At 46.0% G+C, this 122,132-nt stretch overlaps 2 protein-coding genes across 2 annotated transcripts; one reads left to right on the top strand and one right to left on the bottom strand.

The window, feature by feature from the left end:
- Positions 1-16,013: 16,013 nt before the first annotated feature.
- On the top strand, positions 16,014-32,772 carry LOC115319308 (lysosomal-associated transmembrane protein 4B). Its single transcript, XM_029979192.4, has 6 exons — positions 16,014-16,162; positions 18,838-18,934; positions 25,908-25,993; positions 27,579-27,683; positions 31,632-31,685; positions 31,763-32,772. Exons 1-6 carry the CDS (start codon positions 16,088-16,090, stop codon positions 31,844-31,846), a joined length of 501 nt encoding a protein of 166 aa, XP_029835052.1. The 5' UTR covers positions 16,014-16,087; the 3' UTR covers positions 31,847-32,772.
- A 1,006-nt stretch (positions 32,773-33,778) lies between these two features.
- On the bottom strand, positions 33,779-119,008 carry LOC121046096 (neprilysin-4-like). The gene is made up of 22 exons (XM_042290249.1): positions 118,992-119,008; positions 111,195-111,316; positions 110,112-110,150; positions 109,933-109,992; positions 98,187-98,348; positions 95,833-95,919; positions 92,639-92,838; positions 89,286-89,444; positions 87,537-87,614; positions 80,075-80,202; positions 74,174-74,408; positions 66,389-66,487; positions 65,082-65,159; positions 61,042-61,148; positions 54,335-54,393; positions 52,314-52,365; positions 51,586-51,653; positions 51,370-51,488; positions 50,134-50,199; positions 44,134-44,244; positions 37,734-37,810; positions 33,779-33,881 (listed from the first exon to the last, which is right to left on the bottom strand). The coding sequence occupies exons 1-22, from the start codon at positions 119,006-119,008 to the stop codon at positions 33,779-33,781; spliced, it is 2,226 nt and encodes a 741-aa protein (XP_042146183.1).
- Between the last annotated feature and the right edge of the window lie 3,124 nt (positions 119,009-122,132).

The raw sequence follows: 122,132 nt of genomic DNA, 5'->3' as shown, positions 1-122,132 counted from the left end.
AGGAGAGAGGCGACCACCCGAATTCACCACTAAAAACATTGGCGGTATATAATCCGCTCCAGGTCACAAGGTCGCTTTTTCTGGCAGCGAGTCGAGGGGATAAACGGTGTTCGTTTTTGTTGAATTTTTTCTGCGACGGCCATTGCGTTATTGGTTTTGTTAACTTTAACCTGATCCTCACTGAGGTAAATGCCCACTTCGTAGTCCGCTCTTTGCGCGGCTACGGCCGGGTCCGTCCGTTGACTGCCTTTTTGGGCACCGGTGGACGAGAGACAACACCAACACAGCGAGTCCGTTTTCGATGTGTTTATTCACTAAAATGCCAACACGCTTTGCTCCAGACAGGAAAAGCCTGGCCGCTGGCTCGAGTGCCAGTATCACCCGGTCGGTTTCCCGCGCTGCCGCAATAGACAGATTCACGGGAAGTCGGAGGCCCATAAAGAAAAAACCGAGCTCCTTAGAGCCAGGGCCTCCGCCGACGAGAACCCCCGGCCCTCCTTCGGGGTCGGCTTATGTAGCCTCGGAGAATGGACGCGCCCGGGGAGGCCGGTAGTAGCCACTCAAGGGTGCGCCGGCGGCACATTCACACTACATGGGCGAGGGAGAGCCGTCCCGTTCCGGGAATACAGCCTTGGTTCCTCATACCCGAGTAGCCGCCGCCATTGGTGACGACGACTCCCACGGCCTGCTTGCAGCTAGACCTAGATAGGGATATAGAGAACCCCACGGTTCCCACAGGGTAGAGAACAAAAGCAACGGATGTTTCATAGGTCATAAATGTCAAGGAATAATAATAAGCTGTATATATTGTAAGTAGAAAAATTGTTACATCGCCCTTTTAAAGAAAATACTTTATTGGCCTATAAAAACGCCTTTTCACTTTTATTAAGCCGGGAAAGAAATTTTGTTTTGTATTTGTATATTTTTTATTGGGGTAAGCTTTCACTACTTTATTCTCACAAAAGAAATGCACACCACTATCCATACTTTTGTGGTAACTTAGTGCATGAGCCTGGAAAAACTGAGATTTGTTTAAAGTGGGTTAGATTCATCTGCTTCCGTCTGTATATAATATTCGTTTTTAGTGAGCGGTATTTACAAACATTTTTAGATGAAAGTCTCCCATTGTGATTTTAAAGCGAGAGCGTTCAGGATCTCGTGTCGCAGAAAAGCCGGCCTCGATGGCGTGGCAGAAAAGCCGGCATTGGCGCCGCGACGCGAATCCTGATTGGTCGATAGAGTCATGACGTCACAGTCACATGACCTCGTGCGGGAATTTCAAACAACCCACAACACTCACGGGACACGTGACGTCACGCGTGGAATGAAAGTGATTAAAAACTTGACATGTAATGCGAATTAAAGGTCGCCGCAGGTCTCAAATGGTTTCAATTTAAGAAGTAACTAATTTGCAATAAAAAAATTGAAGAATTTTAAGCGGGATTCGGACCCTCAACCTTTCGGTGGCGAGCCAGACACGCTACTGACTGCGCCAAGCAAGGCTAACACCGCGTAAACGACAAGGCCGTAGTGCTGATATTTTTGCGTCACCAGCGAAGGCGAACGCTTGACACAAGTTAAAAAACAAGTGCTAGGCCAGCGCTCGGTTTCGAGTCAAGTTTGAGCCTAACGTTGACGCAATTGCCGTGTCCAATCTGTGACAAGCGTTGGCCTCTGCTGATGACATCTCTATCGGCACAACGGCTTTGTTATCTGGGAGGTGTTGGCAAGGCAAGGTTGCACGGCGAATGAGAAGGTGATGCAAACGGGGCCCGATAACGCTAACGCGTACCACTCTTGAAGGCTAAGCTTACGCGTACTCCAAGTTTTTGCATCTAATGACAAACATGCTTCTTTGCAGCGCCGACTAGCATGACGGTGCCGGTTTTAGGAAGAAATTACCGACAGAAAAAAATGAAAGACGCCATGCACAAGCTTTGGCAGCGGCGGCGGCGAATCGTCCCCACCACGCTCTTCAAACACTCACAGAGTCCATCGACGAAAAACACAGGAACACCGTCGTTCACGGAATCCATCTGCCACGTGCTGAATCCACGAAGCGCAATCAACATCCTGCTGCACATCCATTGGTCGGCATTGGACGGGACATCACAGCGCCACCACCAGGATCAGCAAAAAGAAGGCTGCGGGCTGTGACCACCACTTTGGAAGCAGCGGCAGCGAATCGTCCACTCCACCCCACCATAACTTACGCCCTTCAAACATTCACAGGTTGGAATCAATATCTTTCTTTTAGGGGCAATGCAACAATTTTTGTACTTTGCTCAAATAACAATTAAAACGGATCCCTGACGTTAATGACCTATGAAACACGCCTTCGTTTTTCACCCCACGCAATAGAAGTTCCAGAAAAAAATTAAAGAAAAACGAGCACCGTTCACCCCCTCAACTCGCAGCCAGAACAAGCGGCCACGTGACCTGGAGCCGATTATATGCCGCCAATGTTGATCATAGCCTCGCGCGGGGGTTGGCAAAGCAAAGGACACGCGCTGAGTTCCAGACATTGTTATGGCTCGGCTATTGTCGTCGTTGCAGCGATTAGACACGGGTCACCACCTGAATGCATGTCGAGGCATCGATTGTCACGAGCCCAGATCGAATGCGTACGCAGTCTTCGCGTCCGCTGTGTAAGCAGCATTTGAATATCATCACCGCAAAGCTCGATGACGCATTCCCGGGGATCATACTGTTGCCATTGTCCCCACTGTTCCGTCATCAAATTTCGCGAAGGAGCAAAAGGCGGCTTTGGAAGGAGTGACTAAGAAAAGCTCCTTTGAATCCTTTGAATTCATCGGAATTCATCCTTTGAATTCCGCCGCGACGAAGGCGCTTCTTGGTCAGTGGTGCCCCCCCCCCCCCCCCCCCCCCCCGGACTGTATATGTGCGTGACTCAGGTATGCAGACACCCGTAGTACAAATCAACTCATGATTCTTTATTAAATTATTTAGATTACGGCAGCTAACCCTTCAATCTAAACGATCACACAAAAATAAAAAGACAGTAGAGAGTTTTAGTAAATCGTTCCCATGACTCCGATAACGATACCCGATACTCCGCCACCGCCTCCCTTGCGCATGCATAGTATCGTTATCGGGGCTATCGGAGGTATCGGAACGATCTACTAAAACTCTCTATTAAAAGAAGTATGATACAGAAACTATACTTTGTTTTAGATTTTGATTCGGGGGGAGGGGGGCGATACGCCCATAACAAAATGGTGTTTGGGGGGAGGGGGGGGGGGGTAGGAGGACCAGAAGAATGTAAGATTTCATTTTGCTGGGACACCCCCTCCCCCCTCCCCCTCATACAGCATTTTGTCATGGGCGACCCCCCCCCCCCCCCCCCCCGAAATCTTCCGTTTTTCTGGGCCTCCTATCCCCCTGCCCCTCCCTCCCGCCCCCGCCCCCCCCCCCCCCCCCCCCCCCCCGAATCAAAATCCTGCCTATACGTGCCTGACCTGAGTGGTGTGCACTCTTCGAAGAAGTGATTAGAGCCCGGGGGTGCGTGCTGCGCCGTCTTTTGCCAGCGGGGTCCGGTTCATGGTTCGGGGAAGGGGTCATGCCGGCAGTGGGACTGTGAGCCGGACCGAGGGGAGAATTCTGGGGCTGGGCAGCGGCCGGAGGAGCGACGCCGACCCGACCGTCCGGGAGATGGTCTTGCGACTCCGACGGGCTCTGGGGCTGAGTGTCCCCGTCCAGGGGCAACTGCACGGCGACGGCTTCGTCCAGATTGTTGAGTGAAAGAAGACGTCACTCGAAGTACCTCGATCTTTTGTCTCGTACTCAACTGCTGCGCCAAAAAGCGTTCCAAGACGGACTATGAGCCGCTCGTGCGAGTTTCCTTTTCTTTTTCCTTGCGATTGGCCCCACGTGCACCAATTTCTGGGCACCAGTTTCAGTACACGCAAAGCAGAAAGAGGAAGGTCGCCTCAAGCCCATTTTACGTGGTGCGATTTCTGTCTAAGCGTAGTGTGATGTCAGTCGTTCTACGATTTCATCTTGCTTCATCATCCTGACTCTATCCCCTCCTGACCTCCTACGTTTCAGAGTAACAGTTACACATCTTGGCGCTTAAAATCGTGGTTACCAGTTATATGGAGCTTTGTCTGAAATCGCAGGTAACGCTTTTTCGTCCTCCACAAATGTGTAAAGAGTTCGCGACAGAGCAAAGCAATATTATATGAGCTTCCTAACACCGAACCTAATGCTGAAGAAGTCGCACTTTTTGAATCATGACGATTGGTGGTTGCGTCTGCTCTGCATAAGCACCGAGATGGCGGTGCCCACAACAATATCGTGGAGTAGGGTGCTGATCCTCCAAGCGTAGCTCATTTAGTGGCTCTAGCTGAGAAAACAGCCAAAGCTAGCCCGCTCTTCTGGCTTTTATATCTGCTTTTCTGGCGCGGGCGCGCGTTCTGCGGAAGAACCTTTTAAAGCCAATGTCTCGTGCTCTCATGCTTGCGCCACTGGCTGCAGTCTGAGCTTGATGGTGAACGGAGTATAGACCTTTCCAAAAACGAGCGTGTGGCCGGTGCCATATTGAGTGTTCGTTCGTATCGCGCGTGCTTTCCTCGCTTTCCGACGCGACGAACACGCGCGTGCTGGGCTGTGAAGATCGCACGCTGGACTGTGATTTTGTAAACATTGGAAAGGTCTATAAACCGGTCCAGTGTTTACAAATCCACAGACCCGCCTGTGGTCTCCACAGCCCAGCACGCGCACGCAGCGCACGTTCTAGACTTAGAAATTGAGCAAAGCACGTTCCGTACGCACGAACTTTGGAGACGGTGCTTGCCAGAAGCTATTTTCGGAAAGGTCTATTGGGCAGGAGATCGAACTGTAGGGGGGCTTTATTGAACTTGTGGTCTCCGAAACTACTACAACAGCCCGGTGTTTATGAACACAGCATAACAAAGAAATTTAACCTGGCCTAACACGGTATGGGCACGAGCGCTTCGCTCTGACTAGTGCTAGGGTGTACTAGAACTGGGAGGTGTGCCGGCCGCAACGGCCTCTCCATAGGAGCAGGGTGTTGTGTGCCCAATTCTGCCACAGGGCGATGGGGTGCTAGTCACAGCGGGGCCAGGAAACCGGTCTGGCAGTGTTAGAGTGTACTAGCAGCGTATAGATAGTATTCACAGGACGCCATATTTGAGGGCGATGTTTAGAGCACAGGCTCAAAACGAGATCACATTAATAGCCTGCTAAAACCGGCAACCTTGAAGGTGTTTAATGCAGGTTGCAAGCAAAGCAAGCAAATTGTTTTGTGTATGTTTATACAGCCTAGAACTTGGGCTGCCTCAGCGGGCGATGAGTCTTCCAGCATTAGATGAGAAATTTAGCCAGTGCTGTACAACCGCTAGCCTGGAGTCTTTAACGTGCACCACGCAGTAGTGATTGCAAAAGAACTGTGGGAACTCGCTGTGAGCATGCACTCATCAGTTGCGCTCACAGCTATGACCGCCAGTGAATACTCTCTATAGCGAGTGTTCTTTTGGGGCCTGATGGTATTACTTTTTCTTCTTGTTTTGAGTTGTGTGCGAAGGGGTACGATATTGTGGACGAGATCGAACAGTCACGCCTCTAGCGGTACGCTCCAGCTGTGGGGACCACAAACCGTAATTTATTTTTGTTTCCATCCGAGAAATCAAAGAAGACGATTCGAAGGCCGCTCTTCGTGCGATTAAAGCACTGGTCAGAGCGAAGCGCTCGTGCCCAGATCGTGGCGAGGTTTAATTTCTGCATTATGCTGTGCTAGTAAACACCGGGCTGTGGGGACAACAAGCTCGAAAAAGCGCCCCCCATAGTTTGATCTCCTGCCCGATTGCGCGACTGCTCGCTGTGACGAAGAGACAAGGGACTCACAACGGTGCCAAATACTGCGAAGAAAAATACAGGGTGGTGGTGTTTAGTGCCGTGTACAACGTGGGTTAGAACACGTTTACAGAGAAACACTCCTTGTTTGGAACGCCGAGCGACACCACTCTGTTTGCAAAATTGGATAGTCTAATTCCAATAAAACAATTCTACTGTGCCGCACGAAACATTTCTTTTTGAAGGAAAGAAACACAACTGATCCCGAGAAAACAAAATACCCCTAAGAACAATATGTGACCTGTGTAATGTCAGAAAAAAACAAATTTTTCCAAGTGGGATTGCTCTTCCATAAAGACAGCAGTTGAGTTGCTTCATTTATCTTGTCAGTATGGGTGTTTATTTTTCTTCTTCTTCTTCAATTTGTGTTAAAAATAATAAATGGAGATGTCAGTCATTCTAAGGCATGACCGGCTACTCCATTACCATTGAAGAGAATATTTCCGACATAGAAATTAAACACTTCAAACATATAGATGCAGCTATACACCTTAATGTCTCCCCCCCCCCCCCCCCTTTTTCCTACCTTTCCCCTACTTATAATGAAACATAATAAAAAAACGTCTAAAGCTGAAGCCACACCGCCCACAGACCCCACAGCAATCAGCCCGCAGACACCGCCCAAGCATCGTCCGTCCCGCACACGACGGCCCGCCACTCTACCTATAAAAGACATAACCCACGGAAGCATAGACGCGACTGGACCGTCGTGCAGAGAGTCAGAACGTCCCAAGCGTCACTCGCAGGCCGCGCCCCGCACGGTAGGTACGGGTGCGACTCCACCTTCACACTGACAATGATCCTTAAATAATAACACGCACTGGTTCTACACACCAACACGGGCACGCATACATAGACCCATACGATGAGAACACTTAATGAACAGCACTTATGTTCTTGGTATGAATAGTCACTTCGAGCCTTACCAATTGTTACCAGATTGTTCACACATATACAGACCTTGCTATATTCACTCATTTCACAAGGTTCATTATTATCAACTCAAAAGCTTGTATTTGTCGATGATGTCACTGTCTTCTAAAAACCTTTTTATTGCCTGGAGAGCCTGTTTCAGGATGACTTGATTGGGCCATGGCGCCAGTAATTTGCTTATGGTGAGACGCCTTTTATCCAGGATATCAAACCGTACTTTTAGTTGTGACCGAATGCGATCGAACCAAGGATAGTTCAAAAATATGTGTTCAATAGTTTCCACATCCTGACCTCAAGAACATTTTGGGTCCTCAATTTCATTAATTGTAGCGAAATTCTCTCGTGAAAGCCACAATGAGTCGCAGGCGGTGAAGCATTGTTTTAAATTTTCTCGGTATTTCGCTTGGGATATGAAACCGTAATTCTGGATCCACCACGAAGAGAGTAGACTGTCGTCCTGCCCCATTAAACCATATGTCGACTGCCATTTCTTTGGAGTGGTGTGCAATTAAATACTTTATGTCCGTTTTGGAAAAAGGAATTCCTCCAGTTATTTCTAAAGCATGTGCAGTTGTTGCTAGTTTGTCTGCCTCCATGTTTCCTGAAATTCCGTTATGTCCTGGAATCCGCTGTAGCTTTAATGAATGACCATTACTTACGGCCCGATCGATCATATCAGCTATCTGGTAGACCAATGCATATGCCGGAGAGTTTATTGACGAAAGAGCACCGAGGGCTGCCTTGGAATCCATGCAGATAACCCACTGGTTTTGAGGTTCTACGTCCTTTATACACTCCACTGACAGAAAAATTGCATAAAGTTCTGCAGCAGTAGAGGACGTTCTGTGGGACAAATGAATACAGTTTTTCACTTGCATTGATTGAATTACGAAAGCTGAGGTCGAGCCATCATTTGTCGTAAAGCCATTCGTGTATACATGAATGTGGTCTCTGTAGTAATCATGCAAATATGACAACGCCGACTCAGTAATCACAAAATGAGATGTGCTCTGTCTTTTTTTAAGGTTGGGTAGTTCCGTATTAATGTCTGCGACGCGAAACATCCAGGGTGGTCGATCTATAGTCGGAACCCACGGTGTGTAATCCGGCACGATGACGCTCGACGATATCAGTGTCGAGGAGATATGTGAGCCCGTCCTAGTTGTCCTAGTTATCCAATTCTCCGCAAGTGGGTGACAATTCTGAATGGACAAGCGTAGGAAATAACGTAAGGTCTCATGTTTGCGTAAAGTGGGAATAGATAGCTCTCCTGTTCCTGCAAAAACGAGTGTTCCGCGAGTTGGACGCGGGACGCCCAAGCAGATCCGAAGACTACGGGCGATCATGTAATGCAGTCTGTTTTCTTGTGTTGCAGATAATCCATGGAGTACTGGGAGTGAATATGTAGTAATTTGCCAAACTGTGCAGAATGCAGCATTATCATGGATTTCGTTGAGGCTCCCCACCGAACACCAGTAAAATAACGTAAAATGTTAATTGTTTTGTTTACTTTTGCCTCCGGCATATCGATGTGTTTTACGAAAGTGAGGCTTTGATCTAGAATCACTCCAAGAAAGCGATGATGCGAGACGCGTTCTAAAGTTTGACCCTGTATTTTTAGCTCGAATTCACAAAGGTGCTTCCTCGTGAACGGAAGCATTACTGATTTTGAAGGCGCAATATCCATACCCCATTCACTTAAGAACCCGTTTAAGAGGTTCAGTCCCGCTTGAAGCTGATCCTGTAAAGTCTTCGGACATGTGCCTCAGGCCCAGATACAAATGTCATCTGCATATATCGTCACATGGAGTGGTGGAGGGAGGCGAGCTGGAAGCAAAGCCATGACCGTATTAAATAGAGTAGGCCTTAGTACACTCCCTTGAGGTACGCCGTGTCGGAGATTTCGACTTGTGCTATCTCCACCTGCGGTCTTTACAAACATTGTCCGTTTTGAAAGGAAGTTCCTTATCCACCGTACGACTCGTCCTCGAATTCCAAATTGTACAAGACTATATAGAATGTGGATTTTACTTACTGTATCGTATGCGCGCTTGATATATAAAAATACAGCTATTGTGATTTATCCGAGCGTACGTTCATGTTCGATGTACGTTACCAAATCTAAAACGCAAACCATTGTGCAGCGTTTGGGACGAAACCCTGCTAGTTCTTCTGGTAACACTTCACTCGCTTTCAGCCACTATTGTAGTCGTTGATTAATTAGCTTTTCGATAAGCTTACCTAAGCAGCTTGTAAGGCTGACCGGTCGAAAGGAGGCTAGGTCCAAGGGTGTTTTTCCCGCCTTCAAAAGCGGTATGACCTTAGCGAGTTTCCATTGGTCTGGTATTTCTTCCTTGACCGCGAAAGAGTTGAACGTGCTCAAAATGAAGTTCAGCGCACGACGACCGATGTTGGTCCATTCATCCCATGTGATCAGGTCTGGGCCAGGTGACCTACCCCGACGTGTCACTCCCAGTGCGTTTTGAAGTTCCCTCATTGTGAAAACCCAATATAGCTCCAAATGGCAGGACATCAACTCGTTATCAATTGTTTGTTTGGCGTTGACACACGAGGCAAAGTATTTAAGTGTCAGAGATGCCGCGCTTGGGTCGAACCAATAATTTGCAAAACTCGTCTGCTATTGTCAGTTCTGATACGCCTCTGGATAGGGCCATTGCTCGCAACGGGAACCTTTGAATAGTCGGCGCTTGGAGAGCTCTAATAATAATCCACATCCTCGTGAAGTCACTTCCAGCCGATATCTTAGCACAAAGCTGTTGCCATCGATGTTTGGCAAGTTGCCTAAGTTTACGTTGTATAAGGCTGTGAACACGCTGAGCCTCCTCATAGTCCTCTCCATCCTGAGCGACGGCATCTTCGTTCGGCTCTGCGTCGTATTGCTCTAAGTTTTTCATACGAAGCATCAACACCTCTATAATCGGATGGAATGGATACCCATCTTGTTTCGTGGTCAAAATATTCTCTCACAACCGGAATAAAATCATCCAACCGCCAACGTATCAACATTTTTACAGCTTAGCGTATTCAAAGATCGAAACATACGCCAATTTGTAATTTTAACTTTACGTTGTCCATTGCGCGGTCTCGCTACTTTTTTGTGCTGGACGAGTATGGGAAATGGCCGCTTCCATGAGTTTTTGTATCAACATGCCATGATAAATCCGGTAAAATGACTTGAGAACATATTGTCAAATCCAGAACACTTGAATAAGTACATCCACCAAGAAATGTCTGAGAGCCATCATTTAGCACGCATAGATTATATTTCTCTATTACATCGGCAATCAGCGTCCCTCTCCTATCATTTTGTGCGCTTCCCCACAATTTATGGTGCGAGTTAGAATCCCCATATAAAATGTAGGGATCACTAAATTTGGATAATATTGATGTTAGAGCTTCCTCCGTCACTGACGTTACTGGCTCTATATATACGCAGGCTATAATTATTGTGGTCGTGCCAAACATGACCTTGCACGCGACGTATTCTGGCGCTTCAGATAATGATGAGCACACAATAACTGATGGTATGTCTTTCCTCACACTGAACATTGCTCGACTGGGACCATCCCGACGGGGCGAGCAATACGTGAGGTAGCCAGCTATCTTAGTTTTTGCATCTGTATGAGCTTCAGATATTGCCAGAACAGGGAACTGGTATTGCGACCGAGCTTCCTGAAATCTCCTATGTTAGTTCGGAGGGAATTCCCATTCCATTGGAATATAGTCGTTTCACTGTACACACTATTCATTGCATTTCAGAGACCCTTGTCCCCAGAATAAGGGGTTCCATATTAAGAATCGCCTTTACCTCTGAGATGTTGACGGCGTCTGGTAGCGACCTAATGATCGCTTTCAGTGCCAAAAACAGTAGCCGCATGAGAAATCGCTGATCAGTTGCTTGGCTGTTTGCATTGACCTGAGAATCTGCACGGTATGTAGCAGACAACGTCTCCATCGAATGTGTCGTTTGTGATGCAGTGGGTTGTGGAGCCCTTCGGGCACCAGACGCGGTAGGCATTGGAGGTCCTGACTCGCGCTTTTCGAATTGAGTAAGCGGCGCTGACGTCCACGACCCATTTTCATTTTTTGAAACGGTGTTTCTCTTACTTGGTTGTCGATGTAGCACGTCTGAATACGTAGGCTTGGATGTCGACGCTTTTGTGTCGTTTGGAGTTTCAGGCATCCGCACCATCTCTTGATTTGATGGTGGAGATCGTCGAGTAGGTGTTCTGCCAGTTATGATTTCTGTATTTCTTACAACTGCTGCCGCTTTTTTACTGGAGCAGCCGGAAAACGTTGCCGCTTGGCCTTGGCCGCAGTTGGCGCATTTAGGTTCAGCTCGTGAGCTGCACTCTTGATGGTGATGTGGACCTGCACATATTTTGCAACGGCGGGCACCGCGGCAGTTCTTGGCAATATGTCCAAATCGCTGACATTGGTAGCATTGAAGGGGAGAACCGAAGTACTCTTCCACTGGGTGGCTGGTGAACCCCAAGCGTGCCCTGGGGGGCATGGGCGGTTCTGCGTGAAGCGAAGTATGACGCTATTTTTGGGACGGGCCACTGAAGCGCCATCTTCTTGTCTTTGGTATGGAACCTGTCTTTGGGCAGTTAGTACACCACTGTCTTTTAGGTACTCCAATTAATCACTATCGGAGTATTGGAGAGGAACTCCTTTGATTTTGCCTATGTTTTCGGAGTAGGACCTTGGAGTGGTTGCCCTTACCTCGATTCCCGCGAGGGGTGTTTGCGCAAGCAGTTTATTTTCCGCAGGGAGGGACGCTACACTGACCGATAGGCTGCCATCCCTGGTGATTCTGTGTGAGAGTATTTTCTCCTGTGCTATTCCCAATACCTCTCGTGCCAGGACATTCGGATTCACCTTCCAGAAGGAAGTCTCCTTGGACGTCGGATGAAAAGTATTCGGATACCTCCTGGTCGGTTTTCCTTGTAAGAGACGATTGTGAAACTCGCGTCATCGTCGTTATAATGCATGCTTTCCTGCAACGTGTAAGTCGAAGTCGCCGCTTTCGATGGAGGGTCTGACCTCTGCGGGTCGAGTCTGCGTGCGCCTTCAAGGCACTGCCGTTTGATGGGAATGACGGCTTCCGCCTGTATATCTGAGTGGGTAGCTGGGTCCGTCGGTGCCAGCTGTTGGGAGGGTGGATTTTTATTTGGTGAAGGTGATTTACCTTGTTCCTTGGAGGGTGGTACTTTTTCCATGGTGGTGGGTGGCTTTATCGATGGAATGGCATTGGGTTGCGATGGCAATGGCTATTTCCTGGCCGTCGACGACCGTTTCTTGGTATTCACACTTGCCGGTGCAGATGCCAGGTTAAATATGCAATGCTTGCGACTGGAATAACAACTGAAAATTATTTAAGATTGGCCAATTTATGAAAAATAAGCTGAGAGCCACGAAACTGCGACAGGCTGTTTCGAGGCTTCTTCTTCTTCCGTTTATTTTTCTATTTTTGCTCACTATAGTCGGTAAACGGCTCTGGTCGGTTGCAAGCTAAGAAAAAACCGGAAATGCCTCTCAGAGGAAAATGTAATCCTACGCCGAGAAACGCCAGCCAATCGTTTTCATGACGTCACGATTCCGTGGGCCAATCGCGATCCTTTTGAAAAAAAAGAAAAGCCCAACATGGCTGCTGGCCTTAGCAACGCGACGCTAGTTTCTCGTGACAATTATTCTGCTTTTCTGCACCGTGTTTTACGTGCCCGAGGTTACGCAACAAAATCTTAATGGTATCGGCTTGCGTTTGCAGCAGTTTTCGCGCGACAACGTGAGAATCCAGCGACGCTATCGCCAACGAAAATTTCTAAGCGGGCGCGAGGCTTAGCACTGCTGAGAGGTATGTTAGACGGTATGTTAGACAGTATCTTGGACAGAAAATGAATATTGGGAAGACGGTACATTGGACATGACTTTCTTTCTTTACTAAACAGCTATTTCGTTGACGAAAACGTATTCTAACTTATTTAAATGTCCTGAATGAATTAAATAAATTCTGTAGTAGTTTGAGACACGTTTCCTGGAGGAAGAAAAAGCAACGTTGCTAGCGAACTACTCTCTCGACGGCGGACGCACTTCAGATGGGCGCAATGCGCTTGTGGGTGGAGCTAAAAGATTGTTCTTAGGTTGCATCCGACTATAGATAAACTCAATTCCGACATTTCCTGGCAATCTTTGGCTGAGAGGGCAGAAGTCAAGAAAAACTCGGTTTCCTTAATCTATGCTACACCAAAAAGATGTATTGACACCAGCACAAAACATAGATATTTAAATGTCTGCAAAACGTGCAGCCGTCGACAAAAATAAAATGAAGAGTTTTAAAACTAAACTGGAGGGGAAAGCATCGCATATCATACCATAGTCAAGCTTCGCTTTCTTACGCTGATATGTAAGGTGAGATAGACAATTATTTATTTAAAGCAGCAAAAAAAAAAAAAAGAGAGATGGAGAAGTGAGGAGTCATACCCGTGCCACACGGCCAACTCAAATGCCATTTACAACAAATGACATTTGAACGATCGGCCAATCAGCGCGCGCCACTCCGAGCGTGGGCGACTCCGAGCGACAGATCGATGGCTGACCAACTACACGCTGTATAAATATCCCCAAAACCCTTTTTTTTTTTTTGCGACAGATCGCGAGCCGATTTGTTGATCACACGAATGTCATTCATTGTAAATGGCATTCAAGTTCCCCGTGTGGCACTGCTGTAACTGAACCGCTCGCGCAGGCCACCCTTGTTCACAGGGGTGTGAGATAGGATGGAACTAATTCTCTCTCACAACCGAGCGAACAAAAACAAACGAAGAATACGGCCACTTTCGCGCCGGATAAAGCATATCTGCTGCGGCCACAGGTCTTTGTCAGCCGTGGGATGGCCGCGCTCACCGCGCTGTGCCCCACAGTGCCCTCAACGGCGTGCTTGCATATCGCGTCACACTCGCGGCCGGCGCACGGCACACGTCCCCATTCTAAAAAATAAGGCTGTGTGTATGTTTATACAGCCCAGAGCTTGATCTGCCTTGACGGGCGACGAGCCTCCCAGCTGTGCAATTTAGCCAGGGCAGTACCGCTAGCCTGGGGTCTTTAAAGTGCATCACGCAGCAGTGATACACGACCGCACGCCGGTACGATGGTCATCCACATCGAAACGGGCAGGGGTGGGGATTGAGCCCAGGATCCTGGGTTCTGCTGCGCGAGCTTTTGCTCCACATGCTCCGAGCTGGTGTGCGCTAGCCCACTCGGCCACCGATCGCCCCCTCCTCCCCATTATAGTACACCCTATACCAGTGCCAAATACTTTACTCCAATGCTTTGGTCGCACGAGGAGAGGCCTTCGAGTTGTCATCTTCAAATTACCTGATCAAAAACAAACAAGGAAATTCGCTTTGGTGCCCCCACAGTCGAAGCGTACCGCTGTACTTCATTAATTCCCGCTGAGACTAAAACCTCCGCCTTCAGTGCGAAATTTCTGCGCTTGCTAACACTAAAGTCCCGTGATACTTCTTTTACAAGTAACAACAACCAATACAAATGACAAAGCACATTTCGGTGGAACAAAATGGCGGCATGTGCGCCGCTATTTGCTTCCTGAAACCTGCACCGTCACGCAGTTGGCGCTTCAAAGAACGTCGCTACTTGTAGGAAACTTTCATCTAGAGACTTTAGATAACACAATTGTGAAAGCATAGACACACGCAACGAAAGCTCTGTGGAAGCCAGCTAGCTCGCGCTGAAGGCAGAGCTTCCAGTCTCAGCTTAGGGGTGAGCGGAGTATTCGCAACTTTCATGACGTATAGGGGACGCACTATCGCCTATCAAAATGACTGTCATCTGGACAATCGTCGTAAAACAGCAGTACGAGGCTGGGTCTGCGACGCGTAAGTAAATATAGTTTTGCTATATACGAGCAGTATTACAGCCTTACTTTATTTGTTTTACGTCAAGAAGGTGTATACAAGCCCATTTATTATGAGGCCAATAATCCAGGAGCAGCACGATTCTCACAGCGCGGTACCACCATCGCTGAAAGTTGCAAAATTCGCAACTTTCAGCGCAACTTCCGAAAATGTTAACTCCCTTTAAAGAATAATTATTTTAATCTTCGTTGATTTTGCCATAATTTTACCAAACACACGGAAAAAAATGGTGTCTGCTTTGATGGCTTTGATTGCCACTCGAACCCGTTATCGGCGAGCACTGCATGTCTTGTTTGGTTCCCTTTCCCATTTCGGATATGACGATGCCGGATACAGCCTGGCAAACAAGCTGCCCGACCTCTTGGACCTGGGGCGAAAATTGTGCCAGAAAATTGCCGGCACACGCCTGAAAAGCGCCATCTGAACGGCACGCATTTGCCAACCTTTGACCAGGCGAACGCCCTCGCCGAAGATATGGCAAAATAGTTTGCCGGGAGACGATCGCCCGAATTAACCATGAGAAGAATGCCGGGCCTCGAGTTATCTGCAAAGGCACACATCAAAGGCTATATCACTCATGTCGTAAATGAACAATCGGCATGCCTCTCGCTCCTGTATACTATGACAAAACCCAAGACCGAAAGCAATTCGCAGGGTCTTACAAAGCCCCTGGAGCGATGAGGGCTCCGGTACACCTGAGACGAACTTATTAATCTGTTCGACATTCTCAGCATGTTTGCGGCAGATGAGTTATTACACAACGTGAGGAACTGGCGACCCCTCGAGGCACGTCTCGGGTTCGCAGAGCCAGCAATCTACGACTTTCCTCTGCTAGTCTGCCCAACCAACAACGAGAATAACTGAACTGCGTTATCTCATTTGCACAAAGGAACTGGTCACTTCTCCTGAACTATGTTTTCGGTGAAAAAGAAAAAAAAACGAAGCGTGCATGAAGTTTGTGCATTGGGGCGCCATGCTTGAAATTGTATGGCGTGTGCACCTAAGTCTTCCGAAGCTCTCTGCCCTGTTTGCCAAGATCGGCCCTGGATGGCGCAGGTTGTGCGCCTTCTCGAGCGACGATCCCTTCCAAAAATAGAGCGCAGGAGCCTGCGAGATCCCGACTCACAGTCGCTGGCGATGTTCCAATCCGCTTAAAAGAGAAGCAGTCAAAAAGAGCGGCGGTGGTAAGCAATCCCGAGCCGCCGAGGATGTTTCCAGCTTGGCGCAAACGCTGAGCTCATGCTCCGAGTTGCAGATTTTCGCCCGGCCGCCGCCACCAGCAGCTCGGCGCGACCCAGTCGATGGCAATTTTGAATAAATGCTGCTTCGTGTGCAATGTGCGGGATGGAGCGCTCCTCATCGGAGTCACTTGCATCGTGAGTAGACCCCTGAAGTACGTCTGTCCGTTAATCGGTCGTTGAATTCTCGGTGGCGCGATCTTGACGACGGCCAACGTCACAAACCACGGGTGGTGTTCGCTGGCGGCCAGCGCCGTGTCTGTCGCTACTGGCAACCGACTCAGCCGTAGCGTAGATTGCGCCAATAGCTTCGTTTCGCCGTAAGTTTGGACGCGGTCGACGCTTAAAGGAGGTGAAACCAATCAAACAGCACCAAAAGCGCAACGCACTGGACCTTTGCTGTACGGGAAAAGGCCTTGTAATTTGCGCAGAAACACGATGAACACAATGTTTGTGCGCTGTTGGCGCAGTTTGAGTGGTCTCATCGACTCGTAGCATCGGCGGCGTATAGACCTAGCAATCGGAGGTGGCAGCACATCCCTGCGGTGGATACACATAGCCTCGATAATCAACTTTTTGGGCGATAACGCCTAGGTTACGGCCCTTTCACTGGCATTGTCTGATAGAAACTATTCATATATCTGCACAATGCAAAGTCACGCACCCATGGGGTTTGACAATTTCGTCGTTCCTGTTTTCCAGAATGGACCCAAAATAGTTTTTGTTTGTATTCACCGTTTGTCTTTCATTTAATATTCTTTGTCGGAATATGTCCTGTATTCAAACCAAGAAAATATCGAGCAAAAAATTTTTATATCAGGCTGAGCACGAGAACAAAGCAGTGGTCGTCTGAGCAAATCTGAATGTTGAGCTTTTATTCTAATATCTACTTGGTTCGTCAGTCACATAATGTCTTACTATACATGTAAATAAAAACGCGAAAGAAAGAAAATAGCACAAAAAAGTAATGTCCTATTACAAGAGAGTGAAAACGCAAAAGAAAAAGCAGAGGCTTTTTCACAAACTGAAATATATCAAGCTGATTTCCGTTCTACAATTGCGGGGTTCACACAAGATTATATTTAGAATAATATTTTCATTGTCTTCAGTGATCGAACGGATTGATCAATCAATCTCTCATATTTAAAAACACATCTAGTCATTAGGAAGCAAAATTGTATAGCTACAGTGATTTCAATCACTCTGATTTAAATCAAGTAAATCTTAGTTAAATTTAATAAATCCGATATCTTTGGCATTTTTTAATAATTTTTTTCTCAGCCTTGCTGTATTTTATGAGCTGGTGTCTTTTTATAGTTTTCGTTTTATTACAACATTCATTGATCCGTCTCTTGTCCCCTGCTGCCTTTTTTTACGTCCATGTTTATTTGCTGGTGTTTCGTTCATAAAACGATGATGAATATTACGTCACACGCATGCCACAATCTTTTAGCCTTGGAACTGGGAACACCCACAAAATATCACTATACGGTGGCAAAAAATAATGTATAGTAATTGTCCTGCAATTCTGTTGCTACGTGAAACGTTCTTGGTATAGCTAAAGTTGAGGCTTGGGCGAGTTGGTACATACTTCGGAAATTAAAAACAGCGCGGAAAGACGAGGACCAGACAAAGAAGTGACACGGACAGCGCTACGTCCGTGTCACTTCGTTGTCTGGTCCTCGTCTTTCCGCGCTGTTTTTAATTTCCGAAACTTGGTATAGCGCTAGTGGTGCTAAACCACTAGCGCTAACAAGAGTGTTTAGTGGAGTTAGTGGTGAGTGGTGGCTATTAGTTAGAGTTAGAGCTACAGTTCGAGTTCAAGTTAGAGTTAGTTAAAGTTAGAGTGAGTTAGAGTAAGTGTTAGTTAGAGTTAGTGTTAGTTAGAGTTAGAGGTGCTAACTTCACTGGTGCTAACTCCACTAACTCGCAGTTACGCTTTTTGTGGCTTCACTTAAGCTCAAAACTGCCGAAAAGCGTTTCACGTTAAAATAAGTTGTTTATTCTAGACATTCCAGGTTAGAGATATAAAGAGCTGGTTCCCACACTTATGACCGAGTATCTTAAAACCTCTCGTAAGGCTCTTGCGACGGGATAACACACTGGCGCCATGTATCGGGCAGCCGTAAAACATTTAGGGTTTCTGCCAATTCATATTTTGTTTCGCGCATAACTTTATTTATTGGCTTGAAAAACGTTTGACTATGTTATAAACAACCATTTTTTTAAGGAACTTTATTTTATATTTTGATACATAAATGAAAAACAAACAAGGAAAAAAATGATGTGAGAACAGCTTGACGGAGCCCCTTGCTTTCTTCGAGGAGCATATACAGAATGTACGTACTATACATCGAATCTCACAAATAGCGCAAAACCTTTGCTGCAGTCAAATACAGTACCTGGACTTCCTCATAGGTGGCGCCAGCGTGCCATTGCGTTCTCTCGTTAAAGAGATCACAAAAACTAGGTCATAAGCAAACGCAGCTATGTGAACCAGCTTTCACTTACTCTTAGTTTTCGGTGAATGCGCCTATAACCAAACTTGTAGTATAACTGCTTTGCATGTACACGAAAGCTTATTAGTGATACGCGAATACTAATTTAAATAAATTAGTACTGCGTCATTCATGACCCTCACAATGCGAAAGTAGGCCATCGGCAACCGGTTCTCTCAACAGTTCACAAACTATGGGGACGACAACGCGTTATTTAATTTGAACCGAAATTCACACAGCCATAAAAAAAAAAAAACGGTTTGTCCTTCGTATTTCGGTAACGTAGGAATCAAGCTCAATTTTCTTCTTTTCTAGATTTGTCGCGTCGTAGCATCGATCGCGTGTGTCGTCATCCTAGCTTCGTACGCTCACGAAAATGGATCAACGCCAGAGCTGCCCGGGACCGTGAGATGTAAGTAATGTGTTCGGTACGAGAAAAACTTAAGTCGCCAATGGACACCTGGAGGGTCAAAATAAATTATGATTATAGCTGGAGTAATGAGGGAGCTTCCGCATCGTAGTTTATATCTGAAGACTGGTTCACAGAGTATCGTTTTCTTCCATTGCGTTATGTCACGCGAGCTTAAAGGGGTAATGAAACGAAATGTCTGCACTTATTTCTTTGTTTAGACGTGGTCTATGTTGTGGCGGCAGCCCAGAAACACTAGCCTATACTAGTGTTTATCAGCTGCCTGCAGAAAACTCAAGAAACCTAATTTCAAAATGATATAACTGATTTCTAAATTGTATCCATAGTAACCCTAAGACGTAGGAACAAAAAAAAAACGAAAGAACAACGAAGTCTCCAACACAGCTTAAAATTTATTGAACAACCATCGCATTATATACATGTTTCAGACCTCTTTCACATTTCAAACGACCTCCTCACCCACTACACAGTGTACCATAACTTTTAAGCTATACCGGCAACCGCACACAACCCAGAATCACAAAGGCATACACGCCCGAAGCATCAAAGGGCAAAAACCCATGCAAAAATGGAAAACAAAGGAAAATGTAACCACACACAATACTATTGCGAGAAAGTTTGGATTTACGTTCTTTTATGCTTCGGGCGTGTAAACTTTTGTGGTTCTGGGTTGTGTGCGGTTCTCAGTATAGGTTAAAAGTTAGGGTACACTGTGTAGAGGGCGAGAAGGTCATTTTAATTGTGAAAGAGGTCTGGGACTAGGGTGACCACCCGTCCCGCGACTCGCGGGACTGTCCCGCATTGAGAGCGCGTGTCCCGCGTCCCGCAAGAAATACTAAAATCTTTAAAATGTCCCTCATTTGACATTGTCGTAGCATTCACTACGCAAATTATGGCGCTTCCGAAGAACGGGCCACGGGGTAGCGCGGAGGTCGCTGATAAGCATGTGAGTATTAATGGTATGCCATTTTCTATACAAGCACTGCGGGAAGCGACCGTCGTTTTTGCAGGAAAAAGACGCACATGTGCCGTTGTGCCTGTCCCCTTGATGGCAAAATATTGCGAGCGACAATTGCTCGCCAAAAGTTGAAAAATAAACTATTGTAATTATTTGCAAATCATACTGTGTCATGTGAAAGGGTTGTTGTGTAAAGCTTTTTTTTTTAGTCTCACAAGGGTCGAAAAAACAGCAACATAAGGTTCTAATTTTGTGAAAGAGCATGTTAGTATAAGAGTAAGGATCGATAGGAAACAATAAGCCGAAAAAGATTTACGATTTCTTATTTCCCTTTCATGCATTTTGATCTGCTGCAGTCAATTTTTATGGTTTCAACTTAGACACCCATAATAAACTATTTCCCATTACAATTACACAAAAATATATCACTGTGAATGAAAATTATTTTAGCTTAATTGCCGCCACACAATTTTCAGGTGTATAATATGCTTTCGCAGAGCACAGGATATCGGGGTGCGGGCGATGGTGACTGTTCTTTAAATATTTTTTTTTCTTGAGTTATGAAAATACCACCCTCCTTTTACCTCCTCCTCCTCCTCCTCCTCCTCCTCCTTCCTCCCCTCCCCCCCCGCCCCGCCCGCCCCCCCCCCCCCCCCCCCCCCCCCCCCCCCCGTTCAGGATGTCCCGCATTTCGCCTGCCGGAAGGTGGTCACCCTATCTGGGACATGTATATAACGTGATGGTTGTTCAATAAATTTCAAGCTGTGTTGGAGACTTCGTTGTTCTGTCCGTTCTTTTATTGTTCGTACGCCTCACATTTTCTAAGGATGTCATTCACCAGCTCTCCTGCGGTTTATTACGTTTCTTCAAAATTGTGTCTAATGGCGGTCTGTGCAGCTCGGTTGGAATGCCGGCACATCATGAGTTCCTAAGAAGCAACGCCAGTTCGTGGCAGCCGTGGTGGCAGTATGGCTCGCTCGTGGGGTTACTTAGTCCTGAATGTGACATGGCGGAGAACGCTAAAGTCTGATTCAGACAGTTGAGTCTGACTGCGTTGCAGCTGCGTTGCAGCTGCGAGAAACCAGGACATCCCTGCTGCTTATATCGCGTGCCAAGATGATTCCTTGAATTGGATTCCTTACTTCATACGAAGCACAGATGTGCCGGTGACTCGCTTTCAGTTCGCGACGCAACGCAGTCAAACGCACTCAAATGCAAGTGTCTGAACCGGCCTTAACTCGTTTGCTATACTCTCTTCACCCTTAAGCTGATACTGCAGCCAAAACTAAAAGCGCGAGATAGCCCGCACTCCTGGCTTTGAGACGTGCATTTCTAGCGCGAGTGCTCGTTCTGCGGAAGAACACTTTAAATCAACAACCTCGAGCTCTCGTACTTCTGGCATTGACTGCAGTCTCAGCTTAATGGTTAACGGAATATGTATACGTTGTATACGTTGATGGCTTCACAGCGTTTCCGCAACGTGCATTTTACACCATCCAGATCGCCGTATTTCGCAGACGTTAGTTGGGCTTGATCTGATAATGCCAGGACCTCTGCCAGGCCCTATACACCCTCACCCCGGATGTGCTTATGCACTCTCAAGAAAAAAGGGTGTCAAAAGGTGTATTCTTACACCCTTTGTCCCATATAATACACCCCCAAATTTCAATTCGACATACAGCGCCCTACATTCGAACAGGCGGCCCGAACTTTTACGAGGGGCTTGATAGCCATGTGGTACAACTTATTAAAATAGCTAATGTACGTTTCACTGAACACGAAAAAAATAATCCGGGCTTTTCTTGGCCCTGCTGTAAAAATCGGTGCTTTATGTGGTCTTTGATACGTATTTTAGCTATTTAAAATGTTGTACCACACGGCTATCAAGCCCCTCGTAAAATTTTGGGCCCTCTGTTCGACTGTAGGGCACTGTACGTCGAATTGAAATTCTGGGGTGTATTATATGGGACAAAGGGTGTAAGAATACAACTTTTGACACCCTTTTTTCTTCAGAGTGTGGCACCCAGTGTACAGTACTCGGATATTACTACTAGGCGAGATTGTTACGCGTCGACGCTACCAAGTGGCAACGCACGCAACTACAGTACCCTTGGCCATGCATGAACTACTGACGTCACGAGCGCGATACGCATTCCGCTTCTCGCTCGCCGACTTTGAAGCGATGGGTAGAGAGCTCGATCTCACGTCATTTCGTTTCCGTACCACTTTAAAGGCATTTACGCGCAGTTGCGTTTCAGAGCGCTTGAGTGCGTTTGACTGCGTTGCGTCAAGAAATGAAAGCGAGTCAACAGTACATCTGTGCTTCGTATGAAACGCGGAATTCAATTCAAGGGATAGTTTGGCACGAGACATAAGAAGTATGAATGTCCTGGTTCCTCGCAGCCGCAACGCAGTCAAACGCACTCAAACGCACTCAAAGCTCTCAAACGCAGCTGCGCGTAAGGGCTTTTAGTCTGGTGACGGTGTGAGTCACCGGGACATCCGTGCTTTGTGTGAAGCGTGGCAACCAATTCAAGGAGTAGCTTGGCGAGCGCCATAAGAAGCACGGATGTCCCGGTGACCCATAACCTAGCGTAAGAAAACGTTTTAGGTAAAAACGCTTAGTTGAACAAATGGACTTAGCCCCCGAAATTCCAGGTTAAAATATGTCTCATAATAACTAGCGTGCATTTCTGTAAAAAATATTGGTACCGACCTTTACCTTCAAAGTCCTATAATGCATGAAATGCGTTATAGGGAATTGGTGAGGGAATTCGTTTCACGTGACGTATATTTTCGCGCTATCGACGTCACGTGAGGTATGCAACCACTCAGTTTCCCCGCTAAATTTACCGGGAAACTGGATGGGTGTCTAGGTGACAAGACATGCATTTTCCCGCTAAATATGGAAGGTAAATGAGTTGGTGCACATCCATGTCACATGACGTCCATTGCCCGCTAAATTTATCAAGGGAACTGAGTTAATGTTTGGGCCAAAAGATGCGAATTATTCGCTAAATTTAGCGGAGAAACTTAGTTGACGTGTGGGCCACATGCCGCTGATTGTTTTAAGGAGTATAGGTCACGTGGCGCCACATTCCCTCGTTAAATTTAGCGGGAAATGCATGGAGGAACGGACGGACGGACGCAGAAACTTTGGGGATGGGGGACGGCGTTAAAAGCACGTCATGTTTTAAAAAAGTATACTTTGAGTTACTGCTCCCTTCATAAGCCCGTTTCGCTGTTCAATAGACCAAACTCACAGCCACTTTCATTACGTCACCGCTGCCACCGTGCATCGTGAGAGCCGTAGTGTTTCTGCACGCGCGAAAAACCCCTCTGTGGGCTGCACGAGCAGAGCACGAGGCGGCACGAGCTGTCTCGTGCACGCCAGCTCACGAGACAGCTCGTCCCGCTTCGTGAACTGGCTCCTGTTTCCTATAAGCGGCGAGATGTTTTAGTGGCGCCCTCTTACGGCTCCCTCTTGTGACGTCATTACCTTGCAAACAACGAGCTCGATGGCGTTCGTAAATAGCATGGTGGAAGCTTGAAATCATTGCGCTCTCAAAGGAACACTGCCAACACCGTCAAAATTAAAGTTCTTTCATTCCTCTTATTTCCGTCGATGATAAATTCTTTTCTGACGTCATAGTCAGCGTTCGGCCAATCGTGGAAGGCCAACCACAGCGACGCTTTCGGTCGCGCACGTCGCCAATGAACTACAGTTATGGCGACATCACGCATGTATGGAACGCTTAGAGAGATTGACTTATCCAAGATTAAATATCTATTTGCGATAGAGTATATTTGATGTCAATAATCACGCATAAATGGGCCATATGCTTGATGGCGAATTCCATTAAACTGGGTAATTCGCTTCAGGTAAACGTGCTTTCCGTGAATAAACAAGCACGCAACTATAAAGTCCACAACGAAATCACATTCGGAATGCAATCCAGCAACGATTCAGATTGTTACGCTGTGAACAACAAATATGTTCAGCACACAAGCATTTCATTGCACATGACTTCACTTGAGTGTACACTGTACGCCCTAAACATGCCCGTGAGTCTACTTGCTCGCAGAGCACTCGAAGCACAAGTCGCTGCGAATTACGGAGAGAACTCGTCGAATGACGATCCAGAAAGAACCTAGACGCCATTCCAATATTTACAAGTCCCCAGCTTCCCCAGCCAGCGTGCGATCTCCTCAACCCAGCACGTGCATGTTCGCCGCTTCGGAGAGCGAGCAGATCGCGCGCCATACGCACGAAAACTGAAAGTGGAATAGGCCAGGAGCCCTTTTTTGGAAGGAACACTGAGCATGACGTTTCACACGCTCACGTCACGATCACGTCGTGATCGCGATCGCAGACGTTTATCTTTATCTCAAGGCGTATTTTCTATCACGTCACCCGAGCTGTCTCCGTAGCCGTAGTGTTATAAATGTATAGGAAGCCCGTGCTGGAGGCGGGAGTAATGAAAGACCTTCCTGCCGTTCCTGGGGGGCTATGTTGCACGTTTTGGACTCCCAGGAGACTAGGGAGAAGGAAATGACGTCAACGACACAGCAAACGCAAATTGGATGTTGACAGGAGAAAAAAAATATCAACATCCAATCTGCGTGTGCTGCGTTGTTGACGTCACTTCCTTCTTCCTAGTCTCCTGGGAGTCCAAAATTTGCAACATAGCCCCCCAGTCCTGTCGCTGTCTTCTAGAAGGAGGTTCGTCGCACTCGTAATCATTAAATTGCACTCTTTTTTTGCTTCTCTCATGCACGGAGAGTTCTAACGTTTTCCTAATTCCCCTCTTATGCAGGAAGAGACGCGCATTGTTCTGCAGAATGTTAAAAAGGGGGGAAAATATTTTTAACGCAAAACTACATTACGCTTAGCCTCCGCCCGAATGTAGCTGCGGCGGTCCGAACTAGATGTCCACGTTACAGAACAAACCGTTATCTTATTCAAAAGATGTAACATTTTCTGAAAATTTCAATGCAAAAATGGTGGCCTTTTTTTTTTTTTTTTTTTTTTTTTTTGTAGCGTGAGTTAGACTGGCCGAGGTTGAGCAGTTTCTCGTGACTCGCATAATGAGCCGTGCTCCGTGCTGCGCATGTGCGAGGGGCAGTGACGTCACACGGCGCACAGCTAGCGCGCCGGAGCCGCCGCCACCGCGCGCTCCGCCACCGCCGCGCCCGCCTCACCGGTCTGCGCATTCCAGAGGAGTGACGTCATAGCCGCGGCAGACGCACTGGCGCCGCCGCGTGCCCAGCTGTGCGCCTCCGTTGCGCAGTAGCCAAGTCTGACGCTGCACCGGAGCCGCTTGATAGCGCCTCTTATTTTGTGCGCATAAGCTTACGCTACGTATATCCTGGCATAGCCGAACTAAATCACCGCAATTTTTTTTTTTGTGTGATGTCGTTTAGCTCTGTATACGATGGCGCCGTCGGCCACCACTTTCCCATTGAAATTTTCAGAATATCACATTACCTGTTTTAGTAAGGTAAGGGTTATTTTTTTAATCGTTTAGCATCTGGTGCGGACCTCTAGCACTACAGTTGGGCGGAGAATGAGAATTTGCAATATGTAATTTATTTTTTACACTTTGTATTTGCCTGGCGCGTTCATGTCATTTCACCACGAGCAATGTTCTCCGACGTGTTATTTTGTTGAGCTCCGTGTTTATTTCCTGGGGCGATTCAGGGATCCACTAATGAGAGCCAATAGTGGAGGTTTTGTCCTCTACGTGACAATCATTCAATTTAACCGATGAATATTTATTGGTACTACATTACCACCGGGTTTTCGCGGCCTCGGTGCAGGTCTGGGTGTGCACCATAAGGACAATTGGCACATACCTCCGATGTTCATTTTAAGTGTGAAAAAAACAATTTACACTAAACGCTTGTACGACAGAGATTCAGGGTGGGAATATGACTATAAGCGACATCATCTCAAGGCTGATAATGAGCTTTTGTCTTTTTTCTTTTAATTTTTAGACAAGCTTACGTCGTTGAAGCTTCTCCTGCCCGATAACATCCTGGTTATTGTGCTGAGCGGATTTCTGGTTATCGGATTATTAAAGGTAAGCCAAGTTAACTTGACATACAACGTGTTGTATGTGCGCGTGTGTGCATGTGTGCTAGAGACACAGTCACTCGTTTAATCTTGTGAGTGTGCTGATATCTTTGTTTTTAGTTGCCTTACATATTCATATGAAAAAAATCGTGTTTATAGCGGCAGAGTCATAGTAACTACTGATAACCCTTGCTAACACAGAGAGCGGTGTGCCACGAACACCGACACGTGCACGTCTGCTAGGCGTGTATGCCGTACGTGCAAAATGTTTGTGACAAAATCTTCCGCGTTTGCCGATGATATTTAAGATTCGAGCATACTTTATATACACGTGAAAGTAACTTTTACATGTGACAAATTCTACATTTTATATTCTCAATGAGCATGGAATGAATTGTTTCGCACGAAGCTATGTTTTTATGTCTGCTTGCTTCGTAGCTCGACGTTTGAAAACACGCTCAAAACAAAAATTTTAAGGTAAAAATGTGTGCAGGCGAGCTGCTAGGGAAAGGACTTTGTTGTAAACCCTAAGACGAGAAAAAAAAAAAAAAGGACAGCACTGATCCGGCGAACTCGTCGAAAGCCAACTCGTCGACGGCCAACTCGTCGACGGCCAATTCGCCGAATAGGCCGATTCATCGAATAGGCCAATTCGTCGAATAGGCCGATTCGTAATCGGGCGATTCGTCGAAGGTACCTTGTCGAAAGGGGAAATCTGTCCAAAGGCGATTTGTGGAATGGGTTGAATGACGGCCCGAGGTAAGGGTTTGGGGTTTCTTGTTATCTTTTGACCTAATGTTTTATTTGCGTTTGGTCTAGGGACAGCACCCTTGTCAGGTTACATGACTGAAAGAAAAATCACAAGAGGGCGAAGACAGGAGAATACCTTGAGACAAGTTGAGAAATGTGTCATCTCGGGATTGTCTTTTTGTTCCTTTTCTTTGTTACTTTTTGTAATGAGCCGCCGCAGACTGTCGCCGCGAAGCGGCGTAAGAAATGGGTCGGGTAAGCTAACACGAGCCCCAGTGATAGACGCGCGACGTAATGACCGTAATGACCGTCTCCCACTGCACCATGAAAGCGGCGAAAGCAGGAAGTTGTTACCTTCGAGAGGAAAGAAAACACTGGAGGCCAATTACCGTGCGACAATTTTACGGAATATTATAGGGAAGTATTTGCTTTCGAATTTCAGGACAAAAATGACATATTTTGACTTTGAAAATGCGGCGATCAGTTGGCCTTTTCGACGAGTTTTTCTTCAACGAGTTGCACCATGACGAATTGGAATATTCGACGAATGGGCCGCCGACGAGCTGGCCGTCGACGAGTCGGCTTTCGACAAGTTAGCCTAGACCCCAACGGGACAACTTATAACACAAGATGAATCCTGCCTACAAATTGTCACAACCTATCAACCTTTCATAATTATGTGGCTTCGGTGAGAACACCCCCCTAAAACATTGAAGCTGTAGGCATCGTCGTTCACAGTTCAGTAGTTCGTACTGCTTTCGACCATGACGCGCGTTTGAATAATTTAATCGGACGGGAGAACGACTTGTAAGTTGTAAGTTCACTCGTGCTCCTGTTTTCAGAAAAGGCGCTATTACCTGATACCCTGGATCGTGTGGCTCTCGGCAAGCTGCATCATTCTTATAATTCTCTGGAGCCTCCGCGCCATCATTGCCGTCAAGGATCAAGTAAGTAGTAGGGAATTTTAGGATTGGGTTCGCCAATGCGTCGGGGCACCCTGTTTTAGAACTCTCTAGTGACTCGGTGTTTCAAGCGCACACATTAAATTCTGGCAGTTGCTGCTCATTAGAAGTGACCAAGCAAAACGAGCCTCAATGTGGCATTTGTGATGTGTTCGAAGGCAACAAATATTGCAAAGAAAAATTACATTTATTATGTACGATATTGAATGGCATCGAAAAACAAATATATGAGAAACTTCAAATTCGAATTATAATGTAAATTATAAAACTAATGGATTTCACCAATTTGTGTCGCATCTCTTTTCAACGCAGTTCTGTTCTTTTGCAATGCATCGACACCATCAGTGCCTGCTTGATTCCGCGTAAAATAATATTAGGAAGTACTGTCATTAAACGTATCCTATGACTTCCTTAGTACTAGTGACCTCTTTTTCTCGCAAAATTCGAAAACCTTTATTAAGCTTCCAAAGCGATGCAGGTTTCGGTGGGATGAGAAGGGGACTGCGTGGAAGGTTGGGGGCAAATAAACCGCTTAATTTTCTAGGCTGTCTACATGGTGTGTGCAACAGTATGGGACCGAGCATTGCCCGGTGAGAAACGTGCAGGATGCCTGGGCGCTAGGAACGCTCTTCGTCCTCGACACGTTGACGTCGCTCTTCTTAGAAGTCATTCTTACATTTATAAATGTCTACATCCGGCATTCCCCCCCCCCCCCCCCCCCCCCCAATATTTTTATCATTGTGAACAGTTTTCGAGCTTATTCTTTCTTGGTTTAAAATCCTATTAGGAAAGCTTTGCTCGCTTCTTGAAAGAAATATTTCTCTAAACGCCTGTCATTCTCACCAAAACTTGGCATTAGCACCTCAACGGCTTGTTTCAAGGCCGTTACATGCTGAATTCTACTTCCACGCGCGCGTCGTTATTCGGGCGCCGCATTTACAGTAAATTTAACATTTGAAAAGCACGGTCGTGTTTTATAACTTCTCGGAACGAGAATGATCTTTCTGGGAGTCCTAAAAGGAAGAGCCTACGTTTCGTTGAATCCTTGTGGGCCTGGAAAATATTTCCTATCAAAACGCTGACTGCAAGCCATCAGATGCTCTACAGCAGGTGTGGCGCGCAGTAATAAAATTATTGTTCATTTGTTACTGCTAATTAATTTTACTGTTAACTAAAACCCCTTGATATGTCCGTGTTTTTCTTCTATATAGCGTCACATGCACCATCGCGCGAGGTAGATGGCTCGTTTTGCCCTTAGAAGCGCATAGTGGCGCATCATAATCTACACCGATTTTAAATTGTGATGTTTCATAACCACCTGGCCTGCATACGTTTGCTCCTAGCGGCAAGGCACTCTGCACGTACCTGTTTACGAAAATCATAGTCCACACGTGCTAAATCACAGTGCAGACAGCGCTCGCTCGTAATAGGTCGATCTCACCAGCTAGTTTCGTTAAGCCGCCGATGCAGCAATGCATCGAGATAACTTTAGTCTTTCTTAACGAGGTAGAGGGGCTTAGAGGCGATAAACTTGTATCCAGTTCACCAGGCAAAAGTGACCCCACTTGGCTGCCACCATGTTGTACAATTTTGACCGCTATAGATACGTGACCGTACCAAATCCTGAGGCTTTTACGCAAAACTTAGCCGACATTTGTATTGCCATCGCAGTGAAAAATATGATAAACTTTTTTTCAATACTGTTAACCCCAGAGGTCAGTGTCTATCTCCGATGAACACACAAAATACAGCACCGCGGCAGACGGCATCTAGTGGAGGCATTGCGAAGCTGCCCGAGTTTTTGTCGTAAAAAACACATTTTCGACTTAAAACAAAAGAAACGTCACTTTCAGCTGCCAGTTTATCGCTCTAACCGCTCATTAACTGCTCAGTCACACTGGGCGCGGATCCGCGTCCCGTTTGAATGAGCGGTTACACTGGAAGCGGATCCGCGTTCGCAAAGCGGTTGCGAACGCGGTCGTATAAAGATCCAGTACAATTGCTCGCGCACTTGATGACACCAAGTGCGCGTGCAATTGTACTGGATCTTTATACAACCGAGTTCGCAACCGCTTTGCGAACACGGATCCGCTTCCAGTGTGAGTGCGCGTGCAATTGTACTGGATCTTTATACAACCGCGTTCGCAACCGCTTAGCGAGCGCGGATCCGCTTCCAGTATGAATGAGCGGTAAGGCCCTCTACCTCGTTCGTCTTTCTGCGCGAACGAGAACCCCTCCGGAGGTTTTCGTGCGCAGAGCACGAGACGACAGGAGCCGTCTCGTGCACTGCCGCCTGCCTTCTGTGAACTAAAGTTATGGCGGCGTCACGCATGCGTGGAACGCTTAGTGAGATCGTTCTATTGCGGCCAGTCAGAAAGTGCCAGTGCGTAACACACAAACGCAGCAATAAACGCGCCATCGTACGCTTTTATGAAAATGTGTATACTCTGTTCACCCTATAGGGTGCCTCAGTTCACCCTTAAGCTGATACTGTAGCCAAAGCTACAAGCGCAATCGAGCCCCCGTGCCTTTGAAATGTGCATTTCTAGCGCGAGTGCTGGTTCTGCGGAAGAACAGTTCAAACCAGCGACCTCGAGCTCTCGTGTTGTGGCATTGGCTGCAGTCCTAAGGGTGAATGAAGTATAAAATGAGCGGTCCTGGGAAGCAAATGGCTGAGCGGTACTCGCTCGTGGCACTTATCGAGCGTTCGCACAGCAATGCTCGTCGATGCTTGTAAGAAACATGAAGCATACATTTTATTAAGGGGCTTTATTTACCCTAATAGAGATACAATGACTCAAGTAAAGTATTGTAATAATGAGTAATACAGTTCATGACTCCACGAGAAGAAAATTTTGTAACATAATTAATTAGTTCGAACGTCTCAAACAAAAGTCAGCACAAGAAAGAAAAAAAACGTTTTTATGAGAAAAGAAGTACTAAAAAAGGCTGAATTTTAAGTGAGAACTAATAAGCGTAGACAGAAACTCGAGAATAATGAGTGCCCATCGGCATGGTAAAAAAATAAGAGATTAAAAATGCACGTATACAGCCAAAGTGGAGGAAGATGGAGACACAGCCCCGCCGAGCTACCACGATATCAAAAAAGGTACAATTCCTCCACGAAATGAACATATAAACCTCGGTGAAACAAGGCCTTGGCTTTTTTTTTGCAACGTATATATATTTCGTACGAAAAATTGCAGCCGTGGTAATCTATATAGGAAATTACTCTCTAGAGGAAATATGTAACTGTCAATTTATTATAGTTTGCAGTCATTTATAGTAAAGTCTAATTTACCTTTCAAGGCTTTTCAGAAAAAAGCACATAATACTAATTTTATTACGTCCAGTTCACAGGGACATTCTTTTGTAGGATCTTTGCGAGCAACCTTTAACTTGCCGCTCTATTTTAGTGTGAGCCTCGCCGGTCTCCTTCTGAAATTTTGGTATCTGGTCCAGACCGAGATATATTGGGGCGGAAACAGGGCCTTGGGTCGAGAGTGCCGTATTTGCTCGAGTAATAGCCGCGCTGATCATAAACAAAGCCTGTGGGTTTGCTTTCCCGCGGAGCACAGCAATGGCTTATCACCGTGGTCGGCAAAAAAAAAAAAAAAAAAGGCACCGGTTTACGGGAGAGAGATAACGTCTTCACACGATAATGCTATCTGCTCACATCGCATTTTTATGAGAATTGTGTTCTCAACCTCGTCATTTGATCGCTGCGTTTTTTTATGCAGAGCGAGATGATTGGCTTTATGTGTGTTCCACAGGAAAGTAGACGCAAGGGCCGGGCCTTCTTCATAAAAAGAACCGGCTATTACTCGAGTAAATACGGTAATTAATTCTTGCAATGGAAACAATTCAACAATATTTGGGGGACATTGTGTATATTTATTAGACCAACTCATTTGTTGTTGTCTTTCTCTTTAGGTTATCAGCGACATTGCGCTGTTGGCAGCTGCATTGGGAATATTTGGACTCCAGGTAAGGTGCTGAACTCTCACGGTAAGACGTAAAAAAATTAAGAATGTACTGTTTTCGTTTTGTTTTCTTTTGTTTAGGTATACTTCATCCTGGTCGTCGTTTCTCATTACCAGAACATGAAGAATTCCCCAAATCAAATTTCCGTTGTCGTCAAGTTATGAGGCACGAGGTTTCGGCAGCATCTGTCTCAACGGCGCGCATGCACACAACGAAGGCACCCCGTTTGGCGCCGGAAGCATCGCTTTCCCATATTTCCATGCGCAGACCTATTTATTGTGTTCCCCAACGCTGTCCATCTCCCGACAGACTGTTATTGAAGTTAGAGCTGCTGCCACGACATTGTCAAAAGATGACTGCCCTCATTTGCCGTTTCAATGTCGCCTGGCACATCTCATAGAAAATACAAATATTCAGGGACATCAATTTACACTTTAAAAATTTAATAACTACGTCCTAGGTATCTTTCCTGGAACGATCCGAAATTCTAACGACCGTCCGCAGAAAGTTCTGTTGACCACCTGCCCAGATGACCCTAAAAGTGCTATAGACGCTTTACACACGCGCCAGATTACAGCCGCCATTGCTGACCTTCTCTTGTCTTACCGAGATGCCGAGCAACTGAAACGGTAATTGACGAACCTCTACAAAGGCTGATGCTATAGAAAAGGACACAGTTGAATCTAATATAGCAATAACTTGGACTGCTATGGTAATGATAAAGTGAAACAAACAAAATAAGAGGAAACAAAAACTGAAGGTCAGTTATGGCGGCATCCATGCACAGCTGCTGCAAAGCGTCTATTTTTAATGTTTGGGTAGTAGAGACCTTAAAATGTATAGTTCGTTGTTATTCGTTTCTTTCCATTCCTATTACCATACGTGGATCTGTAACTAGCAATGATTGTATTACTTGTTTTCTCCCCTGGCCAACAGTCACTTCATTTTTGTATTTGCCTACTAAGTTGTAGTATTTCAGGCTCTTTCTGTTTTTTTCTTCATGATGTTACGCCTCGCACTCGTTGAATCCCCTCGTGGAAATAAACAGTATATGTAAATAAATGAATAAATAAAACATGTAATATAAATGTGAACATATCGTCTCTATGTTATTGCGCTCGAATGTATAAGTTGCTTGAGGTACTAAAATTTGTCGTTCATACTTTAGTAACAATGCCTCAGAAAGTGAAAACAAATCGCACTTTAAGAAAAAGCTAAAGATGTTCTTGAAAAAAAAAACGAGTTAGGGATTAATGTGAGCGTATTTTTGTCATGTGAATTTGAATATCCCAAGAACTTCACTTGAGCGTACCGATAGACGCGAAAAAAAAAAACGAAAAACCGCGACCACTGGGTGTGATGTCATACCCAGAGGTTTTTATCTACCTTACCCGTGCCGACTGTGACGGAACGCATGCAGCGTTTCTGACTAATCAGGTAAGTCTTGCGGAAGGCGGGAAAATGTTGATTTCTTTGTATAATTGGATGTGTAGCAATAGAAAAGGTACCATCATCAGGAACCACGCAAACAACGATGAGCATCAGAGTTTGTGCAAGCGCGCGAAACGCGCGAACTCTGGCACGGAACCTTGAATTGAACAGACGTTGGGCCTAGCTGGCCGTTTCTTGTTTTTTTTTTTTTTTCTGTAATGATTTTGTGTAAGTAAACTAACCATGACATCTCAGACATAACAATAATACGTCACGATTCCCTCTTCCCGCCGAAAACGCTGGGAAGGAGGGGTTTCAGCGTTATTTTGAAAGCGCTGTTGTGGCTACTTGGCGGTTCGATCTGAAATTATCTTTTGATATTCGTGATGCTGGAGACCAGATGAAAACAATTCGGGTGTTTTCTTTTTTTTTTTTTTTCTTGAATACTGAGCCGCTTCAGTTTTCTTTTAAATAACAAGAAGCATCTGAATAAACTAAAGTTCGTGAAAGAGACTTTAACCTTGTAGCATTTACATATTAATGTTTTATTAATATTTCTGGTAATTATTGGGGTGATATATCCGTATTCGTAAAAATATATGGAACACTGCCAATCAAGTTACTTCATATCTGGACACGCTGCCTACGTGTGTACATTATGCCCTTCAGTCCCAGACTTGACAGCGCTCTTCAACGATCATACCGTCGCCAGGATTGCAGCCGAAGGCTTTGGCAAACTTCGCGAAGTTCATCAAAGGCAAGTTAACCCTGAAAAATAAACAGCAAAACTGTCAGCAAGCATAGCAAAAAAAAAAAAAAAAATCTAGACAAAGCAATTAGTGGCAGTGTAACATATAACCTACACAACCAGAAGCTCCTGTATGTATGCTTCTCCGCGGTGCACTGAAAACGCTAATAGAGATTTTTTTTTTTTTTTTTATCGATTAGCGAGCGTCGTTTGGGGGTTTGTCTGCGATGAACAAATAAAGGGCAGTCCGACGTGCCTCCGTCCGTCATAACAGATATGGTGGTTATAGGCGTATAGTGTACCGAGAAGAAAACTGGATGCAAGCCACTCCTTCATAACGCCGCTCGATGGCACTCACGCAAGACTTCCGGTTCCTTTATGTAGGTGCGGTACAAAAACGCTGCGGTTCCGCAGCTATGAAAAAAAAAAAATCGCCCTCGATGTGCAGAATGTTGGTATTTTACTCATAGAAGGAATTAAAATGTAAAATATGAAATAAAACACAAACACAAAATAAATCTATGTAGGGTCGTCTGAGAGGATGGAGGGGACAGCATTATTGGTTAGGCAGGAACAATCACTCGCGAGTTGGATGACCTCTCCATTGATGACGTGGGGGAAATGCCGCGCGATGAATTGTTCTTCAAAGTGGGGTTCACAAATCACTGACTGGGACTGAAGTTCTATCTACCCTTGTCGTAGCACGATCCCTTGTCTCGCGGACTTGTAGCCTGTCTTGCAGAAGGGCGCGAAACAGGTGGTGTCCGTCTTGATCTTCACTAATAAATGAAAAAACGTTGTCGATCGTAGCCGGCAAGTACCGACGAGACGCTTCACACTTTTGTGACCAGAAATGAGCTAGCTGCGCGTACGTGGAAACAAAGCAGCAACCCGAGAAAAGAAGCAAAACAAGAAATACAAAATGCTCAAAAACAAAATTAGTTTTTTTTTTTGTTTGTTTTGTTTTGTTTTTTTTACTGCAAAAGTAAACTATGCATGGCTGAACGTTCATTCTCTGCAGAGAGCTAGCGCTAGAGGTCCGAACCCGATGCCAAAGTTTCGATCCGAAACGATATTTTATTCAAAAGTTACGAGTGATTTTCTGAAAATTTCAATGGGGAAATGGGGCCCACCTTCGCGCGTTTTCAGTTTCTGGCGCCCTAGAGCACCCTACAATCGAAAGCTCTGTCGGACGCCATTTTCCCATTGATATGTTCAACAAGTGGCAAATAACGTTTGTTTGTTTGTTTTTTTTCGTTTTTTTTTCGAATTACGTTCTAGAACACGCACTATACGCTGCGTAAACTACAGTCGCAAGGAAATCGCTTCGCACTGGGTTTGCATTGCACGAACGCGAGTGCATGACGGGTCTTACGCGCGTAGCTTTGGCTTCGCCGCTAGACGCGCCATGCGGCTTTGAGTGAGAAACTGAGAATGCACCATTTAAACTGACCGCAGCGCCAGTTCTGTCGTTGTGAAGTGGCGGCACGTGGTCGCCACTTCACTACTCAAGAATGCCGAGCTCTCGGTAGATACCCCTATAGTGCCGTTGTACCAGATTTCATTGGTTTCCTCGCACTACCGATAACCAGAAAAAGAATCACCAGAAATGACGGAATACGTGCAAAGATAGGCGCTGAATAGGCTGGTCGTGCGCGAAGGTGCTTTCCAAAAATGGCGACAGCGGGAAACAAGAGTCGGGGAAGAGGACGCATGCGCAAAAAATCCTTTAAAAAAAAACAAAAAAAAAAAAAAAACAAGAAGTTTAGTAAATGATAAGGTCGAGCTGTATGGTGAGCCAATGAGCGTCCAGTGGTCATTTGGCGTCCATCCAGCTGTTGAGACCGCTAAGCTGTTGGAGCTCGACACCCATCGCCCTTCTCAATTTCCGCGCTAATTAAAGGAAGATCAGCACTTGATGCGACATAGAACTCCCAAAAATCTTCTTTTGCGTTTGGAGGAGGCACGTATGTCACAAAATGTACTTCTTTACCGTTCTATCAAAACACTTGCGTCGCGAGACGCATTCTGAGTTATGAGCAATTGTTTTGGAATCGGTGAAATGTGACTCGGGGGGGGGGGGGGGGGGGGGGGGCGTAAATAAAGCGCTAATATATATTTTCTTGTGACATGCGTGTCCTCCATCTGTGAAAACAGGTCAAGCCCACAAAACGGCCACGAAAGAAATAAGCACCTACACGTTGCGATGTGTTCTTTCCTTCGTGGTCGTCTTTTGTACGCCATTCTCAGTTTGAAAGCATGTTCCACCCACTGATCTCTATGACTATTTGCTGGATCGCGTTTGACCAGCTCCGCCTCTGGACGGGAATGCAGCCACGGTCGGCCATCTTTTTGGTAGAGTTATATTATCTCTAGCCATCATAGTAATATGGCTGACAGCGCAATGGCGGCAGGCGCTGCCATAAAATAGCCGTAGATCTAGTACACTGTACCGTGGGTGATATTTCGTGCTTGATTGAAGTTGTTCGACGAAGCAGATTTTAAACCCGGCGTGAACGGTAGCCTCATCTTTGAGGACCCGGCGAAGTTCTACGAAAGCGCAGCACCGGGGGAAAGCAGCGCAGCTCGCATCGAAAGCAGACTCCTTACCGGCGTCTGCTTTCGATGCTTCTTTTGATGCGACTTTCAATGCGTGCTGTGCTGCTTTTCCCCGGTGCCGCGATTTCGTAAAACTTTCACCGGGTCCTCAAAGATCGTGCTACCGTTCACGCCGGGTTTCAAAAATATGTTTCGTCAAACAATTTCAATCAATCACGAAATATCACCCACGCTATTTTGATGGCAGCTTGCCACCACAACTGCTACAACGCTGTCTGCCATGGATGGATGATAGTGGCTGCAGCAGCTGTACCTTGGCTAGAGGTGATATAACTCTACCAAAAAGATGAGCGCTAGTGACCGCATTCGCGGAGCGGGCAAACGCAATCCAGCAATTGTCATAGAGATCAGTGGTTCCACCCAATAGAGCAAAGTGTAGCCTTAGCAAATGTTCTCGCCAGACAATTAAGAAAGAATTTTCTTTTTCTTCTTGAAAGGGGGGGGGGGGGAAGGGAAGGGGGGGGGGGAAGGGTGAATTCTGATGTCTAATACGTTTAGATCTTGTTGAGAGTGTGCGGCTCCTTACTACGCTTCGTAACTCACTATTTATTTAAAGGTCTATTCGCACGATGCATCTTGTTGGCGAATCTTTTGTCGCGAAACTGGGTTTCGGGAAACAGATGCTTCGTGTGAACGCGCGACCAAAAAAGCGGCGCATTTCCGAACGAGGTTGCTCGCGTTACTCGCCTCTGGAGCGAGATTTTGCTGAAACCTCTCCGAGGCCTGTCAATCACTCGAACGAGAAACACGAACGCTGCCAATGGCCGCTCGACATTGCTGTGACGTCTGACCTTCGAGGCGGAGAAAACTTTTGGAGGCGCCTGATGTTTGGCCGATACCGTATCTGATCCAAAAGCCTAAGTGGCCAAAACCGAAAAGAGAAAACAAACATGGCGGCAAACGACAGGCAGAGGAGCGGTGCGTATACGGCCAGTACGAGTTGGTGCAGTTGGTGGCGCGGTGCAAATTCCTTCAGTCGTGACGAGCGCATGCACCGCATATAAACATAATGACGATATAACTGATATTTTATATGTGCAAAAATGTTCCGAAACACTTTGAGATCATCCGCCTGACGTTTGCGTTCTGTCCTCAGTTTGACAGGTCTAGTAAACCGAGTAAAGCCGAGTTCAGCGAAGTTCGTCGATTTCAAGAAAGTCCCGGTTTCTCTAAACCGCTGCTTGTTGAAAAGATGCGTCGTGTGAAAGAACGTTAAGAAACGTAGAAATTTATCAACTGACACGAAGCATCACCTGTAGTTTCCGGGGCTGAATGGACCATGGGTGAGCTGCATCTTGATTGCGCGAGTCCGCTTCAAGTCGCAAAACATCTGGACGCATTAGAAAGGTTCCATGAATGACATGTCGTCAAACGCAGCACGAAGAACAGATCCTAAAGGGACACGGAAGTGGTTTTTGAATTCGCAGCTTCCAATAAATATATGTCGGGCGAGTCCTTCCAGAGCTCCTGGTACTGTTCCGCCTTTCAGACGGACTACAAAGCATCACCAACCAATAAAAGGGTCTCAAAGTCATTTTTGACTGCCATGGCGATACAGACAAAACGTAAATACGAAAAAAAAAACATTCTTGAGGGCAATAGGCCTCTTGCGTTCCCCAGGTGGTGCAGCAAAAAGGGACTTGTTAAGACTTGCTTTGGGTATAGTCATAGCCTCCTCTATACTCACAAAGCCTGGCAGTTCGACGACGGAGCCATAGATGGCCCGGTCGCAGATTTGGAGTGCGAGGATCTGGTAACACGTACAGAGCATTTCTCAGGGAACGTGGACGTCAGCGCACAGCTTTTGCAGCGGCGAGGATTTTAAACATGGTTTTCAAACCCAACAAAAAAAGAAGCGGTAGCGCGAGGAACGCGAGGAGGATGAGCGGACATTCCATCGCTCGGGAAAAGTGTGTTTCGGCGCCTCGCCGCAGCGGGGCGCCCGCCACGTGGCTCTCCTCTCATCCGTTGTCTACTGCTCTACCTTTCGATTTCGGCAGCCGCTTTTCGTAGCAATCTGCCTGGCTTTTTCAGTATGGAGGAGGCTATGGTATAGTAAAAACATTGAGCGTTTCAAACTGTCACACATCTAGAAGCGAGCCTGTTCTGGTGCGGGACGCGAGATCACGAGGAAAATACAGAGAAACAACAAAACTTTGAAGGCCGTCCAAGCACAAGTTAAAACTGAGCACAAGCCAAGAGATGCCGTTTCACGTGTTCTAAAGTAAAAATAAAACATAAAAAGGTGAGATATTTTGACGTCCCCACCCAGAATAAGAGCCGTGTAGCCAGCTAATCTAATAACGCTGAGTGTAGCCTAGCACTGGTTGTATTAATGTGGCACTTTCGATTGTCTTACTGCGTTGAATCTAGCCGATTTCAGACGTCGAAAGGTGTTATCACGTTTATCAGCACTACACAAAAGAAATGAAAAAATAAAAAATAAAAAGCTCAGCGATGGCGCCACAGGTAGTGCGAGGCCCAATCAGGTGAGCTTGTGCTACCCAAAACAAGAGCGCCACAATTTGTTCAAAGCTTCAGCGCAGGAGGCGTATTGTTCCAAGTTCACTGACCTGCAGCTTTGATAAAAGTTTAGACTGTAGGACGTGGTGACTCGAGCACTTTGTTGCCTGAGAACGTTCTAAATTTACCACTCGACTGGCTCATCAGAGACGAGCATGAACAAAGCTGGGGCTATAATAAGAGACGGAAAATGCACGCGGGCGCGCTATCGCATCGGTAGCCTCGCCCCTGCTGCACAAGTGGTAACTTCAGCGCACTACTTCGCTTTTCACGCGCTTAAAGTCTTTCTAAAAGTTACTGATTTAGTGATCTTCGATGACGCTCAGCAAGTTTCTAATAGACTACTTCCATAAAGTCCTGCATGCAACACGGCACGCGCTGCACTCTGGGAACTAGTTGGCCAAGGACGAGGGTGGCATGGTTTCGGTTTCGATCGACACGTCGACAAGAGATTATACACAGAGCGTGGACTATTGACGGCTGTTATCTTATGTTTTCTGGTCCCGAGAGCGTCGTTTGTGGTCTCTAAACTAATCTAAATGGCCAGACCTCGAAGCTTTAGCACAAGCCTGAGACGTATAGCTTGTCTTAACACATGCTTGCTGTATTTTTGTACTTGAGCCTTCCTGTTAGCGTTCCAACCGAGGTATGTGGACGAGCCAGTGCTGGGAATCTCGACGCTGCGAAGCTCGGGGATCTTGCTTGTGTACGAATCAACAAGCTGTAGCAACATGCATACATCGAGCTCGCGCCTTTACATTAGTGTTGTTGATCAGGAAGTTTGATTGTTTCGTGCGTCCATAAACGAAATATTAGTTTTTGCAATTACTGTTTTTCTTAATATGCGTGAGTATGCGAGGTAAAACTAGGAGGCGCCATTAAAAAGCTCAATTTAATCACACTTCTTATACTGACTCGCAGCACTGCACGAAGTGAAGTCCCCACCCGCTTGCATTCCACTAATATTCAACATTGCGTACGCGTATAAAGTTATCCTGCAATCATATATGCAAATTCGCACATACAGAACGTTTTAAGAAAGCAAAAGTCGAGCACTTGTGTGAAGAATGTTGCACCGTTCGTCGGAAGTGCGCCGGACGGGTGCGCCAAACGAACGAATTCAAAGCGTGTTTGACGGTTGCTAATGGCCATAACATTTGTTATGTGTTTTCTTTCTTCCTACCTGAGTATGCCGCGAGATAATTTCAGACACACCGTTCAGGCACAGATCTTGGGCGTCAGTAAGAGCTCGTTTAAAAATTCTTAGCGAGGAGTAGGGGACGCTTGCCTCCGTCGTAGCTAGCCGATCTCAGCGTTCGCGAAAAGTTAATCTTCTATCAGCATAAAATTTGAGTGGGAGATATATGATGACACGAGGAAGACATCATAGTAACTTCTGTGCATAAGTGAGGTCGAATTTATTACGTTTCCTTAAAAGTTCATGCGTAAACCAAGGTCAATTGCGTAAACGCTGGGTTCAACTTTGATACCCTGTGAGGATGCGGCTTGCGTTTCGCCCAATGAAGTCACAAGAAGCGGACGTTTGGCAAGCAAAATACGTGTAAGGCTCCACATAAAAAAATTTCAGTTTTAGTTCACTGGTACTAGACGGGATTATTGAAATTGAGCTCAAACACGCACTCGTGGGGTGAGGTGACTAAGCCACGATACGTTTGCATACGCACGCACAATATCCGGTGTTTCGGGAACCAAGGAAAGTTCCCCGGTCTTCGTTTTGAATCACTCGAGAATGAGTGTATTGTATGTTCGTGGAAAGTCAGATAATCGAAAACGCAAGCAGCGCGTTCGGTCACGGCGTGATAGCATGAGATGAAGCTGCTCAGTAGAAACCAAAACTGAGTGGCCAACTAGTTCCCAGAGTGCACTGCGTGGTATTTCGCCGCGATGGGGCGCGTGGGTTTTGGAAGAAGTCCATTGGAACTATTTGTCTATTTTCACGAATTAAAAAGTGTATTAACAACTTTTACTTAAATATCCGACCGATCGTTACGATCAGACTTGGGAAGTAATCCGTTACAAGTAATGAATTACTTGTAATCCGTTACTTTTTAAAGTAGTTTTGTAATTGCCACGTTACTATTTTTCGAAAGTAATTTGTAATGTAATTTCGTTACAAAATATTGGTAACAGATTACTTTAGTCACTCGTTATTTTTCAAAAAAATATAAGCATAATGCAGTAACTTGAGCAATACGAGCAGAACATTCAGCAGCATAAAGAGAGCAAGTTCAACAAAATAGAAAACATCAGGAAGGGAAGAATAACCAAAAAGAAAACACGATTTTTTGTATGACCTGTCGCAAGAACCACTAGAAAAATGGGCAGGGCACATACAAATATAAACAAAAGACAAAGATCAAGTAAGAACAGCGACGGAGAGCCGAGTAGGCTCTCCGTCGACTTCCATCTTGTTTTTCTACTTCTCCCGGGCAGAAGAAAGCTCTTTGTGTTCGTTTGTTCTTGTCTTTTACACCATTTCACCCATTCCAACTTCTTCGACGTCTCCCGCCACCTGCACAGACATCAAACGCGAGTCCGTACCCCCTCGATGCGCGGGTTCACAACTCGCGTAACAGACGATGTAGCCTCGCGCGAGGGGGTTGAATTATCTTTGTCTTTAATGTGCGCTACAGTATTCTAGCACACTCTTGAGGCACGGCTGAAAAGCACCTGGTGTTAGGCTAAGAGCATCGTCTTTGATTGTACGGACGATACTTCTCTTGCTTTACTTGTTTGGGCATGGTGGTCGAGTCCACTCCTCACTTATAGTCAGTTGTCAACATAAAGAAGGGGGTGGGGTAGACCATCTAGGGAGTGCTGACAGAGTTAGAAAGAGAAAGAGAGAACGAGTGATGTGATCCTTAGTGGTTCTCAACCATTGATGTTTCGCGGACCCTCTCTGGATCGGCGGAGATTATAGGGGACCCCGTCCGCCGCGAAAAAAGGAAAAGGTAAGTGTTAAACTTGATAATTATTTAATAAATTCATATAACTAAGGGCTAGTGTGGAGTAGACGTCGCTCATTATCAAACACACGAGAAAACTCGTCCAAAATTTGGAATGTTTCTTCTCAATCTGAAAAGAATACGACTTTTATTGCCGAGCTTGAACGATAAGGTAAAGCTTTCCGGACCCCTAGAACGCCTTCCCGGACACCAGAGGGTTCGCGGACCCCCATTTAAGAACCACTGCTTTATTGTTTTGTGAGACCAATGGCCACCGCTTCTCTCGCTTCTTAACCCATCCCCTCCCCTGGCTTTCACGAATATTGGTATGAAAGTGAGAACCGATGAACGATTGATATCCGGTAACCGCCATTTTTCTCTGACTGGTCGCGTTTTCGGTCATGGAGTCTCCGTCGTCTTAATGGCCATCTCTAATGAGATGTTCAAACTTCAGGGCATTAAGGAGAACGGAAACCTAGAGTTTAAGTGTATACTTTGCTTGCCGAAAAACACACATTGTCATCAGCAAGAACAACAAACTCTAATCTACAGAAACACATCAAGGTAAGCTGGGACACCTGCATTCTGCATTGACTATACATTGTAACGTTAGAACAAAGTTTTTCTTTTCTTGTGAATAACAGGCGAAACACCTGAGTAAAAAAGGTAGCAGCGTCTACCTCCGCTCCGAATCTCGTAGCGGAGGTAGACGCCGCTACTGAGCATGCGCACCGCTAGCTTTGTCTGCACAATTCCAGGGATCATTCCCGGAGGCCGTAAGCTAGCGGGATGGCGAATGTGGTTGCAGCTTTCGGTGCCTTGTCAGCTTACAGAGTGCACCATACAGTGTTTCTATTAAATGCAATATTTTATTTGCACAAAGACTACCATAATACGGCCGTATGAGAAAAGAAAAGTTGTGGTTGCGTAACATTTTTTTCTATTGACTTTTTGGATAAGTATGTGAAGAAAGTAACCTTAAAGTAATTTGTAACGTTATGAGTACAGTATAATCCGTTACTTTTCAGCGAAAGTAATTTGTAACGATAATCCATTACATTTAAGGCTCGGTAATTTGTAATTGTAATTCATTAGATTTTTTAAGTAACGAGCACATATCAGGTCATGATTAGCCCCCCCCCCCCCCCCCCCCCCCCCAACTATGTCTCCCTGGCCGTATAATTCACCTGCCCAAACCGCGTAAGTGTAGCTTTCCCGGCATTCCTTAAAAAAATCTGTTAGTTTTAAAGAAAAAAAAAACTATATTTTCACTTTGTATCCTCGTATTTGAAACACGTTTTCGACGAAAAAAACTTGGTTGAATATCTTTTTTTTTTTTTTAAATACCCTAGGTTCTTGATTTGTTTTGCAGTTTTAAAACACGTTATTTAGACAATAGAGCATTGATTTATCTTGTTTTTTCACACAGCTTGGTATTACTTCCATATAAAATTGGTTTATGTTAAAGGGATACTTCAACGAAATTTGAAATATTCCTGTCGTGTTCAAAAAAAGGTTGAATATGATCCACAATATCCGCAAATGACAATCCCACGTTTTTATTTTAGCCTGGTGGCTGTATTTTTCGTTATAAACGGCCCACTCTGGCAAGCGCTCGGAGAAGGCCCAGCGGAGATCACGTGACATCCAACGCAATCGTGACGTAGGTCGTCTCAAGACGAGCAAAGCTACGGCGAGGCTGACGTCGAGAGAATGGCCTAGTCGTTCAGCCACCGAAGCGGCTGCTTTTGTACGAACTTTAAGTCACGGGTTAATCTTCTGCAATCTTGTAGGGGGACAATAGCGACTTCTGCGGCACACAAAAGGCATTCTCGGAAAGAGGGGAGTTCCCCCTTCCCCTCTTCTCTCGTCGTGGCCGGAGACGAGACAACCTCCGTCACTAGCTGTCAGGGTTCCTAGACGGGCTTTTCAAGCGAGGCGTTAGCGACATCCACCAGGTGCTCTTCGCTAATCGTTTAATTCGTTTTAAAATTCCTTTTCGTGACTTTTTTAACAAGATATTGGTATGTTCGATGTGATGCGGCATTTTTGAACACATATAGACCAAAAAATGAGCGCCGAAATTTCGTTGTAGTATCCCTTTAAGTTGTGTTTTTTGTTGTTGTTGTTGTTGTTTTTTTTCATCCCACACACATTGGCTTACCGTCGCAAAGGCCAGGAAGAACATGCGCTCTGAGTTTATTTCCGGCAGGCTTTTAAAAACCCAGTCGGTCGCCCCGAGAGAACGGCTCTTTCGCATAATTTTGCGAAACACCTGCAAGATAATAAAGTACTTAGAGTACTTTTCAAGTGTCCATTTTTTTCTTCTTATGAAACAATTGTAAAAACCACAGGGCTGATTATGACTCAATGCAATAGCATTTATTGTTGCACATACGGGAACCTGAATTTGTTTGAGTCAGGGGAACCTGCATTTGTTTATAGGTACCGTGACGTGGTGCAACGCATCAATTTTCCCACCAAATTTTGCGGGGAAAGGGTATAAAGCGTCGAAAGAACACGGACCGAGACAAGAAGAAAACAACGACGCAGGGCGCGCTCTCAACGGAAGTTTATTCGAAAAGTACACGCTATAATTCCCAACGGGAACGCACAGTATTCAATCAATCCCTGCCCATCTCACGTTTTAAGTACTCATACTCGTCCGTAGATAGGGCCAGAGACGTTTTGCTGACGCACTTGGATAAGTATGAGTACCTAAAACGTGAGCTGGGCAGGGATTGATTGATGACCGTGCGTTCCCGTTGGGAATAATAGTGTATACTTTTTCGAATAAACTTCAGTTGAGAGTGCGCCCTCTGTCGTTTTCTTCTTGTCTCGGTCCGTGTTTTTTCCTGGCTTTATACCCTTTGCAATGTACCAACTGGCCCATCTAAGCACGTTTATGCGGGGCACCTGAATGAGTGCATAGGTAATGACGTCAATTTTTCCGCCATATTTAGCGAGAAACTGAATCGGTGCATAGGCCGTGATGTCAATTGTTCTGCTGAATTTAGCGGGGAACCTAAATTTGTGCATAGGTCGTGACGTCAATTTTTCCACTTAATTCAGTGGGGAAACTGCATTGGTGTTGAGGTCACGCGGCGTCAATCTCTCAGCTAAATCTAGCGGGAAAACTGTGGGAGGAGGGAAGGGTATGTAGGAGGGGTGTGTACCGAGGAGGAGGAGGGAAGGAGGACGAGGAGGTCATGAGGAAAAGGAGGGGTGAAGAGGAGGAGGAGGACGGGATGAGGAGGAACAGGAGAGGTGGGGGAGGGGAAGGAGGAGGGGAGAAGGAAAGGGTACGGAGGAGGGGCATACCCTCCCTCCCGTACCCTCCGCTCCTCAAGAGATGTGCTCTAATTTCGCACTACAGAGATTTGTAAACAGAAACGAAGTGAAAAAAAAAACTATATCTTTTTCTTTTTTTTTTTTGCACATGAAATATATAGCTACTCGTGGTTGAAACCTCAAATTTCGCCTAAATGTAGAACTAGCGTAAAATCTAGCGTAAAACTATCAGGTGTAAACTTCTCCTGATATCGTAAAATACGGTCGAGCAGTAAAAACTGTAAAAATTCTAGAAATTCCAGAAATTCTAGAAACCACAGAGCTGTACCCTGTTTTCTTTTTGTAGCTGATTTAAATATTTCATTAAAGATTTATTTATATTTACGGAACTTTGCAATTCCGCTAAATTTAGCCGGGAAACATTTTCGTGACGTAAGTTTTTCCGCTAAATTTAAGGGAGAAACTCTATCCGTGGCCAGGAAATCGGATACCCATATAGCTGAAAATCTTGAGTACTAGTTTAAAAATTCTATCGCATTAAAAAGTCACGACGGTTATTAATTTACTTTTCATTTTTAAATTTTTACTCATATTTTCTTGTTCTTGTTTGGAAACGATGTCAGAATAAAAGGGCAAACTATACCGTCATTTTTTAGGACATCAAAAATAAGCTATACGTTACCGAAACCTCAAATTCCGCCTCAATGTAGAACTAGAGCTAAGGGCAACGTGTCAAGAATTTAAACACTAAAGGCTGAACCACATAGGACGTATTTGCGACGTATTCACGGGGCATCGGGACGAGCGCTTCCTCGACGCTTCGAGGTCGGCGTAAATACGCGCGTATTCGGCGATCCGGCCGTGACAGATCTCGGCGCTTGGGCGTATTTCGGCATGGTGTATCCGGAGGCGTAAGGCGCGGTGCCGGCCAATCAGCTCCCGAGTTAACAGCCGGAACTTACTTGAGGATCGGCTCGCCTAACGAAATCGATATATCTCTTTGAACAGAGGATAAACGACTGAGACAGAACAGAAGGACATACCCTCTATGCTGCGGGCGATGTGAAAAAAAAAATTATAAAAGGAAGGGTTTTGAGCAGGGATTGCGGCCGTCCTCCTGTAGGACTTCTTGGCAACGGCGATTGCAAAAAAAACATTTATGAAACAGGCGTTAGCAAATTAGGCATTTGTGGTTGATCAGCATTTAGTTATTTCTTTCCCCTTGCCAAACGGAATAATATAGCAGCCGATCTACACTTTCTCTCCTTCCATGAAAGGCGCTAGCCGGGCTACACTGCACTAAACGCCGAGGAGACGTCAACGAAAAGTGTTGTGTGTGGTTTGGCGACCTTCCCCTCTTCCATTCTGTGAAAAAAACGCCCGCCAAATGTTGTGATTACGCCCGCTGAAACGCGCGTAAATTCGTCGAGAATACGCCCTATTAGCCCCGAGAGCGAGCACAAGCGTCGCTGCGGTCGCCGCGCCCGGATTGGGTGAGGTGTACTGTGACGTCAGGGCGAGTACTCCGCTCCGCGATCTCGCGTCGGCTCGCCTCCCAGCACCGGTTGCCTGGTTTGGCGTTGTGTGCCGCAAGCTCTTCGAGGAGCTGGACTTCGTTTACCCGGTGTGCAAGACGTCGAGTTAGGCCGATATTGACGTGCTTCCGTACATTTTATAAGCCTGCTTGTCCCTTTTACCTTTAAAATTGCGTTACAAATCCCGAAAGCTATCGGCGGAGGCAATTCCGCCGATGAACCTCCCCGTCCGTCCACACGACACAAGGCAAACTTGCGAGAGGTCGGTGAAGCGATGGCGCAAGCGTTTCAGACGCTGGAATTCTGTTCCTTGCACGTTTATGATTTAAGACGATATTACATCCCGCTTTCAAGGCATTTGAAGTGGCATTTATATCATGGGCGTTTGGGTGGTCGGCAAGTTAGCTCGCGACCCTGACTCTGCGGTGGCACTCTGCATGCGCTGGTTCGCAGATGTTTTCTTTGAAGTGCTCATGGAACAGGGTTGTTTTACATAAATGTAGCTTCTTCGTGAATTAATTATATAGTTTATACACGTATGCACGCATATTTCTTAGAAGCTGCACACTTACTGCAAATTAGTTTGTATGGTAGCAGCAAAAACGGCCAAATTGCCCCCAGTTGTCTATGATATGTATTGAACTGCCAAACTATGCACGGCAATAGTGCCGTAATATGGAATGTTTGTACTTTTTCCTGACATTCTTTATTCCAGCCTATTCCGAAAATACACCGTTTAGTTTGAATTGTTATTTCCAATTAAAAAAGACACTGCTGCAGGTCCCCAAACGCTTCCTCAGCCTCCAAACTCCCTACAGCTGGACTCTCTGACAACAGAGGAAAACAGGAGTAAAAGCAAGCATTCGAACGTCTGTCCAGTGGTAGATGCAGCACTAGCAGCAGAAAATTTAGAACCTGTGAAGGGCGACAGTCTACGTGAGAAAAGTTTCTGGTATTTTAGCTTCAGGACAATTCGATTTAAGTAAAATCTCAATTTTAGGGCTTAAGGGGCTAATAACGAGGTAGACACCTTCGCTTACGTTTGTTATACATTAATTGAGGGTTGATCCACAAATACCACCCGTGTAGTCCATTGAAATACTATCCGAATCCAGCAAAGGTCAAACGCAACCGCTGTATATAATAAATGTTCCTTGTTTTTTTTTTTTTTTACTTTGCCCCTGCACTTGGGCTGTCTTACTTGTGATTTTTTCTTGATGGCTTAGACTGTATTTAACATGTTGCTCGAGCAGCATGCAGCTTTTCTGCTTCGGCGATCTTGTTTAAAAACAGAGATACAAAAAACAAAAATAATAATATACATAACCTGCCAATTCATTCAGACCATCAGCAGCATTTATTGTGCGAGATGTAAATCTATAGTGACGCTCCTGCAATTGTGGCCATATTTCTTTATTTTCATATACCAGCTGTGATTCATGCGTTGCCTGCCCTGTCAACCATGTTTAAAATGTTGGTTGAAGCTTCGCCTGTAGCTGCAGGCCGTACCTCAATAAAGGTTCATATAAAAATTTACCCTTCCTAGGAAAAACACGCAAAAAGAAAATAAAATAGAAACGAGCGCGCCGTCAGCTAGCGTCGTCACAGCCTCCACAGGGCGAGCGGGCCGAGTCGGGGAAAAATTCTCTCCTCGCCGTGACGTCACCCCGGTTCGCCGTAAGGGGGCGCCACGCGAACTTCTCGGGGCTAATATGGGTCCGCCTTGAGAGTATCAGGCGTAAAATTCTCTTGATACCGTAAAATACTGTCGTGCAGTTGAAATTGCGTAAACCACACGATTGCACCCTGTGTGTGTCTTTTTTTCTTTTTTTTGTATAATTTACTAATTTTTTTTTTTTTTTTTAATTTTGCTAAATTTATCGGAATTGCAAAATTCTGCTAAATTTAGCAGGAAACTGTTTTCGTGGACAAGAAACCAGATACCCATGTAGCTGGAAATCTTGAGTAGTAGCTTAAAAATTCTATTGCATTAAAAACATACGACAGCTTCTACTTTACTTCTCATCGTCCATATTTTTATTCATACCTCTTTTTTTTTAACGAAGTTAAAATAAAAGGAAAAGTATACCTTCGCAGATCAAAGATAAGCTACACGTTGTCGAAACCTCAAATTCCGCCTCAATGTAAAACTAGAGCTATGGTCAAGATGCCAAACTTTGAAAACATCAGACGTAAAATTCTCCCGATACCGTAATATATACTGTCGAGCAGTAACAATTGTTTCCGCTGCGTCTCTCAGATGGCCTCACTGACGGCGGCAAACATCATCAAATAGTGAGGCCGTTTTCGCTTCTCCGGTCGTCACTGCTTGTGATCGACAGCGACACCATTTGAAGGACACACCCGAAGACAGGCGTACTCGGCCTGCTTCTTCTACCCAAAAACTTTTTCTCATAGAAATAATGAGTTAGAACTGTATCCTCTTTTAAGAAAGCGACGTAATTACTACTTCTATTTTTTTTTCAGCAGAACTTATACGTTTCTAAACGTTATCCTACCGCTAAAGCTCAATTCAAATAAAGTCTCAGCTTTCAGAAATGGCTATATACTATATAGTTCATTTTTGAAATGAGAAACCCATGGCTCGTTTTTGCCTTGTCCAAACATTTTATACATTAGAGGCAATGTTCACCACGCGTTATTTAACTAAACTAATAAAAATATAACTGAACAAAGACACAGCCGAGTTGGTGCTAGAACATTGCCATAAACCAAGTGTACACCAGAAAGAAACTTTTGAGCCCAAAAAACAATCTCTGCCCAAACTAAGATTACCATTTCGCAGGAAACAAAACGTTCATTGTTTACAGCTTTTGCACGTAAAATTCCAAACACTGCCTCAAGTTCTTTTTCTTAAGAACACGACAACCGGAGACATTAAAAACGATCCCCAGACGATAGGAAGAACAAGAAAATACGCAAATTTCGTTGTAAAAAAACAAAAACAAAAATCCTTGATCTGCAGTGTTTATAAGACAAAACAAAACGAAGAACATTCGGAAACTATAATTTTCATTCTGCCAAATATATTGTATTAAATCTTAAAAATCGTCCAATGTGCATAGGTTTGACCACGTGAGAAACGAAAGCGTAAAGACGCAGACTAGTTTTTACACGATATTAGTGTTTTACTTAAGAATGACAAAAACAAACAACGGCACAGCCCCAAATAACGTTGTTCCTGGGGGTCCCCTTTATTTTTGCTCAGTTTAGCGTTCAACCTAAATAATGACGTGGACGCCTGGCATGAGCTAAATCCGTACTTTCACATTTCCTTCTATGTAGAAGATACCCTTTATCATTAAAACTATACTCACCCGGTAGGCCACAGGAAGAGCTGCGTTATCCAGCATATTCTCCACGTTGCTCGCATAGGAATTAATCTTAATTAAAAGAAAAAAAAAGTTTCGCTCATAACTCTCGAAGAGCAAGCTAATTTCCAAGGCCCACAGTTACGTGCATATACGCCGGGCTGCATACATTCCTTTAATGCATCACCTAACCAACCACAATAATTGAATAATTCTCTAACTACAGCGGCAGACAAAAAATAAAAAGGCAATACAACTGATGTAATGAGCACGACGAAAATAACCCCGGGATCTGGGTATTGAACCCGGGACCTGTCCAAGGTCCCGGGTTCGATACCCGTACCAGGCGGATTTTTTTCGGTCGCGCACCAGTCACCTAGCTGTGTTTGGAGATTTGTGTTTGCCCTCTGTTCCCCTTGTTTCCCTTCTTCGGGGATTAGTTTCGTCATTCTTGTCCAGCTAGCTTGCAACTTTGCATTGAATGGCATTATAAAAAATAGTAATCAGCAAGCCGTATTTTTAAAGTGGTATTTTGTGCAGAAAATGCGCTTACAAGAAAGATCGAAATGAGACGCGACTCCCAGTGGCAGTTTGTATTGTGCTTGGTTTCTCCCAATCGTGCTACACATGTCTTTTCACCTCCCGAAGCATTGTTTATAAGCGGTTTTGATCGAACTCACTTTACATAAATCGGAAGTTAAATAAATATGCACTGCTGCCATACTGCAATTTATCACAAATATTCGGCTAGGTCTGACACTTTCTTTTTACTCTTTTGAAGCAATGCCTCCATTATTAAAAGCTAAAAAATGCACAATAAAAATTCGCTATGAGTCAGTATGAACGTCAACCTTTTTCATTTCGAAGTAAAAACAAAAAAAAACGTTGTAAACATTTGGCAGAAAAAATAAAGACTAAAGTAAATTTATTTTTATGTTACTCCCGTTCACTCTTCTGACTCGTTAATTGTCTCAATGACCCACAGCAACTTTTGTTTTGCAAAAACATTAAAAATGCCTAATTTCATATCAGTCGTTAAGGTCTTAATTATTTTATTTTTACTCTTCACTGCAAGTTGTTGCTGTTTTCTTTTTAACATAAATATAACACGTTGTCGCATCTTCGTGAGAAATTACACTGTCAACGCATATGCGATACCTGAATTTTGCGACTTTGTTTTCGAGTGCGCTTGGTTGATATATTTGGCCCCACGCGGAATTTTCCCGCCCTCGCCGTGCGCACCTGAGTCCCGTAGATGTGCCCGTACTGGTGAAGAAAGCAGTTTTGTTTGTTGCCGAACTCGGTATGCGTTAATCTATCCCACGGCTTCTTGATGGATCTTGGATGTTTATAGAACGGACCTGCGATGTAGAGGTGAGCATTACATTAAACATGTCGTAAAAGTGGAGTATACCGCAAGTTGTCACTCTCGAGATATATAGAAACCGCAGAAATCACCGCTGACGAAAAAGGCCCGTATTATTTCTCGTGCCACTTGGAAGCCGAAACGTGCCATGTCCACGGGCCTAAAACAAGAACGAGGTGAACATCGCAGAGAAATTAACGTCCGATACTCGAAGAAAGACCGATTCGTAAAGGAGGTAAAAACTTTAGTTGACAGCGATGATGAGGCGCAACATCTGTTTAGACCTCAAAATTCAGTCTGCGCTGTGGCATTACGCAATGCAAGCATGGCGCTTTGCATTGAGTAATGCAGCTGCGCAGACTTAATTTTTAGGACTAAACGGATGTTCTGCCTCATCATTTGCTCAGCTGATTTCGTAGATCGCAGAGATTGGCTCTTCGAGTGTTTTGCGGGTAAGTAGACGCGCAGACATTTCTTAGAGTGAGATATAAGCAATCTCCTTTTTTTATACATTTATATCACACAACCTGAGAACAAATTCCAACGATTTTGTTTTTCTTTAGTTTTTAGAATTTATTCAGCCGTTATGTTAAACATAAACCTTTATGAAGTTTAACAAATTAAGTAATTATACTGCAGTATTTTGTTTTTCAATAAGAGAACTTGAATAAAAAAGACGAAATTTAAGAAGGTTAGCTTACTAAGAAAAGTTACCACACATAATGCAATAGAATCTGGCAGCTCAGATCAAGAAAGCAACCGTCTTTTGTGAGACGTGTGTAACGAATCCGTATACAAATTCAATAGAAGGGGTCCTTACGGTTGGATGCTTGTGTAGTACAGTGGACTTTGGAGTATTCCGAAAGGGATTGCTGCATCAAAAAGTATGCAAGCATTTGGTCAAGGGTCAATTGACAGAAGAAACAGGCGCCAGGACGTCGTAAATTACCTCCTTGGAGGTGAAGTTAAACAAAGATAAGGTATATTTATGATTGCCGAGATTTTCACTCAAACGTACTCTCTGCGTAGGCTCAAACACAGCGAAAATATATTCAAAGTTCTAAATCTGGATTATTGTTTTGTGCGCAAAACATTTGTTGAAAAGAATCGGGTGCTGATAATTTCTGTCACTCTCCTTACTATGATAACGTTCGATGACGACAATGCGCAAGAAATATTTTTCATCATAGCAGTCAATCTGAGGTTCATATTCATGTAACTCGTAAAGTCCAAATTCTATGACCACTGCAATTTTATACCCGCAGCAAAAAAAAAAAAAAAACACTCCCCAATATTTGAGCGTTATGGTGTCGTTAATGTCTTGCTTTGTGTGATATTTTGGTTCGATACTACATATTTTTCTTAAGAAACACGCGACTCCTTGGCGAAAACATTTTGATGCAGTCTCTTCTCGCCGTACTCCAGTGTCTGAACCCCACTAAAATAAGCATATTTTCCTTTCTTCCGACACTTATATGTATTTTTTAACCGTTAGTTTCCAGGATAAACTCGATATATTTGTGGACCGCTTGTCATCAACCGTCTAGAGAGTCTGCCATGTACGGTAATATACGTGACGTCACCTTCACGCAGACATGTACACATTACCAAAAAAAAATGAACTAAGTACCGCTACTTGTTACTCGCTCAAAACTTGACTAAATACTTTACTCGTCACCGATTCTCAAAAGAAACAAGTCACTTCACCTCAAATGTATCGATTTACCTTTCTCATTACTCTGACGACCAAATACACAACTGGATTTGTTATATATATTTTTTTTTTCAATAGTGCCATACCTAAGCAGTAGCTTCACCTTGAAGCTTTCATCAGTTATGTATCCCCACTTTCTTGAGACGCTGAAGAGTCGTTCTACTAACGCGCTCAAAGGAACGGCAGTGTTGTGCTTAAGGAAGAGCTGGTGAATCCGGGATTCCCCTCTCTCTCTTGTTCGCTCTGCTTATAAAGTTCGAAGTTGACAATGGGTGATGTATGTGCCTTGCCACGTTGGCGAGCTCCGGGTTTACATTCGGACTGTACACGATTCTAGAATATTCAACTGTTCAACAACGATCCTTTTTGGGTTCTTTGAGTGAAGTATATTCCCAGCTGCAGAGTTCGACTGACTTGTTCAGCGATTAGTTGTTTTTCGGGCTGCCCATTCGCCTTTCTCGCGATAGACGCATATTCGGGTTCGAATTAAAGCGAGGCTGTTTAAACGTTTCTGTACTCGGTATACTCCTCAAAAGTAACGAAATACCGTTGCTCGTTACTTGGTCTTGAAAGTAACTAAGTACGTCACTCGTTCTTTTTTTTTTCTAAAAAAAGTAACTAAATACGTTACTCGCTACCGAAAAAAGCAACTCGTTACTAGTAAGGCGTTACGTACATGTCGACCTTCACGTCACCATTAATGCAAGGGATGTACGAAGGCAGGCAAGCTTTCGTCTCAAAGAAAGAACGACTGAGAAAGCGTAGCGTATCAGACGTAATTAGCCCCTGATTGGTTACGTCAATTACAACCTTCTTGTCTTGTTACAGATTGGGAATGACAGAAATGGGAAGTAAACAAAAAAATCTAACTATGCACACAGTAAAACTTTAAACCTTGTAGTACATATTATTCGGATAAAAAGACTCGCGTCCAGAATAATCTAACATTTTTTTTTTATTTCAATGTCACATCCCGTTTAAGACTGTGGCAGTAATAAGCTGAACGAATCATGTATTTATTCGAACCTTCAGATCGCAATATTGCTCGTTAAGGGAAGCATCAAACATCACCGCGGGTCATAAGCGAGCGAAAACTCTACAAAAAGAAAGTAAAGATGTCACTTCACCCAACGTCTTAAAGTCGTGGTTAAAATAGACGCTCGGCTTCAGAAACGGCACTTCCCACCTGCGAGAAAAGAAAAACGGCACAATTTTGTTAACCGCCATTCAAACAATAGGTGTAAACTGTACTGTTAAAACATTTGTAATTATTTTCATTAAAATACCGAACAGTGTCAGCACTTATCTTTCTCTCATGGAGCACGCAGTGCTGGTGAATCACTGGGGTCAAAGAAAAAAGGCCACGAATGCCAATGCCCGCCCCGAACATTGACATATGTGCCCGGAAATTCAGGCTGAACTCTGCGGCACGTAAAACATTGTGCTCGCCATCACACTCGTACACGCAACGCTATACACCTTTTCCACAAGGGCGCAGCCATCTTGAATGTCGTCCCTTCTGGTATGCGGTAAAACATCGTTTTGATCTCTCCACGCCGCTGGAAGGTGTTTACGAAAAAGGCGTGATTGTCACACATTCTTGTTTTGCCTCACCTATATTTTTTCACAAATTCCAAGTGGAAAGGTTTTATTTATTTTTTTTTTCGCATAGCGGATACGGAACCCACGTGGCTGAGAAGGACAGGAAGCAGAAAACGCCTATATACAAACAGCGGTTATAAGCAGCAACTCGTCGCTTTCCTCGGTAACAAAGTAAACACCATCCGTTCTTGCGAGCAAAATAGGGGATTTTAGGGAACCGCTTTGCACATCCGGTACGGTACGACAGGTCCTCCGGTGCGGACTGCGCAGATGCGTGTCTTCTGTGGTAGCGCACGCGCAGTTCGTACAGGAGGGCCCATCGTACCATATCGGATCTGCAGAAATGGATTCCCAAAAACTCTCTAATAGGGAGTTTTAGGGAATCGTTTTTAACATCGATACGGTACGGTGTGCCCTCCGGTACGAACTGCGCGTGCGCTACCACAGAAGACACGCATCTGCGCAGTTCGTACCGGAGGGCCCATCGTACCATATCGGATCTGCAGAAACGGATCCCCCAAAATTCTCTAATTGGGAGTTTTAGGGAATCGTTTTTAACATCGATACGGTACGGTGTGCCCTCCGGTACGAACTGCGCGTGCGCTACCACAGAAGACACGCATCTGCGCAGTTCGTACCGGAGGGCCCATCGTACCATATCGGATCTGCAGAAACGGATTCCCAGAAACTCTCTAATAGGGAGTTTTAGGGAATCGTCTTGGCACATCGATACGGTACGGTGGGCCCTCCGGTACGAACTGCGCGTGCGCTACCACAGAAGACTCGCATCTGCGCAGTTCGTACCGGAGGGCCCATCGTACCATATCGGATCTGCAGAAACGGATCCCCCAAAATTCTCTAATTGGGAGTTTTAGGGAATCGTTTTTAACATCGATACGGTACGGTGGGCCCTCCGGTACGAACTGCGCGCGCGCTACCACAGAAGACTCGCATCTGCGCAGTTCGTACCGGAGGGCCCATCGTACCATATCGGATCTGCAGAAACGGATCCCCCAAAATTCTCTAATTGGGAGTTTTAGGGAATCGTTTTTAACATCGATACGGTACGGTGTGCCCTCCGGTACGAACTGCGCGTGCGCTACCACAGAAGACACGCATCTGCGCAGTTCGTACCGGAGGGCCCATCGTACCATATCGGATCTGCAGAAACGGATCCCCCAAAATTCTCTAATTGGGAGTTTTAGGGAATCGTTTTTAACATCGATACGGTACGGTGTGCCCTCCGGTACGAACTGCGCGTGCGCTACCACAGAAGACTCGCATCTGCGCAGTTCGTACCGGAGGGCCCATCGTACCATATCGGATCTGCAGAAACGGATCCCCCAAAATTCTCTAATTGGGAGTTTTAGGGAATCGTTTTTAACATCGATACGGTACGGTGGGCCCTCCGGTACGAACTGCGCGCGCGCTACCACAGAAGACTCGCATCTGCGCAGTTCGTACCGGAGGGCCCATCGTACCATATCGGATCTGCAGAAACGGATCCCCCAAAATTCTCTAATTGGGAGTTTTAGGGAATCGTTTTTAACATCGATACGGTACGGTGTGCCCTCCGGTACGAACTGCGCGTGCGCTACCACAGAAGACACGCATCTGCGCAGTTCGTACCGGAGGGCCTATCGTACCATATCGGATCTGCAGAAACGGATTCCCAGAAACTCTCTAATAGGGAGTTTTAGGGAATCGTCTTGGCACATCGATACGGTACGGTGGGCCCTCCGGTACGAACTGCGCGCGCGCTACCACAGAAGACTCGCATCTGCGCAGTTCGTACCGGAGGGCCCATCGTACCATATCGGATCTGCAGAAACGGATCCCCCAAAATTCTCTAATTGGGAGTTTTAGGGAATCGTTTTTAACATCGATACGGTACGGTGGGCCCTCCGGTACGAACTGCGCGCGCGCTACCACAGAAGACTCGCATCTGCGCAGTTCGTACCGGAGGGCCCATCGTACCATATCGGATCTGCAGAAACGGATTCCCAGAAACTCTCTAATAGGGAGTTTTAGGGAATCGTCTTGGCACATCGATACGGTACGGTGGGCCCTCCGGTACGAACTGCGCGCGCGCTACCACAGAAGACTCGCATCTGCGCAGTTCGTACCGGAGGGCCCATCGTACCATATCGGATCTGCAGAAACGGATCCCCCAAAATTCTCTAATTGGGAGTTTTAGGGAATCGTTTTGGCACATCGATACGGTACGGTGGGCCCTCCGGTACGAACTGCGCGTGCGCTACCACAGAAGACTCGCATCTGCGCAGTTCGTACCGGAGGGCCCATCGTACCATATCGGATCTGCAGAAACGGATTCCCAAAAACTCTCTAATAGGGAGTTTTAGGGAATCGTTTTGGCACATCAATGCGGTATGGTGGGCCCTCCGGTACGAACTGCGCGTGCGCTACCACAGAAGACTCGCATCTGCGCAGTTCGTACCGGAGGGCCCATCGTACCATATCGGATCTGCAGAAACGGATTCCCAGAAACTCTCTAATAGGGAGTTTTAGGGAATCGTTTTGGCACATCGATACGGTACGGTGGGCCCTCCGGTACGAACTGCGCGTGCGCTACCACAGAAGACTCGCATCTGCGCAGTTCGTACCGGAGGGCCCATCGTACCATATCGGATCTGCAGAAACGGATTCCCAAAAACTCTCTAATATAGAGTTTTAGGGAATCGTTTTGGCACATCGATACGGTACGGTGGGCCCTCCGGTACGAACTGCGCGTGCGCTACCACAGAAGACTCGTATCTGCGCAGTTCGTACCGGAGGGCCCATCGTACCATATCGGATCTGCAGAAACGGATTCCCAAAAACTCTCTAATATAGAGTTTTAGGGAATCGTTTTGGCACATCGATACGGTACGGTGGGCCCTCCGGTACGAACTGCGCGTGCGCTACCACAGAAGACTCGTATCTGCGCAGTTCGTACCGGAGGGCCCATCGTACCATATCGGATCTGCAGAAACGGATTCCCAAAAACTCTCTAATAGGGAGTTTTAGGGAATCGTTTTGGCACATCGATACGGTACGGTGGGCCCTCCGGTACGAACTGCGCGCGCGGTACCACAGAAGACTCGCATCTGCGCAGTTCGTACCGGAGGGCCCATCGTACCATATCGGATCTGCAGAAACGGATTCCCAAAAATTCTCTAATTGGGAGTTTTAGGGAATCGTTTTGGCACATCGATACGGTACGGTGGGCCCTCCGGTACGAACTGCGCGTGCGCTACCACAGAAGACTCGCATCTGCGCAGTTCGTACCGGAGGGCCCATCGTACCATATCGGATCTGCAGAAACGAATTCCCAAAAACTCTCTAATAGGGAGTTTTAGGGAATCGTTTTGGCACATCAATGCGGTATGGTGGGCCCTCCGGTACGAACTGCGCGTGCGCTACCACAGAAGACTCGCATCTGCGCAGTTCGTACCGGAGGGCCCATCGTACCATATCGGATCTGCAGAAACGGATTCCCAAAAACTCTCTAATAGGGAGTTTTAGGGAATCGTTTTAACATCGATACGGTACGGTGGGCCCTCCGGTACGAACTGCGCGCGCGCTACCACAGAAGACTCGCATCTGCGCAGTTCGTACCGGAGGGCCCATCGTACCATATCGGATCTGCAGAAACGGATTCCCAAAAACTCTCTAATAGGGAGTTTTAGGTAATCGTTTTGGCACATCAATGCGGTATGGTGGGCCCTCCGGTACGAACTGCGCGTGCGCTACCACAGAAGACTCGCATCTGCGCAGTTCGTACCGGAGGGCCCATCGTACCATATCGGATCTGCAGAAACGGATTCCCAAAAATTCTCTAATTGGGAGTTTTAGGGAATCGTTTTGGCACATCGATACGGTACGGTGGGCCCTCCGGTACGAACTGCGCGTGCGCTACCACAGAAGACTCGCATCTGCGCAGTTCGTACCGGAGGGCCCATCGTACCATATCGGATCTGCAGAAACGGATTCCCAAAAACTCTCTAATAGGGAGTTTTAGGGAATCGTTTTAACATCGATACGGTACGGTGGGCCCTCCGGTACGAACTGCGCGCGCGCTACCACAGAAGACTCGCATCTGCGCAGTTCGTACCGGAGGGCCCATCGTACCATATCGGATCTGCAGAAACGGATTCCCAAAAACTCTCTAATAGGGAGTTTTAGGTAATCGTTTTGGCACATCAATGCGGTATGGTGGGCCCTCCGGTACGAACTGCGCGTGCGCTACCACAGAAGACTCGCATCTGCGCAGTTCGTACCGGAGGGCCCATCGTACCATATCGGATCTGCAGAAACGGATTCCCAAAAACTCTCTAATAGGGAGTTTTAGGGAATCGTTTTGGCACATCAATGCGGTATGGTGGGCCCTCCGGTACGAACTGCGCGTGCGCTACCACAGAAGACTCGCATCTGCGCAGTTCGTACCGGAGGGCCCATCGTACCATATCGGATCTGCAGAAACGGATTCCCAAAAACTCTCTAATAGGGAGTTTTAGGGAATCGTTTTGGCACATCGATACGGTACGGTGGGCCCTCCGGTACGAACTGCGCGTGCGCTACCACAGAAGACACGCATCTGCGCAGTTCGTACCGGAGGGCCCATCGTACCATATCGGATCTGCAGAAACGGATTCCCAAAAACTCTCTAATATAGAGTTTTAGGGAATCGTTTTGGCACATCGATACGGTACGGTGGGCCCTCCGGTACGAACTGCGCGTGCGCTACCACAGAAGACTCGTATCTGCGCAGTTCGTACCGGAGGGCCCATCGTACCATATCGGATCTGCAGAAACGGATTCCCAAAAACTCTCTAATAGGGAGTTTTAGGGAATCGTTTTGGCACATCAATGCGGTATGGTGGGCCCTCCGGTACGAACTGCGCGTGCGCTACCACAGAAGACTCGCATCTGCGCAGTTCGTACCGGAGGGCCCATCGTACCATATCGGATCTGCAGAAACGGATTCCCAAAAACTCTCTAATAGGGAGTTTTAGGGAATCGTTTTGGCACATCGATACGGTACGGTGGGCCCTCCGGTACGAACTGCGCGTGCGCTACCACAGAAGACACGCATCTGCGCAGTTCGTACCGGAGGGCCCATCGTACCATATCGGATCTGCAGAAACGGATTCCCAAAAACTCTCTAATATAGAGTTTTAGGGAATCGTTTTGGAACATCGATACGGTACGGTGGGCCCTCCGGTACGAACTGCGCGTGCGCTACCACAGAAGACTCGCATCTGCGCAGTTCGCACCGGAGGGCCCATTGTACCATATCGGAAGTGCTAAAACGGTTCCCTAAAACTCTCTACTATTTTCCGTTCCCCTTTAAGACCGACCGCAGCTGACGTCACAGTCCGATGGAGCCAATCAAGAAGCGGCAAATGCGTGCAACACAAGCCGTGTCTTCGCTCTCTCAACTTGAGTTGTACTTGCGCCGCGATCCAGAAGCTCCGAGAAGGACGAACAATAAGGAAAGTATATAATCGCACTTGATGCTGACTGAATGCGTCTGTTTTATCCGACTGTTTCTATAAAATCTGTTACCACTCGCAAGTCTGGGGATTAGACAAATCAACGAGGTTTGTTAGACTGACTTTTACCTCAATTTTATCGCCTTTTCGTACAGCGCTTTCGTATTTTCTGGACTGCACGTCGACCACCGTCTACTGTAACTCGAAAATTAACTCATATAACACCCACTTTTAGACTAAAGTGGCGCACTTCCTTCGACACTCGTTAAGGGGTAACGGTACATTTTTAGTAGCATGTCCGCTCAGCGTCAACACGAAGGCAGCACTTTTGTGTCAGATATTTTTTTTTTCGCCATTCGCTCTCCGCCTCTTTGCGGAAAGGCAGACGCGCGGGCACTCGTGTAAAAAGCGCGGCTAATATTCTAATAATATCATATTTCAGGTATGCCCGGAAGAATTCATGTACTGCTATACCTAAGCAAAACGCGCAAAATTAAAACGGTCAGGTTCCTCTTTTTTGTTCTGTCTAGAAAGAGGGCATGGAGGGGAGGGGAGGCTGTATTACTTCAAATTAGTAACGGTCTATATTCTTAAAGTGGTCTGCAACATATAAGCCAAACATTACAATTTTTGGTCATTCTGCATCCTTGAAAAAGTTCCCAAAACCACTCAGCGATGTACAGCTGATTACGGAAGTACCCAAACGAGAGTTACGAAGATGCCTTCTCAACGCATACTCTGGGCCGATCCAGTCCTCGACGAGCCACTGCCAATAGTGTTCGCTGAGCGCCGACAGGGTTTTGTGGTAACTCTCCAGAACGTGGTCCATCGTCACATCCGGTACCTGCGGAAGGTTTGTCCCCAAGAGTTATACACAAACTCATGTTTACAAACAAACCAGAGCGCCCTCTAGCAGCGCGCCATTTGCGCCGCGCACGCGCGATGTGGTGTGGGCAAGAAGCGCGCCATCCCACTACACTGTAGTCCCGCGTCAACAAACCATTGGAATGTGGTGTTGTCGGCGTCGGTGTGATTTTCCGTGCTACTTTTCGCGTTCGAATTGTGAACTCTACGTCTTCCTATATACACTCCGTTCCCCTTCAAAGGCCGACGACCAGACTCGAGATTCTGCAAGGCAGAAGATTCTCCTCACCATCGGGGAAGGGGAAACAGGCAACGATGGACAGGGTAAAAGGGGGGAGAGGAGGGAGCGAGAGAAAAGTGGAAAGCGCGAGCTGGTCGTCGGTCTTTAAGCTGAGACCAGAAGCTCCGCCTTTAACGCGAGCTCGCTGACTTTCGCGGTGCTCTGGTTGCGCGTGCCTGAGCGTTCACACTTAGCAAGGGCAGAACGTTCGCACTGAAGGCGGAGCTTCTAGTCTCAGCTTAAAGGTGAACGAAGTACAGCAATGTCGAAAATAATCCCTGGATAAGGGGAACAAGAAGGACAAAGAACAAACACAAATTTCCATACACAGCTAGGTGACTGGGGCGCGACCGAAAAAATCCGCCCGGTCCGGGTTTTTCGTCATTCATGTCCAGCTCGCTTGCACCTTTGCATTTAATTGCATTATAATCATAGCAATGTCTTACTAGTTTAACAGCCTCAGCGGAATTAATGAGGCTCGTTACACCGAAACACTTCGCGTAAATAATGTGAGTGCGGCAATTCATTCCGCGTGAACGCCGCAGGATGGACGCTAAAGCCTGATTCTGCTCATTAGTCTCAGTCGTGACATCGCTGGGGCTGCAAAAGCGTGGACGGCAGATGCGATGCTCGACGTCGATACTGAAAATCGCAAACGGAATCGGCCAGAGCGAACCACGCATACGAAGTCGATGATTGTCACTGGTAACAATGATCAACATATGCTTACACTGAGCCTTCTTACCCCAAACAACCTTGAAACCCATGAGACTTTTTAGGCCTACACTTACATCATATCGCAATTACCGGGTCAGCGTTTGGTCTACGGGTCGCTGTCGTTTGAACGAGCACACGACACTTTTGATAAGCAGATGACAGTTCGAGCGATCAGGCGGCCGTTTCAACTTAAAGACGCAGTGAACGTGCTCCGCGGGTGGTCCGGACAACTTGACAATCTTCCCACGTTCATGTTGAAACAAAACAAATAAATCTAACGACCACAAGTGTCCGTGAATTCAACCCAAAGTGCTTCCCGCACAAGCAATCGCGGTTCGACGACGTATGGTTTTTCCTTTCCACGGCACCTATCCACGTTCTCGGTCGAACCGGGCAGGCAGAAAACACATGAAAACTGATATTTGAACCTTTTCCGGTTCTTTTGGTACAGCCCCCAGTCGCTGCGTTTTGACGAGAAGGCAGGTTTTAGTCTGGTTTCATCTAAAAACAACACAGGAATGCAACCGGCCCGCATGGCGACTTCCGCCCGCACCCCCTGACTAAAAGTTCACCCGAAGCGCCACCGCCGCGGTGTGACGTAAGAGTGTAGTCGGTGTACACCGTTCGCTGTTCGAGTTGTCACCTGCGCGTACACTAGCCCCGTGATGCATTCGGAACATCAAGCAGTCTGTTTGAATCATTGTAAGCTATTGAAGTCTTGTTCACATGTTTTCGTTTGAGTGTGATCGACTGCCTTGCCACAATACCACCTAGACGACGAAGTCTTTGCCTCCCTCCACCCACGTCATCACAAGTAAATCTACACATAGCGCCACCTAGCTTGCGTCAGCATCGCCTTCCGTGCGCCTTGCAGCGTCCCACCACAAGCACAAAAGTCAGCAAGCGGCGTTGCCAAGGCGAACGCGCCTGCATGGCACTTTGCGGTGAGTCTCGTCGAGCTTCGGCGTATTTGCCGCTTGGGGCGGGTCGGGGATCCACTAACGATGACGTCACGAGCAGGCCTTGTCATCTAGGTTACAACCGCTTGCAACCGCTTACGACGAGAAGGCCTATGTTGAGTAGCCATGGAACTCTTCCAATCTGCGTACCGTAATATCCCGAGTCCTCGCCCATTCCCCTGCCGCCTGAAATTCACAAAAAAATGGGGGTGGGCCATGACTAGGTGGGTAAGTACAAAAAGTTTAGAAAAAGCTAGAAAAACGCCTTTTTTCTACATTTATTTAGCACGGCTGCACATGACGCACATTAAGCTCAACACTCGAAAAGCTTCGTTGTTTTAAGCAAGAAATGCTCATGAAATAATGTTTTACTATCGCGAAGTACGTTGCTTACTACGCGCGATTAATAGAGCTGATCGGCATACAGCGCGAACGCTTGTTTCGTAAAAGCACGTTTCTCAAGCCGCCATCTTCCTTCGTTAGGAAAAGAAAAGTCAACAATAGGGAAACCAACGAGGCGAAACGAGTGATCGAGCGAAAAAGGGACGAAGAGCGATGCTAGGCAAACGGGAGAGCCGGCGGTCGCCTTGGCAAATACTTTGGCGTCAGTCAGGCCAAGTCGGGCGCCTCGTCAATGACAAGGAGCAGGCTCTTGCGCAACTTCTTGTTTGGTGCATCCATGCATGCGTCCGTGCGCCGCGTGCAATCCACGCAGGTTTACACCGCTTTGCTGCATGATCGAAATCGGACGCTTTGTCTGTGCGGCTTTCCAGCAAATCTTCATTTACCCCTTGGCTTTGTCTCAAACTTCACATAACCTTAACAACCGGGGTCGCGAAGATCTGGACCTTACACTCCGCGGTTATATTTTGGAATATGGGGGCGTTCGCTGACCTTGCGATCGCTGAATTGGTTACGGCTAGTGTTATCCTTACAACTTTCTTTTTGTCCAAAGAAACTTTCTGTAAGCAAAACAACTTTCATTTTGTTATCTTTATTGCTTTCCTTTCGCACGGATGTACTCCGACTTTGGGGTCGCGAAAATCGGGGAGGAAATGCGTACACAAAGTGAAGTGTCTTTCCTTCCTTCTTTTTACTTTGTCACGGCCGTCTTCCAACCTTAAGGCCCACGGCCTCGTCATTCAGGTTTACTTCGTTTCTGCCTAAGCCCAGTCAGAGCCGACGCTATCAGGTAATAGGACCGATCAAGCAGCGTCAAAAGAGCAAGTCACTAGGTCTCTCCTGTTTTTGATTGGTTCAGTGATATAGACCGCGCACAAAAACATGACGAACACCATGATGGTGCTCATTTGACGCTGTCTGATTTGTCACATCAGCTCGTAGCGTCCTCTGCGTGTGGGCTTAAGGCGAAAAGAATTATAAACTGAATGTTCGGATCGCAGAGTCTGCGTCAAAATATTTGTAGGCGCTTTTTTTAATTCAATATTTGTTTAAAATGTGGGGTGAGCGATGACTCGGGGTGGGGCGATGAGTCTGAATATTACCTATATGAAGCATCAATCTTCACCGTCTGCTTGAATTAATTCTGGCAAAATCATAAGCAACCTTTTCTCATATAGAGTGTAAATGTGACCTCGTAGGTACTGGGAAAACTTCAGCCAAGTGTTACGCAGATCGAAATTGTTCCAGCGCTATTTGATAGATGGCGCCTGCGTATTCTCTCGTCATAAGCGATCATAAGCAATCGTGACGCAGTCGATCAGGGTCAAAAGCAAATATGTGATCCAGCCTTGAGAAAGCAAGCGATATCTGACCCTGATGCTCCTGAAGTGTCTTTGTCAGATAGCACTCTTTAGATCTCGAGATCACGTGACCATTGAAGCACGACACCATTTTACCTTCTCATGGGCTGAACTACTTAAAGACGCGTCACTGCAGTGCAGTAGGCATTCAGAGACCGCCCCCCCTGATACGCCCGAGAATAAACGCAACTCACAATATGATAGAAGGCGGATATGGCGAACTCGTTTTCGACGAAGGAAGGATAAAGGAGGTAGAGTGTAAGCGACGTCATCTGAAAACAAAAAAAAAGCGGGACATTCCAATGTATTTATTAAGTTAAATATTTGATAGAGTGCTGGTGAGATGGTTATGTTAACCGTGATATAAATTAATTCGATTCTAAGGTAAGTGGAAAACCAAAAATTACGAAATGTAAAAAGGATAGGAGAAGGCAGGACAGATACCATCTCTAACTCTGCAGGTTTGATTTACTTTTTTTTAGTACGCGTTTTATTTATTTATATTTTTTCTTTGACTCCAGTATCATCTAAGTTAATTTTGGTTTTCAATAATTATCAATCTTGGCTGTAATAAGCAATACAGAAAGCACATCCAACACCTCTAATGCTTTGAACTAGAAAAAAAGAACATTTTATTGTTTTACTTACAAAACGAAGGTCAAGAAATATGGATTGTTTTCAGTAACCTTATTGGCTACGGCGGCATAGCAATGAAAAAAGCTTAAACCACTAATCTGTTAACTTCACTTCAGTAATTAAATCGGCTAATAGGTATAGTGTCGAGGTTGAGACACGGTTAAGTAGTGCCGAACTGTAAGTATAACTACATCTTTGTAAAGCGCTATTGTTGGTATTCGTATTGACCTTGCAATTCGTCAAGTTTTCTAATACAAATAATCTGACATGTCAACTTTCAAGCTGGCTTAACCACTTCTGTAGCTACAATGCGCTTTGAGACTACAATCAGCCAGTCAACTCTGCATGCCCGCACTAAGCTGCCTCGCGGCGGAAGAGGTCAAAGCGGTGCAGAAGAGCCAGCGATTCACAGGTTTCCAGGAAAGTTTGTTCATAATTTATAAATGAATCATCGCGACATTCTTTTATGCTGCTTGTGTTTTGGTTAATAGCTTTTGCTCTAGATGTTCTCAGGCGTTTTGTGTTTTGATGCATATTTATTGTAGAAGCAAAAACAACAAAAATCGTTCGCGGTTGCGTGTTTCGTAAACATGGCGTTCCGGAGGAGCAGAAGTGGCGTCAGGAATTAAGTTCTTGGCATAGAGTTCGACAGCCACGACGAGGATGATAAGCGTAGATATCCTATAAAAAACAAACGTCCACTTTTGACCAATTAATTGGTGAAGAAATTAGTTGGCGACCAATGAATCGCACGATTAATAGGCAAGTTAAACGATCAATTGCTCCGCATAATTATTAGCCAAAAAGTAAAACGCTCGTTGTAAACAATAATGCAGATGTCATCAATATGCACGAAAACACGAACCTTTTGGTGAATAATTCGTCTGGTCTTCACGTGGATCCAGCTGGAGCGCTGGATAGCTTCGAACACCCGCTCGCTGATGAGGGTGTACTTCTGCTTCACCTGCACAAATCAGTCGTAAGAAAATCCCAAGTGCGAAGCTACGATGAACTGGACTGAACTCTGAAACAATGTCAGAGCACCTATAGTTAGCAATTTGCCTAACAACTTTCAGAAGGAACTGGGAATCTAATAAAGTCGAAAAAACAACCTGCTTCGACTGAAGAAAGCGCCGTGAACCGTTACACACTCTTAAAAATTGTACTTGCGTCTACTTTCCCGCAGGGCATTGGGAAAGCCCATGACCGCAACCTACAAAGGAGCGCGAACAACGAAGACGGAAAAGCGTTATCGCTGGACACCCAATGAAGTCCGCGGTGGGACACTTGGTGTGGCGTGAACCGCGGAAACTCCGGCCTCGCCATTCGCCGAGCTTCCACCGTAGATCGTATCTGAATAGCGCTCAAAGTGCTGTGCGGGAAGTTCATCAGTTATGCAGACTTCGCAACCCAGGAGCGTGTGGAGGGACAACACAAACACAAAGTTTGCTGGCTCTGTCTCCCTCTCACGGGATTTTTGAGATTACATTAGGTGTGACGTTTTGTAAGATGACGTCACGCTCCTAGAAGGCCTACCTGTCCACAGCTCCACCAAAGAATCTTAACATCAATCATTAGCCTGCCTTTAACCAATCTAGTCACTCAGAAGGACGAGTGTCCCAGCAGTAATCCAGTATCAGTGGCAAACGAGGCGTACATCCCTTTCGCCATCGAGACCAAAACTTTTGTCATTGGCATTACTGATTAAAGGCAAGCCGATGACTGCACAACGCTGTGGAAGCCCGAGAGTGAGGGAAGCAAGATGGACAGCACGCAGGGCGTTGAAAACCGTTCTTGTGTGTTATACATTTTCAACAATAAGCCTTGTTTCAAAGTAGGCAACACCCCGGCGCCGAAAATAATGCTGGGAACGGCCTGTATAGACCAAGATGTGGCAGACGACAGAGGAGCCCTTGCTTGAAGGCAACGCTATGGTGCCTGGAACGCGTCTCCGACTGGTGTGATTAGCGTCCTTTCCTGCCACGCGCGCGTCGATTAAAGATGCAAACATTCGACTCTTCCGGACAGCGAACATACTTGATCGACTGAAACACACTTGAGTTCTCATGCAAATGAAGATTGATTGAAAGAATAATTCATAATCGCCCAAATATAACGTTTTTATTTTAGCAACGCAGGTTTTCATAACACAAAACAACTAGCTATGTACCGCATAAAATATTTAATACATATATACCATAACAGTTTTATCGATTTTCTTCTTATCTTAGAGCAGAATTACTTGCTGACATTATTTTTCGTGCGCATGCGAGCTTAGGAAGAGATAGTTTCTATGAGTGGCCCTGATCAAACTTTAACAAAAACGCCGCACGAACAAACTGAAAAGAAAAACGTAAATTTTGAGAGCTTGTGTCAGCGGATGACTTCAGAATGAAAGGGACCTTTTCTTACGGAACCGAGTTTGGGGTTCGGTTCCACGTCAATTTCAGACACGTCAATTTTGAATTTCGAGAGCCAGAATTTTTTTTTTCTTTTCAGCATGCAACCAGCGTTTTGTTCGTGACACGATCAAAGCAAGACGTGAAGCACAAACCACTGGTACCATTTTTTTTTATTTTATTACTCGCCCACGTCGTGAAGCACAACAGCGCTTGTGTGTCGGCCAACGTTTGTGCCTGCCCAAGTAGAACAGTTCAAACAGATATGTCCCCATACGAGTGCCGCGCGATCGTAACACATCCCCCCGGACGCGAAACTGGGTTTTCTTACTTTATCGCCTGGGTTCTAGAATCTAAAAAGTGAAAGCCGTTTACAACTCCCTGTAACGCCGAATTGGAGCGCAGCTCTTGAGGAGGAGGAGGCAAGGGCACTGAGGGGAGGGTAGACCCCTCCTCCTCCTCCTCCCCTCATTGAATATGCTCCAGGGGGGTCACGTGACCTCGGGGGAGGGGGTCATGTGACCTCGGGGGGGGGGGGGGGGCTGTCACGTGACTTGTGGGGAGAGGGGGTCACGTGACCTCGGGGAGGGGACCACGTGACCTCCGGGGGGTCACGTGACCTTGGGGTGACCTTAATGAGTCACGTGACCTTGGGGTGACCTCGGGGGGCCACGTGAACTCGCGGTTACGTCGACGGCGACTGAGACGTCGACGCCGCTCGAGCCGGAAACGGGCGCCTAAGAGCTGCGCTCTAAAAAGCTTTTAGACGTCCGAATCTACACCTGTACCCCCTGTGAATATCATTCACGTGCTCGCCGCGGTCGGTAGGCGTTGTCACAATCATGACATCACCACTCGTCGTCAAAAAAACGCCTCGATTTTTGCGGGGAATGCGGCGCAATCGTACAGACTGCGACGGCTCTTTCCCAATCACGATATCTCTACTCGTCGTCGAAAAGCACGAGTGGCACAATCCTTCGCAACCTAGCTCCTTCACTACGTCCGACAGGCGTAGCGTAGTTTCGCTTCGGCCAGCTCGAACACTCACGACCAGAGGTCGGCATTTAGGTCGCCCTCACTCACCCTCACCCTCACAGTCACACTCACCTAAGCCCCTCACTCACCCTCACCCTCACAGCTACACTCACCTTCAGCCCCTCACTCACCCTCACCCTCACAGTCACACTCACCTTCAGCCCTTCACTCACCCTCACTGAACCTCACGGCCCTCACGCACTCACCGCCTCGCGACCCTCACGGCCCTCACGGCCCTCACGCCCCTCACTCACTCATGGCCCTCACGAAACTCACCGCCCTCACGCCACTCATCGCCCTCACGGCCCTCACCGGCCTCACGGCCCTCACCGCCCTCACCGCCCTCACGGCCCTCACGCACTTATAGCCCTCACCGCCCTCACGGCCCTCATGGCCCTCAACGCCCTCATGGCCCTCACCGCCCTCACGCCACTCACCGCTCTCACGCCCCTCACCGCCCTTGCGGCCCTCACACCCCTCACGCCACTCACGCACTGATGGCCCTCACGCCACTCAGGCCAGCTTCAGATGGGGCAATTTCGCCCAGAAACTTTACGTCGCAACACCAGCAACACGGGCCGCCCGCGATCACACGCAGCAACCAATTGTTGCAATTTGCCATCGTCATCATAAAATTGAATTTTTCTTGCGCTATTTCGACACAATTACGCGTTATAAACGTGTTTTTATGCATTTAAATCTCGTTAAGAAAACTAATGCACCTTTCTGAAACAGTTTATTTCCAAAAAACGATCGATTTCAAACCAGAACCAAGTCTTTCGGTGTCATCATCACTGGCACGAGGAATCACGTGAAAATTTTGCGTCCCTGAATGGATGCAGCCGCTTCAAACGTATTCGAATTGCTCCGAGTTCCTTGCTTATTTCGAGCCGGGCCCGATCTCAGCAATTCGTGTCGATCTAGGGAAAGCTAGAGAACAACCCGTCATTAACACCAAAATTGCTGAGAAAGATGCTCGATCTGAAGGGGGCCTCACGCACTCACCGCCCTCACGCACTCATGGCCCTCACACCACCTCATGCACTCACCGCCCTCACGGCCCTCATGGCCCTCACGCCTCTCATGCCACTCACTGCCCTCACGCACTCATGGCCCTCACACCCCTCACGCACTCACCGCCCTCACACCACTCACGCGCTCATGGCCCTCACGCCACTCACCGCCTTTACGCCCCTCACGCATTCATGGCCCTCATACCCTACCGCCCTCACTGCCCTCACGCTCCTCACCGCCCTCACGGCCCTCACGGCCCTCACGGCCCTCACCGCACTCACGGCCCTCACGGCCCTCACGGCCCTCACGGCCCTCACGGCCCTCACCGCCCTCACAGCCCTCACGGCCCTCGTGGCCCTCACTCACCCTCACACTCATGAATTTTGCTGGTTCAGAAACTCACTCACCCTCACCTCACCTGTGAAGATGAGGGTGAGTGAGGGTGAGTGAGGGCCCTCATGAGTGAGGTTTGCCGAGGTATGCTCACGACGGCGACGCCGCGCAATTGATGATGTTCTCACACACTCTCGCGTGCACAAAAAACACGAAACAATTGCATGTCTCGGTTGATTTGTGGGCGTTTTTCCTCACGTGTACACAAGTTTCCACTGGGCCGTCACGTAGGGCCACGTAACTTTCACCACGGAGGCCAAATAAAATGAGCCGCGGTGTTTTTTCTTGGCGCCGTATGGTCCAGAAACACACACCGATCTATCTTGCGCCCAGTTTCCGACATGCCTTTTCTGATTTTTCTCCGAGAAAACATAAACAAGCTGGACAACCGGAAGTTAACTCGGTCACAGAAGTTCCGCCATTACTCGTTTATTTTTACCTTGGAATACCATGTTTATAAACTTGCAATCCCAGCCTCAGAAACGAAATGAAGATATATGGTTCTTATCATAAAAATTAAAACTTATACAAACGGGTGAACTTAAGATTGTGTTTAGCAACATTTTGATAACGGCCCAACTATTACCACGGCGTTCGGATAGCCGTGTGTCCGGAAAGAAAGAAGAACAGAAAAGTAGAAACACCCAAAGAGAAGCCTATGGAGAAGCCAAACTTTCAGGATCGCCTGCTTGTTCTGACGTCGGCGACGTCATGCCTCTAAGCGCTGCGGCCTTGACTCTAGGTGATGTTGTTAAAAGCAAAGGAAACACGGAGGCGAGATAAAAAGAGAGGATGATAGACGGAGCAAGTGCGCTACCCTCTCTCTCTCTTTCTCTCTTTAGTGTCGCGTAATAGAGGCTGCGGTAGCAATACAGGACGTTCCCATAATTCGTTTAGGGGAAGTGGATCGCGGGAGGCGTATTTGTAAAAGGTCGATACGCGGCATGGCAAGGCCACTCGTGCCGGATTGGCTGCCCCTCGAGGAGGACGCTGCGTTGCTACACGTGGCAAGGCAGGTTGCTGCGCCGGCCGGCAGTGGGCGTTGCGCGTCTGTCACTGGCCTTCGCAGTGGCATAGCCTCCTCTATAGACCTTTTCATTTCAGTAGTTGCCTGACCGGCGGGTAGAGGGCGCTGGCGCACTCGGCGCCATTGGGTTGCTTCAAAAAGGTCGGTTTCGGTTTCAACGTGCACGCGATTGTGAGGCTGTTTTATGCCACTTTCGATTGATTTTGCGATATGAATTTCTTTCTAGTAGCACACAGCGAATGAAACAATAGTATTGAGCCACTTGGCAAACCACGAAGTGGTTTCGAGCCTAAATTGCGACCTTTTTTTACTAACAATATATGTGTCTGATTCCGTCCATCATTAATTTCGGCCAGGTTCGGCGGTGAAATAACTGCGCTAATGCACAGTGAAAAGTACCATTGTACACGGCCGTACCTGCGAACACTAATTTTAAGAAGAAAAAAAAAATAAAGAGCTGGACAAGCTCCTCCTCCAGCCTGCGCTCGTTGCCTTCCGCCGTGCTTTGGCTGTCCGTGCACCGAGCGGTACGGAAGTAGATAGCTCGCACTCAAGTCAGATATTGAACTGATCTTCTTATATTGCAACGGACTATATTGCATGAGTGCTTAGTGAAAAATCAGGTCGACAACATGATTAACAATCTGCTGAATCACCAAGAACAGATGAACTGGCTGGTTTACTGTTCGATGTTTGGTTTCCGTACATTAACCTTTTCTAACTTCAAGACTGAAAACGTCTTTAATAATGACTAGAAAAGTTTAATATAATCACGTAGATAATATAAAAAAGTGATATTGTCTCGACCTGTTTTATTTAAAGAAATTAAGCGCTCGAGAAATATTTTGATAGACCAGCCCTAGGCTGGACTATCAAAACCTAACCTAACCTAACCTAACCTAACCTAACCTAACACAAATATTTGAACTCCCCGCGTAAAGTTCAATATCTGTGTTGAAATAAATTAATTGAAACTGCATGGTTATATTAAAAATGACTTAAGCAACTGAAAGACTATATAGACATGTAACCAAGCAGGATATACAACTCCGTGGAATTCATAAATAAACCGATAAAGCGAATGCTTATATCGCACACGCTTAGATATATCTTAGATATATATGCAATATCAAACCTATATCTGTTTTACGATTAAGAACGTAAAACAGATATAGGTGTGATATTGCGAACAAACAAGTTGTCTAATGTTAAGGTACCATTGTTTCTAGCATTAAAAATAATTCCAACTAAATGTTTGTTCCCGCGCCTTGTCCACTAGTTCCCTAGTGTAATCAAAAGAAACTGTTTTCGATCTGTTGGAACTACAAAACACCATGTTTTCAGGAAAAACGCGTGGCTAATTACGCCGAGTGTTTTTGTTTTCTTCCTTGACACCAATGCGCACTCATATATATATATAATAACATTGGGCTTCCTATTGCAAATGGTCCCCCTCGAGGCTCTCTTCAAGTCATATATGTATTCAATGTGCGCAAGTGCTAACGCTGATTCCTGTTTCTATAAAACCTTTTCACACGTATCCCGCACGCCGACGGTAAAAAATATTCAAAACGTGTTACAAAATCAACTACAGAAGTTGCCGCAGAAACTTCGACACAGTGGCCAAGGGAGGGCGGAACTGGCTTCCACGCATAATGATATAATGCAATTGCATGGTAAGTATAAGTATCGGACGGCACTTTACGGAGTAAGGCAAGAGACGCGGTGAAACGCGACGAAAAACACGAATTCAACGCATCCGCCAAGGCGCGGGCGGGAGAGCGGAGCAACAAGTTGAAGCAACCTAATGGCGGCCGCATCACGTGATTCCAAGATGGCAGCGCCCATGCGGCGGAGGGTGAAAAGGTCTATACGGAGAAAGCCTGGCGCGTCGCGTGAAAAGACGGCCGCCGTAAATGGGAAAGGAGGGGCGGAGAAGCGGGAGCGGAGAGAACCTTACCCGCTAGCGCCACAAAAGAGCGAGCGGCCAAACGCAAAAACAATCTTTTTTTTTTCTCTCTTTTCTTGTCGCTGTCGTGGATAGGAGAAACTCAACGTCCACCCTTTCCCGTTTCTCCCTGCGCCCTTTCGAATCGCCGCGCCCGTTTCTCCCGGAGCACGAAAACGGCGGTGACGAAAACACAAAAACAAGCGTGGTTCGGGGAGCGGCCGCTCGTGACCCAAGCGCTCGCTGTGTAGGTCTGCCCTTTCTGCTCTGCGCTACCATATTGGTCACCGTTCGGCGCGCTCCTCCTCTCCTTTTTCCTGCGGCCGCGCGCTCTATGGCTCCGTCGTCGATGTGCCAGGCTTTCTCCGTATAGAGGAGGCTATGGCAGTGGGCGTTGTCCGTATATCGCTGGGGCGCGTCTTAAACCCCTCTCCCAACTTCCGGTCACGCCGCTTCACGGCGATAGTCTGCGGCGGCTCATTCACGCACCCCAGTGATACACACGCGCAACGTCGCCGCGAAGCGGCACGCGTCGTCGCCGCGATGCGCCGTGAATGGAAGGGGAGAGGGGGGGGGGGGGAGGGGGGGGGGTTAAAACGCGCCCCCTGCTGGCCGGCGCAGCAACCGCCCGTTGCTATGTGTGGCAATGCAGCTTCCTTTTCGAGGAGTAGCCAATCTGGCGCGAGCGGCGTTGCCGTGCCACGTATCGCCTACCGTTTGCAAATACGCTCGCGGCGTATCATACATGTCTGAAAGTGCATGGTACGCTGTCAGTTCTCTCCTCCGCTCGGCAGTGTTTTTCGGTCAGCGTGGTGCTTGTGCGAAGGGACTTACATCCCTCCTGATGGCTCTGGCCTTGCCCTTGAGGTAGCGATGAGCGTAGGCGGCCGATATCGCGTACTGCATCACGCGAGCCACCGTTTCGTAGCAGGAGTACCAGCGCGGCGGTGACGCGAACAGGTTGACGCTGCCGCGCAGCGTGAGGGACGTCAGTGGTCGGAACGCGTCCGGCAGGAACGGCGAGAAGGCCACCAGGAGCCGCCAGCCCACGTAGTCCACAATCGTCTTCCTGCCGACGAAAAACGCACGGGCCAGTAGCGTAGAAATGTCCATGCCACTAGAAGAGTAACTAAATACCGTTATTTGATACTCGCTCCAAAAGTTGCTATAGTCGGTGACAGGTTAAGAGTTCAGGAGAAACTCCTTCCACCTCTATCCACGCTAGCAGAGCAAACGATGAAGTGGAGATCGCCTCCTCTTCAACGGTCGTTCTGCTGAAGTGCAAAGAGGTGTGATGAGCTTCCCCTGAACTCTTAACCTGTCACCTAACTTAAAGGGGCCCTCCAACAGTATTTGAGCGTCGACTTTTTTTTGCGGTTTCTACACGCTAGTAGTCCCGGAAAACCAGTGGACAACAAAAGAGTTTGAAAATATTAGCGCATCATATTTTAATTTGACAACTCGGAAACACCTCCTCCGACGGTGGCGCCGCGAGGTGCCGAATGCGCGCGCATAACGGCGCTCCCTTTCACTATACGTCACATTCTCTGGGTTTCGTGATTGGCGAGAGCCGTCCCAGGAATTTTGAAGCGAAATAAAGTATATCACACGTTAACCGTCATTATTTCTCTAACAAGTCATTTTTACAGAGCTAATAAAGTTGAAAAGTAAAGTTCAAAAAGGGCGAAAACAACGCCTTGTCGCTCATGCGCGCCTCCCAGCGGCGTCCGCGACCTACCATTGCGAGCAGACGACAAGTGCAGACAACGCGCATCGTATTTTCACTTGTGCGCCCCCGGTCCCGGTCAACTAAAAGCAGTAAGAGGAGCCAGGAGAACCCTTATTTTCTTTTATTTTAGTACTGTGACAGACTTTTCACTGTTCGAGTGAAGTGCGGCGACAGGACCCAGCTTTTGCCCAACGGGGCCGCTCACCAGTATGTAGCTCCTACTCGCCAAGGTGGCTCCGGTGGCGGAGTTGCGGGAGACGAGTCTTCCGAGGCACTCGAAGCGGACCGAGGCAGAGACGCGTCGCGGCGCTTGCGTGGAGTGTCCTCGTACGGCGCGACGCCCAGCTCCGCACTCAAAATCCGACAAGCCCGGTAAATTCATCGATGATGGCAACCCGATCCCAAAGCTACGATGGTTGTTGCAGCTAGGCCTAATGGCCGACGAGCCGACCGGGCCGAAAACTGATCTCTATTTTAGTAGGCTGGATCGCGGATCGGGAGCCCGTCGGTGTCGCCACCGGCGGCCATTGCTTGACACCAGGCAATACACGCAAGTCTATGGGAGAAACGCACAGAACTAAACATATTGAAGCATGTACGCTGTGCTCGGAGGCCGGTATTTTATTGTGCGCTGCGATCCTTATGTCGGGTGTTTGGAGATCGAATCGGGATTTGTCAAACGTCCGGTCGCCGAATAAAAAAATCAAACGTACCGGAGCACCTACGGCTGAGCAGGGAAGCTTGCTCTCGTAATGAAGTAAACAAAGGAACCTGCCGTCATTTAGACCGTCCTCAGGGAAGGCCAGAGGTTGATGAATGACAAAGAAGTTCCATCTCGACAGCGGCTTTCCCGGAGTCAGCGAATTCCACGTTGCAAAGCCTTCGAGCTTGTCGTCTGCTAAACCCAACTCAACGAAACCGCCACCGACTCCGCGGTAACTCTAGGTAACTCGCATCATTGAGCTGCACTACTGCGGAGTCACTCTCGGCCACAAAATATTTATTTATAAGAATTGAGAGGGCTGTCAGTTTTAATGTTTGTAAGCAAGCTATTTGACGGGCTTATCGAAAAGCACCCAAAAAGTTTCAGTGCCGAGAACAGCTTAGAAGCAGGGGAAAACGGCACTTTTTCTCGTCCTTCCCATAGAGTCCCATGCATTGGCTGGTGTCAACGAATGGCCGCCGGTGGCGACACCCGGCCCCAGCTGCCGACGCCGCGATCCGCGATCCAGCCTATTACAATACAGATCAGTGGGGCCGACGCTTTGCTCCAATCGCCCGGGCCGACGCTTTGCTCCAATCGCTACACTGTTTCATTTTACGTCATGAAGCGCAATGTTTTGCTTATTTAAAGTTGTTTTCCGCAATATTTAGTTTTCTAATAACTCACAAAATATTGCGAATTTCTGCAATATTTTTTTTCCTGGGTGTTCCTGCTTTCATGGAGCTCCGTTTCAGCGCGAACTTCAAACCGGTCAAAAAAGTGTTGGTGGGCCCCTTTAAGTACTTTACTCGTTACTCGCTCAAAACGTAACTAAGCGCGCGTTAGTCGTTACCCAGTTTCAAAAGACACGCGTTACTTCAGCTAAAAGTAGCGCATCGCTTTCTTTCTCGTTTTTTTTTGAAGCATTAGTCACCTTCCAGTGTTTTTCGTTTTAATAAATCCCAGTTTTTCACGTCTATTTTCTAGGTATACAGACCGTTTTACTGAAAGAGGGCAAGAGAGAAAAGGGGAAAGGGCTACCGGCGCTTTCCCCCTTTCTGAATGTGTAGAAAGAGTAAAAGTCCCGGATGAGAGGCTTGGCCGGTGTTGGGTGTCTGCTGTGCCCAACTTCGTTCGCGCTTTCTTTTCTGTTTTGAACTCGCAAACTTAATTAGAGTAACGGGCTTCGATGGCAACAGTTCCCCGGTCATCGGGACACCATTGCTCGGTCATAGGGTGCACGAATAACAACAGAAAACGTCGAATACCGCCCAAGGACCTATGTAGCTTGCAATGAATCCGGCAAGGCGAGAGCGGCTGCAATGTCTTTAAGCTCCATCGCTTTCCACATGACCCCGGTCTTGGCGGCAGTGGGTTGCGTTCGTAAACCGAAAAGACATTTCCTCAACACCATCTTCTCGACTGTGCTCGGAACAGCTTGTGAATGGAGCGCGCACCGAACGCTGTACCACCGATGAACATGGGGTACGCTCGCAAGGTACGTGCCAGTTTTCTCGTGATAATTGCTGTTTCAGCTTGTAAAATTTTGTAACTGAATTTATCTTAATATGGATAATTTGCAGTTGTGACTGACTCGATTCCATCATTTCCAACACTTAGTTGAAGGCTTATTTCCGCCGCCGGGTGAGGCTAGAAATTGTTGAAAAGGTAGTTCTATCGGTTTTCCTGAATAGCGATCCCCTGCGCTCCTTGGAGTGCCGCTGGTGGGTTTTTTGGCTTATTTTCGTTGATTGGGCGCTTTGAAGCGCTGGATAGTCGCTCCAGGGTACGACTCGTGTGTTGCGATCTGCGTCTTCGAGCACATTGTGTACGTTTCTTTGTTCGAGTCATGGCATCCGCCAGTGCGGCAACGGGGGAAACAGCGGCAGCGAACGTGTCAGTGATAGAAATTGGAGGTTAGTACTCAAAATATTGCATCAAATAGTAAAATATTTCATGGCTGCTTTGACGCTTCCTGCGGTTCGATATAAGCACATCTAGTACGTCTTCGTCGTTCATCCACAATGAAATATGAGAACACGGACACGCAAGACAAAAGCGGCGCAGCAAAACGATATGTAGCAGCTCCGGGTGTTTACAAAAGTTAATTGAGGTTCCCGTTTCGTGTATCGCTTGTTCATTACTAAAAGCGGCTGCGTTGAAATGGGCCTATTGCAAACAAAAATTTATGAATGGTTCATCACTTCCGAAAGCGGTGGAGCTTCAAAACATTGCAGCCGCACGTGCCTTGCCGTATTCCATGCAAGCTAGGAGGTCCTTGGGCGGTATTCGACGCTTTCTGTCGTTATTCGTGCACCCTATGATCGAGCAATGGTGTCCCGATGACCGGGGGACTGTTGCCATCGAAGTCCGTGGCTCTAACTAAGTTTGTGAGTCTAAAACAGAAAAGAAAGCGCGAAAGAAGTTGGGCACAGCAGACACCCAACACCGGCCAAGCCTCTCATCCGGGACTTTTACTCTTTCTACACAATCAGAAAGGGGGAAAGCGCCGGTAACCCTTTCCCCTTTTCTCTCTCGCTCTCAAAATGGCGCTACCCACGATGAACCCGGAACTCTACAGTCAAAGCCATCGGCGCGCAGGCGCAGTAGCGGCTTCTTCGTTGCGGAGGGCTTAGCGGAGGGGGAAACGCGGTCTACGAAAACTCTCTATTGTGCACTGTAGTGTCGGCGGTAACGCGTTACAAGTAACGATGTTACCGGTAGAGCGTTACTTTTATTAGTAACGTACTAACGTGCTTGTTACGTTTTCAAAACAATGGGGAATTGTAGTAGACCGTTTCCTCAGCCGACTAAGCACCCGGATAGCGCTCCGTAATCTGCCACAAGACCTTGAACTATGCAGACAAAGCTGGCGGCGCGCATGCGCAGCTGCGGCGTTTTCTTCGGGGATAGCGTAGCGCAGAACGTGGGCCTTTCATTGGCCGTCGGGCAGGAACTCGACATCTGCGACCAATCAGTATCTGTGTGCGCTGCGCTACGCCGCGTTTGCTACGCTCGACGCCTATGTATAACATATCCTTTATGCTTGTTTGTAGAAACATAAACATGACAAGAAATGTGTTCACTCTATCCTTCGTTTCAGCTTAGGTCCGAGCGCGGCAGATGTTGCGAGCCGATCGAAGGGCCAGTCAAACAGCGAAAGAGGCACAACGTCATGGCGTGCTCTTGGCAGTTGATAGGACCAGCCGATATTCGCCGTATCTCTGTGCGCGCTCCTCCGCCGGCTAGTCCTATGAAGCGCAGAGAGCACGCCATGACGTTGCGCTTTTTGCGTTGTTTGATTCGCCCTTCGGCTCGTAAATTGGCCGCGCTCGGACCTAAGGTGAAACGAAGTATAGCTCGTGACTGTCGCAATAGTCCGTGTGCGTGTGTGCGTGCGCGTGTGTGTGCGTGCGCGTGTTTGTGTGTGTGTGTGCGCGTATGTGTGTGTGTGTGCGCGCGTGCGTGTATGCGTGTGTGTGTGTGCGCGCGTGTGTGTGTGCGCGTGTGTGTGTGTGCGCGCGTGTGTGTGTGTGCGTGCGTGTATGCGTGTGTGTGTGCGCGCGTGTGTGTGTGCGCGTGTGTGTGTGTGCGCGTGTGTGTGTGTGTGCGTGCGTGCGTGTGCGTGTGCGTGTGCGTGTGTGCGTGTGCGTGTGTTAGCATAGCAAGGTCCTTTGGCTCAAACGTGCTGTCTTAGAATTCGTGGTGCAGCTGAGGCGACGGAGACGCCAGGGCGGGTATCACCAATTCCCGAAAGTGATGCCCGCCACGCCCTTCAATTGGCAAAAAAAAAAAACAAAAAAAAAACAGCACAGCAGATTATGGTGCTCTTTTTTTTTTATTATTATTATTGGTTTGCACGAGCCATGCTGTTGTTATTTCGTTGTTGTTGTTGTTTTCATATTAAAAAAAATTTGATATTTTTTATTGTTTACTTAGGGGAATTTTTTATATATATATTTACTAAAACGATGCAATGTCTGGATTCACTTCTGGGCAAAATTACATCTCAATATATTAGGAAACCAATTTATGCGCTCCCTTGAAAGAGCCGACGAACCACAAGTCCACGCTGTATTTGGTCTACAAAGAGCGCGTACGAAGGCCGCGTTGTAGTGCAGGATCTCAAAAAGTTTCACATCGTGTTACAAAGGTACTGCCAGAATCCATCTACATAGAAACTTCAACGTACCATGTTAACGATTCCCGTAAGTATACATGAAACTTAGAGCGATAAGTCGAGTTCATAAAGAAAATGTCCAGCTTTTTATCATTCGGACGCCGCAACTCGTAAATGCCGTACCTCGTGGTATTGTCGAATATTGCCGCCAGTCTGGTGAAGAATTTTGGACGTCGGACAATCACCTCGGTTGCGTTACTCACGTCGATGATGTCACCCAGTATGGTTCGGATGAAGACTACCCAGTTCCACTGTAGGAAAATGAAGAGGATGTAACATGTGCATGGTCATCCGTTTCAGGAAAGCAAACTTGTACGTATCGCGCTACTTGTAATGCCTTCTGTACCTTCACAACAAAGTAACGAGTTATTTAAAGTCGTTACTTCGTTTTATCGACCGCCACCAGCCTAACATCAACAAGCATTTTAAGTTATGATTAGATGCAATTAATGCAAAGGTGCAAGGGAGCTGGACAACAATGATAATAATAATTCCTGGAGAAGGGGAACAAATGGGGACGAGGGACAAACACAAATATTCAAACACAGCTAGGTGACTGGTGCGAGACAGAAAAAATCCGCCTGGCCCTTCTTCGATACCGGGACCAGGCGGTTTTTTTATTGAAATATTATATTGGGTGATTTCAGATAAGATCGACCAAAGGGTGGCTGGTCGACATTTTTAAATCAACTGATGTTTTTATATGACATTGTCTAGTGTCTGGTATAAACGAATCCACACTTAGTTTGGACCAGAAAAAAAATTTGGAGACAAAAAAAATCGTAAGGCAGGGAGAGGTGGACAGTTGCAATAACGCGCACTGATGGAGGGGGTAAGTTTGAAAGTGAATAATAAAACAATAAAATTAGGAGAATTTTAAAACTTTTCACAAACAAACTATGGGTACAACTTGCTTGTAATATAAAGTAATAATATTTATTAAAAATTTATTTAGTTTTCTAAAAATTGCCAAACATGCCTGCTCGAACGACAAATGGCAAACTTTGGAAATATGTATCTCATGAAATAATTTAATCATTATTACATAACTTGCAGACATTATTTTACTAATATATGGCTATTATTGAAAAAATAAATAAGGTATCTGAGTGACACAATAGTCACAATATATTTAGGCAAACATGGGGAAAAAATCAAACAAAGAAAAATTCCAATGCGAATAAAAAAAAAACACCACCTTTGATTTTTTAAAAATTTGGGTACCCTGTTATACTCTATTTCGGCATTCATTTCTATTAAAAACATGTTGCATCATTGCACTGTGAAAGAAGAAACAACTCCCCAAAGTAGGGTCCTTTTTCAAAGCCTACACTTAGCAGTGTCCTATACAAGAAGTGACTCTGAGTTCCAGTTTCATGAAACTTGCACAAATCTTTTATATACATATATTCAGATGAGGTCATTGATAAAAAGAGCGATCGGTCACACAGTAAAAGGGAGGAGAAACTATATACAGCATTTTACATAAGCGTACAAAGTGGTATCATATTAGAGACTAATGATTTGAGAAAAGATGATGCAGTGTGAAGTTGTACCTTCCGGTATATTTTACATCTAGAGTAAAATAAATAACTTTACTTCCACACACAAAAACAAAGATATAATAGTAAGATATTTAGGTTGGCTGTGTATTTACGATTACAAACAATTTCAGGTGACGGATGCCATAGTGCCTAACTGGAGCAGCTTCGATGCTCTCGGTGTATGAATGAATCGTGGCAAGCCGATATATTTTATCCTGCTCGAGGATAACATTTTGGGATTTTTTTTTATAGTGATCAGATAAAAATTATTAGTAACCACCAACAAAAACAGTAGGTTAAATACCCCGTGAAGAAAAATGTGATAAATAAGATGTCCCTGCATTCAAAATGAGCAGTCCTTGGGAAATCAAATTCGGCACTTTACGCTAAGGTTTTCCTCGCTGTACCCATTTAATAAAGTTGCTTCCAAGCAGATCCGACTGTCCGTGCTACATATACGTCACAGGTCCCTTCTGTTGATGACTTGCAGAGCCGCCACGCGTGCCAAGACTGAATGCCAGGGAAGGCGCGCACCGTCAGCCACTCTTCTTTTTTTTGTTCACGATACCGAACAACCTCATTTTCGTCCAGATATACAAGATGCACGCCTTTCAGTTTCTTTGATAGAACGCTCACCATTGTCCTGGCCGTCTGAATTGCGCTTACTGAACGTTCTCTCAGGTTGTTCAGCGTGGCCTGGTGCTTCACGAGTCCGCCAACTCCGTCACATGCATTTTTCCCATGTCCAGATGCAGAAAATAACCGCTGGGCTTGTGGGCAATCGTCCTTTGCAAATTGGTGAAGCTGGTAGCGATTCTTGAAATGACTGGCGGCGCCGTCACTTACGTACGTCACGTACGAGTATACCGCAACGTTGTCTTCAACCCACTCCTTCACTTTTTCTAGAGCCAAGCAAGCGTGAGCGGCGTCGTGACACAGGTCCTCACTGATGATGGCAAAGCTGTTTGTAGATTTTCTTGTCGTCACTACACATGTAAATATCGAAACGTTTTTTTTTTTTTCCAGTGATATGCTTGCACTTCGTCAGGAAGCACGATGGTCCAGTTTTCAGCAAAGTCAAAATGAAAGACAATGCTCCCGCGTTGCATGCACTGTTTTTCATCGTAGATCGCTTTACCTTGCGTTTGCCGGATATGGTTGTGAAGTACCCAACTTCCAACCGTCACTTGGATGACTTTTAGGAAAGTCTCAGGTTCCAAAGTTTTTTTCACAAGGTCGCCGGACTCCCATGTTGCAAGCACAATCTCTTCATCCTCCGGGATATCAAGTTCCTGGAGTATAAGAAACTGGCCTTTTGGGCAGTGATCACAGTCTCCTTGAAGGCACAGTTCTGTTGCTGGGTCGCACAGAAATGCCGAGTTCATTTCACCAGTGTTGAATGTTGAGCCTGTAACGTTCTCTAGAGCGGCAATACAAAGATAATAATTGGCGCAGCGCACACAAACGCACACTTCCTGGTGTGGAATACATTGGACCCATCTATAGGGCGCAACGAATAAAATTTCGTTAGCCCAACGCCGGAATCGGGATGCTTGTCTTTGTATATACGGAAGGCCTCTCGTATTGAGCGTGTCATGAAGCGCTTTGGCACGAACGTTTTCTCTCCGTTGAGCATGACAGAGATGACGTCCTTCTGGTTGGGACTTTGGCGCGAACATTGTAGCTCGTCTTTCGTGAAGTACTCTAGGGCAGCAGACAGGTTCTCAGGGCTCACCTTGCACCTCGTGTAAGGATCCGGCTCATACCACACGCCATGCTTTTCCTTGAGTTTTCGCGATTTACTGATGAGGTACATTGAGGCCTGTGGAATCATCTTTTGAACCTCATTCTTCGTCAGTGTTGACGGCAGGAGTGTAAGCAGTTGACAACGTTCCCGGAGAGAGGTGGCGGTTTCAAAGGCCTGCCGAAAGTTGTCCACCCACTCAGTGCATGTGGAGCATGTTGGTTCGGACGACCCCGATGGTGCGTCCCTGTCGTACGCAATACGTAGCCTTGACCGTATATTCTTGACAGCAACCTGCTCCAGTTCTGTCTGCTTTCTCTTGACATAGGCAGGCCTGTCCCGACTTCTTACGACGCTTGGTTGTCTCAGCGGCGACACATCTGTAGGTAGTATGCTGCGATTTAGATCTTCAATTGCTTCTTCAGCTGGCACAAATATGTCAGGGCACTGCTCTGAGCTTCGCATCGAGATCTCCTTAGTGATGTGCATGAAGCAATGGTAGCACAGGTAGTCCGTCGCACTCACTTTGGTGGAACAGTCAGGCGGAAGAATTTGCTTCAACGAGTTTAGGTCCAACTCGCCAACACTTCGAAAATTCCGCTGCTTTGGTATAGTATTTTTGTGTTTGCAAAAGTAATCTGCACAAAACACTCGTTCGGAGCTCCAGGACGTCTTCATAATGTATACATAAATAATAGAAATTAAACCCCAACTGATGGCATATAATTGCCAAGTGAAAGAACTACTGGGTGCACAAGTGACAAGTCCGAGGCTGAGGAGCTCACTCACTGCAAACGTACATTTGAAAAGAGAGGTCACAACTGAGGCTGTCGGCAAAGCTTGATCCACGTCAAAGGAAGAAGGAGGGAAAGTCTCCAGACAAAAAATTGTGGTCAGCGGCCTTCGAAAAAGACTTTCCGGAATCGCACTGTCGTCCCTCCACGCGCTGATAGGAAAGCACCCGAGCTTCTACCACGTGGTTCATGACACAGCCTGAGCCATGTCGGCGACCGGTTCGCGAGGGGTTGGCGGTGGGGTTACGTTGATGGTCACTCGGATTAGCCCTTGCTGTACTGAGCTACCACCTGCAGTGCCTTATCGCCGGCTGGTGTCAACAACGAGAACACACACACCCTGTCTACACCAAAACTACAAGCGTTCACCGCACACGCGTCGCCGCCGCTTTTAAGCTTTTGTGAAATTGCTTTCTTTTGCCGCGGAGAACCGCCTTATCTTAACTACGCGCCTGAAATCCTTCCAGGCGGGCGTACACAATATCAAGCGTTTCGAGAAATGCCCGTGGAGTAGAACTATGGGAAGATTCGGAGCCCGCGATGTCGATATCGTCGCCGTTGTGTTAGTACGCCGTCGCGTACTGCAGTCCCCCGTTGGGGGAGGGGGGGGGGCGGTCTTACTACGATAACATGGCGACAGCGTTTACACTCTATGTATTTACGCGAGGCTCGAGTATTTGGGGATAATGCTGCCGGTTGGTGTGCCCCTTTGTGCCTGATATTATCGCCCGTGACGCCAGCGAGTGAGATGGCGACAGGCATGACTGCTCAGTAAACAGGCGACGGCGGCCATGTTTTGCTGGTTGAAGCGAACCCCCTTGTCCTTGACAGCGAGCGGGGAAATGCGAAAAAAAGATTGTATCGGCCGTTTTGCCAGAACTAGCGACGAGTGTCGTCTGCGGTTTCCGGCAACTATTTTGCCATAATCGTGAGCTTAGCGAGGAAATGATTTTTGCTAGCCACAGAACACTACCACGCAGAAAGGGAATGCTTGAACATGTTTTTGTTCTGGATATATATCAGGGATATATATATATGAGAGAGAGAGAGAGAGAGAGAGATGAAGGTAGAGCGGAAGAGGGAATAGCATATAGTGTCGCAGGAGAATAAAGTAAACAAAGTTCCTAGTGGCCGATGGCTGCATGATCTTTTCTCGGATCACTAGTCCGTAATATGATACCTCTTTGTACACAGTAGTTTCCCCTTAATTTAAGTGTGAACGATTTCTTTAGTTATCATTGGCCTCATCTGAATAAAAATATATAAAAGATGTGCGTTGGTTTCATGAAACTGGAACTCAGAGTCAGTTCTTGTATAAAACACTGCTAAGTGTAGGCTTTGAAAAAGGACCCTACTTTGGGGAGTTGTATCTTCTTTCTCAATAAAATGATGCAACATGTTTTTAATGGAAATGAATGCCGAAATAGAGTATAACAGGTTACCTAAATTTAAAAAAAATCGAGGGTGGTGTTTTTTTTTTCGCATCGGAATTTTTCTTTGTTTGATTTTTTTTCCATGTTTGACTAAATATATCCTAACTATTGTATCACACAGATACCTTAGTTATTTTTTAAATATTAGCTATATATTAGTAGAATAATATCTGGAAATTATATCATAATGATTAAATTATTTCATGAGATACAGACCTCCAAAGTTTGCCATTTGTCGTTCGAGCAGGCATGTTTGTCAATTTTTAGAAAAATAAATAAATTTTAAATAAATATGATTACTTTATATTACAAGCAAGCTATACCCATAGTTTGCGCCTAAAACGTATTAGAGTTCTCCTAATGTTATCGCTTTAGTTATTCACTCTCAAACGGGCCCCCTCCATCAGTGCGCGTTAATGCAACTGTCCACCACCTCATGCCTTACGATTTTTCCTGTCAACAAGTATTTTTTCTAGTCAAAACTAAGTTTGGATTCGTTCATACCAGACACTAGACAATAACATATAAAAACATCAGTTGATTTGAAAATGTCGACTAGCCATCCTTTGGTCGATCTTATCTGAAATCACCCTATTGTGTTTTTGAAGCAATAAAAAAAATCTACGCACCTTCACAAAGAAAACGTACTGAACGTCCACTCTCACAAAAGGTTTTCGTTGAAATTCTAGTATCTGGACGACTTGTTTCTTCAAGTTGCTTTAGCGTGCGACTCTAAACATTGTTAGTCAAAGCTGCGGGTGGCTGGAATAGCCGTCTTTCTGAAACTCGCAATAGCGCTTACGCGCACAGAACGAAGTGATTGGACGAATGGATATTAACGGCTGTACTCTTTCTAACGAGCGGAAGCTCGCGCCGCCTGGGAAAATAAGAAAAAAAGTATAATAATACGGTTGGTATAATTTTACAATCGGTCCTTCTCCTCAGCGAAGTTGTTGCAAGTTTTAAATTTGGTCTGAGATAATGTTATACGGGGAAATATTGGGACACTGTTCCTGGCGTTTGATTGTGTGAAACAAGTGTTGGCTAATGCAAGCAAAACAAGAATAAAAAAACTGCGCAAAGTATTCTGTTTGTTTTTAGTCACACTCATATAACAAATGGAGTGCAAGAACCAAGGACGCCCTCCTCAAGAAGAACTGTTTCGTCGATTCTCATAAGCGCTGAAATCTGCAGTACCCAACAGGGCACTTGGTGATTCTGCCTACCACAATAATAGACTGCTTTACAAGTTTGTTTTCGTCCTCCTATTTAACCCAGATAACAAGGGTAACATTTTTGTTTTTGAAAATACAATGACAATTGTTTTTTAAAGGAGGTTAAGGACCGCAAAGGCCAAAATAGACTTTTGGAAGACGTAGATAACCAAGCAGAGGTTTTCGGATTGATGACATCAATCCAACAACGAATAAGTATGGTATTCTATTTTCCTGTCGATTCGTTAGGTAGCAGACGCGCGCATCAGAAAAAGCGCTTCCGTCACACGGATCGTCATTTTAGCAGTGTTACTATTGAAAGGCTTAACGTTAATTATTCGTATATTAGGTAGAGGTTAGATGTCAATACTAAAAACACTGCGTAGGTGGTGCAAGCAGCCGCCTGGTAAGAACTTAGGATTAGACAACCCTATGCTTTTATCCACCCATCAATCTAACGCATTGTAACCCTTATTGTAACTCTGGCTTGTGTCCCCGGTCGCATTGAAGTCTGTGCTTCTTGACCATACTGTCAGAAATCAAAAAAAGAGGATGGATGCAAAACTAGATATAAGCGTTTAATCAGGCGAAGATGTGCCTACAAACTTAAAGAAAAGGTAGAAATCTTTCGTCGGTGACGGAAGGCCGCCTGTTACGCAGTAACGCGCTACTGCTGCTCTTGTACACGTGGTATGTTCACGAATGTTTAGAACCAGAACGCAAGATGCACATTCGAGAATGGGCTGTTACTTTCTGGAAGAATCATTGCTTGATAAAATAAAAGGCACCGGTCAGAGCGGGGTTCGAGCCCCGTTCCTCCGAGTGGCGGTACGATCAAGAGAAAAAAACAACCTACCTTCTTAGAGCAAGGTAGGCGGCTCAGAGATAATTTAACCACATCCTTTCGTTTTAATTTCCACTTTAATTCCGTAGCCTGGAAATAAATTGAGTAGCGTATATTTATCACAAATAGAAATCGGAGCAAAAATTAAAAAAAAAAAAAACATAAGCACGTTAAACACAAACGTACGTGCAACTAAAAACTAAACTTCAATATCAGGCTGTCTAACTGCTTCAGTCGTGCTGATAACAAAAAATTAACAATGTATTCGGTAATGAGAATCAACTTTGCGCGTGCTTGGTACAGCGTGGTTTAAAATAGGCATATGTTCGCGATCTAGAGGTGGCATGCATTCTTACTGGGTTCAATTTAAAAGTCATTAAATACTTTTCGCGCTTTGGGTTCGCGAAACACAGAACAACCCGCGGTTTGTGTTCACACGCGCCGGTTCGCAAAAAGTGCATTTATTCTCAAAGACCAAAATTTACAACCGATCGGACTTCTAAATCATAAAAAATTCGCTCCGACTTTTTGACCAGACAGACGGGCGTGATCTTTAGTTAAACAATAGAGATTCTTGGCGATAATTCATTTATTCGGATTGGCCGGAGCTTGACCACAACATGCTTTCAAAGAACAAGGATGTTTATGCTCATATTGTACAAGCAAAACTCACCGCCTACTGATTTTCTTACTGACTTTATAAGTACAGCTTCCTGTTTTTATGTATGCATTTTTGTTTTATTTTGTTGCTTCTTTTGTATTTTGTCCAGCTCTTGCGTTGATGTGGAGGCATTTGAGCGTGCCTCCAGCATGCCATTTTGCATGACATAGATACTTGCTCGATTCAATTACAGACAGAGCACAAGAGCGATATAATACTTCGTTTAATTATTTGTCTGATCGCAGTCGAAGGTACTAACAAATAAATCATACGAACGTATATACAAATATTGCCAGTCACTGGACTCCCCTTCTATATGACGGCTTAGCGATGATAGAAAATGCACGAATAAATTAGGGTAACCACGACATAGCACTTTTATGCTGTCTGATTAGTCTCATCGGCTCTCAACAAAGTACAGAGCCTTCCTGAGAAAATAGAACTATGTTTTTTTTTCTGCCCGGGTAAATGAACAATGCATCGCAGCCGCTAGCGTCACATTCTCATGAGAACGAAACGCCGTTGGGATATAACACGAAAGTTTGGGAGCACGACGTTATCTGGATCAGAAGATAATTGAGAAAAACAAAATTACACTATGAATCTAAGTCCACCTAAATCTAATATCGTCAAAACAAGAACTGACCTTGCATACACTCGTGGGATTTATATCAGTGAAGAACACTGGTTAGGTTCTTTCTTTCTGACAAGTATAACGAAAATATTCTCTGGACAAAGGGAAACAAGGGGGACAAAGGACAAACACAAATCTCCAAACACAGCTAGGTGAATGGTGCGCGACAGAGTGTATTTCACTGATATAAATGCCACTAGCGTCCAGAATGTCGTTTCTTGTTTTGACGATATTAGGCTTAGGTTAACGTCGGCTCATAGAGAAATTTCGTTTCTCTCAATTATCTTTTGCTCCAGGTAACGTTATGTCCTCAAACTTTCGCGTTCTATATCTGAACCGCCAACATCACATTCTCAAGGTGCTTGAGCTTTCTGCGGTGCATAATTTATTTACCCGGGACGAACAACACGGTTCTATTTTCTCGTGAACGCCGTGTATACTATATATAGACAACGGACTTTCCTACCATGACGAGTTGTATCTCCATGTGGATGACGCTGTTAACGACATTTTCGTCGCTGCCTTTGAAAACCCGCAGCACGCTAGAGATCAGGTCCCGGTATTGTTCGAGCACATTGAGCTCCAGCAAGTAGGCCTTGGAAATTAGTGTCTCGGGTTCTGTCAGCTGAAATCAAGAAATAGGGCAAAAATATTTGACGCTCGAAAATGCGCAGTCATATCAGTTATACTATAATAGAGCGCACCAAACAGTTAAAGTCGACTGCTCACAGTCGCACACTTTCTCTATACTTTCTTGCTTACGTTCATCGTCTTTTATGAGAAATTATAGGCAACGTTCATTATACCAAGCATTCCAGCTCATTTGAATGTTACACGCCGCAAATTTCTTTCTGAAGCCTACATCGCCATACCAGTCGACACCACTGGGAAGGTTGCGGTTGTAATGAAGAACCCAGCGTGTCTTCAGCAACGTTCGCACTTCGTGATACCTGCAAAACGTCACTGTCCACGGGTGGCAGTTCAGAGGTATAACATCTAAGTCAGCTGGAATTTTTTTTTTTTTTTTTGTAAAATGAGGTGAGTAGAATTGAGTTATTCCAAGTACAACAAACCGACAAGAACGACGCCATTTTTTTCTGCACGAAGGATGCCGCAGCCTCACAAAAGAATCTTGAAAATGTCAGACACATTTTAACGCCCGCCCACTAGTGTACATTCCACCGTAATCAGTGACAGGGTGAAAGCGGCAAGGAGGCGTTTCTGTTGTCACGCCTCCAGCGCGAGCTTCTTCCCTTCGATAACGCTTCGGTGTCTGGTAAGCATCGAGCGTGCACGCTCAGTAAAAGCACGACGGAAGACAACAAGCGCGTGGTGGAGGCATGGCGTCCTTTCAGTGACCATATAAACGCATGATCGAGACCATACATGGGTAAATTACTTTCAAAATGTAATTTAATTACAATTACAATTACTTAGCTCCCAAAGTAGTTTAACTACAATTACAATTACTACTATGCGAAAGTAGTTCATTACAATTACAAATTACTTTATAAAAATAATGCGATTACTTTACAATTACTTATTTGTGAGAGTTACCCACCTTGGGCCATATAACTGTAAACGAGTTATATGGCCGCTGTATAAATGTCACGCATTGTACTTTATTTTATGAAATTTGTTAAATGAATTATAGAACTTAATATTTTGGAGTAATGAACTCCTGCGTTCTTATATTCTCAAAAAATAAAAAAATAAATGGCGACAAAATTCACAGGTGCGAGGTGAATCTCCTTAGAGCTTATGCAAATGGTATCCAAGTCACACCAACAAAAATAAACTTAAAAAATAATACAAGGAAACAAATGTGCGACCGTACTGGTATCATAAAACTCACGTAAAAATGGCTAATAAGAGAAACTTGTAAACGACGTCAAACATTTAAAGAATACGACAACTTACGAAAACATTTCAGCCACGATGATTCGCTGCCTCTCTGTCTGTGGACTTGTAACATGCCGGATGTGGGTAACCGTAGCACGCGAACTGTGGTCGCTTCCACAAAACTAGTCTCACAATAGCAGCAACTCTATTGCCAGGGATTCTGAGTTAATTCAGTGCACGGTAACACCCAAAAAGCTCCTGAGATAGATAATAAATTTAGGATCGTCATGTAGCTAATCATTAGGATCGCAGTGATTGTATCGATGTTATGCGTCTCATAAAGAAGACCGATTTGAATTTAGCATGGCAGGAACAACCTCGAAAAATTAATGATACACTGTAAACGACTTTATTTTCACGAATCGCCTACAATTCGCGAAAAATAAGTCCCGCGAGCAATTCCGATAAAATATAAACGCATTGGAATCTATATTGCGACCCCACCGCGTTACGAAAATTAGAATCCTCGAATTATTCCAAAACTGCGGCCTCTTGGACGCCTCGATTTCATGAGTTACTTGAGTGTGTTTCAGCTGGAAGATATAGACGAACCATTAATATTTTTTTATAACGGTAAGTATTATTGAAAGTGACAAAAAAGTTGCCTACCTGCAAATGTTTCCGGAAATTGGAGCTCGCCTTTAGGTTTGTTGAATTTGTTTTCAGAGGCGGTGCGGAGAGTTCGCACCTCACGATTATATTTTTTACATTGCTGCTAATCTGTTTAAAGAATTTTTCGTAATAAGGCCCTGGCAGCCTTTCCTTTTCCATTGTAGATAAGAATTGCTGGTTCTCAATGCAAAGCAGCACTGTGCGCCTCGGGACGGTTCCACAGGCCAGGACAAGAGGACAACGCGTGGAGGGTCACGATAGAGGTGTAAAAACAAAGTGAAAGCCAAGCCCTCTATAAAAAAAAAAAAGCCTTCAACAAACAGCAAATGTAAAAACAAGCTCCCTACAGTCTAAAGCCGCGGTTCGTAAGTTTTGGAATCTCGTCCAATCAGGCTGACAAATGGCTGAAAGGGTTAGGTAGAGCGAACACCAAATAATGAAGATTTATACAAAAAGGTAGACGAGGATTGGGAGAAGGAAGAGCAGTGTAGCAACAACAGTTGGAAGTAAGGCAGGGTGAGTAGTGTTAATGAGACCTGCTGCTTCTTTGCTTCTTCGCCTCGATGTTAGAGTAGCACGACTTACTGTTAGTGGTACCAACATATGAGATAGAGGAGAAGGACGTGAAAAATTCATAAAGAAAAGAGAATAATTTCAAGAACAAAAAAGTCCCCAAAGTTAACTGAAATATGTAAGCGAATATGCTAGCGGCGAAGACGCGTAAGGAGAACCTCGAACCTTCCCGCCTCGACCGGATGATGTGATCAGAGCCAACCAGCTCGATTTCGACCCCCGATGCCCCCGTGTGGGAATGAGAAATAAGAAAGACCCCTAGAAACAGGAGCAACAGGAAGCGAACGAGACGAAGAGTCAGATTCAACTACGACAGGAAGGAAAACAGACGCGAATGTAGCCCTCATTTATCAAATTATTTCTCAAATTCTTTATTAAATCATTTTACAGTCTGCAAAATCCTTCATTTCGTTCTATCCCAGCCTCTCTTTCCCATTCCTCCTTTCCCTCCTTTTGAGCAGGTTGGGATACACTTTCTTCATTGTCGCTTTGGCTTTACTGTCATCTCCGTGGCCAGTGGGAAAAGCGCCGCCGCCGCAACATCTTGCAAAAGTAATTGTAATTGTGCATGAAATTTAGCAATTACTGATGCTAGAAAGTAATTAAATTACAATTACAATTCCTTTTAGCCAAAAGTAATTATTAAAAATACAAATTACCAGGAAAAGTAATTAAATTACACTAATTCAATTACTGTAATTGAATTGCTACCCAAGTATGATCGAGACCCACGTGAACGATCCTCGTGGTGGTGTCTCTTGGGTCCACCGACACGGCGGTGGAGAAGAAGGCGGAGAAGCGCAGGCGCCGGGTGAGTTCGCCCAAAAGGGAGGCCAGCTCCACGTGGCCGACGTCCAGGTAAGGCCAACCGGAGATGCCATAGTGGTCCAGCAGGGCCACGAAAGGAGAAACGCCTCGTCGGTTGAGTATTCCTGCAATTGAACGAGAGTCGGCGAGAACGCTTAGCTAGCACTGCGTCATTTGTGTCTTTCGTCACATTGACATGAATGTGATCGAATCTCATTGAAGCGAGAGGACCAATAACGTGTACCCAATACTCTTTTGTCATACCTTTTTACCCAATCATTGCCGTGAAGGCTCGATTCAGTGTGCTAGACTAGCGTCCATGTAAAATTGGCTTTAGATAGGGGTCGGTTACCTTACACTCAAATTATCTTACATTACGAGGGGATTCATCGGCTAAGTTTTATCTTCAAGCTTCTGAACTCCACAACTCTTTAGGGTATCTGCCGTGCGATTTCCTCCAAGTTTGGTTCATAAAAATTAGGATGGGAAAAACAAGATTGGCTTATAAAATATAACTATTTAGCTTTTATCTACTTATCGGTATTCTCCCAAAATAAATAGAGTCTCGTAAACTCTGAGAAATTCTTAGATAGAATTAGGAGAGCGTGTTGGTTAAACATCTTGGTATGCGAACGCAAGAGGAGACAAGGGACACAGAGACACGTCAGACACGGACAGCGTTCCGTGTCGGACGTGTTTTGTTTTTTTTTGTTTTGTTTTTTTGTCTGTTGGTTCGTTTAGCGTTCGCATAGTAAGAAATTCTTGCTGACAAAAAATTCGAATGCAGCATTCTTTTTTTTAAATATACATTATATGTTTTAATCAAATTTTGTAAGTTACGCGCCTTGACAATTTTTATTGGATAAAGCATTTTAAATTGGAAGTTGACATAACTTCCCAATTATTGAAACTTAATAAAACAGTATGTGACCCAATTACCACTCTGTCATTCAGTATAGAATACCCTTTGCTCAGATTTCTCAACTATATAAAGCTTTGGTTGGGGATAAACTTTGGTATATATGCGTGTTCAATTCGGGGTTCTGAGCGTATAATATTACATCCCCGAATTACTGTAAAACCACGCCGATCCCTTAACCATTTCGAAAATTTCTCGTCATCCTCGTGTTTCAATAACAAAGTTGACACTAAACTTACCTGACCTCGTCTTGCGTCAAATAAGCTCTTATGCGTTTCTTTTATAAAATATATTATCTTAAATCAATTTTCAAAGATCAATTGTTCCTTTGTGCATTTTGCGTGTCGCAGCCTCAGACTGGAACGGCTGCGAGTTTCATACAAACATTTATTTTGACTCCTCCATATAAAGTGAGATCAGCAAATGACAGAAACCACCTTCCTGCCCTCCTTCGTGCCATTTCTGACAAAACGAACATCAAGAAAGTCGTCGACAATTTCATCCGTAACAACATCTCCTCTCTCTAATAACTCCGAGTCCTGAGAGTATGAAAAAATAAAAAAAAGGCTGTTCGCTGACTTCTCTCTTGACATTAGTACTGAAAAAAAAAGTGAAAGCCGTTTACAACTCCCTGTAACGCCGAATTGGAGCGCAGCTCTTGAGCAGGAGTGAAGGGTACTCAGGGGAGGGTAGACCCCTCCTCCTTCTCCTCCTCCTCCCCTCATTCTTTAATATGATCCGGGGGGGGGTCACGTGACCTCGGGGGGGTGGGGGGGGGGTGTCACGTGACTTCGGGGAGGGGGGTCACGTGACCTCGGGGAGGCGTGACCTGGGTGTCACGTGACCTTGGGTGTCACATGGGGGTCCCCTCAAGGTCACGTGACTCCCACGTGACCTCAGGGGGTCACGTGACCTTGGGGGTCACGTGACCTCAGAGGGGTCACGTGACCTCAGAGGGGTCACGTGACCTGGGGGTCACGTGGGGGTCACCTTGGGGTCACGTGACCTTAAGATGACCTTGGGAGGGGTCACGTGACCTTGGGGGTCACGTGACCTCGGGGGTCACGTGACCTTGGGGAGGAGTCACGTGACCTCAGAGGTGTCACGTGACCTCAGAGGGGTCACGTGACTTGGGGGTCACGTGATCTTGGGGGTCACGTGACCTTCAAAGGGTCACGTGACCTTGAGATGACCTTGGGAGGGGTCACGTGATCTCGAGGGGTCACGTGACCTTGAGATGCCCTTGGGAGGGGTCACGTGACCTTGGGATGACCTTGGTTACGCCGACGCTGACGGCGACGCCGCTCAAGCCGGGAACGGGCCCCTAAGAGCTGCGCTCTAAAAAAAGAAGAAAAAAACGCCCTCTAGTGTACTCATGATCAATTATCAAATTTGGGGGGGGGGGGGGGGTTCGTACCGATGGTTTTACCGAGAGACAATAGTCCCGGTAAAGTGGGATTCGAAGATCTAAAATATGATCACGTGCTGCAAGTCCAGTATATATAAACCCTTCACAGAACATCTTCGATAAAGACCGTTCACAGAGCTGGATGGCCCGGTTCAATGCTTGAGTGAGGAATATCGCCACCTCGTTTCTGACAATTTCTTTTTCCGGAATTTCGCGGCCGAGTTTATTTTCTTCTTTGAATCGAAACTAAGCAGCAACCTATTGAGTGCACAAAATCATTGTCGTAATACCAGGAAAACCGAGTTAAATGCAGACGAGCCTCGTCCACAGCGAGAAAACGTATACAGAAAACGAAATGGCGCTTTTGAAGGGAACATTTATGATAGCTGACAAGAATTTCGCACATGGCCGATAGCTCGATAACTGCGTGACTCCTATGCACCAACGCCCTGTCTACAAACAACCGGGTGTGGGCACCGAGCAGAAGCCAGATTCGCGTGAGATGAAGCGTTTGCACATGCGCAGTTCCGACAGCAGCGCCACCTCAGTGGCATGACGTCGCAGAGTTGGTCTATAGGCCATTGCGTAAATCGCCTTCTGCGCGCAGCCATCTTTGTCTGCTGGGCTGTGGAACGCCTTCTGCGCATTCGCTGTTGCTCTGTTGGGCGGCATATCAGACGCTGTGGATGCGTCCACAGCTTAGTGACTCAGCATTTTTTGCCCGGGTGATAAACGCTGCAAAGGTCTTTACTTCGGATGTTTCATGTTTAGGAGAGCCGAACGTGCACCTACTGGTATTGATGCAGCCTCCGAGCAGTCCCGCCGCCTTCTGGTTTGGAGTCTGCAGTTCGTCGGGTAGAACAGTGGCATTCAGGATGTCTGCGGACGGCCGTCCAATACATCAGTGGGCCAAACAAAGAAAACAAAATAGAACGAGTTTTGGACGAACGTACGCAGGTACACCAAGGTCCAAGGTCCAATACTACTAGAAAACATGACGTGCGCCTTTTTCCTTCAGACGTGCGTCTTGCAGCGTCTCGCAACGAAAAGACGCTAGCAAGAGACGACGCCGCGACGAACGCGTCTGCCGCTTTGCGATGATTCTCGTCCAGGGTCAGCGTGCTTGTCGCTTGTGGCGGAGTCGGGGATCCATTCACTAACAAGGCGTCATGTGTGGGTCTTCTCTTCGGTATTGGGTATACACTAGGCGTCAAAAAATGCACCATTAAAGTGTTCTACGGAATTCGCAGCCATGTTGGGAGGCTACTTCGGGGCTTTGTTGGCGGAGGCCATGTAAAAAGAGCGGGAAACGGGAGCTGGAGGTGGGGAACCTACTATTGTTTTCTCATGACACACGTTGTCACCATGTGACGTCCGAGGATTCTCAAGCAAATATCCGCATACCCCTGTCAGACGGCGTTCTAAAGATGCTTTTCACTAAGCTCCTTTATAAAATCGGCCAATCAGCTCTCGATGTGGAGTGCGCACGTGCTCTACGGCGTGCGCACGTGCGCTATGACGTGCGCTGGTTCGTCGATTCGTCTATCACCTGGACAGGGGTAGTAGGGGCGAAGCTCCTTAGGGGCTAGCCATGTCCGTATGTCCGTCCGCCGTCGGGTCACGAGCACGTGAGCACGTGAGCATGTGCTCCCGTGCTCGTGTAGGAAAAAAAAAACCGCATTACCACGTGGTGAATGTTGTTGATTGGGGCGAAGCTCTGGTGGGTGCTTGTCTGCGTAGACAGTGAGCCGCAGCATGCCGAGCCTTTCGTTCGTTTTCGTCCACGTTAGAAAGAGAATGTGTGGTATGGCACCTGGTTGTATAGACAATTGCAAGCATGGCGCCACAAGTGGTGCCCCATGCGTGCAAGCGCGTGGAACGCGCGGGTGAACGTAGCTTTGGCAAGCTCGTAATCGCACGGGCGTGCCTGCTCGAGCAGAGACATGGCGGCGGCCAGTCGCCCAGCTTGCAATCGTCTATACGCATTTGAGCATTTGACCGCAGCGTGACATGGATGAAAACGAACGAAAGGCTCGGCATGCTGCGGCTCACCGTCTACGCTGACAAGCACCCACCAGAGCTTCGCCCCAATCAACATCCTTCACCACGTAGTGATACGGTTTTTTTATATTTTTTTTTACCCTACACGAGCACGGGAGCACGTGCTCACGTGCTCGTGAGCACGAGCACGCAACGCCGGACATCGGACGGACATACGGACATGGCTAGCCCCTAAGGAGCTTCGCCCCTAAAACGCACAAACGAACACGAGTGTCGCTGTCGTCGCGGCGTCGCAACTCCTGGCTGCCAACGCTTGCGTGAACTATAAAGGCCTGCTCACACTCTTGCGACCTCTTAAAACTGGGTTCATTATAACCTCTTACAACAAGAGGATACATTGGCGCCATCTATTGGGTAGCAGTGTAAACTTGGCAGTCCGGCATATTTTCTATTTCTCTCGAGCCTTTCTTTCTTGGCTCGAAAAACTTTTGTCAACGTTATAAAAGAGCCTTCCTTATAGATATTACGCAGATTTCACCTCGGAAATACCGCAAAACCTTCGTTCTTGTGAAATGCAGTTCCAGGGTAACCGCATATATGGCGCCAGAGTGGCAGCGTGTTTTCTCGTCCTAAGAAATTTTAAGAGGTCTTAACAAGCCTCGCTTTCTCTCAGTCGTACTCGGTTGCAAGAGTGTGAACGGGCCTTAAAGCGCCGTTCACATTGTGCGACCGAGTAAGACCGAGAGAGACCAGACCGGTTTTTAAGCCTCTTGCGACGTCTTAGGACCGGATGCGCTGCAGCGGATCTGGTCCTAATTCATCGCAAAAGGCTTAAAAACCGGTCTGGTCTCTCTCGGTCTTACTCGGTCGCAACAGTGTGAACAGGCCTTTAAGCTGGAGTGGAGAGCGGCCTGCAGGAGAACAGGCATTTGCCACAACCACCGCCTCCGCTGTATACACCGCCAGAATCGCGGCCGGCGAAAACCGACACATCCACGACGTCATCAGTCGGAACTGGGGGAGCATTTTTTAGGACGCGGTAGACGCACCAGTCGGACGCGCGTTGCAGGCATCATGAGTGGGAGGGAGACGGTCCAGCCGATTGTAGATGGCGCAGCAATCCGACAAAATGGCGCCGCACTTACTCAGAATGTCCATGTCGATTGATCGCTTGAGGACGGTAAACAGAGAGCGCTCGTCCGTGTAGTTGGGCATGTGGTGACTACTCTTCCATCTGCCGCAGGCGAACTTGTAGAAGTTGTCGCAAGGATTCACGCTCCAGTCCACACTGGAGTTCAGAAAACGAGCTGCGAATAAACGTCGAACGATCTATTTAGTGCGCAGATAGATGACACAGCTCAATTTAAACACGGTAAACGTTGGCTAGCTGATCCTTGACAGACATATTAGTGTAAGTTACCCCCTATAATATAACAGAATTGGAGATATTTTACTTTCCTTCAGACATTTCAAGCACTATATCATTAAACGGAAAATAACAAACCCAAAGATGGAGCGTACTACCCAAGGTTGGGTTTTGTGTTCAAGTCTAGGTGCCCTACAAGAGTCTGGGAAACTGCGCACAGTGAGAAAAAAAGTTGCGTCAATGTGCTCGATTCTATCGCTGCTCTAGTGCGACCGTATCAGCAACGACCATCGAGCGAATGCCTGCTTGCATGGGAACGCGGAAAGTGGTAGTCACTGTCGGTTTGGATGTTGCGCTTTCACAACAAGTGCACATAAGAAGATAGTCCCGACAGTCTCAAACACAGCTGAATATTTATTTATGCACAGTATCCTTTATACACAACAACAATCTACCTAATGTCTCCAGAAGCCACAACTGCTAAACTTTCAACCCAGTCAGGCAATGAAGACCCAACGTACTGAACCAAACACAGCGCAAAAGACAAGGACAAAATAATTGAGCATGCACTACTGGACAAGCACTGACTTGACCATATTCGTTTTTTACATGGAGATTTACACCAACTCATGCTTATAAACAAGCCGGAGCGCCGCTAGCGGACGCCACCGGCGCCGCGCATGCGCGATGGGGGTGTGGGCAAGAAGCTCGCCGTCGCCCATAAACAAACCATTGAAATGCCACGTTGTCGGCGTCGGTGTGAGTCCCTCTGCCCTTTTTCGCGTTCGAGTTGTTAATACTACGTCTTCCTGGCAATGTCTGACTACTTGAGTAACCTCGGCGAAATTAACGAGGCTGGTTACACCGCAAAACTTCGCGTGAATAATGTGACATGCGGCGATTCATTTCACGTGGGCGCCGCAGAATGTACGCTAAAGCCTGATTCGCATGGTGAGATTTCGCTCGCAGTTTTCAGTCGCGACGTCGCTCGGGCTGTAAAAGCGTAAAACGTAGCTGAGATGGTCGATGTCGATACTTAAAATGGCAAGCAGAATCGAACCAAGTGAATCAGGCATAACAAATCGGTGATGGCCAGTGGTAACAATTATCAACATCTCCTTCTATCTACTGTTTACATCCAGCCTGCTTACCAACCTTCGAACCGAAGTCTTTTGAGGCCTGCGCTTACTTCTTATAGCAAGCACCGGGCCCACGTTTGGTCTACGGACCGGGTTCGTTTAAAAGAGCAGACGACAGGCAGAAACGTTTGAAAGAGCAGACGACAGATCGAACGATCAGGCGGCCGTTTGAACTTGAAGACGCACTGAAGGTAGTCCACAGGTGGGCCATACAACTTGACGGTTCTCCGACATTCATGTTGGAACAAAACAAATAAATGTGATGATCACAGGTATCCGTGAATTCAACGCAAAGTGCTTCCCGCCCAAGCAATTGTGGTCCGGCGGCACATATCCACGTTTTCGGACGAACCGAGCACATGAAAACTGATCTTCAAACCTTTCTCGACTCTTTTGGTACAGCCCCAGTCGCAGCGGTTTGACGAAAAGGCATGTTTTCGTCTGGTTCCTTTTAAAACAACGCAGGAATGCACGCCTCACATGGGGCCTTCCGCCCACAGCCCAAAAACCAGAAGTGCGCCCGACGCGCCACCACCGCGCCGTGATGTAACGGAGATTAATTCGTGTGTAGAAGAAGAGGCGGCAACATACCGGCTCAAGCCAGCCAAACAAACAAATCCCAAGTGAAGCCGGAAGTAGAAGACGGCCGCGGTCGGTCAGAACGCCCCGAACGCCCGACCAAAAAAGCTTCTGGCGCTAAATCAGCTGTCTTTTTCGTCCAATAGCGTCTTGTGGTTTTGTTCGTTCAGCAATCGTTGGGGGCGCGTCTCTCCAAACCAGAAGTCTCCTTGCACTTCACCTCTGGTGGCGTCATGTTGCTTCCATAAGCTTTCTACCTCCATGTTTTTATATGTTTTTCTTTTTTTATGGAAGAAGAAAGAAAACACGCAACGAGCACACATTCACACGCGGATCTTCCACCTATCCTAACTGCTCACTACGGCACGCGCTGACCCTTCGTTGTCATTTTCAGGAGAACCAGCTCGCTTTTTACTGATAGAGAAGAAAGAAAACAAGTAACTCACCACAAATTCACACGCGCACCTTCCACCCATAATAGCTGGTAACTATGGCACGCGCTGGCCCTTCATTGTCCTTTTCAGGAACTCCAGCTTGTTCCTGAACAACGCCACTGAGGCCACATGTATACAGCTTTCTCCCCTACTGTGGATGTGAAATGCCTCCAGCACTTCGCGTGTCACCTTGTACTTGTGTCGTCCTAAAATGGTGGTAGAACTAGACGACCGGTTCGCACAGGCACTCTTTACTGTGAACCGGCAGGTGTCCTCCCACAGTGGCTAATAGAGAATACCTGTGTTCTCAGACCCTACCGTTGTGGCAGCGTTCCGTTGGCCCAACGAAGGTGCGGCCACACTGGGAGTGGAATCCTATATACTAGCCGGATAGCACATGTCAAGGGGTATTCACACGGGGGATACTTATCGGGGAGGGATGTGGGTGATGCAGACTTGGACGTAGTTCAACTACACTACTCAAACTACTATAGTTTAACTACTTTTCCGAGTAACTTGGTAACTTTCAATTACAACTCTATTTGGGTAATTAGTAGTTTAATTTAACTACGTTTTTCAGGTAACTTCTACTCAAATTACTAACTACTCTCGAAATTTAATCCTACTTTTTTTCATCACAAAAGTTTGAGTTGAGAAATAAATAAGACGCTGGCAGATTAAAGGAGCTGTGCAACGATATTCAGTTGGAATGTTTTTCTCTCTACACGGGCTTACTGGCACACCTGGGACTCAAGGGTACTCACACGCAACGCCATTGGCCAAGAAACTCCTTTGTTACGGTGTAATTTCAAGGACAAAAGCGATCATTTTCATTCAATCTCTCCTTTGCAAAATTTGATGACGTAACTCGGGGATCGCAGTACACCCAAGTGACGATATTTGAATGCGGTTCATAGATTGGACCCAAGCATTGCGTGGGCACTCGACTTGGGCTCGTGACAATTGCTAGCTCGAGAAGCATTCGGGCTGTGACCCGTGTCCAATCGCTGCAACGACGACAACAGCCGAGCCATAACAATGTCTGGAACTCAGCGCGTGTCCTGCGCTTTGCCAACCCCAGCGCGTGGCTATGATCAACACTGGCGGCATATAATCGGCTCCAGATCACGTGGCCGCTTGTTCTGGCTGCGAGTTGAGGGAGTGAACGCTGCTCGTCTTTCTTTAATTTTTTTCTGGGACTTCTATTGCGTGGGGTGAAAAACGAACGCGTGTTTCATAGGTCATTAACGTTAGGGATCTGTTTTAAGCGGTATTTGCGCAAAGTACAAAAATTGTTGCATCGCTCCTTTAAGTGGTATTCACGAAGGGGCCCCCTCACATTCCGTTCCCACGCACTTACACTCGGCAGCCATAGAAACTGCATCACAGACGTCCTTGGGCCAAGGTGGCGACGACGAGCAGCCAAAACATAACACCGGCGCGCACGAACGCAGTCAGAGATGCTTGACAAGCCTTGGTCGGGTGTTGACCTAATCCGGTAATGCACGCAAGCGCCGCGTTTCCAGCTGCAAACGTGAAAGACGGGGACACTCCGAGGGTTGTTGTTTTCATGGTGTGCCTTTAGTGAGTTCTGACTCAAGTGGTAGGTTCCACGGTAGGCGCCGCTGGGATGACCTCGCAGCTGGGTGCCTGTTCTCATGGTCGCCTCGTCGTCAGCGCATACTCCCTTGCAAAGCGGACTCCCCCGCGCATAAACGCAGACACGGATAATCCGTTCATGGGAGCACGTTCCCTCTTCCAGCTGCAACTGTACGAGCGCCGATGCTTGTTCACGTAATCCTTCGCGTCCTTCCGACCTTCCACGCCAGGGAGACCTCCTCTTTGTTGAAAACGTTTTACTTGTCAGACGCGTCAGGATACCGTAGTCGCCGGCGAGGATTTCGAGTCACCTTTGGGAGATCCTTTTGTTGGACCCAACGTCAACGGCAAAAAAAAAACGTTTTTTTTTTTTTTTTTTTTTTTTTTAAGTGGCGTAGCTATGATATTGCAACGAGACGCGCAGTCGTCCGGATGATCTCATCGTCGTGGCGCGAGACTTGATTCCTTGACGGTCAAGTGCACTCGCTCGGCGAAATCTCCGAACGTCGTGAGAATAAAGCCCAGTCATAACAATCTCAACTTTCCGAAGAAAAAAAGAAAAAAAAAGAGGAGAGTTTGTTATAAAAGACCCTCTTCTATCAGCTTTTATCCCCTTCCCCTCCCCCCAATCCAACGATGACCGTTCGGCCCATGGCTGTAACTCCAACGATGGTTTTTCCTCTTTTGCAAGACTTCTCTCTCTCTCAAGCCTCACATGTTTCGTCATGGACACCAAAGATGCCAACACTCGCTTACCCGACCCTGCACAGCATGCTTCTGAAATTGAACGCTGTCTTTGCATCCAGCGCCACGGTGGAGCGTCTTTTTAGCTTGACCGAGGGCGTTATTAGAAGGAAAAGAGGAAAACTCCCCGATAACAACTTTGAAAGACAATTGCTTCGGCGAGCGAATAAACTATTTTGGAAGTCATAAAATGACTGCATTTATTTCCGGCTCGCAGGGTTTTTCACTGATCAAAATTTCTGTTCACTTTGCTGCCACAAAAACATAAAAAGTAACTTCGGAAGTAACTTCAAAGTAATTCGCTACTTTTTTATAGTAGTTAGTAGTTTACTCAATTGCTATTTCAAATGCGTAATTTCTACTCCACTTCAACTACTTTTGGCGTCGATACTCAGTAACTTAACTTAACTACTTTTTTTGAGTAATTTGTACATGTCTGGGGTGATGCCAGTGACCGGCGGAACCAGCGGGACTCCCTCCCCGACTCCAGCATTCACATGAACGGCGGTGAGTCAAGGGCAGGGTGGAAGAAATGCATTTAGGTGATGACTCTGACTGCTCTTCCCGCGGGGAGCGAGCGACGTGTTCGGAGCTAGCCTCGGACCAGGAGTAGTTAGTTTTGCGCCGCCGCGGAAGGCGCTGAGCTATGAGCGCCGTTGGTATGAGGTCCCCCCTCGGCGGCCACGGTGTCGGAGGTGTAGCGTGCTTGCCGTTTTCGCGGTGTGGTGGTGTGGCTGCGGTATGCGGCCAGCGGCTGGCCTCGTGTTTTGCTTTGGTACTGTGTCGATCACAGGTGTCGATTACACCATCGTGCGCGAAGGTGAGCCTTAACCCGAAGAAGAAGTAGTTATGCTATAAGGCTGGGAAAGACCTGCTTCGTTCCCAACTGCAATTCGGAGTACCGGAACTGTGCAGAGCGAGTGTCCTTGTTAAAGCTCCATCAAATGACTCTCGCCTGAAGCAGTGGCGTCGTGCAATCCCGAGGGCCAATGGCAAGTTACTACCTAGTGATCATGTTTGTGTCAGTCATTTCCCCGACGAACTTCTATCGAAATAGTATCATGCGGAGTTCGGTGGGAGAGTTTTCCTCCACGCTGCAAAGAAGCCTGTGCTATCTTTAGACGCTGTTCCGAGCATTTTTCCTGGCTGCCCGAAGTACCTTAAACGTTACCTGTAAGACCTCTAAGACGGGGTGACCCCATATTGTGAGTGTATAGATGAAAATTGATTTGTGTCCTATAACCGCTACTACTGTTTGACCTTCAGTTACTGTGTCATCATTTCAGTCAGTATGTCATCATACTGACTGCAATTATCACCGCACGGCTAGTGTATCATCTATGAAATCAACTCTATTTCTGCCTCTTCTTTCACTACGACGAAAAATATCACGCCTATGCCTGCTTTTCAAAATGTATCATTCTAACGCCTCGCTGAAGGACAAACTACTTCTGAGCCCAACTTTAATTTCTCCCCGCATCGATCATCGCTTCAAAGTCGGCATACCTCTTTGCAAAACCTCGGCATACATTGACTCCTTCATTCCTCGAACGTCCTCCGATTGGAACCACCTTCCCGCATCTTTTATAAACATATCATCAGTTGATTTATTTAGAGCTGCATTAGTTAATCATTTTTGCTAATACATATTAGGCTGATCTTTTCTTCTCTCTAGCAGAAGTGCATTGTTGGCCTTTGCTTTGCTTTTTTTATGTTTTTGCATTGTTGTTGTTCTTGTCCACCCCTTCTGTAATGCCCTCTGGGCCCTGAGGGTATTGAAATAAATAAATAGATAAATAAATACTGTGTCATCATTTTAGTCACTATATGTCATCAGTCATCATAAATAAAAATGTTTTCTGCTCACATGGTTTGTATGTACCACAGTATTAGTTGACATCCTATGTATAAACCCTTTGTAATGCTAATACTTTCTGCGCATGTAAAGAATTATTGAGACCCCACTATGTAACATTATCCGAGTTCATTTTTTGAATAACAAGGCAGGAGCAAGGTGGAAAAAATCCCCCGACCTCCTATAAAGCCACGCAATCTGGGCAAACAATTTACGGAACTGTTACCAAACATGCTGTCGCACAAAACATGCGAGCACGATCCATCTGTTTAATGGAATTATTTTAAATTACTCTAAATTATTGAAAGCACAGTAGATTGTATCGTGAAGTTTTGCATATGTACAAGTATTTTGTCACGTTGAGTCATCGCCGGAATATTCTCGTTTAAAAAACAGCAACCGCACGGGGGAAAAGATCATCAGTGCCAATGCGCCAACATAAATCCATGATTTCACCAAACAGTACACGGGGACCGAGTAAGGAATGCATAATTTCCTTTACAAGCCTTCACAAGCCCCTCTATACTTGAGCGCCATCTATCCCCGTGCGAGTGAAGCGCGCTCAGTGCACCGAATATGATGTGGTCGCCGCGTGTGACAGAGAGTCATCACCTAAATGTATTTCTTCCACCGTGGTCGAGAGAAACGTCAGTGTTATCAGACGCACTTAGCGGCCGCACTCTCGACAGCAGGGCTCGGTACGCGCTAGCGAACATAGAAAAAACAACAAACTGCTTTCTGCTAAAAAAAATTTTTTTTTTAATGGTTGGATGCATTATTCAGCCATCATCTACGGGATGGGCACAAGAGCGCAAGCCACAACAAGTTAGGCGATCTCGATGTCACCGCCGGTATCCCGCTGAGCAAAATCTGTAAATGTTGCCAGACGACTCACATAAAGAAGAAAAAGCAACACAGCAGTCACCAGTCACCACCTCATTTGGCAGAACAAACAAGTAGAAATTCCAAGAAGGTAGAGGGCCTTAGAGCGATAAACTGGCAGCTGGAAGTGATTACCAATAGGCCGCCTCCATGTTGCACAGTTTTGACCACTAGAAACGGAATTTTATAGTTTTACGTCTTGATTTTAAGAAAGTACCGCGCAAAAATAATTGTTTTTGATATTTAATAACAGTATCAGTCGAAATAGTTATGTTTCGTTTAAGTCCAAAATGTGATTTACGACAAAAACACGGGTAGCGTCGCTGCATTTTGGGTTTTTAAAGGAGCTAGACACTGATCTCTGGGGCTGACAGTATTAAAAAATAGTTTATCATGTTTTTACAGCGATCGCATTACAAATCTCGGCTCAGTTTGGCGCAAAAGCCTCAGGGTTTGGTACGGCCACGTGTCTAGTCGTCAAAATTGTACATGGCGACAGCCAAGTGGAGGTCACTTTTGCCTTGCGAACAGGACACCAGTTTATCGCTCTAAGCCCCTCAAACTCGCTGAGAGATTCCGACGCCAGAGGAAGAAGAGATAACTGATGTCGGCAAGGCGATCACCCTACCACCCTACGGACGACATCCTCATCCGGACGCAGAGTCAAACTGCATGGAGGGCTTTCCGAGACAACAGGTTGCCTACACACATTAAGCAACATATCCAGGATTACCTGCATCTGCGAAGGAATATAAAGGTCACGATACAATGGACACAAGACCATGATAACCTAGAGGGGAATAAGGAGTCTCACCTCCTAACCCGAGAACCTTTACCGGGACCCTCTACTGTGTGGTCGTCTGAGTATAAACCACGCACCGAGAGGTCGATCTAAGAAACTACAAGAAAATTTACATTTAAGCAACTAAAAGAAAATGTAAGAACTCTGCCCTTTCCTCAACGCTCGCTCGGTATGGGAAGGAAGAAGTACTTCTAGGAAGAGCACAGATATTATCGCTGCTCACAGACAACTTTCTCCATTACATGTCTAGAAATGCAGGACATCCAACCTGCAAACACTGTGGAGGATACCCAGATAACCACCATACACTCTGGACATGCCCCAATGCCCATTCTTCAAAAGGCACGGCTTTATTCTGCACACCACCTACTCTATGGCCCTCATCCTACAAAGAATGGCTCACTCCACCCAAACACCTCACCATCATGTGCCAAAAAGCTTTCCTTCAACACATCCTTACCACCCTCCCAGAAGAGGAATCGTAGACACACCAGAACTTCCCTCAGAAGCTCCGAACCAGGAGTGTAGCAATAAAGTGTTTTTTTTTCTCTCTCTCTCTCTCTCTCTCTCTTGCCAGACACGCGAACAAAATACAGTCAATTTCGGAGAGACCTCACGTCAAAGCTGGGACTGCTTGTGCAGCCCAAGCAAAAGCCCCCCCCCCCCATCTACCCGGGATGTCTACGTCAGCGCTGCTCCGCGCAAAGGCGTCACGTTGTTGCCACGTCATGCGCATCCGGGGAGCAAAGGGAGAGATTCCGCCTCCCCTCCCCCCCCCCCCCCCCCCCCTTTGTGTTAATACCTTTTCTATCGCATTGGCATGTTTCTTACAACACTTGTTTTCTGATATTTTCTTTTGTATAAGTCGTGATTCAATCTTAGTTCCTTGTGTTGCCAACGAATCCAGTGCTTTTTGATCCCCCCCCCCCCCCCCTCTCATGTAGCACGTTTCAATGAACATCTTTGAGGGTAATAAACCTGACCTTGAACTTGACCTTACCTTCACGTTAACTCTTGTACACATCTGACTTCTTGCTTTGCGGGGAATAGAAAGGACTGAAAAATCTATAGCGGCTGTAGTATTTTTTTTTTCTGAGAATTTGTGTAAAAATGGGATGACGATTGGTTTCATCCTTTTTACAACAAATTTGGTAAACTGGTAGACGAATTTGGTGGACGAGCATTACAAACGAGGCGTTAGCGACATCCACCAGGTGCTCTTTGCTAATCGTTTAATTCGTTTTAAAATTACTTTTCGAGACTTTTTAAACAAGATATTGGTATGTTCCATGTGATACTGCTCTTTTGAACGCATATAGACCAAAAAAATGAGCACCAAAATTTCGTTGTAGTATCCCTTTAAAGCTGTCTCTCAATGTGTGGAGAAACATTTTTTTTTTTTTTTTAGTGCTGATCCTAGGCATGAAAGAGCGAGCCATCTTTTCAATTTTTGAATGGGCCGATTTGTAGTCCAGAATACCCTTCTTTGATTGTGAACAATAAGTTCAGCAAATATCGGCGTCAAGGAGAGAGAGAGGTCCAGGTACTGGAATAGGCTTTATTTTGGAACCTCAAAGGTGAACTTGAGGCCTCCCCCACGCTCCGTAAATATCTCCACCACTTTGTCCTCCTGCGTTTTCAATTGTCCACCTTTTTCGAGAAACAACAAAGCAACTTCCAAAGAGGATAGGACAGATGAAACTGTTGAAAGGTGGCTCATAACCCTTGGGGATGCCAAGGTATTACACCGGAAATTGGCAAGCCGTTGGAGCTGAGTCCCAAGTTCAGCTTCGAGCCTCCCCCGGTGTTCGTGACTCTTGCTACGAAAGTAGCGGACAAAGCACTGGAGGGAGTTTAGGCCACAATGTACCTCTAAATTAGTAGATGTCCTTCAAGCGCCAAGGAAAAGAGGACAGGTTGGTACAATGTCCCCCTTGGTGGATTATATGTAGGAATCCGTGTTTTCGAAGTTAATATTTTTAGAACATTCAAAAAATGTTTTTCGAAATTTTTTTCTTTTTTTCTTTGCCGGAAATTTTGGGTTTATTGGAGTTTATTTTTGTTAGATTCCCATTTCTCTGAAATTTGAAGATTAATTTTATTTTGTTCTGCTTTCTTATTACAATAAATAATGTCCGAACAAAAACGCACACTAAATAGGCAAAAATAATCACCGGTATCGAAATATATTTCTGCAGCTGCATTTGACATTAGCGCCCATGCGATTGGCAGGACCAACTGTCCCATGACAAATCTTGAAAAAAAAGTATTACTTCAATAAACGGCAATACTTTGAAAAAGCCAAGCTCCTCAACTAATAAAACTTTCAACTGCCCTCCCCAGCCTATGAGACCTACATGTTCACATATTTCACTGTTATAAAAACATAACCGCTCTTCCCTCTAACAAACACAAATGGTATGGTCCATACTGGAATCCGAAACAGTAACTTTTAGTTGTGATCCGTTGTCCGGAAGTACATTGGCCCATATCGTACTGAATAAACCTGGACGAGATAAACGGAAAACTGGTTTTTGTCAAAAGTTTAAAAAAAAAAACAAGAAAACGCGGAAGGTTTTTTGTTTGTTTGTTTTTTGGAAAAGGAGGTTTATTAAAGCCTTTTTTATGTTCCATAAGTAGCACAAGGTTCGTCGATGCACGAGGCACGTGCAACGTGCAGCCCTTGCGAAGATCATGGCGGCACAGCGAAGCACTGAGCTAGATTTCAGACGCCATGCTCTCTTCTATATATATATTTTTTTTTTTTATTGTGACATTGAAATTATGTGTTTTTCGGATAAATCCGAATTGTCGAAGCTCTTACCGGTGAATGTTTTTTTCGGAGTTTATCTGCTTTATACGAAACCACGGAACCCTAATTACGTGGTGGATAATGGACTGGGTGTCATGTTATCTGACAAAGAGAGGCAATTCGTGTTGTTACCGGCAGGCTTGTTTAACGAAAAAGCAAACGCGGCTATAGAACCGAATATCAGACCGGTAAATGTTCATATAAAAAAACTGGTGAAAGGACAAAACAGGCATGTGAGCGCCTAGATTTACGCCCAGTTGGCGGGGAGGGTAAGAAATTCTGAACGGGTGCACATTGAGGTATTTTTCAGCGCAAAAACACACAAGGAGGCATGCCCTTTACGAGCCGTTATCACGAAAAAGGAGTCGTGGCAAAGGCAAGTAGCGTCGTATACCTCCAAAAACAGCTGCCATCTTCGAATATAACGGATCCTTTCAGGTTTTTTTTAACTCGGTGGATCTAGTGGAGTATTTCCAGCTAGACGGTTTGGGTTTGGAGTGTCTCTGATTAGAAAATTCTCAAACAATCCAACTTCGGCTTCGGCATACAAAAAAAAACAAATAAAAAAACTCTTCCTGTTTTAGTGCACTCTATGGAATATCGATTTTTATATGTATATATGGTATATTCAAAAATAGTTGTGAATTTGTAAATAATGTCTGTGCTATTCACCCCTTACCTTCGTAGTCACACTGCTTGCTGTCGCAGTAGAAAACGTTACCGGAGGTATAACGGAGTACTGAAAGAAAACATTACAGCCACGTGACTCCGGGGGAGTTTTTCTACATTCGTTTATATACGGCGACCACAGCGCACGCGCCAAAGCGCCATGAAAGCAAGACGGACAAGATAACTTACAGCCACCATGGTTATTGTTGTCACCTCCGAGGGAGACGACTGAAATAAATACCCCGTTATGTTATTGGTGTTCTTTTGTTAATGGCAGAGGCCATTTCTGATACAGGTGGCATTCGAAAAGCCCCCATTCTACACATAATCAGGGTTGTCGAAGGAACAATGAACCCTCAAAATAGCATTTAAAGAAACTGCCTAAATAGGCCACGTACGTCACATGGTGCACGCTTCACGAAAAAAAAAGAAAAAAAAAGGTGTAATACTTACCTCGCGAGACAAAATTTTAGTATAGAGCACTTTCGTTCGCTCGCACGTGCCGATTAAATACTAACGACGTCACAATAAGAACCTCTGTGTGAGGTCTCTTATTGGGTAACTTCGGTGGCGTACCCCTCGACTACAAAAGGAGCGATTACTTCACCAGCACAAATAGAGTCTCCGACGACGAAAAACGAGTGCGCCTCTCCAGCTACTAAGTGTTCGGAAGCTGGAGAGAGATTTTTTTTTTCTCGTTTTCCCCCCAAGCTGTTTACTACAAACGTCTGACTGAAAAAAAAAAAAAAATAACACCTCCCCTCTTCCCCCCCCCCCCCCCCCCCCCCCCCCCCAGCCAACCGATTTCGACGCTACTGAGACAGGGCATGATTCCAATTAACTTATGTTTGCGTATATTAATGACTGTGGACTCGCGCGGCTCACTTCACGTATATCTGTACGAATTCATATTACAGGAAGTTTATAAATAAAAGTAGAACAAACGTATGATCCTATAAAGCTATCGTGACCGGCGGCGTGCATACATGCCGATTTCCAGACTTCGAACACGTTGACGACTTCCGATTGGGCGCCTTTACTGCGTATAGTATTACCTGCTCAGCGACACGCAAAGGGCTCCACTCACAATTCGCGCACGAACGCTAATGTCTGCAGTCTTGTCTCAGTTGCCCGTTCTTTGACGACGGGAAAGGAGCCGGACGCTTCGAAAGAACGGGAGAGAAAATCCACTCTGTGCGCTCGCGTCGCCCCCATTTGTCCCACCTCTCGAGCACTTCCGACGCCGCCGCTGGCGCATTCGTTCGAGCGTACCGCTCTCAATGGTGGAGAGGTTCCTGACGAAGACGCAAGTGAGCAGGAGACCGGTGACTAGGAGCACGATGAAGCTGTGCAGGACGAACGCACGCAGCGTGGGAGACGGCGGTCGCTGAGTCCTGCGAGGGGAGGTGCGAATCGCGGCATGGGTTTTCGATATGGCACCTAATCGATTAAAACGAGGCACCACCGACAGTTACTACACTTTTGCTAATGACCCTGCATACTATACTCCGCGACAACTCTTTTGGCTTTTCCGGGAAGAGGAGGAGACACCACGAAAGGCTTAATATGGGAGAGGGAACGCTCGCCTGTACCTTCCAATGTATTGCCGAGAAAAGTGGTCGCGGCACATATACTTCAGAAAGTTTTTCTTTTCTTTTTTCCTTGCTCTCTGAGGCAAGCAAAAATATTTTTAAAAATAAATTAATAAATATATTTTTTGCGTGCCCTTCACCCTGTTTATGTGAGTACTACACGGCTCATACCGTGTGTTGTTTTAATTTTTTTTTAAATAAACCTCCATCAGTATCGTAAAAAGCGTTTGCATATTGGCATTTACACGTTTTCCTTTTAAAATAAAATATATATATATATATATATATATATATATATATATATATATATATATATATATATTAAAACGCCTAATTGAGGTCAGCGACGTTGGGAAGTTTATGAGCTGTACATATACCGGTGCTAGAGTATTATTTTCTGTAAAACCGCTTGCACACAAAGCGCAGTTTAGTTTCTCATGTAATCTCCCCGTAAATTTTTGGTGAGAGCATTTCAATGTAAAGTGTCGTTTATGGTAAAATAATAGAGGGGTGTCCGAACGGTACGCCTCGCCATGAGACAAGTGTATCGAAGATTCGTTCGTATTTCTGGCAAACGCCGTGAGTTACGCAATATGACTATATGGGCCTCGAAGAACAGTCCTTGCAGACACGTTTTCAAAGCCGCGATGCGCGCGACCGTGCCATGTGCGGGAGCCCTAAACCGACAGTGCCCATGCCAGGAGATGCGCGAAGCCCAAGTTAAACTTCGGCACCTCTTTTTTCCCTTGTTCAGGAACCACTTTCTTTCTTGGATGCCTATATAGATCTTGCTTGACTTGTTCAACATGTTTTTTCAGCATTGTATACAATCGTGTTTTTTTTTTGTTTTTTTATTATTGGTTTTGTTTTTGTTAATATCTTTACTCCACCCCTCCTTGGACGTTAAATTGCTCGTAGTATTTTATCTACAGCCCAATTTTTTGTCAGCTCTCTTTCCTCCCTTTTCCTAACTTTAATGCAGTGAATTCACTAATCACTGTCTCCCCTATTCGTTCCCCTGCACTTGTCAACCTTCACTCATTCCCATTATATATATGGGTGATTTCATCTCAACTCAAGCACAAATTTTAAGTCAAAATTATAATTCTTTTTTAATTACGTGTTATCAGGCAATTCCTATAATAAAAGAAGACGTAAACGGCAAGTTCGTCAGATTTTTTTGTTCTCAAGTTATGGACCGTTGAAGCAGCCAAAGTGGAAACTGTAGTTTTCCAGCTTATCGAGGGTGCCATATTTCACTCCATCCCTTTTCCTTGCTTTTTACGCTACATCGATATAACTTTTTGGGAACACTCTCGACATATGCTTTTTTATGCTAATTAAGCATCTAGGTCATAACATTCTTAATGAATTTTTTTTTATTTGTCAAACCACCCCTCTGCGACAATATTTGACGAAGTTCAGCAAGCTGTGTTGTCTGAGCTGATCAACATATTTTAGAGCGCAGCTCTTAGGCGCCCGTTTCCGGCTTGAGCGGCGTCGGCGTCGGCGTAACCGCGCGGTGCATTATCGGCAAATTTCTCCGCTAAATCTAGGGGAAAATTTTCCCCGCTAAATATAGCTGAAAAATTTCCCCGCTAAATCTAGCGGAAACATTTTCCCGCTAAATCTAGCTGGAAAATTTTCCCGCTAAATCTAGCGGAAAATTTTTCCGCTAAATCTAGGGGAAAATTTTCCCCGCTAAATATAGCTGAAAAATTTCCCCGCTAAATCTAGCGGAAACATTTCCCCGCTAAATCTAGCTGGAAAATTTTCCCGCTAAATCTAGCGGAAAATTTTTCCGCTAAATCTAGCGGAAAATTTTCCCCGCTAAATTTAGCGGAAAATTTTCCCTCTAAATTTAACAGAAAGATTTCCCCGCAAATTTAGCGGAAAAATTTCCCCGCTAAATCTAGCGGAAAAGTTTCTCTGGGGGGTCACGTGACCTCAGAGGAGGGGGTCACGTGGCCCCTTCCCCAGTTCACGTGACCCCCCCCCCCCCCCCGCCTACCGAGAACACGTGACCCTCAGTACCCTTCCCTTCTCATCTTCAAGAGCTGCGCTTTAATTCGGCGTTACGGGGAGTTGTAAACTGCTTTCATTTTTTATAACATTTACATCACCGTAAATCTCCAATTAAGCTATTTCTTTTGAGTATAATTTCAATATTGTAGAAGAAGTGTATAATGCGCTACATGTGCCTGAAAAACAGATATTTCGAAAAACTAGCAAGTTTGGAGTCGATTTTCTAAAACACCCACCTTTTATTTCTCTCATTTTTTATTCAAAGTTAGGTAATATAGTAGTCTGTCAGGGACTACCAACAGAAATTGTAATATATTGTTGGTATGGCCGCTATTAAGACTCGAATCTCGAGCGTTTTGAACGGAACTTCGCACAGGCGCTCTGCTGAGCAGAATTTTGGCCTACGTAAGGTTTTCTACTTACCGTTACCAGTTACCTCAATATCCAACCATAAACTTTAATCAAATTTGGAGTAGTGTACTTAAAAAAAGTTACTTAAAAGTCCGTATCCACAAGCGCGGGCACCAGCGCTTACTTCCTCTTAATACGGGGGAATGCGCAGATCGTTAGAGAATTCCTCTGGGGCTTTTTGCTTTCGGCTTTGAGTTTGAAATACCGAACTTGATATATAATTGTTACATTTTCTTGTGTCAAAGAGATATGTAGTGCATATACATATGGGTGGTTTCATCTCAACTCAGGCACAGATTTGGGGTCGAGTTTTTAATTTTGACAAATAAAATATATGTTTTGGGGAAATTGCTTCTGTGACAGGGAGTGCAAACCACAAGTTCGAGCGATTTTGTGTTCTCCAGTAATGGACATTTTAAGCAGCCGAGGCGCAAACTGAACTTTCTCTCGCTTGTCGGAGGTGTCATGTTTGACCCCTTTACCTTTTTCACTCTTTCGGTAGCGCAGTGTGACTTTTTGGGCCACTCTCAGAATAGAGACTATTTATGGTCAATGATTTTATTGTAATTATTATCTACAATTTTGTTTTAAATGCTGTCAAAGTGTGTCCCTTTGACAATATTTGTCAATGTTTGACCAGCTCTTCCGTGTGACTTAATTGAGATACCGTTCAAAACGCTCATAGCACGAGATTGGAGTCATATTAGCGTCCATACAAACAATATATTACATTTTTGTAGGCAGTTCCTGATAGACTACTATATTACCTAGCTGTGAATAAAAAATAAAAGAAATAAAAGGTGGGTTGTTTTTAGCAAATCGACTCCAAACTTGATAGTTTTTCAAAATATCCGTTTTTCAGGCACATGTAGCAAATTATATATTTATTACACAATACTGAAATTACACTCAAAAGAAATGGCTTAATTGGAGCTTTACAGTGATGTAAAGATCATAAAAATATGTTGATTAGGTCAGACAGCACAGCTTGCTGAACCTCGTCAAATATCGTCGCAGAGAGGCCGTTTGAGAAATAAAAAACAAATACATTAAAATGTTATAACTAGGGTTCGGAGTTTTCGGTTTAAACCGATAAAAACCGATAAAAGTACGCCGAATCCATTTTCAGAAATTCGGTTTTAACCGAAAAAGGTCAGTTTGTAGGTTCGCCATTCTCGACTTAAATCAATAAAAACCGATAAAAGTACGTCGAATTCATTTTCCAAAATTCAGATGTAAAGGGATACTGAACCGAAATTTGGATTTCGCAAAGTAAGGCTGCAGAACTGTTGAACGGGACGCTACGAACTCCAAAACATCCCTCGTACATCGATATCTCAAACGGATGGCCGTACTTTTGAAAAAGGGCGCGATCAAGCGAGTTCTTTGACATAAGTGTCCTCGGGGAGAATTTGAGTATGAGGAGAAGCGGCCCCGCTTCTCTCCTCCTCGCTTCGGTTCACCAGCTTGACGGGACGTAGCGAGGAGGAGGAGAGAATGGGAATCGTGACGTCTCGTCAGCCTCGTCGGCCGGGTTCAATCGCGCACTTCTTTTCCAAAAAATACGGCGATCCGTTAGAGATATCGCCGTATGAGTGGTATTTTTTGGTTTTGCAGCTTAATTCCCGCCTATCCGTCCGGCCTTGTTTAGTGAGCTCGAAATTTTGGTTCAGTATCCCTTTAACCGGAAAAGGTCACTTTGACCTTCCAGTCGTACCGCAGCGTCGTGGCGAAAAAGTGGAACGACAGTGCCGACCGTAACCTGTCTGAATGTATGGGATACACGGATGCCATCATGACGTTATGGTTTAATGTGCGCATCATCGATCTGAACCTAAAGTCTGAAATGCCCCATGACTTCCCCATGTACGAGCCAGTTTTCAAACTCGTTGTAAGGAAGACTGGACGCAAGCTCTGCATGTTGTGTTGTGCTTCAAAACGACGCACCGTGTCTCTTTTGGCGGTCATAACTGGTTAAATGGCAGATTTTCGCTCAGGCAGCGCTTCATCTCCTCAGCCCGCCAGTGTCCAGTATTACCGTTGAGAGGGCATACTCGAAGCTGAGAGTCATATTAACAACAAAAAAAAAGTGCGGATCAACAAGAAATTTTGGGAAAGTACATGTGTGTGTATTATAACAAGATCACGTAATCCCGATGTACAGAAGGTAAAGTTCCATGCTTTGGGGGCATAAGGTTTATATCTGACTTGTTGGTACTTCCGTCTTTTTTTGTTGTTTCTTTTACAGTTGCAAACATTTGCCCAATAAAGTGTCAATTTCTTTATCAATGTATCTGTGCAGTTATTCTTTGAGTGATCACAAATATCAAAGCTACAAGGATCGCCTGATCCGGTGTCCGTTAGTGTTTATTTTAATTCACCGAAAGAAGCCGATAAACTTTTTTGGGCATAAATATAAACCGAAAAAAACCGAAAATTGAATTTTAAAATAAACACCGAAAAAAGTACGCCGAATTTCGAAATAATAGAAACCGAAAACGCGGAACCCTAGTTATAACCTAGACGCTTATTTATTATAAAAAAGCGTATGTCGAGAATGTTCCCTAAACTTTATATTGATGTAGCATAAAAAGTAAGGAAAAGGGATGAAGTGAAATATGGCACCCCTTATAAGCTGGAAAAACGACAGTTTCCACCTTGGCCGCTACAACGGTCCATAACTTGAGGACAAAAAATCCGACGAGCTTGCCGTTCACGCCTTCTTTTATTATAGGAATTGCCCAATAACATGTATTTAAAAAAAATAAAAATTCTATTCAAAATTTGTGCCTGATTTGAGATGAAACCACTCATATACAGGGTGTTTCACGAGGGTGGACAAATTCGATATTGCGAAAACTACGCGTCGCAACAAAAAAGGCTTGTGTCGTTTTGGTCCTGGGCCAGGGGCCTACTTAGGAAAATTATCAAAATCCTGGATAATTAGATTGCTAACTATTTTGCGTAATTAACTTTTTTTTAATATTGGGCTTAAGGGCATGGTTTCATTAGAAAATTGCTCAGCATCATCATAAAACCCAAGATCAACAAATTGCAGAACGATAGAAAGCACGCGAGGCATTTTACGGCTTTCTGAAAAACCGCACAAAATCGAGGGTTTTTAAGTTTCGGTTTGCTATCGGAGCGCATCTCGGCCCCGGCGGCATCGCGCCCCGTGGAGAAATAGTGCAACCAGCCTCTGCTGCGCTGTCATCGCGTGACGCAGCAGAAGCTGGTTGCACTATTTCTCCACGGGGCGCGGTGCCTAATTATCCAGGACTTTGTCAATTTTCCTAAATAGGCCCCTGGCCCAGGACAAAAACGACACAAGCCTCTTTTTGTTGCGACGCGTAGTTTTTGTAGCATCGAATTTGTCCACCTTTCGTAAAACACCCTGTATATATGCCGGGTGTTTTTTAAGCATAAGAGGTTTGCTTAGCTGTGAAAGCTACACTTATGCGATTTGTTCAGGTGAGTTATACGGGCAGGGGGACATAGAATATCGGGATATAGTATATAGTATAACGATCAGCTGGCTAATTAATTAAGCTATGTTAATTAACTTTTGAATTTGTGAAAATAGTGTTATAGTTCCAATTAGAAATTTGATGAGCGTCATGCAAAACCCCTAAATCAGTCAATTTAGAAAGACTTTGAGCGGGTGAGAAGCGCAGTAGTGCGCTAAAGTTACCACTCGTGGAGCAGGTACAAGGCTGGGGCTAGGTAAGAGACAGAAAAATCGCGCTGGCACCTTACCGCTAACCTTGTACCTGCTCCACGAGTGGTAACTTTAGTGAACTATTACGCTTCTCACGCGTTGAAAGTCTTTCTGAAAATGACATATTTACAGGTTTTTGATAACACTCAGCAAGTTTCTAATTGTAACCATATGTCTATTTTCACTGATTAAAAAGTTATTAAGAAATTTCATTTAATTATCCAACTAAAATCTTTATTATTAGCCCATATACTATGTCCCATTGGCCGTATAACTGACCTGAACAAACCGCACAAATGTAGCTTTTGCAACTTTTTGTAAACAAATCTGTTAAGCTTGAACGAAACAAAAGACCGTCTCCGGATTTGCTCTAAGCGCCGTGAAAATTACAAATCTTATCAAGATGGCTGTAAGCTGGACGATCGTCCTAACTTGAACAGCAGTACGAGCTAGGGTCTCTGACGCGTAAGTAATTCTAATTTTGTTAAATACGATCGATATCAGAGCTTTACTTAGTACTTTCATGTCAGGAATGTACAAGCAAGCACCTTCATCGTGTGAAGCCGATCATCCAGGAACTGGGGAGCGCGATTCTCACACCGCAACGGTATACCTCCATCGCTGAACGCTGTGAACAGTCACTGACGGGACAAAAAACGCAGGGCGTCTCTTTTCTTTTTTTGACGGCCAGCCTCCCACACGCGCTCGTTGCCCTCCGTCGTGCTTTGGCTATGCGCGCAAGCTCGAAGCTCACACGAGACACCGCAGTGATATCGAAGAAACTCGCGCTAGAGGCGTAATAAACAAAAGCCATGCCAAAACAAAAAATGCCATAAATCACCATGTCTTTCAGTGACATATTCGACTTCATGGAACCTAAATTTCATCAAGGCTCACTGTTTCTTTTTTTTAATATTTTATTTCGATATAAAAAAAATTGGCATTGTCAAAATAAAAAGGGTGAAACAAGAGAGCACATGGGCCGCGGGTAAGGAACTACACACACATTATTTTTAGTAAAAATAAAAAGCAAAAAAATTAAGTATCCAGCCATTGTTCTTTTGATGTCTTCCCTTTTTTTACACACTTCTGAGTGTTTCCTATTTCTTTTCTTTTTATAAAATGTTACCAGCCCGGCTTTTTTGCTTCATTCAGTGTGTCCAACAACACGTATCAAAATAGAAGTAAACTTGAGCATTCACTGGCAGTTCTTAAACAATTTTATTTGTCTCTTTGCACACTCATGTCCGCAGATATCTTCCAGTCTAGTCTAGACAATTATGAAGCGACACCAGGACCAAGCTTCGGCCTCCTCGTACTTACCATGTTATGTTATCCATGTCGACAAAGGTGTCACGCCATCGAGAAGCAGTTTCTGTAGCGAGAAGAACAATTTACCCGTAAGTTACGGTGAATGTCCAGCAGAGGCATAGACAAAAGAGCAGAAATTTAAGCACTTTACTAGGAAAATGCAGACTCCTCTGGTCATTTGCACTGCATCGCGCGCGAACAGCACCAAGTAGTCCCCTACCAGAGGGACAGGCCAGGTCCGAGAGAACGTCCGAGCCTCGTGCTGTCCACGCTATCGCGTCGCGTTTTCGTGCTGACACCGAGGGAGAGGGCTGCCGCCGACGCACCGAGGTACTGGATTCGCCAAGACAGCAGAAACGCCTGTCTCTGGATACTGTTTCGACGATTGATGGTGTAACTGCGGGGATCAAACCTCAGCTGCATAGGACGGGGAAAGATCCCGATGTGAACTTCCGCGATCGAAGGTCGACCACTCCTCGAACAGTTCGGATAGTCGTCTGCCGCCACCCGCGGATCATCCGGCCAAACTCCTTCCTGAGCCACGGCGCCGCTTAAAGGGCAACTCCACTCAAAAAGTCGACCCTATCGAAATGACTGATATCGCTTTAGGAGGTCAAAATACGGTCATACCCAAAATATTACGTCAAACCGACGCCGCGTTATCGATTAAAACCAATATTAAAAATGTTCTCCTAGCTCGGTTAGCGGCCCGAAAGCGGGTGAGCAACGCTGGCACCGGGTGAGCTAGTGAAGCAACACTGGGCAATGACGTAGTTCTAGTCCTACGCTCTCGTACGTACGCCGCGAGCGCTTCGTTTCCCGTGGCATTCTGCGACTCTGCTGACGGCACGAGCTGTTTACCACATTATTTTGTGTTTCCCTATTTTTATTAGCTTCCAGGCAGTTCCTTTAACTCCAGCATTGCTTTTGCGACAGCGCGGAAGAGAGCGAAGCGGTGGCGCTCGCTCACGCGCGCGTCGTGGAGCCGGAGAGACTCGCCGGACTCGCGTTGGGCAATGTCGAGCAGGATTTGTAGTGGTCTGGGTTGCACCAACAACCCGGTGCGCAACCCGGAGCTGCGGTTCCACCAGTTCCCAAGAGACCGTAAGAGGCACAAGGTGTGGGTCGGTGCCGTTCGCCGGATAGACTTCGGAAGACCGGTGACTCTGAGCTCCAACGCGAAGCTCTGCTCCCAGCACTTTACCTCAGACACCTACACACGGGATCTGCGGCTGCTGACTGTTGCGGGTTTCTCCACGAAACATGCGTCTTTGAAGAACGATGCGGTGCCGTCGCTGTTCGCGTACCGTCCGCCGGCTGCTCCAGCACGATCGGCCGGACGCAGCAGGTCGCGGATGATCTAACTAGCGTGCACATAAAGGCACCCTAGCTTTAACAACTTAGACCGCCTGTGCATACCATCTGTCCATCTATCTCCCGTTATTTCGTTTTCTCTCGGTCCGCGAGCAAAAAACAAATACAGTCACGCTGCACCGGCACCGACCGCGTCATATTTATAGCAGTCGGATTCGCTTTTCGGCCGGCAAATTTATAAATACACACTAAAACTTACTACATTTGGTGCACATTAACAAAGTGAAACGGTAAAAAAAGAAAATGTGCATCTAACCTTCTGTTTTGAAACTCCACGTGCGACTGAGCCGACCTTGTCGGCGCGTCGGCTGAGAAGCGCGGGACCAGAACTAGGTCATGCCGACGACGCGCCACTAGTATCAGTGTTGCCAAGCTGCTTCAACCGGTAGTTTCGGTTTCGCCGTGCCGCCGGAACGATACTTGGATTCGCGATATCTACAAAACTATACACACTACCAAAAAACAAATTATATCTCGTGATTCAGGGCCGCCGGCTTCGACTAAACAGATCAGAACCCCAAAATTGGAAAAATGGAGTGGAGTTGCCCTTTAATGGAGGGAGCCATCACAATCCGTCTGCTGCGACCTTGTGTGTGTGTGTGTGTGTGTGTATGTGCGTGCTCGAAGGGTGAACAGGGGCAGTGCCAGGCACTCTAAAACCGGTCTCTCATAAAAAACGCTGTCCCTCTGATTTTAGAGGGGACAACAATGCTTTCAGGGGGACAGCTCTTTTTAAGAGGGAAATTGAAAAATAAAATAGCAACATCTAGAGGGACACCAACATATTAAGAGAGACCAAGGAAACCGTTTCGTTAGTCCCTCTGAACAGGAAAGACAGACAAAAAGATTCACGCGTGTCCCCTTCATATTAAGAGGGGACTGGTCCCTCTTAACTGGACCAATGTAGTTCGGTCAGGAGGAGGGGGGCAGGCGCACTAATCCACGGCAAAGAGTTCGGACGGTGCTAAGGCTTCGCGCCAATTCACGGAGAGCTGGAAACGGTCGTTGCCGGAGAGTCGCAAGCGTCATGCTGCTCGTTTGACTTCCTTCGGGTGAGTAATCCTGTCATATTGGCGCTTTTGTTTTGGGTGCATTGCGGGTGGGAATAACGAGCCATCAATATTTTCACGCTGGCTGTGAGATGCACGAGCTTTGCATGTAGAGTGAGAGTGTTCAGCTGCAGTCCGCGGACGCGGTCGCTTCCTGGATCTGCTCGTTCAGCTAGGACAAAGCGTCGCTAATCGTTTGCCCTGCCGTGAGCCGCAGGGCTGTCTTTCGCACAGAACACTTTTAGCGGGTTAGGGTGTCCCAATGTGTACGCGTCTGTCATAGGCTGGTGATATCAGACCATTTTCTGTCCGACGCTTTTGTCTACTTTTTAATTTCGAACGCGCGTTCGTTCTTCTCCCAGCTCGAGCTGCTAGCTTTGGCAGCGCTACGCAGGCATTTTATTACCGGCAATTTCCTTGTATTTTATCCGTGAGCGTACACTGTCGGCATCGAGTACTACAAAGGATGGCATCACCCTCCCTAAGGCAAAGCCAGCATAAAGGCACCCTAGCTGGGGCAGTCAGTGTTTGTAAGCTTGGCTTGCCAATTTGTTTCTCGGTGTGCACTCTAAATGCTTGTGGTTAACCGCCCGAGAGCGTTGATTGACAGAAACAGTGTTGGCGATTTTGCGTTTGTTTGCCTTCACAATTCATTACAACAATTTACATTGCAATGTTATGTTGTAGACATCGTTAGCGTTGCAGTGATTATGAACATTTTTTTCTCAAG

The sequence above is a fragment of the Ixodes scapularis genome, unplaced genomic scaffold (genome assembly GCF_016920785.2).
Source record: "Ixodes scapularis isolate PalLabHiFi unplaced genomic scaffold, ASM1692078v2 PGA_scaffold1__304_contigs__length_218370807, whole genome shotgun sequence".
NCBI classification, from domain to species: Eukaryota; Metazoa; Arthropoda; class Arachnida; order Ixodida; family Ixodidae; genus Ixodes; species Ixodes scapularis.
Note: the sequence above shows the minus strand (reverse complement) of the source record. Positions and strands in the feature narration are given on the sequence as shown.

Excerpts from the sequence above, each read along its gene's own strand:
- LOC115319308 (XM_029979192.4), top strand. The coding sequence starts at position 16,088 with ATGGCAATTTTGAATAAATGCTGCTTCGTGTGCAATGTGCGGGATGGA. Across the intron at positions 25,994-27,578 it reads TGGTTATCGGATTATTAAAG|AAAAGGCGCTATTACCTGAT; the intron begins GTAAGCCAAGTT and ends TCCTGTTTTCAG. Across the intron at positions 27,684-31,631 it reads TCATTGCCGTCAAGGATCAA|GTTATCAGCGACATTGCGCT; the intron begins GTAAGTAGTAGG and ends CTTTCTCTTTAG.
- LOC121046096 (XM_042290249.1), bottom strand. Across the intron at positions 95,920-98,186 it reads AATCGACATGGACATTCTGA|ACATCCTGAATGCCACTGTT; the intron begins GTAAGTGCGGCG and ends GGCCGTCCGCAG. Across the intron at positions 51,489-51,585 it reads ACGGGCCTTTTTCGTCAGCG|GTCCGTTCTATAAACATCCA; the intron begins GTGATTTCTGCG and ends TCTACATCGCAG.